The sequence below is a fragment of the Achroia grisella genome, unplaced genomic scaffold (assembly GCF_030625045.1).
Source record: "Achroia grisella isolate CSIRO2021 unplaced genomic scaffold, CSIRO_AGI_Agris_v1 utg4408, whole genome shotgun sequence".
NCBI lineage: Eukaryota > Metazoa > Arthropoda > Insecta > Lepidoptera > Pyralidae > Achroia > Achroia grisella.
The window spans coordinates 121089-265267 of NW_026712858.1; the positions used below are offsets into that span (position 1 = coordinate 121089).

Sequence of the window (144179 nt, forward strand, 5' to 3'; positions counted from 1 at the left end):
CTAATTTAACGTTCTACTTACTGTGTTTTGTGTAAATTGTGTCGTTAGTTGTTTGCATTGCATTACATGCACATATAAGGATAGTATTTGTATAAACTGCCGGCTGCTGTTACTTTCACTATCACACATATACACACAATTACAATAAAAATGGCCAACATCGCTGAGATTGCCTCTACCCAGAAATCCCTGGAGTCTACCTTAATGAAAGTGATGACTGATTTTGAAAACAGACTAAAGGTGGTAACTCCTCATACCACCGATGTTATACAGCTGTCTACAGAATTTCACGAATTTAAGGATTCTATGAGGCTCGTTCTTAACGTCCTACATCAACAAATTACTTCACTGACACAATCCATAGATGCTGTTGAGACGAGGCACAGAAATAAATTTCTACTTCTGAGTGGTGTTGCTGAGGGTGAAGGTGATCTAGCGTCAGTTGTTACTTCTACTTTAAGAGACAAACTGGGTATGTCTGATTTGAAATGCACAGACATTATTGGGTGTCATCGAATTGGAATTGTGACTGAGGGACGCTGCAGGCCCATTGTGTTTCGGCCCACTGACTCAGTACTTCGTTCTTCAATTTGGTCAAGAAAGACAAAACTAAAAGGAACACAACTTGTTGTATCTGAATTTTTGACTCGACGAAGGCAGACACTGTTTCTTGAAGCTCGCAGGCGGCTGGGCATGAGAATGGTTTGGACTCTGGATGGTCAGATCTTCGGCAAAGATTCTTCTGGTGCGCGTCGACGAATTACAACTATGGAGGATCTGGAAGCGGTGACCTCTAAACTGGACCCCTCTTCATCTTGTAGTAATCAGGATGTTGTTCCTCAACCTGGACAACCCACAGGGAGGACTCGACGTGGTGCAAGACCCAAGCAGTAACTTGACTAGCCCTTCATATAATTATACATTTTTTATTTTTAATATTATCTAGCATTTATGACCGAATTATTGGGTGCCTAGTTCTGTGTCTGTGTATGCTTGTTTATTGTTTGCATACAAACAGTATCTCAGTGCGTTCATGCATGTTTTGTTTGTTAATATACTCAATTTTAATAACAATTATTACGATTATAATTTTATATTTCATATTCCGCAGGTAGTAATTTTATTGCTTTCTTTTTGGGGTAGTCATTACAACTTAAACATCCATATCATAAATATTGTTTGTATTAATTTTTTTTTTTTTCTGTTGTTATGTTCTAAATATCCTTTCTGAAAGGCAAAGGGAACTATGTCTGTACAGCCATGTGTGTTTTGCTTGTTTGTCAGTCTAACTGTCATCGGTCATAGTGACATTAATCAATTGTGAAATCTGAATTCATAGATAACGTAAATTACAGACTGGCAAAGAAAGTAATCATATACAGCTATCTGATACACTAAGATTAGGCCATTTATGTATATGTATATATATTAGCACTATTTTATTTTGTTACTAGTGTATTTAGTTGTATCTAATATCGGTCATCGTTAATTTTTGAATAATTATATTGATGAACTAACTGTTACCCACGACTTTGGTGCGTGGAATTTAACTTGTATTTTTGTTTTTCTTCTCATTATTGTTAAATTCATTCGTTATATGTAAATTGTGTAACATTTTATTTTAAATATCAGCCGGCAGGATATTGATTAAGTTTAGTTTAAGCATATTCTAAAAAGATTAATTTATATTATTGTTATTATATATATATATTATTACTTATTATTATTATAAACATATATACATATATTATCCATGTCGGATAATGATTCTTTTTACTCTGCCCATGACTCGAGCGACAACTATGAGTCATTTGATTCCTCATTAGACGATACTCCTCTTTCTGTTTGTCTCACTAATGAATTCCAACGTTTTTCTCACTGTCTGAAAATTTGTCACGTAAATGCTCAAAGCATACCGCAGCATCACTCTGAATTTCTTAATGTATTCTCTTCTTCTACTGCAGACGCTATTTTGGTATCCGAAAGCTGGCTGAAGCCGTCTATACCCTCTCCTTATTTTTGTCTACCAGGTTACATCTTGATACGCAATGATCGTGTAGATAGAAGAGGCGGTGGTGTAGCCATCTTTTTGCGTAGTGGACTTTCCTATAAAATATTAGCTACTTCTTCTTCTTCTTTAGACAACGCTGAATACTTATTTATTAAATTGTATGTCAAGGGGTATACAGTTGCACTAGGTGTAGTATATTGTCCCCCTTCTCTCGACTGCTTCGTTGAATTGGAAACAATCTTCGAATCAATCATGTCTGAACATGCTCACCACATAATCATGGGCGATTTTAACACCGACTTAATTCGTGATACGCTCAAGTCTCGTAAATTGCGCCACATCGCCGATTCTGTTGGTCTTGAATTATTGCCACTTGAACCAACCCATACCAATAAAGACTGTCCTGACAGCTGGATCGACCACATTTATGTGTCGTCTCCTCACCTCATTCTCGCTCATGGTCAGTTTTCTGCTCCAGGATTTTCGAGACATGACCTAATCTACTTAATTTACAACATCAAAGATTTTAAATACACACCGGCTGAAATTAAACTAAGAAATTTTTCTAGAATGGATTTAAATAAACTTCTAAATGATGTTTCTTTAGTCGATTGGTCTCGCGTTACCACAGCACCAACTCTGAATGAAAAGGTTACTTCGTTTAATACTTGTGTGCTTAATTTATTTAACCAGTATGCACCTCTGCACCGTATTAAGGTTAAAAGACCACCTGCACCTTGGTTAACTAATGGTATACGCATGGCTATGAAAAAGCGTGATTGGGCATTTCGTGTTTTCAAAAAGCATCGCGATGAGGATAGCTGGACTGCATTTAAAAAGGCGAGGAATCTTTGCAATCATATGGTAAGAGCTGCTAAACGCCGCCACATTTACTCCAATATTTTAAACGCGTCACCGGCTAATACTTGGAAGTTTCTGAAATCATTGGGACTGTGTAAACAGACCAGTGATTTTGTTTCAAAATTTTCGTTAAATGAGCTTAATAGTCATTTTTCTTCCTCTACTCTATTAAATAATGTAATTAAGACAGCCACATTAACTGAAATTTCTTCCTGGCCTAATTTGTCAATTGATAAATTTTCATTTTCTTTTATCACTGACGACGAGACTCTCAAGATAATTAAATCCATTAAATCTAACTGTGTTGGTTCTGACGATGTAAGTAGAACCATGATTATGTTTATACTAGAACACGTTGTACCTTTGATTACACACATTATTAACTTCTCTCTTTTCTGGTGCTTATCCTGAAACTTGGCTAAACGCTTTTATTCTTCCTCTTCCAAAGGTATCTTCTCCAAACTTCCTAAAGGATTTTAGGCCTATATCTATCTTGCCCTTCCTTTCTAAGATTTTGGAAGTTGTTGTACACAAGCAGCTCACTAATTTTATATACAGTAACAAGTTGGTTTCCTCATACCAATCAGGTTTTCGACCTGGACATAGTACTGCCACAGCACTTCTCAAAATTACTGATGATGTGAGGGAAGGCATGGAGAATTCCAAATTAACCGTTCTTGTCTTGATTGATTTCTCCAACGCTTTCAATACTGTTGATCACGACATTCTTCTTGCTATTCTTTCTTATCTTGGGGTCTCGTCGACAGCTTTTAAATGGTTCACTTCCTATCTTCAGGGTCGCCGGCAGGCTGTTTGCGTCAATGGATTAATCTCTGATTGGTGCGAGTTGGGTGCCGGTGTCCCTCAAGGCGGTATATTATCTCCTTTACTCTTCTCCATTTTCATTAATTTCATCACCACCAACCTCAAATGCTCTTACCATTTGTATGCGGATGATCTGCAGCTCTATTACCAAGCTGGGGTTGGGAGAATTGCCGAAGCTATTGCATGTTTAAACGAGGATCTTTGTCACATACAGAACTGGGCTAGTAGATTCGGTGTGTCTGTTAACCCAAGCAAATGTCAGGCTATTATTTTAGGGAGTTCACGGTTATTGACAAAACTGAACAGTACTCTGGTCCCCCCTATTGTCTTTAACAATAATTGCATTCCTTTCTGTTCAAAAGTTAAAGATCTGGGGTTGACCATTGATAGTAGTTTTAGTTGGGCGTATCATGTTAATGACGTCAGTAAAAAGGTTACATCTACATTGAGAAATCTGTATCGGCTCAAAAACTTCCTTCCGAGTAAAACAAAGATCTTGCTTATTCAATCGCTGGTATTGCCTATCCTTGATTATGCTGATGTGTGCTGCTCAGACATGAATGAAGACCTCTTGAACAAATTGGATCGTTTGCTCAATAATGCTATACGTTTCATTTTTGGACTTCGTAAATATGACCACATCTCTTCTTACCGATCTCAGCTTAAATGGCTGCCCATCCGACAGCGACGTATCACACGTATCTTGTGTACTCTTCACTCTATACTATACGATCCAAATTCTCCTCAATATCTAAAATCTAAATTTCTGTTTCATGGGGATAACACCTCTCGTAACCTTCGTTCTTGTAGGACCTTGCTTCTTCACATTCCTGACCATCGTACTAACTTCATTTCTTGCTCCTTCGCCATTCAGGCAATTAAACACTGGAATGCGCTGCCCCTTGACATTAAATCTATTAAAAATAAATCTCATTTCAAAGCTAAATTACGGGTTCATTTTCTACGCAATGTGCAATCATAATTAAATTTCTGATTCTCCTTATTTATCTCTTTCTTTTCCGCTCTATTGAACTTATTTTCTGCCTCATACATGGGTAATTTTCCTGTATCTAAATATTTAATCCAAGTATGTATATGTGTATATATTTATTTATGTGTCGTATGTAAATATGTATGTCTAATAATATGTATTATTTTAAAGTTATTACGTAAATGTTTATAAACTATAATGCGCCGCTTACTAACTTCTCTGTTTGCCTTATGGTTGACTAGTAGAGAACGCCCTTAGGTGTTAAGTTCGCCATATGTACATTTATATATTGTATTTGTGCATTAAAGTTTAAATAAATAAATAAATAAATTTATATATACCTACTCATAAGCGGCAGTATGTAGGTACATAAGTGCGACAATGCGGAATGTTGGTATCGACCGTACATCTACAAAAAATATGCGAGCGAAACATAAACTATACATAAAGCGAAATCGAAGTGAGTGATGTCTTATAGAAAATCAGATAATATATCTATAACTATATAAAATAACTATGTTCACAACTATTATTTTACGCGGGAGTAGTCTAAAGCGTTGTTGTTAGTCACTGTGTCGATACACCACGTATAACTTAATCATAGGTACGTAGGGCACGATCTTTAACCGACATGTATTGTATAAAACAGCTATGCGAACTAAATACCCAAACAATTTACAATAACCAGCGTATTATACGGCGAGTACTGCAAGGAAATAAAATATCTATTACGAACAGAAATAAAATCGCTGCTTATCAATAATTATTCAGATTAAATAGTGTGCTTTCCCTGCTCACTTTCTTGTGTAAAGACTACGGTAATTAACACAATGACTTTCAGCAAATTTCAACGTCATACACTAAAATACTAACAATCTTAACATTCAAACACTACAATCATCATACATAATATTTGACAGGTAATATTGTTTCGTCAAATAGTATAACGACAATTATAATATTTCTAGAAGCTTCGATCGATCGAACAATATCGATATAATGCGGGTGAATGTGAAATTAAATGAACGAAACAACGCAAACGGATATAAAGCGAAATTGAAGAATTGCTGCGAGTTATGAACAATTCATAAGCGACATAAATATGAACTTATTTATTAACGAAAATACCAATGTATCGTTATATTTGTGCAACCGTGGTATGCAATTTGAATAGATCCTATTACATGCGCAATAAGGTTCAATATTACATGCGAGTCATTCACTCGACTTTCACAATAGGAAAAAATTAAAACAAATTTTAAATAAATAAATTGCGATTCCTATTGTGATCCGGCGACGGAAGGCCAATAACTTGGTGCGGCGGTGGCTATGATATAGCCTTCTTCGATGGACGATGATATATTTTTGTATAGGAAACTGGCTGGTCAAATATGAATGACTTACCCTTACTTCAATGTGCTTGTTCTTCAGTGGGCCCACACGGTTACGGGAATCTCAGGAATTCACTCAGGTTGATTACAATTATTAAGACATGCGTGCGATATGCGTGCAACGTGCGCGCGCGGCGAAAGCTATGACATCACTGATTATTGAATTAGCCGGGAGGGGTGTCAATGCACATCAACAAACCAGGTACGCATCGCGTTTGGCATAACCACAGTATCTCACTTGTTTTATTGAACTTTTGGATGAATTGCTTTCTACATATTAAATAGATTTAGTATATACGATAACTTGCGAGAGTAATGACATGACATGTAGCACGATATTGAGGTATACAATATACCTAAGAAAGAAGTATTATGAATACATTAAGTATAAAACAACATGGATATCTAATTAGTTTAAAATACAGAGTAACTATTGTTATGTTATTAATGCCTATGATAGAGTACGATAGGATATCAACAAAAAAAACAGTTACATTAACTATGTTGACATACAGGTTGAACATGAGAACACATACCATGTTATACATATAAACAGTGTAAATTGCTGAGTTTGTTGCTAATTCACAGTAAATTAGTCAAACTTACTGTTCAGTTTTGTGTGTTTGTTCTACGTGAATTGAATTGAAGAATTGTTATTATTCCCTTACCTAGGTACACATATATGTTTTATGATCCCATTTCAGATAAATGACAATCACAGGCATAGTCCAGGTATATGTCTTGATGGTGGTTATATTCCCAAATTGAGATACTGTCATATATATATATGTATATATATATTATGTTGGTTGATACTTTGATATGTGTTTATTAATGAATTAATAAAGCATATTAATATAGATAGACACAGTATATTGTCGACATAAACTGATACAAGCTACATAACATGTTATATTTCATAATATTACATATTAAAAACATTTTAGATGCTATCTCATTATTAGCTGTGAAGCTCTCAGTGAAAATAGTACTTAACTCTGATAGTACAATTATTATATTTATTTCTTCCTGTGTTTTGAATTTTATAAATGTATATATATATATAGCAATGGCTAACAATTGGTAGTAAACTTGTGATGGTTCACCTATACCCATAAGTATATTATAAATATTTAGTTCAAAAATTGTATTAGATTTTAAAAACAATTCATTTTAGGACTTTAATTCACTAACTAAACATTGATTTAATTTCTATAAACTAGATTATTTAAAAAATAAAATAATTATAAATAGAAACATCATATGGTTTAATAAATAAGATATATTAAATAATTTTACGTAAAAACAATACAAAAATAATATTAAATAAAAAATGTTTCAATCTTATTTCATAGAATTCATCAGCTCAAAACGATAGCTTTGATTTACGCACACTAATGTATATCATTATTAACACATACACATTGGTAAACAAAAATGTCTATAAATAGCCAATATGGGTGTTAGAAGGAATTAGTCGGGAGTGTCCGTGAGGTGAGCAAGTGTTTAATTAATTATTTTATTAGTGGTTCCTGTCGAGCATCTCGGTAAGTGATTTAATTCTTTTACTTTAAATGAGGCAGTCTGAAATTTATTGAGAAGATAATATTTAGGATGTGTTGATCCAGCTTAATTTATAATTGCAAATAATAGGATTATTAAACTCGGTTAGATGTATGTTAAGTCGACTTATGGCCATAATCTAAGCCTTGTTTAAATGTTAGATATTAAAGTTATAATAAGATTGAGAGCCTCTATGGTTTGGTGGCTTAATGTACGCTGATTCCTGAAGTCGCGGGTTCGAGTTACATGCGTAGCGCATGTAAATTATCATGCAGACATACATGTGTATAATTTTGTTATTTTCTATTATTGAGTTATTGTGTGCATGTTAGTATTATAAAATCATTTTCTCTAGGTATTACATATGTTTATTTACTTTTTTATAATTTGTGTGATTTTATTATTTTTGTATTATTGTTTTATTTTGTGCATGTTAGTATTATTGTTAGCTTCAATATATAAAGAACACTCGGTTGACTAATTTGTTACTTACATTTCATTCATTAAAAGCCATAGTGAGTCACGTGAAGTTGGTGGCGTCACGATTATGCCGCCACCAATAGGAATAGAGATAAAGAGGCCGGGAACAAGGAAGGAGCGGGCTGCTCTCTTTGTTCGAGGCGACCGCGACGACCAGACGTGAATGTACAGCGACGCAATTTATGTGGAGGGTGATTTGAAGAAAGGAATAAACTAAATGTACTACTGTATCGACGTATCATTTCTGAAACTTCCCAATAGTTTCAGAAGTGGGATCAACAAGATCTATATTGGATTCTTGCCACGCCTACAAATGCAAGTAACATTTTTATTTTTATTTTTTTTTTTCTTTCTCCATAAGAAAAGAAATGGTTAGAATTTATTGTACACTGAATTCAATAGTGACGCCACGGAATGTTCGAGAAGTGAAAAAACAAATATATAACAGCAAAACGAAATAATCAATGTTCCATACGTGACGTTCCAAATATAACTTATAATTTTATTTTTAAATTCATTATTTGGCTATTTGCGATTGCATGATATAGTATCAGTTTATGGACGTACAGGGATGGTTACGTTTGCATCTTACCAGGGCTATTCTATGGCATGCAAATGCGTTGTGCCGTAAATCTTAATTCTAAAAAGTTATGCACTCTAAATCATAATTTATACTTTTGGGTCAAGTGAACCAGTCTGAAAATAAAGTATATTTTTTTTAAAGAGCCTTCTTAGTAATGATATTTGTGAAAATCGCTAGAAACATACGGCAAATACTCGTAGATGGACTACCCTATAGCATTATACAATCGTCCTTTAATATTGTGAAGCTCTTAAAGATGGTACACAATGGGAAACTTTATGACGGCAGGTTGCGTTCTTTACTTTTGGAACAGTAATTTTATAGTGTTGATAAATTTATTAGTAGTAAAAACTGTACAAATGCTAACACATTGTAATATGTTATTAAATAAAAGAAAAAAATAAAATAATAATAACGTCTAAGATGCGGCGATGGCCGGTTCCGACAGGATACCAGGACTCCCTGGAAAGTAGTTCGCCCGCCATCATGCGGGTTGTGGTTATTGAATATATACATATATGAAATATATATTGCGGTATCTTGTAATGGGCACAATGGATTTTGTTAATATCAATAGAAGCAATAATTATGTTTATAAATTTGAAGGTACAAAAATAATAAGAAGTGCCTGTTGAACGCGATTAGCATGAATAACGATTGTAACGTTGGCTTTAACACACTGTTCATTCCATCAACCGAACTATCATATTGTTATTCCTCCTTAATATTTAATTCACTTTCTCATTGATGTGTTCGTAATTTTATACAGTTAACATAGGTAATATAATTTGTTAAAACATTTAAAAATATATATAAATTCGAATATGTCTATGCCCTTAAAGATAGGATTCTTGCGAGTCATTGCCTCTCAAATGATTTGGCCGTGCTTTTCGAGAACAAGCTAAACTTTCGGGACCATATGACAACATTGTCAAGTGCAGTTATCGTTTTACTGTCGTCATTACTACATCTACCACACATATTCGGCAGCATTCTTCCGATAAAGTTTATTTGCATTTACTACACACGCGACGCTACCTAGTGTACTTGAATATAATTCAGATATGGAGCTATAATATTGTATAGTACACATATAATTCAAAATGTTCAGACATTGATTAAAGACTTATATATCTGGGATTGCCAATTTGCAGATTACAATATATGTATATGTGGAATGTTTCAATTTGAGCCTTTTATGTAAAAGACAACATAAACTACCAAAAATTATTAATTGCGTTACAGTACTCCTATATTATTTATTTTCCATGTATATTTGATTATTTAACGTTATTTACCGTATTAAATGTAAGTTCTAGGTATATTGTGGTATGGGTCTACAATCCAGTGTTATACTAATAAATTGCAGGCTTTTGAAAAATTCTTGTAATGGTAGTAATTTTATTTTGTGTGCAAATAAATAAATAAATTATTGACACACTAAACGGCAATAGAAAATATTTGTGTACGAAATACCGTGACCGAGACCATGTTTGAGACCACGTATGTTGAGTGCGGAAGTCTGATCACTGCTACTGGGAGCGTTACGACCTTCTTTATTAGTGATGGAATTTAGACGGATCGACCGTTATTGGGGCATCATCATGCATTGAATAGAGTTTGAATATACATAGCTCGAAAGTCTTGTGTTAGACTATTCGGCAAGTAAACTGCGACAATAGAAGTTTTGTTATATAGTTTTATATTTCGAATAAAAAAAAAATGCATCAATCCATTGGGCGTAGTAACGAACGTCCAATATTAGTGCTGGTACACTTTGAATATGGACTTGCGAAATAATTCCTCAAACATAATTACAGATTGTATCAAAATTGATGTATTACTATGCAATATATATTTTAAACATACTTATGGTATATTCAATTGGACCGTTATATTGTGTACTGGTATATTGTATAGACTTTTGCTATTGCTACCCTTATGAGTTTTCATAAATAATGTTTAACTGCATAGTAGACCCGCTAAAACGAAGAGGAAGACTGGTTCATACTTAAGTGGTTATATATGTGTATATTGTATGCGAAACAGTGTATAATGGATTAAACTTTTAAGTTTCTGTGATGGAACGAGACGAATTGTCCATTGGAAAATCCGAGCAAATCGATGAGGTAGTTCGTGGATACCATAATGACCCAGGAGAGCCCAGGTGACAGGGACAGGGTCCAGGTGATCAGGGTTGACCCAGGAGTACCAAAGCGAAAGGGCCAGGGTACCCAGGAGTGCCCAGGCGAGAGGGCCAGGGTTGACCCAGGAGTGCCGAGGCGGGAGGCCTAGATTTTACCCAGGAGCGCCCAGGTGAGAGGGCCAGGGTCCTAGTAAAGGAGTAATCGTGTAGCCTCATGGTCCTATTTTGTATCGGCGAAGTACATCGCCGTTGGGCAGCGCTGCGAAGTGAACCGAAGGAAGGCGTAGCTAAAGAAACCACGGCATCAAATCCAGCTCGTCATTTAAAAGTTACGTATCACCAGGTACTCAGTCATTGCATATGCATTAACAAGTAATATTATAATATAAATTACAATATTTTAATAATACAAACCCTGGTTAAAGTGTGTATGTACTAATAGTATAAAGGGTGTAGTAGATAGATAACCTATTCTATGTTAATATCACAAAAACAAATCTATTTGTTATGGGTTTACGACAACTTGGGTGTTAACCAAATTGAACAAGACAAGTCCTCTGTAGAATTTGTTTAGCGCTTGCAGTAGGTATGTTACGAATACGTTACTGAATAATATCTTGTAATTAATAATTGGATTGGGAGGACAATCTTTTAGGAGCGAAACTGTCCTACAGTTAACTGTTAATAACCGGAAATTGACTATTAATGTTTTGTAATACCTAAGCTGTTACACTGAACTTGAGTGACGTGTAATGTATGTGGTTTATAATGATATGATCATTCTTAAACAAAGACGGGATTATTTAAATAATTTCTATAAACCATATACCGTATACCTATAATTGTAATAAATTGTTTTAATGTTGGTAAAGAGGTCGTCGTGATATCAATGGTTACCATTAGTTTTCAATATTTTTTTGGATCTCGTTTAAATCATTAAATGAATTATTATCACATTCTAATTACTACAGAAATAATTAAACAAAGCACATGAATAATCGATTGTAATATCGATCTGTTGAATCTGACTTAAATGTATGATTTCGTAAATATTTTTATTCAAATGTCATATCTTGAAACAAAAATTGACTAGTTACTCATAACTATCAGCTGTAATAGGAATATTATCTAAGTTACTAGGTCTCACCACTTAAATAGTTATTTAAGTAAAGCAATTTTTACGCGCTGCTTATATTCTGCTATACCTTTAAGTCCTTTTAAGTTAGAAATAATCCCTTAAATGGAAATCTATTCATTATCTTTTACCGTAGAACAAAAAAAAAATATATTTGCAATATTTTCCACTGTTCGTGCTATTAGTAGTCTGGAATTTTATTTTGCCAATTTTGAGGAAATTACCATTCATAAACATTCTTCAGTTTGAATAAATGTCTTAAATGACATAAATACTAAGTTGTATCTCGCGGATTTTCAGACGACTTTCGATATATTATAGATGATCTTTCTCTGAGACTTTTGTTCAAAAATTAATAAATATGCTTTTTCAATTAGTGTAGAAAAACTAATTCATTAAATAATTCCCTTTTCAATACAATTAAATTATTTATTCAAGAAACTAAACGTATAATACTGGTAGAGCTCCCTGTGTTATGGAAAACAAATACGAGTGAAACATGTAATAAGAACAAATAAATATTAAGAACTAATAATCGAATTAACGAAATATGACTATGCGGTTAATCTATAGTTATGGTGGAAATGAGAAGTAAACTAGAAATCTCACGACGATCTTCCAAAAGATCTTGGCCTGAATAGAACTATAGTGAGTTCTATACTGGAATGTGTAAACTTGCATTGGCAGGTTCCTACCTGATTTGGTTGGGTAAAAAAAAAAAGAGTCGCGAGGGTTGAGGGTGTTGACGTATCCGTCGGCAAAGGGGTCTCTAACTGCTCGGAGAGACCCTCACTGCCACACGATGGACCAGGTGTCCTCACGGTGGTGTATCCATGGAATGTTGGTATCTTTTAAAATTGCTCTAACCTCTTTCATTAATATATTATTTCTAAAGTTCATGAACCCCACAAATGTCTGATATATGCATTTTTGTATATAGACTCCACTTTGCGTAATATAAGTGACACTTCATATCGCACCCTTCGTGGAAAAAGGAAGTAAGTGATTTTCACCAACTTTTCAGGAGCTTAAAAAAACTGTCCTATATTTTTTGTATGAGTTCTAGAAATAAGTTTCAAAGAGAAAATCGTAGGTCACAGTTGCCTTCAACTACATGTGTCATTTAATTTAGGAACAGCTTCATGTACTTCCAGATAATCTAAAAAAACACGGTTACTTCTGTATTCCACGAAACACAAAGAACATTTGCGGGGGTAACTACAATTATTGCTTTATTGTTATGTATTTTTAAATATATGAACAAATTTAACTCTACTTACGCCTTTATACTCTCCTATATTTCATTAAAATCTAGAATTGCAAGTATAATTACGTTGTTATTTAACGAAATATCATTTTTTGTACATCGAGTTACGTATTTCTAGGGAGCCATTTATTTTAGTTTAGTTAGTGTATTTATAAAAATAGCTTTTATAATGCGGAAAGTAACTGAATATTTAATTTGTATCATGTAATACCTACTTCTTACAGTAAATAGTCTATTATGTGCGTGCATGTAAGTCAAAAGTATAAATATAGGGACAAATTAATTTAGAGTATATGAAAACAAACAGGGTTATTATTATTTTTAAAGAAATGTTTATTGCCTCCATAATCAACTTAATCAAAAAATGTTCAAAATAGTGATATTTTTATTAATGTTCATTATCCTCAACTTTGGAATCGGACTCTGTGGTTTAGTTTAGTTTAGTCTTAGATTTAGTACTTAAGTTCTTATAAAACGTCTGATAGTGTGGTGGTATGTTATTATCTTTATATAGATTCATCAAGTCTTTGTATATATTTTAGGTATCGGTAGCGGTGCATCATACTAATGCTTGATTTCAGAAGGCTCGCTGTGTGCAGCTCTTTTTTCTCATAAGTCTTCCCCTTCTATTTGTCTATTATTTGGTGTCTCATCAGCGAATGCGTATTTTATTTGGAATTTCCCCGGACATTGAGGATCTGCCGAAATCTCTTTAATTTTACTCCAACTCGTGTAGTAAATATATTAGGTCCTAACATATGAAATTTGTAAGGGAGTAACCTAATTACTCCCTTACAAAACGCCAATTTCAGTTGATTTTTCAAAATATAATACATTTATTTAATCAAAATATGGTCCATTGCCATTAATGCACTTTTGCCATTTGATAGGTAGTTTTATTGATCCCTTTACTAAAAAATTTTTTCCCTTGCAAGAAGTTATCCAAATTTTGAAAGAAAGCAAGATCCGGGAAGTACGGTGGATATATTGGACATTTGAAGCTCTTCTAATTTCGTAACGTTGTCCTGAAGCAGCAGTAGCCTACGGTGATTGACCAGTCTCGGTTGTTTAGCAGCTAGCTTTTCCATCATGGTTTGCAATTGCTGACAATACACATCTGCCGTAATATTCTGGCCAGATATAAGAAAGCTGAAGTGAACAACACAGGCACTAGTCCACTAAGTGCTCACAAGTAACTTTTTTTGAGTTTGAATTTTCGCTTGGGGCAGGATTTGGTTAGTTTGCTAGGATTCAGCCATTGCGATGAGTGTTTCCGATTATCGTACAAGATCCACTTTTCATAACAGGTAATGATCCGATTTAAAATCCCTTCATTATTATGCCGTTTGGCTAATAACGCAGCAGTGTACGCGCGTTTGTCGATTTGCTCCATTCAATTCATGATCTTTTCAAGCTTTTTTCACCTTCCCAATTTGCTTCAAGTGGATTAAAACAGTTTTGTTACTAACACTGCAGCCTGCAGTTAACTCGGACGTGGTTAGCGATGGATCCGCTTCCACATTAGCCTTTAATTCTTCATTATCAACCTTGGACTCTGGCTGCTCACGGGGCTTGTTTTGCAGATCACCATCGCCATACACATCATTAATTCTTCGAGTCGTTTCTGCACACTAGGTGCCACGACGGAATTCGTACTCTTAAAAAACGCGATATTTTATGTTTTCCATTTTGTAAACTCAGTGACGTAAAGAAAAAACCAAAGATGGAAAAAACATATGGATTACGGTTTTCGAAAAACAAATGCATGAGTAAATAACTGTACTAATTTGAACTTTGAATTCCTGGCGAAAGAGAAGATATTTGAGATCAAAGTGGCCAGTACGACAAAACACCAATTTCATATGTAAGGACCTAATATTATAGTACCATCTCTGAGAGGCTGGAGTAACATTTTCATAATCTGGGTTTTTCTTAATGCACTATAAGTATAAACGATGCATTTTAGCGCAATTATGCTTTTCATCTAGAATTTATCATTGTTAGATTGCGGAGATAACGCGATTCTTTATGTGGAAACATATTAATTTGATCAGTGACATTTTTGGTTTACTTCTTATTTTGATTGGTCTATTAGTATGTTATCGACAACCTTCTCGATTTGGACCACCTTCATCAGGCCTATATCCAACTGTGGATAGACACAAGTTGAAATTATGATGATTAGTACTTTAATAGTTTTCAGAAATCTTAATCTTAATATAATATTCTAAACGTGAAAGTTTGTAAGTATGGATCTTTGTTGCTCTTTCACGCAAAAACTACTGAATAGATTTTTACGAAACTTTACACTAATATAGCTTATGCATCTGAATAACACAGGATATATTTTTTATTGAAACTTAACGCGAGCACAGCTAGTAATTTATAACAAAGTAACGTTTGCGGGACCAGCTAGTATTGTATGTGTACCTATTATGAACAGTGGGAATTAATATTGAATATTATTGCTAGCAATATAAGGTACATTTAGTTCCACGCGGTCCATCCTGGAAACCATCGTTAGTTAATTCCTGTTAGACCTACAATAAGATTCACTGGCAATTGTATATTCGTTTATCCATATTTAAAGTAGAAGTATTCTTTTTATCTATTGTTTTTATATACACTTCTATCAATTCGCTCTTCTATGATAAATGTCTAAAAGCAGATCGATTTTTCTATCATTTATTATTACTATTCCTGGCAAATTCATCTGATCTCCTGTTCCTCCTATCATACATCATTGGTGCCCGTCAGCTTATACAATTAGCTAAAAATAGTTTATTTTTTTACTTAATTTTAATTACATGAACATATTCTTATTTTTTTTTCTTGTAAATACATGCTGTATTTAAAATTACCCAACATCAGGTATGAAATGTTACGTGTAATAAAGAAGTAACTACAACTACACTTTACGCATTGTGAAGTTTTGCTGGGGGGAAAGTATGTAACAATAATCACACATAAACTATCAGCTAAAAGTTTCGTAGAAGAAGTAAGTAATTAGAATTACACAATAGTCCTAGATTGTAAGATATAGGAACAAGTATTTAAGTATATTTGCGTTAAACATTTTGTTGTAAATCTTCTTTTAAAATTTACGTAAATACAATTATGACTTTATGAACGGGATAATTGTAAAGCGAATAAATGCAAATACGGATACCTCTATTTTATGCTGGAATTTTATGTTTTCTAAAGTCGCAAAATTTTAGTATTTTTGCATTTATTCCTTCATTTTTGTCGATAGCTTCATGAGATTTTGACAGAAGGTGTAAACCGTGAAGCTCGCTTTATCTATGTAATAAAACATTTTTGACGCAAGTGTAGTTGCGGCCTTTTTACACGGGATGTGCGATATAACTATGTATATATATAAAAAAAAAATGTTATAGGTTTATTACTTTATTAGGTTCTAGTTTGTTTTGTTATTTAATGTTCTACAAAATTTCGCAAACTCTTACAATTTATCAATCGTGTGCAGATCAATATAACCTAGTGCCGACGACTAATGATCTATTAGTATTACGTTAATTCCTTGAGAATGGATTGAATGAATCGTTGACTTTCCATGGGTACACATCTATGTATACGGAATTGCGGATGGACTGAAAAAAATAATATCTCTATTGGATGAGAAAATTATATCTTTGTATATTTTATTATTATTATATATATTTTAAACAAACCACAATTACTAAGCATATTTCAGGAATCTTGAAAACATGTGACGATTTACATGATAACTGTTAACTAATTTTCATGTCTGTATTAAAGAGACAGTTATTTGACGTTAAACAACTACAAAATAGGTATACCGAACTAATTAAAATGTTAATTATGACAATCTTGCTATTTGAAGGTTTGTATTCGCACAAGATCATAAATATGTGGTGCTGAACAATTGTTTGAAAAAGCAAAGTGCAGGTTACTTGCTCGTTCTTTTGACGAGCGAATTGTTGTGACTGTTCAGGGGTATTTGTATTAGGTCTGTATTTCTTATTTGTTACATTGATCATTTTTTAGTTTTACATTAGGTATTTTATATGATTAGATCTGTAGAAATCAATATAAATATAAAGACATTTAACGATTTACTAAGATGTTGAAAATGTGTCTAGTGTGTTGGAGGTTCCCCCTCCAACATACAGGCTTTTGTGGCACAGGTTTGCCTAATTCGAAAGTCAGGGCTAAATATAATAAATTATTATTTATATTTGTTAATAAAGATTATCATTACCATATAATAAAGGGAAATAGTTGTTCTTTTGAATGTTGTATGAACTTACCAATTAAATTGGCACACCTCATGAGATAATATAAACGAAATATATAGCAAAACTGTTGTAACACCTTATTGATCATCCATATTTGCAAATAAAATGTTGTTATTATTATTAAGGAAAATAATATCTTTGTTATTCTATTATATAATTGTTTATAAATGTTTCAGTTTATATTAATTTTCGTATAGTGACGTTTTGAGTATGCTAGCGTTATTGTTGTAAATAATAAACATTACATAATTGTTCAATTTATGCTGATCATAACCATGCCTGGTCGTAATGGCGCGAAGGGACTCGCTTCGAACAGGATGGCCGAGCTGTTAGCTTCAATATATAAAGAACACTCGGTTGACTAATTTGTTACTTACATTTCATTCATTAAAAGCCATAGTGAGTCACGTGAAGTTGGTGGCGTCACGATTATGCCGCCACCAATAGGAATAGAGATAAAGAGGCCGGGAACAAGGAGTGAGCGGGCTGCTCCCTCTTTGTTCGAGGCGACCGCGACGACCAGACGTGAATGTACAGCGACGCAATTTATGTGGAGGGTGATTTGAAGAAAGGAATAAACTAAATGTACTACTGTATCGACGTATCATTTCTGAAACTTCCCAATATTATAAAATTATTTTCTTTAGGTTCTACATGTGTTTATTTCCTTTTCTATAAATTGTGTGTTTTACTATGTGCTTAAATCATATATAATTGTACATCATACAATGGGCAAAATATATATTAGAATAATTGAATCTTTACGTACGTTATAGTCTCTAGAAACTCGTGTATCGGTTTATATTTATTTATTTATTTCTTAGGTATATACGTTATACAGCGTTTGGTACTTTCTTGTTAGATGTTAAGGAATTTCCTCATGTTGAAATCTTCAACGTTTATAGGTAATTTAATATTTACAATAAGAATTCAGATAATAGCAAATTTACTTTAAATAAATAAAAGTAATCTAATGGAGTTATAATAGAACTTTGTTGCACTTGTGTAGCTATTAATAATTCAATTATTTGTCAACGGTAAATATTTCCCTTACTAAATTCATCTATTAATTATTTATTTTAAATATTTTATTACTCACACTGAATAACTAGCTTTGTAGTGTTTCTTTGTTTGTGATAGTAATGCAAGGTTGCTATTTCAAATAGAGGGATACTGCCTGGTTGGGATTTAGTACTTACCCATACTACAATTATATACATTCTACAAAAGGTGTCGCTGGGGGAGTTCGTGGTTACTGAAGGCTTCACTAGAAGGAGGAAAATATTTGTATCGATGATTGAACTATTGAAGTGACATTTTCCAAGAGTTTTTGATGATATATTATGATCCGTAAATCTCTATGGAGGCTTTAGTAAGGAAGTATAATTTCTGAATTAGTTGTGGAAGTTTTCATCAGGAGGAGAGAGAGGCTCAGATCGATGAATCTATGATGAAGTCACATGTTCCATCATTTGAGGAGAGATGGGTCAAAGCTCGCAATGAAGGTTTTAGACCACGATCCCTGTGGAGATTTCTACAACCAATAGGGACTTCAGTTTAGTTGATAACTATGTGGTTATCTAGGTCTCACACCCTGAACTTTACTATATGTGCGTTATATGTGTGGTGTATCAATATAGAGATATGTTGCTACCTTGGACATATGGTGTTATGTAGGTAAAGATTTAGGACACATATCACATTTATTATATAATACAAATTATTACACTGCACAAATATGTATATAATAGATGAATTAATCCGTAATCAATATTATCGATATTAATCAGCTGAAGCAATAGCAATGCTGTTCAATATGACTCCCTTATAGATATAGAGACGTATTATGCTTTCCGTAAATAGTGGAATTGCCTAATTATAATATATAGTTGTGAAAATTGTAGACATTGGGGGGATTTATTAGATGAGATCTGGGAGTTTACTAGAAGTAGTGAAGGTGAGTGTTAGTGCATTCTAAAAGGTTCCTTAAAACCTACACCCGTGTCACAAGTCTCGGGCACCACTTGTGGTTCTCTCCCTGAACCATCAGTGGCCAGTATGAGGGCCTAAATCGTCATCATAATTAGTGGGTTTAATAAACGTATACATATAAAAGTATAATTACTAATTAAACCGGTATCTTTTAATTCTTATTGGTTATTATTAGAGTATTTCTTCGGTTCTTTATTAATTAAGATATTTATTATTATTTTCCTTGTTCCAGTCAATTCAATAAAATAAAAGTTTATTTTAAGGTCCTTGGCCTTAATAACAAATACTAATTACTTTAGTGTATATGCTCAACTTAATCATATTAGGACTCTTAGTCCTTTAATTTATATATACATATTATATATATATGTTTATGTATACATAAATATTATCACTTCTATGGGCTTCGGTCCTCAATCTATATATATTTATGAGTATCCATTTATATGGCTAATCATTTCATCAATTATCTTAGGCTTTGGCCTTTACATCTAAGGACTCCGGGCCTGTATCACATCGACTGTCTACCTAGTGGATGTTCATACATCACAATAATCCATGTCATAGACTTTTGACATTATTATCTATATTATTCTGATTATTTCACTACGTGATTAATCAAATCTTACTGATATATATTTGGACGTGCAGTCCTTCTATAAACTAAACATTATCTTCTGGTTGGTTCATCATGTGGATCATTCAGATATCTCTATTTAGATTTGGGACTTATAGTCCTCGCTTACAATATCTCACTAATATAATGATTACAATGTAAGTAATCTTATTTAAATATAACATATCATAACAGAGCCTAGCTCTGATTAACGAATACATAATCCTTATTTCCTCGAGTATTCTTGGTATTAAGGAAATTTATAAATTATACATGCTATGATTGTAATATAGCAATTATCAACATTATATATTGGATTGACCAATATTGTGGTGTTGATGGCATCGGGCTATCATACCACTCTACTATTTATCGTACTGCAATTACGGGTGATCTCCAATGTCACATTATATGGCTGAAAGGATACTGGGATCCATTAGTAAGTTCTGGCTTTTGAGTGACTTCCTAGTTTCTGTTACGACTCGTATCTTCAGTCTGATCTCCACTGTCACACTGGGGCGGGGTGTTCCCCATTAGGTGGGTTCTGTGACTGAGTGATGCTGGGATTTAGTTTTGAGGTCGGCAGTCTCTTTGACGGTCTCTCTATCGCCTCATGGAACTGAAGGGGTCAATATCCATAAGTAAGCTTCTGTGTCGTGAGTTATCCTGAATTCAGTTCGATTTGCCTTTGGCAACTATATCTTTATTTATTTACTTGAAGCATCACAAGCTTGGTGAAGCCACTTGTAATGTTGATTTAATAATATAAACTAAACTTGTTTTGGTGCTGAGAATACTCATCCCATCTCACCTTCAAATGGTGTATATCGCAATCCTATTTTGCATATCCCATATTCAAGGGGGAAGGAACAAGTTAGTTGGTGAGTCTTCCACTTGAGGCTTGGCGTGTGGATGGAGCCAGTCTCCTCTGCCCCTTTGGGGGCCCTCTTAATTATTAAAACCATAATGATTTCATTTTAAATTATTTACTGTATAATTATTATTCATAACATATACTTTGTATCATAATTTGTATTATCGAGATATGTATTTATCTCGTAGTTATTACTCCATCATATACCAATCAAAGAATCTATAGTTACTACACATACACAACAGGTCCTCCGATACTAGACGATCACATATTATTATTTATATGGCCAAATGATTGAGTGTTCTCGTTTCTGATCTATATATTTAAATAATTATTATATTATCCAATTAATTAGAAGAAGAGGTTAAAATATTATCCAAAAATTTTATTAGGGAAAGGGGCGATCGTTACAAACTCCAATGTTAGAAAAACTGAATAACTGTAAACTATTATTATTATTTGTTTCCTTATTCAATTATTAATTAGTATGAAATCCAATTGAGATCTATTAGGATCCTCAAGGTTTTTTTTTTCGTGGGTAGGCTACAAAACATAACACATAGTGCTCCTAATAAATAAATAAATTATAATTAATAAGACAACATAATTAAACTTTTTTTTTAATTATTTAACAGTTTAATATAAAATAATCATTGTGAACAATTAGAAATCCAGTGCACATGTGTTAAAACACTATTTTTTACTGCATTGTCCTGACAGTTAACACTGTATCACCAGAAATAAAATTATTTGAATACTGTTCGAAAACACACTAATATGGCAAACTATACTCAAATTTTGGAAACTCAACATGCACTTGAATGACTTCAAGTCCGTTAAAAACTATTAAAATATCAATACTCTGCATGTTGAGTTTCCAAAATTTGAGTATAGTTTGCAAAAAAAGTACATGCAGTCAAACACAACATCGGGAAGCTCCATATCAAGTCTTCCTGAAGAGTTCCAGGTTTGAAAACGATAATAGTTCATCATGCGTTTACATATATTGAGTGTGCCCTGTAAATTTCAAGTAATTCGGTCCAGCCGTTTCTGAGATACAATGGAGAGCGTAAGTTTAAAGTTTCAAGTCCGCTTTTCATGCCTGGTCCATAGAGTCTCGTGAAACTCAACATACGTCAATCCTGGGGCTCAGCGCGCCGCTCAGAGCGTAAGATTCGCTTTTCATCCTGTTTCTCAACACGCTTGGGCTTCACGACCAACAGGGCATCCCATAATCGACCAAAATTTTGAGTTTGAAAAAAAAAAACAGAAGTATCCACTGTCCTTAATCTTCTCCGGCAACAAATATCAGCCCTAGTTGGTGTCATGGACACAATTGAAATGCGACACCGAAGGAAGTATCTTCTTATTGGTGGTATCACAGAAGATATTAAGGCAGATGAATTGGTCACCTTCACATCAGAGCTTATACAGGATAAGTTACATTTGCCTGAAGTAACAGCTGATAAGATTGCTGTGTGCCATCGTTTGGGTAAACTGAATACAGAAAAACCACGTCCTATTTTAATTCGGTTCACTGACTTTTCAATTAAGTCTAAGGTATGGAAACAGAAGACCAATTTCAAAGGAACGTCTCATACTGTGTCCGAATTCCTCACACGTCGAAAGCAGTCTCTATTTCTACAGGCACGCAAACACTTCGGGATGAGAAAGTGCTGGACCATGGATGGAAATATATTAGTACTGATGCCCGACGGTTCCAGACGGCGACTTCACAATGAGGAGGATCTGTCCAAGGCCATTGATTCCACAAAGATAGATCATCCGACTGAGATCGAGCCTTCTATTGTTGCCTCTCCAGAGACACGGAATAAGAAGTCCAGACGTGTCGCTAAAAAGAAGTGATTCATTTTGTATATTGTGTTTGTTAAACTCATATAGTTTATTTAGTCAGCCGGTAACCAATTCTCTGTATAACACTTTTAATGTGTGTATGGTGAGTTAATATCTAAATTTTATATATTGCCTTCAAATAATTTTAATATAACCCACACGAAAACATTTATTTCCGTAATGAACTGACTGACTGACTGACTGACATTCTATTACAAATTGTTGACAGTTTTGACATTATAAATAAAAGGTTTTATCTGTGTCACGTACACTGAGTACTAGTACTTTAGCCACTGCTCTTATTGTTATTTATAGTCTTACTTTTATTTTATTTTGTCCATTTTACCATTGTAATAAGTCTTTTTTTTATTATTTCTGTTCACTCACTACTATCATGTAGTGTATTAATTTTAAATGTAACAGCTGGCAGGACATGCAGGAATACATAATTGTACTTTTTTTTTTTTTTTAGATAATTCTATAGGTATATTTTTATATACATATATATTATATTTTTATATATTATATTGTTTCTATTTTATCTATTTACTCGTAATATGTCCAATGATGAATCGTTCTATTCTGCTCTTGACACCACTACATCTTCGGATTCGAATGAGTCTTACTATGAACCTCTAACTTTGTATAACACAATTCAGGACGAAATTGTAAGAACCTCGTCTTTTTTTAATGTATGTCATATAAATGCACAAAGCATCCCATCTCATCACACTGATCTTCTCGATGCTTTTCCCACCTCTTCCCCCTTCCATGCAATTTTGATATCGGAAACTTGGCTTAAACCTACACTCTCTTCTTATGCTTATTGTTTACCAGGCTTTGTTTTGATTCGAAATGACCGTCTTGGTAAGGGTGGAGGAGGCGTTGCAATTTATCTGCGTAGTGATTTCCCGCACTCAATTATATCCACATCGAACCCTAATTATAATGCAAATGCAGAGTATATTTTCTTAGAGGTTCTCGTCAAAGGCGTTAAAGTGGTTCTCGGAGTCGTTTACTGTCCCCCTACTGTCAACTATTTCTCTCAACTTGAATCTCTTTTAGAAACTGTGGCTTCGGATTACACACATCAGATAATTATGGGTGACTTCAATACTGACTTGTTAAAAAATACACCACTCACTCAAAAACTTTTACTCATAATCGAGTCAGTAAATCTGCATATTCTACCTTCTGGAGCTACTCATCATAATCTGATTTCTTCCGACACATGGCTCGACTTAATGATATTATCTTCCGTGGAACATGTTATGAAACATGGTCAATTATCTGCCCCGGGCTTCTCAAAACATGATCTTATTTATCTTCAATACAAATTAAATCCACCAAAAAAGAAGCCCACTATAGTACATATGCGTAATTTCGCGGATATAGTTGTACAACAATTAGTAGATGATGCTTCCAAATTAAACTTTTCTCCTTTACTAGCTTCATCTTCAATTGATGATAAAGTCTCTTATCTTAATACTTCAATTTTAAAATTGTACAACCAGCATGCGCCCTTAAAAGCGGTTAAGGTAAAACGACCACCTGCACCATGGATTACACGTGGAGTACGTATGGCTATGACCAAGCGAGATCGATTGTTTCGTAAATATAAACGTGACCGGTGCGATAATAACTGGATTTTATACAAAACGGCGCGAAATAGGTGTAACCAGATTGTGCGGAGGGCGAAGGGTAAATACTTTATTAACAATCTATCTAACACTTCTTCGGCCAATATTTGGAAGTTTCTGCGTTCTCTTGGTTTTAGTAAATGTTCCAACCCTTCTAGTTTATCTTCCTTTTCTCCTAATGAATTAAATGAACATTTTTCATTAAATAACTTTTTTAACCCTTCCATAAAATTAAATACTATTTCTAAAATTGCTTCTTTGGCCCAACCTAACATAGATTCCTTCTCATTTACTCCAATTACTGAGGATGAGACCTATAAAATTATCATCAAATTTTACCTATTTTGACTCATATCATCAATTTCTCCTTTTCCTCTAGCACTTTTCCATGTACCTGGAGAAAAGCGTTTGTTCTTCCCTTACCTAAACTTCAAGTCCCAACCAAATTAACAGATTTCAGACCAATATCTATTTTACCATTCCTATCTAAAGTCATTGAGGCTGCCGCTCATAAACAAATCTCTCTTTTTATTTTAAATAACAACCTCCTCACATCCTTTCAGTCAGGTTTTCGTCCAGGACATAGTACCTCTACTGCTCTCCTTAAAGTTACTGAAGACATCCGCATGGGTATGGAGGATAAGAAGGTCACTATACTAGTGCTTATTGATTTTTCAAATGCATTCAATATGGTCGATCACGATATTCTTATTTCCATATTGCGATACCAAAAGTTGTCATCCTCAGTTTTGGATTGGTTTTCTACCTACCTTCGGGGCCGTCAACAGGCAGTCAAAGTTGATAGTGAGTTATCGGATTGGGCTGATTTGTTGACCGGTGTACCCCAAGGCGGAATTTTGTCCCCTCTATTGTTTTCCATATTTATTGACCTTTTGTCCTTCAATCTTGGCTGTTCATTCCACTTTTATGCAGACGACCTGCAAATATATGAACAAATATGCGTTGACAGGTTAAATTTTGCTATCGCGAATATTAATAAAGATTTACAAAACATAAGTAATTGGTCTCATAACTTTGGAATCTCAGTTAATCCAACAAAATGTCAAGCAATTATTGTGGGGAGTTCAAATCAGATAGCCAAAATTGACTTAAGTACTGTTGCACCTGTCATATTCGAAAATTCAGTTATTCCATTTAGTCAAAGCGTTAAAGATCTCGGTCTTTACATAGATACTACACTTAGTTGGAGCTCACAGATTCTGCATATTAGTCGCACAGTTACATCATCTTTGCGTTTTCTAAACCGTTTTAGAAATTTTCTTCCTTTAAAAACTAAGATTACTCTTGTTCAGTCTCTCATTCTTCCTATTGATTATGCCGATGTGTGTTATCCTGATCTCAATGAAGATCTTCTCAATAAGTTAGACCGGCTCATGAATAAATCTATTCGCTTCATTTTCAACCTTCGTAAATATGATCACATCTCTTTGCACCGTTCTCAACTTAAATGGCTCCCTATACGTCAGCGTAGGCAAAAGCGGTTACTTTGCACTCTTTCTCAATTCTTTTTGATCTGCTTCCCCGGAATATTTGAAATGCAAATTTCAATATCTCCGGGACTCTCATGACCGCCAACTACGTTCTAAAGACTCTCTTTTACTTCAAACTCCTCTTCATAAAACTAATTTTGTATCTTATTCTTTTGGTCTACAATCTTCACGGCTCTGGAACTCACTCCCTGAACGCATTCAAACTATCTCCAATAAGTATACTTTTAAAAAAAATGTTCATGCTCATCTTCTAAGTTTATTGTCATAGAACAATTAATGTATTCATCATATTGAATGTATGTATATATATTGTGTATTGTATGTATGTTGTGTATATATGTTATAATATTCGTGTGTATTCTATTCTTGTTTAGTTTTAGTTTAGTCTAATATTTGTATATATGTTATTTATATAATTAATGTTAAGCCACCATCAAGTATTTCTGCACTTCCTGAAGGTTGACTGGTAGAGAATGCCTATAGCATTAAGTCCGCCGTTTGTACCATAATTTACTGGTCAATAAAGTTTAAATAAATAAATAAATAATCATATGATATTGATTATTAATGTGTTGAAAAAGCACCTAGAGATTGATATCCAATTCCTCGAAGGTGTCATATTATACTGGAATTATATATTATATGTATGCTCGTATTGAATGTATTATATGTTTGAGTAATTGGTTCACTTCTTTGATGCTTCTGTTGAAATTCATTAGAATGGCCCTTAGCATACTATTATGATAAGCCATTGTTGACCAATAAAGGTAAAGGTCCTGTGCAGGTACCTGTAGCTATGTACATTTGTCATTTGAGACAATGTTTAGTAAGTGATTGTTGGAATTTATAAGCACCAAATTAATATGTGACATGTTAGAAAGTGACAGATTATAGGTAAGACTATTCTTACATGGTTCAGTTTTGTAAACTATGAAGTTGTCTTTTAACCTAAAGAAAGGCTTTTGGTAAAGCCAGAAATGGTTGTTGTTGGGTCTTGATTGTACAAAAGACCTGTTGACTTTAGTTTAGTTTTGTAATTTATGAAGTTGTCTTTTAACCTAAAGAAAAGCTTTTGGTAAAGCCAGAAATTAATGTTGTTGGCTCTTGATTGTATTATTGATTGTACAAGAAACCTGTTGAATTTTCTAAACAATACTTGAGCAACAAGCTTGTCTTTAAATTTACTATTAATGTTATGAATATGAATAAAAGTTTTTGGAAGTAAGTTAATATTTGTGTACATACAGAATGTTTGGATATATATATTGAGTCGCAACAGTGAGAGTATTTGCCTTTTGATGAGTTATAACTCTCCATACAGTAAATTGCACAAAATGTCATGATTTTATAATATGAATATGTACAACATAAGATAATTGTTATCACAATAACGAAAATATACTATTGTAATATATTGCAATGTATTGCTATATTGTCCAATCTTGTGTATTGCTAATGAACTGAAGATTTGCTGCAAGGATCTGAGCTTAAGTTATCCATTGAGTTTTATTATTTAGTGTCATTTGTAGAATGACAGTACTAAGAAATTATAAAGTGGACAGATTCATTGTTAAATCTGTATTGGAATTGAAATGTGAACCAAGGAGGAAATCATAATTGTTTAAATTCAAATTGTATTATATATTTGTGAAGTACAGATAATAAAGAAAAAAAAAACAAATAAAATATATTATTGAATTTTAATAATAAAATAAATGTATACCAGAAGATGATAATAACTGATTTAAAGTATTCATGAGTAATAATGAACTCATCTTGAAGTTAGCACATGGATTGTGTCAAACAGTGTGGTCTAGAATTGTGAAACTTTATAATTCAGATATTATGGCAGGAAAATGGAAATAAATGAGTGCATAGCACTCTTTTGTTGTATATAGGTAAGGACAGATGGGAGAGAATTAAGTGAATACATGTAAACTGTGATATGGTGAAATAGAGGCGAAAGGAAAAATTGGATAGTATTGTTAAATGGTTTATGTAACATACCTTTTATGTATTTGTATACTACAGGATTATAAAATATTTTATGATTTGACTAATGAAGTTTCTGTATAATAATTAGTTATTATTAAATAATCTCTGTGGGAGACAATGTTAAGATATTCAAAGTACATAAGCTTTAAAATTATTATAGATTAAAATTATGATACACAGACAGACAAGATTGTTAGGAAAGTAAAGAGATATAATGTGGTTATTAATAGGCTGCATACATATACAACCGTTATATATTTATAAGAATTCCTGATTGTTGGTGTTTTATGCTATGCCTTTTATAAGCATGTGGTTTGTTTTATTTACTATAACTTTGTTACCAAAGAGGATGAGACTGAAGTTAGTCGGTTTTATGAAGATAGCACTACTATACTGTGCCAAGCTTCCAATTATCACCTGTGAATCTACTGTGCTGTAGAGGACAGTGCATGGCGATTTCGGTATAGCTATGACAGGAATATATAAGTATTAAAAAAAAAAGAATAGGAAAAATCCTCAATATCTTGTGAACACAAGTTAATCACTGCAAAAGTAACTTAGATTTAAAGTGAGATGTTGGTATCCTTTGGGATGAACAGTGATTCACAAGCACAGTATCAGTATAATTTATAGAAGAAGAAAAAAATAAAATAATATAAATAGCAATGATTCAAAAGAAGATTGTATCATATGTACAGGTATAAATACATATCGTAGGACCTATTTAACATTTAAATGGTATTGTGATTGATTGGATTGTATAACGCCATATAATGAAATTAAAAATTGATAAGCCAAGAAACCAGTGATAATCAAATAATATATATTGTTAGGTGTAACTTCCTGTGGCGGCGCCACCGTCGTGCGGCGCGTCTATAAAAGGCTGCGAAGCCCGGTGTGCGGCCTCTTTTGGTCGACAGACGTGCTCTCGAACGAATCTCCGTATCATACCGTGTTTGCTTTATAAATTCTTGTACTGATTTTTGTTAAAATTAATTATACGATTTGTTATAAGTTTCTTTTATTTAATTAAATTTAGAGGTTATACCTAACATCAGAAGTGGGATTCGAGGCCATTTTGGTCGCGAATAACAATTTTGATTAAGGATTGATTACATGTCGAGTAGAAAACGCCCATCGTTACGAGAGCACGCGTCTCCGTTCTCCACCTATCAAATATAGGTGAACTAGGAGCGTTAATGGACGTAAGTCTCAACAACTGGTGTCGCTGGAACAACGTGCGGTCGCTCAGCGAAACAGGGGTTCGCATATAGCTACTGACGTAGATGCTGAAGACGTGCCTGCGCCGGCCCCGCTGCGCTGTCGTCGCCCGCGCAGACAGTCGGCGCGCCAGCCAGACCCGCCAACGAGCGCACCTGGTGCGGTGGCGCGATCGGTTGCTACCTCAACAGACATTACGAAACGTCTTATCGACGCTTAATGTCATGAATCTGGTGAGATCTTTCCATTTTTATATTTCATACTTTTAAGTATGCGCAACATTGACGAATAGTTGCGATGAAGTAGATCGTGGTCATTCAGTGAACCGACAGACGGTGTCAGTTTTGTCGTTAAAAGGTGAAGCAAGCGCGTAGTAACGTGAGTGGGCTAGTGATGATCATACTTGGTCATATATGATAGCAGACTACCTAGTAGTAGATTCTCAAATACGGTGCTATAGTTGCAATATAGTCGGGTAGTATAGAAGTAAATTTAGTTCTTTTGAAAAATAACCTACGGACAAAATCGTATATGCATTTTGTAAGAAGATAGGTCATACTGAATACGTTTACTTTACAAAGAAATAATCTGAATTAGGCTAACGCAAATTTTCGCCGTGACTTGGACTAGTGATAATGCACATCGCGACGAAATTATCGCGCCGTAATATGCGGGTACCCACAGATGTTTACATTGATAGTGGTTCAACAACTTCTTTTAAATCAAATGATCGTTTTCGTGTTGTAAGATGCACATATTATGCTGTTTAGACGAAACGGATATGCGGTCTGATTATACCCACAAATGTTTAGTACGATAGTGGTTCAACAACTTCTTTTAAATCAAATGATCGTTTTCGTGTTGTAAGATGCACATATTATGCTGTTTATACGAAACGGATGTGCGGTCTGATTATACCCACAAATGTTTAGTACGATAGTAGTTCAACTTCTTTTAAATCAAAATGATCGTTTTGTGTTGTAAGGTGCACATATTATGCTGTTTAGACGAAACGGATATGCGGTCTGATTATACCCACAAATGTTTAGTACGATAGTGGTTCAACAACTTCTTTTAAATCAAATGATCGTTTTCGTGTTGTAAGATGCACATATTATGCTGTTTAGACGAAACGGATGTGCGGTCTGATTATACCCACAAATGTTTAGTACGATAGTAGTTCAACTTCTTTTAAATCAAATGATCGTTTTCGTGTTGTAAGGTGCACATATTATGCTGTTTAGATGAAACGGATATGCGGTCTGATTATACCCACAAATGTTTAGTACGATAGTGGTTCAACTTCTTTTAAATCAAAAGATCGTTTTCGTGTTGTAAGATGCACATATTATGCTGTTTAGACGAAACGGATATGCGGTTTGATTACTTTCTTACTTTATCTGCAAAATTCATAACATCTCACAAGAAGTAACTTCTTAGTACCTTGTGATTATCTTAAAGACGCCAGTACTCCTTGGTAATGATATTTTTAATATTGAAAAGACATTGCGTATACGAAATAACGATTTTTAGCGGATTTTTAGAAACCGCTCTTTTGAAAATGATATAGCGCGTAGTGAATCGATAGCGCGACTTCAATTGATAAATACACCGTTTCGTGGTGATGAAAAAGAAAATTTGTAGTCTTAATGAATAAACATTCTGAATACTTTTTAGTGGCTCAGTCACAGCTATGGTCAATACCGTATAGAGATACACATTAGACTACTTGTTAACGAAGTAGCATTATGTAGGTACGACGGTTAATTACCAAATCGACCTTATAAATTATTTTACGGTTATAACTTAAGCATGCGTGTGAAAATCCAGATTTACAATTAATTTCCGCTAAGTGTAATTACCTCGCTCCTGAGGTTGTGTATCTTAGGAGACTGGAACTATTTGTAAGAGTCAGGTCAGGCCGAGCGTATACAAATAGAAATGATGGATTCTTCGTTCAAACAAATTTACTATTAGGTATTGGTTACTATAGGTATTGGTTGGCATAACATCTTGCGCGAGGCCAAGGACAAGATAGATCTCCGCCCCCTCGGAATAGACGGCTTGCGGCTTCGATCCGCGATTACTGGGGGCGGATTCTGGAAGTCTCCGGCACTGACAACGCCGAGAAGGCCGCCGCTCTGGCGTCCAAACTCCGGGTCCTAATCCCGGAGGATGTGGCCAAGGTCTCAAGGCCCTCAAAGACCGCAGAAATACGGCTCATGAGATGCTGGATGACTCAGTGACGCCGGACGATGTCGCCGCCGCCGTCGCGCGTGAGGGTGAGTGTGAGGCCGAGGTCGTAAGGGTGGGGCCAATAAGAAGGGGCAGGCCCAATTCCCTGGGGTCCTGCTGGGTCCGTGGCCCTATGGCGGCCATCAAAAAGGTCACCAAGGAGGGGCATATCCGGCTCGGCTGGCTTTCCGCAAAGGTGGAGCTGCTGCGGCAAAGACCGCTGCGGTGCTACCGGTGCCTGCAGGGCGGGCACCCTAGGAGCCAATGCACGCAGGAGGAGGACCGCAGCGGCCTTTGTTACCGATGCGGAGAGGCGGGCCACAAAGTCGCAGCGTGCGCCGCAGCCCCCAGATGTGTATGTGCGTCCCAGGGGCGGCCGGCGGACCATTGGGTGGGGAGCAAGAAGTGCACCCCGCCCAAAAGGAAGGGAGGAAAACGGCCCGCCTCACAGGCCCCAGGCCGTAGGAGTGGTGCAGAGGAGGGCATGGACACCTCCCCTCCCAGCAATCAAGGAGGCAGGGGCGGCCCAGGCCGCCCCTAGATCGCTACCGGGCCGGGGTGACGACCGCGGGGGCGGTCCCACCCCACCACACTAGGCCCGAAGAAGTCGCGCGCATGTCCCCGCGCGCCTTCCCCAGGGAAGACGGGGGAAGTGGTGGGTTCCACAGGGAACCCGCAGAGATGGGGCCCGCTGTAGAGTGGGCCACCGCCGTCGGAGTCGCGGTTGAATGTTATCGATCCCGCGACTCCGACTAATGGCGTTGGGTGAGGGACATCTTGGAGTTTTTAGTGAGTAGGAGTCTCACAGTACCCCCGGGCTTCCCCGGGGCCGGCGGGTCTCCATGAGGAATTTTCTCCAAGTTAAAAAAAAAAAGGTTTTGGTTGGCATAATGATAGTGATGAATTATATTACGCGACAAAAATAGACTATACATTGTTGACAAAATTGACTAAACGAGTAATGTTGTCTACCATTTCGCAAATCTATGATCCGTTAGGATTATTGTCCCCTGCCGTTATTATATCAAAAATATTATTGCAAAAATTGTGGCTTAGTAAGTTGGATTGGGATACTCCGGTGTCACCTGAAATAGTCGTAACATGGAACAATTTTCTAGCTACATTTAATCATTTAAACGATTTAAAAATTCCTCGTCATGTAATAGGAGATGATCCGCAGCATGTGGAACTGCACGTTTTTACGGATGCGTCACAGAGTGCGTATGGAGCGTGTGCCTATATCCGCACTTACAGTGACAATTCGGATGTCACTGTAAAATTATTGTGTGCAAAAGCAAGGTTGCACCATTAAAGTCGATTACCATACCAAGGTTAGAGCTCTGTGGCGCACTAGTAGGTGCAAAACTTTACAAAAAGGTGATCGAATCTTTACGGCTAACTTTCAACCGGGTCTTCTTCTGGACCGACTCTACTATTGTCATCAGTTGGGTCCAGATGTCTCCGCATTTACTGAAACCGTTCGTACAAAATCGGGTCACAGAAATAAACGAACTTACGAATGACTCTATCTGGTTCCATGTTGCTAGTGGAGACAATCCAGCTGACCTATTATCGAGAGGGCTAAATCTCGACATGTTGGCTAGTTGTGATCTGTGGTGGACCGGTCCGCCTTATCTACGAAATCATCGTTTCAACATTCAGGATCATGTAAAAAGTTTCGGTAACGATAAACCTTACATAAACGTTTTACCAGAGTTAAGGTCTCAAGACGCATCTAATTTTATTTGTGTTCGTTCAGAAGTTTTTATTCAATTTGAAAATTATTCATCTTTCAATAAGTTAAGACGTACTTGGGCATATGTATTACGTTTTCTGAACAACACACGTAACCGTATCCACCGCAGTGATAAGTCAATTGATCGGCTTGATTGTCTATCCGTAGACGAATTGAATGCGTCGGAACTCATTTTAGCTAAATTCGCCCAGATGCAATCGTTTCCAGAATTATACGAACGATTGTTAAGTAATTTACCAATTAAATCCAACGGCAAGAAGATGAATCCGGTTTGAATGTATATCCGGTTTGAATGTATTCTTAGACTTTTGTGCTCAAAACATAATACGCGTTATTATGTGCCAGAAATCTTACTAGGAAAATAGTGCGTGAGTGTATTATTTGTACGCGAATGAAAGGTAAAACTTTAACCCCAATTATGGGAAACTTGCCGTCCGAACGATTGGATTCTGGATTTCCTTTTATACGAACGGGTGTTGATTATGCTGGGCTAATTATGATGTTAAATCGAAAGGGCAGAGGTGCTCGTTTGACAAAATGTTATGTAGCTCTTTTCGTTTGTTTTGTTACTCGGGCAGTTCATCTAGAACTTGTCACCAGTCTATCTACTGAAGATTATATTTTGACTCTTAAACGCTTTATTAGTAGACGAGGTAAACCTAATTGTATTTATTCCGATAATGGTAAAAATTTCGTAGGAGCAGCAAAGGAATTTTTCTTCCTTTTTGTTAATAAAGGTAAACAGTTATTGGAATTTGCCGCAAATGAAGGTATACAGTTTCAGTTTATCCCCCCTTATTCCTCCCACTTTGGAGGTCTTCGGGAAAGCGGCGTAAGATCATGTAAACATCATCTCAGACGTATTGTGGGTAATGCTAAGTTAACATACGAGGAACTTAGCACATTTTAACACAAGTCGAATCCGTGCTCAATTCCCGTCCAATGTCACCGTTATCCTCAAATCCTACAGATTTAAACCCTCTCACGCCTGGCCATTTCCTTATTGGCCGACCATTAACTGCTCCGCCAGTCGAGAGTTTACTGGACGTCTCTACCTCAAGACTATCTCGCTACCATTACATTGAGCAGCTACGTCAACAATTCTGGCAGCGCTGGTCTCGAGAATATGTGTCCGAACTTCAACAACGGACTAAGTGGAAGACGCAACAGAAGGACATTAAACTGGACGCTTTAGTCATTTTAAAGGACGACAATTTACCGCCTCTTAAATGGAGATTGGGACGAATCAAACAAGTATATACCCGTGCTTACGGTGTCTCCCGGGTGGCATATATCTACACAGCAGCTGGGGTAACAAGAAGAGCATTTTCTAAGATATGCCCTTTACCACTGCAGCCAGAAGAGTAACATATTAAATGTACAATTGTTGGAAGTCGGAGCTTCCAAGGCCGGGGTATGTCTACGCCTGCTTCCGGAAACATAAAAAAAAAACCTATGTCTACTCTGTATTGTGTTCATATCTGTAACAAAATTTAATCTGTAACAAAACTTAATCTGTAAATTACTACGCATATCTTTTTCCAATAAAATACATGTAAAAATATAAAAAAGGGATTTTGAAGCCTCTGTTACTGAATAAACTCGTTACCTGTATTTATCAGAACTGCAAAGTCCATTCATATTTTTAAACGACAAGTAAAAGACTTCATCTTCAACATTTAAATTTTAGTTAGTATGACATTTTAATTAATATTTAGTTTATTCTATTTAACTTTAAAATTATGTATAGTAGTTTATGTAAGTGTATCTAGTTTAATATATGAATATTATTGTGTACATAAATTTTAATTCATATAATATTTATTATTATTTTTCTTTATTATCATTATATATTTGTTACCTTTTAGTTTTCTCCTGTTCATGTCATTTTACCTACCTGTTCGATGTTTCAATCCGTTTCCCTAAGGTTGCCTTGAAAAGATTGCTTTTAGCAATAAGGCCGCCTTATTGTAACGATACATGTGTCTTTTGTTATATTGTTTGTGCTTCTTCTTTACTGTACGTTGCAAATAAAGTATATTCTATCTATCTATCTATCTATCAATTAGCACTATATATATATTAAATACTCAAAAAGAAAAATATTGAATACATAACCAACTGGTTAAACAATTAATAAGAGGAAATCAGTCATAGTGATTAGAGCAGACCAGTTTTTACATTGAGCAGCACCCGTTCACGAGTATGACGGATGAGCCAGCCATCACTGCGCTCGACCATATTTTAGGAGCCCAATGACCCGGCCCACCACGCCGCCACAAGTCTGGACATTTTAGTGAGCATGACTACTCAAAACACTAGACCACGTCAAAGCTACTCACAATTGCCATCTGATAGTTATAGTATTCACATTTTACATAAGAATGCATGCGGCAATTAATACAAAAACCGCTACGCTTTCATATTTCTAAAATCAATCAATTAAATCAAGAAAGCAATGAGAAAATAAAATTATAACGTTGTATGCTAATAAACTAATTATTTACTTGATATGTTGTCATCTATGAATTCGTCTATCCTGTAATAGGCTTTCTTACATAAAAATTGTTTAATATAAGATTTGAATTGCCTCTCTGTCAGATTTAATGCAGATTCTGGCAGTTTATTATAAAATCTTATGCAATTGCCATAGAATGAATTACTGTTTTTGTGCAGACGGCCTTTAGGTAAAGTAAGCGTAGTTATATTGCGTAAGTTTCTACTTGTACAGTCTTTGAGTTTTTTAAAATATATCTAAGTTCTTCCGTGTATACATAATATTTTCATAAATGTATTGTGAAGTAACGGTCAAATATCCTGAATATTTGAGTCTTTAAAGTTTTTATTTGAGTCTTTTACCATAAATACAACGTATGGCTCTCTTTTGTAAAACAAATATAGTATTTATATCGGCTGCTTTACCCCACAGCAGTATGCCATAAGACATTATGCTATGGAAATAACTAAAATATACAAGTTTAGCCGTCGCCACGTCTGTTAATTGCCTAATTCTTCTAATTGCATATGCAGCAGAACTGAGTCTACTGGCCAATTTTGAAATATGGGGCCCCCATTGTAATTTCGAATCCACTGTTATACCTAAAAAAACTGTATCATTAACAAAATTTACTATTTCGTCATTAAGCAATAACTGTAAATTTATTAGTCTTACATTAGGAAGTGTAAATTTTATACACTTTGTTTTGCTGGAATTTAATAATAGGTTATTATATGTAAATCAATTTAATATTGCAGACATAGCACAATTTACATCGTCTAATTGATTACTTTGACGTCAATTTTAAACACTAACGAAGTATCATTCGCAAACAGCACTATATCTGCAATTTTCTCTACCATAAAGGGAAGGTCATTTATGTAGATTAAAAAAGAGAAAGGGGCCTAAGATTAACCCTTGTGGAACGCCCATCTTAATATTAGCTCCCTTAGATTTTACACCGTCAATATCTACAGTTTGGACCCTATCCTCTAAATAAGTTCTCATTAATTTTAGATCATTATCTCTTATACCATAATGTTCGAGCTTGTACAAAAGCGTTTTATGATCCACACAATCAAATGCCTTTGATAGGTCACAAAAAACTCCGAGTGCATCCTGTGACTTCTCCCAAGATTCGAAAATATGTGTCATTAGCGCAACACCTGCGTCAGTGGTAGACTTGCCGGCGGTCCGTTAACCCTGAAGTGTTGTAACATTTGATTTAACATTATCTTTTCAAACACCTTACTTAGAACTGGCGAAATAGATATAGGTCTATAGTTCCCTGGCTCAAATTTATCTCCTGATTTAAATAGTGGGATTAATTTGCTAAATTTCATTAAATGTAGAAAAACGTCTTTATCAATACATTTATTAAAAATAGTGGCTAGATATGGAGCAACAATATCTATGAAAGAACTAACTACTTTTACAGACATGCCCCAAAGGTTTTCCGTATTTTTTAAATTTAGCTCTTTGAATATTTTTATGATATGAAAGGGGCTAACATGTGAAAATTTAAATCTTAAAGAACAACAACCGATATTAGTCTCTAGTAATTTTTTTGCTCGAGATTGAGATGAGTCCAGAGATGTAATATCAATCGGAATATTAGCAAAAAAATCTTCAAAAATATTAACTACATCTTTTGTTGTTGTTATTAATTTATTATCATAATTTAATGTAAATTGAATTGAATTATTGAATTATTTAATTGAATTATTTATTCAGATGAATGTGGTAAGGGTCTGGGCCGTTCATTATCAGAAAGTCTATCTCAACATGTCATAAATAACTGTCTTCCTGGTGCTTCATTGCCTAATATTTTAAATAAGGTGGTTAATGGTATGTATGATAAGTTAACCACATTAGTCATTGCTCTAGGCAACTGTTTATATGTAAAAAAAGTCATGTCATTAAACTTGTAAACTCTTTGCTTAATATTGCTGAGCTGGGCATGAGGTAAAATAATTTTATGTGCATTTCCTTACTGTCGTTCTCTGACTATTGAATAAAATAAGTTCATATATTATATTAATAATTTAATTTCTAATATGACATGTCGTCATAATGCAGTACAGATGTTCTATGTTTAACTGAACATTGGCTCAAAGTGAGCAATATGATGTTGATGTAAGTAAAAGATGTTGATGGTGAGTAAAAGAACGTAGTGATATTGGCAATCTTTCCGTTGAGTATTGTATTGAAATTTCCTGTGTGGAACTAGAAAATTATATAGTTATGTGTGTATATAGCCCTCCAAATAGTGATTATAATTTATTTGAAGAGGTAATGGAGGATATTTTCAAAAAAAGAGTATTTAATATTAACAAAAAAATTATAGTGTGTGGTGATTTCAATGTTGACATTTTATCACATAACACCACAAAAACTAAATTAATGAGTTTATTTCAATGTCTTCCACGAACCCACTCGTATCACAGCCACGTCTGCTACTTGTTTGGATAACATATTTAGCAACAGTGAGTATTTATTTCATATTTCATATTGCTTTATTCACAAATGTAACAAATCTCGTTACACAACAGCATGTCAATAGTAATTACATTTTTAAGATAATTATGTCATAATTACAATTTTGAATATTCAAAATAATAAATTAAATAATATGTAACATACTAATAAAAGTCACTTAATGGAAAATGTCATAATTGTACATTGAAATTCAGATATTCCGTCACATTGTAAAAAGGATGTTGCTCGAAATATGATTTTATTTTGTTCTTAAATTCTGTTGATGTTAATTGCATTGTTTTATTTGATAGTTTATTGTACATTTTTATTTTTAAGTAAATACCTTGTTTTATTGTTTTTGCAAGTCGTAATCTTGGTAATTCTAATTTATGTCCATTTCGTGTCATGTAATTATGGTTATCCGCCTTTTTACGCAGTGTTTTGCTCTTTTCGTTTATGTCTAACAACGAATACTATATGAACAATGATGTAACTGTCATTATACGTTGTTCAATGAAATACGGTATCACAGAGGTGCGTCTATGGATTCCGCATATAAGTCGGATAGCTCTTTTGTGTTGCCTCAGGACTTTTGCTATGAGACTTGCATTACCCCAGACTGTAATACCATATGACAATGAAGACTGAAAATATGCGAAGTACATAGTTTTCAGTACTTTTTTTGATAACACTTGCTTCGGTTTACTCAAAGCATAATTGGCTGATGCTAATTTATTACATAATCTTTCGATATGTGATGCATGACTTACTGTACTATCTATAGTGTATCCTAAAAATGTGGTACTTTGACTATATGTGTTGTCAGAATAGACAGAATTTTGCTTCTTACGTCTGGTGGAGTATTACATTAAAATACTTTTAGCGGCATTTAATACAATACCATTTGATTGAAACCAATCATGCAGCGTTTCTACGGTGTTAGTCATCATTCTATCTAGTTCCGTTTTATTTGTATTTCTTATTCCTACATACGTATCATCTGCAAATAAAGTTACAAATGTCTCTTCTGGTAAATTAGCTGGCAGATCGTTTACATATATATGTAAACGAAAAAGAAAAAAGAATAGGTCCAAGGATGGAACCTTGAGGAATACCAATACTAATGTTCTGCATTTCTGATACTGTATTGTCATTTAACGATACTATCTGTTTTCTGTTACTTAAATATGATTTCATTATTTTAATAGCATTATGTCTAAGTCCATAGTAATCTAATTTATCAAATAATAGGTCATGTCACAAACAGTCTATGGCTTTAGTGAGGTCACAAAAAATGCTACCGCATTTCATAGATTTATCAAAAGATTCCAGTATAAATTCCATGGTGTTAGTAATTGCTATATCTGTCGACCATATTGTTTGTCTGAAGAGTGAAGAGATTATTTTCCTCAAAATACTGCACCATATGTTTCTTTAATATTGTTTCCATAATTTTAGAAAGTACAGGCAAAATACATATTGGACGATAATTTGTAGGTTCTTCAGCGTCACCTTTTTTGGAGGAGTGAGGACGCCACCGTCACGTAAACATTAGCTCTCCGTACTATTGGTTCCAAAAAATTTAAAAAGTGTGTAAATCCTGTCGAAAATTGATTAAATATATAAATATCATTGTGACTATTAGGATATATATGTTATACAGAAGAAAAAGTGTTAAATAATAATAAAAAGTGATAAAGTGAATTAACTATGATATGGGATATATAACAATTACAAGACAGAATTTCAATATAAATAATTATCAGTGTAGAAAAAACCTGTATTCGTGTTAATTGCAAGTAAAGGACAATCAATAAATTGATTAAATAACAATAAAATTTGGTATGTGCATCTTTAATGTTTGGTGAGGGTGCAAACAAAATAATTCAAAACGCATAACGAACATTAAGAATCCAGTGAAACTATACATCGCTAATTTCAAAGGTTTTTATGAATACAAAATTGGCCTAGTAGCTATACTTACAATTTTTAGTATACTGGTCAAAAATTGATTGCAAGATTAAATCCTACTAGTACAGCATTTTTTGTGTTTATCCTGTTACGGAATAATATTTAGAAACAGTGTAGACTAAAGTGTGTGAATAAAAAGACTACAATATTTAAATTCATACGTGCACAGTACACATTGGTGTTGAGACAATGGATACGAAATCCGATCCGAAAAGTTTCCAAAAGCGGCCGTAAGATGGCAGTAGCAACATGCAAATGTAAAATTGATATAAAAGAGACTATAGTATGTTCTTCTTGTAAAAATAGATACGAATATAACTGCGCAGGTGTCTCAGAAAAGCGATTCTTTATAATGGATATGAGAAGCGAAAAAATTGGAAGTGTCTATTATGTATACAAAAACAGAAAATTTGTAAAAATGCATTCTCAATCGATCAATCTAACGTAACATTAAGAAAAAAACAAATAATACAGTAAATACTAAAGACATAAAACCCGAAGAAACTGTATCTCAAATGTCTATCACATCCATACATAGTATAGATACACTCATGTCTCAAAATTTGGATTCACATATACTTACCGATACTGATAACTTAAACGACTTATTTTTATCCCCCGAAAAGTTATCAAAAAGTTTAGAATGTACTGTTGGTAGCAAATTAACAACACTAGAATTCAAGGAAGAAATTAGTCAACTTACATCTAATCTTCAGAGCACGCAAAATGAATTAGAAAACATAATAATAGAAAATAGCGAATTCAAATGACTAACTAACTAACTAGTATCAAAATTAACAAAAGAAATAGATATTTTAAAAAACCTATGTCATTCACCATTAAATAAAAGCATTACTAACTCAAATAAAAAAAATAAGTACAACATTTTACGATGCACAAACGCACCAACGAAGACCCCTCCAGATAATAATTTCAGCACACCCAAAGCCAATTTTAAAGAATGTATGAATCTCGAAAATAAGATAACAAGACTCGAACAAGAACTATCGCGATCTAATGAGTGTATTAAGGATCTAAATAAACAAATTAGAATACTTGAGTTGAAGTTGCATAAGCCTGACAATAGAATTAATAATAATAAGACAACGTTTTCACTCGAAAATACATCACTTCGAAACAAACAAAATACCAACTCTAAATATATATACACTTACAGTACACAACAATGCTCTGGATTAGCTTCAGCTTTAATACATTCTCGACAAAATACAGTATATCAAAAATATGAAGTATCAGGCTATACAAAGTAGTACTTTCGAAGTATTAAATAGTTGCCGCGATGTAAAGGTACATAAAGACAACAAGATAGTAATATGTATTGGAGAAAATGATACAAATCCTAGACATACTTTGGAGGAACTTGAAATGATACTAAACAAATTAAACTGTTCTGTCTTAGTACTAAATGTTTTAAAAAACAAGTCAATGAATATAAATATGCTAAATAATAGTATCCAAAAAATATGTGACAAGTATATTAACTGTTATTTTACAAAATGCTGTTCCAAAGATTTAACTGTCATCTGTAAATCCATTAATTATACTATTGACTGTATTGATTATGACCGAATTTATTGTAATCACAAAGAATTAAAGAAACTTATAACATTGAATAGAGTAAGTGCCAAGTCAAAAATTCAAACGTGGAAGAAAGGAACAATCCCCTATTATTTTGCCCGTAAAACTGAAGAAAACGATGATTCATGTTCTGATATTCATTCAAAAAAACTGAAACACAAAAAGGGAACAATTCCTTACTACTTCCCAGTAGTAAATCCGACAACATTTTTTCGAGACTAAACATGAAACAGAGATATATATAAATATACTTCATCGAAATATTGCTAGTTTTTTTTTCTAAAAGAGAATTATTAGAAATAACGTTACACGACCTACAAGATACGTGCAATGAACCGGATATAATATGTTTAACACAAACATTTTTAAAAAAGGGAAACGATAATTATCTAAAACTTCATAACTACAATATGGTTACTAATTTCTGTAGAGATAGGCAAAGAGGTGGGACTTGTATTCTGGTTAAAGAATTGCCATTTATAAAAAAGCATTCAGTACAAAAAATCTTCGAATGCTGCGGTATGGAAATCTTACCAAATAAAATTATTGTAATCTATCTTTACAGGACACCTTTATCTAACCCCTGTACATTTTTAAATAAACTTGATTGCTTACTACATCAAATATCAAAAAAATATAACGGGAAGCTAAAAATTGTTGTGGTAGGAGACTTTAATATAAATACATTAAAACATGGAACAGCATCAAATTACCTAAAAGATCTAGCTCAAAATTACAATCTGAAACTTCATATTAATTAGCCCACTAGCAAAGATTCCTGTATAGATCATATACTAAGTAATATAGAAAGTGCAACTGCAAAAGTGTTACCACTTATCTGACCACGAAACTGCCCAATTGTTAAGCTTTCCGGTCCGGATCAAGCCTCTGAAACCTGCATCTTATTACATTTATAAAAGAGACTATAGAGAAGAAAATATTCTAAAATTTCTTGAGTGTCTGAAAAACCTTTCCTGGTCTGATATTTACGTAGAGTCCAACTTAAATGTAGCGTTTCATAGGTTTCATGAATCGATAAGGGAATTTTATAAATTGTGTTTCCCAAAATTAAAAATTAAAATTAATACATTTAATAAGCTAAAGATCAACTGATCTGAGGATTAGTAAAGGCATAAGGCTTAGCAGTAGGGCAAAAAGATCACTGAGATATAAATATTACAAAGATAAGACATTAGAAAATAAAACTAAGTATAAAGCATACTCCAATGTATTAAAAAAAACGTATATATAATCTCAAAAGAAACGCAAACATTAAATTCATTAACAGGAGTAAAAATAAATGCAAACCATCTTGGACTATTATAACAAATGAAATCCACAACATGACATGTGATAGTAATATTTAAGGACGTGTGTGTACACGCTCCTTTGGGGTTAGAATTTGGGAGCTTCAATGATAGACTCGACGGACAGAATAGAAGTGTGTTTTTATTGTAACAATATATGGACCTTATATACAATTTGACACGTGTCGCTTTTAAGCGCAGCTGCAGGTAACGACGGCTGGAAGGTCGCGCAGCTGCGTTACACGTGCCGTGCGATAAGGATTCTAGAAAGTGGACGGTTGCACGTGTAGAAACTGTGTTACTACAAATATAAATGTTTTAAAGACTAGTAATAAAGTATTGACAAAACCTACAGACATAGCCACAGCTTTCAACAACCATTTTATTTTCTAACCTTATTTTTCTTATATAAATTCTTAAATATCTATATAAATTCTTCTTGTTCTGTTCTTGTGTTGAATCTGCATTCCAAATAAGTGGTAGAATTAAAATTTGACTATTCAAAAGTGCTTGTAATGAGTTTATTTGAATAAAGACTATTTCTATTCTATTCTATTCTGTCGGGCTACCAATTTTCTCATCAATATCTGAAACAGATAAAATTCGAACAGCAGGTTTTCCGTCATTTTTCCTGACAAAAATACCGCCATTACGAGACTAACAATAACGAAAACCATTTTCTCGCGTTCGTAGTCTTGCCTCACGAAATAACTGTCGGTTGTGTTTGGTTAGTCTTTCATTAAAGTATATTTTAGTAGGATTTCCATTTGTAATATTTTCTGACGTCAAATTTTTACGAGATTTTCCAGCTCTTATTAGTTCGTCCCTTTTAGATTTCCGTAACAGCTTCACAACGATTGGACGAGAAAATTTTGATACATCTGTTGCGTTCTTTGCTTTTTTGGTACCCACACGAATTACATCATCGATGTCAATATCTTCCAGTTTTAGCCCTATTTTCTGTGCAGTGGTCAATACTAAATGATGAATATTTTTGTTTTCCGTCTCCTCTGTGCCGACTATTTCCACTTCATTCTTTACATTGTCTTGCTTTCGTAACGCGAGATGTTGTTCTAAATTACTAACCGTTAGTTTAAGGCTGTGAATTTCTAGTTCCGCGTTCTGTAGTTTATTTTCTATTTCTGTAGTTTTATTATCTGACAGTTCAGCCAATATAGAAGATACTTGGTTTTTTATTTCGATATTTTGCCGTTTGACCTCCGTCATTTCCTGTCTGAGCTGACGCAGTTCTGTTATAAGTAATGACTCCTTATTTGTTTCAGTCTCTTCAATTGTGTTTCTGACTTTTTGTTTTGTCACTTGCGACTTGCCACCCCGCGGTGTTTACGTTATTGCAGTTTTTACTGTTAGTGGAAACTGTGGTTTGAGTTGAACGCACTGGAGTTAGCGTGTTGTCGGTTTTTGGCCGCACGCAAACACAAGAAAAACATTGCCATTCGTCCTTGTATGATTTTGACAATCCGTGATACTGTTCTACAGAAATATTTATACAGCTTAAATCATATACCTTTTTACACCTAGAACAGCACAAAACGTAGTTTTTATCTAAAATTTTGTTATTGCAGCCAGCGCAGGTATTATTAATTTTATTTATTTCTCTGTACTTCGTTGAGTTAGACAAGCGAACTTTGTACCTTTCCAACGGTATGCGGCCGGGCCGTAGCAGCGGCGGCAGTGGCGGCAGCGGCGGTTGCGGCGGGTGCGGGTAGTTGTAGTGAACCACGGGTTGCACTGGTCGGTGACAAGCGGTTAGGCGACGATGTAATTTAGTAATTTTGAATATTTACTCGTTGATATCTTCTTCTCTTCTCTATCTTGAAAAGCACAATTTAATGTGTAACTGTTATTTTAAATATATTGTAGTGTTGTATCTAATATATATTAAAGTTGATCTGTTAATTTATTTATTTTTATTTATTGATGAACTTTATTGATTTTGTACAATAGGCGGGCTTAATACTAATAGCATTCTCTACCAGCCAACCTTAGGGAGTGCAGAGATACTCGAAGGCGGTTTAGTTTAAAGAAATTAAATGTAATTATATTAAATAGATATAAGATCATACATATACATGATAATATACTACATACAAACAAATTATGAGTTTACATACATACATATTTATATATATTATAAACATACTACACATATCGAGTCTGACAGTACGCGCGTTCAGATGTGCACGTATTATTTTAATTAAATATATACGGATTAATCGGCGCGGCGCAAGCCGTGCTAGTTTGCTAAGGCCATGTGTGATAAACTTGTGGTTAACGAGCTCCTCGCGTTCCTGCAGCAAAAACTGGACGTAATGGATGAAATTAGTGCAGTACAGATATGTACGTCCAACTTCAGCCAGGACGACATCGCGAAGGCGAAGGTCCTGCTCTATGAGTCTCTCAACAAGAGCGAACAGATGGTGTCTCGCAGACGCGACGGCACTCATAAAAGTCTAGAAGATATCATAGCGCTGCTGAAGGTGACCGATCCTGATGACGTGCCGACTTTTGTGGCGAAGGATATTAACAAGCTTCCTCCCGTCACTTTCGACCACGTCGACGTTACTTGCCTGCTCAAGGACATCGTCTCCTTGAAAAAGAGCCTGGCCGATGTGACGCTACGATTAAACGTGTCCGAGGGAACCATTATTGAGTTGCGCAAGGAAGTAGATAGTTTGCGTGATTCACGAAAATTATCTAGGTCATCTGATGACGCTAGAAATGTAAACACGCGTCGTGGAGCATGCCTCGATGAGTCCGCCGCGACTATCGAGTCAGCGTTTTCACCTACGACCGATGCGGTGACGCCGAGAGCCGACGTCGTTCCTCGTCCCGCGCCCCCTGCCCGCACACCGCGAGCGCCCGCACCGCTGCAAGTGGAAGCAGCACCAGCAAAGTCCGCGGTGCTATTAAAGCGCCAGGATTTTGCCACCGTCGCCGCTAAAAAACCAACTACTCAGCGGAATGAGCCTAAAGTGACTCTGAAAATGACCCCTATGTGTACAAAGTCTGCTGACCGTGACGATGATGGTTTTGTCACGGTACAAAAGAAGAGGCGCACAATAGAGGGTCAATCGAAATCATTGTGGCACAGCACTGACATCAACTTCTTGTTACGTGCCGCAACACCGACCACAATATATGTACCTATCCCGCCTACACTACGCTACTAAGGAACAGGACATTGTTGACTACATCCGGACTAAAAGCAACCTGACATTGAGGGTGACGCAGTTGGAATCGAGCCACAACGCGAGCTTCAAAGCGTTCGTGGCCCTGGTCCCCACCAATATGCTGCCCACCTTCATGAAGGAGGACTACTGGCCGAATGGGGTGGTCTATCGGCGCTACCGTGGCAGATTGCCGTCGTCAGTGCCGTGACCATAGAGACAATTTTATTTTACATATTTGATTATTATTTCTTATGTATGTTAGTCTATAAGGTATTTATAATATGGGCCATGTAGCCTGAATTAAATAAATAAATAAAATAAAAAAAATAAAATATAAAAAAGATAATGATGATGATGATCATTTTTGCAGTTCTATGTTAGACTATTTAAAAGGTAAGCATTAACACTTTTTTTAAAACTATATTTTGTAGGAAGTGTACGAATGTCTTCAGGCAGTGAGTTCCAGAGACGCGAGGCTTGCAAAATAAAAGAGTCAGACATGAAACTACTTTTATAGAGGGACGTAGCTAGGACGAGGGAATTTTTAGAGCGCAGGTTACGGTCATGGGCGTCCCTGAGATACTGAAATTTGCATTTCAAGTGTGGGAAACACACCTATATTATATTGTATATTTTATTATAACCTCTTTGTTATATTATATTCGCCAAAAAGAAAATTTTATATGGAAAAATATTCAGTTATGTAATTGTGAACGCAAACCCGCGCGCCATAACACGTTTCGCGTGGAACGGTGTATTGACTGCAACATAACCAGTAGTCCGTGACGGCTTGCTATTGTCTCGATGCGCAAGCGTCGGACCGCCGTGTGCCTAGGTAAATCAGTCTCTAGTATGCACTCACGGCGAATGCACGCTCAAATTTTTACTCCATCGCTTACCAATCTATTGTATATTTTCTATCTACATTCTTCCTAATTGTTACGTATCTCTCTCTCTCTCTCTGTTTCTTTATATATCTATACCGTGCTGTGTTTGTAAACCCTATTAGTGAGAAAAATATAATAACCTTATATACTTAAGTGCCGGTGTTTAATTTTGTTACCACATTGGTGACCCCGACGTGATCTGAAAAAAAAAAAAGGTAACAAAATCCATTAGAACACCCGCTGGATACATAATAATAATAGAAGATGGCTACAGAGGATGCATCGAAGTAATTTGGAAGTGAACCGAGTAGCAGTACGTATACCTACATTTTGGCCACAGGAACCTGCCTTGTGGTTTGCGCAAGTTGAAGGTCAATTTGTATTGTCAGGGATTACATCGGAAACTACAAAATTTTATTACATAACTACATCGTTGGACTACCAGTACGCAATCGAGGTAAAGGACTTAATAAGTAATCCACCTAATAATAATCCATATACAACACTTAAAACGGAATTAATAAAACGTCTGTCCGCTTCACAACAAAAGAAAATGAAGCAATTACTCGATCACGAAGAGCAAGATAGAAAACCATCACAGTTTTTAAGACATCTCCGATCTCTTGCTGGTCAAACGGTTACTGACGAATTTTTAAGAACGCTATGGGCAGGGCGTCTCCCTCAGAACATACAAACAGTCATAGCGGCTGAAATAGGTTCTTTAGAGGCAATCGCAGATGGCCGATAGGGTCTACGAAATAGCACCACCATCGGCTCATGTAGCAGGCATATCCAATAACTCGGCAATTGAAGACATGTCTAAGAAAATTAGTGAACTTACTAATCAGGTAGCGTCACTTCATACTAGTTAAACGTTTGTTAAATCACGGCCATCAAACCGTAATAGAAGCGGGAGTAGACAGCGTGTCCGATCTAAATCACGTGATCCGTCTATATGTTGGTACCATTACAAATTTGGACCTAAAGCTAACAATGTACTTCCCCTTGCAGCTATAACACACAGAGACCGGGAAATGGGGAAGGCAGCCGGAAGTAGCGGCGAACGTCTGCCAAAATACACAAGGCCGCCTTTTCGTCGTTGATAAAAATACAAAAATGAATTTTCTTATTGATACAGGTTCTGATGTATGTGTATATCCACGAACTTCTCTTAGGGAAAGGCGAGCAAAATCGAATTACCAACTATTTGCAGCAAATGGTACTACTATTCCAACATACGGTTTCCTGCAATTACGGCTGAATCTGGGTTTACGACGCGACTTTCACTGGAAATTCGTCGTTGCAGAGGTGAGCAAACCAATCATAGGTATAGATTTTCTCATCCATTACAACCTACTTGTAGACTGTAGGCAACGCCGCTTGGTAGACAACCTCACCTCACTTTCTGTTGTTGCACCTGCAACAAAAGGTATGGAATCTATATCTTCAGTCAAAATTATCTCTGGAGATACCCCATATCATCAATTATTACGCGAATACCCGGACATCACTCGCCCTGCAGGTACATACAGAGAACCGAAACATGGTACAGTGCACTATATAAAAACGACACCAGGGCCACCAGTCACGTTGCCGCCCCCGCCGTCTTCCACCAGACCGCTTAAAAATAGCACAAACTGAGTTCGAAGATATGCTGCGTGTTGGCACCGCTCGCAGATCTGAAAGCCCATGGTCATCACCATTACATCTAGCTCCTAAAAAGGATGCTGGTTGGAGACCATGTGGCGACTACAGAGCCTTGAATTCCCGTACTGTACCCGACAAATACCCAATTAAACACATCCAAGATTTTACATACCAGCTTGCAGGAAGTAAAGTATTTTCAAAAATTGACTTAGTGAAAGCATTTAATCAAATACCTATTCATTCAGCAGACATACCCAAAACAGCAATAGCTACACCTTTCGGATTGTTTGAATTTCAATTTATGACGTTTGGGTTGCGTAATGCAGCTCAAACATTCCAAAGATTTGTTGATGAAATGCTCAGAGAGCTTTCATTTTGTTACGGCTTCATAGATGACATTTTAATATTTTCTGAAACAGAAACTGAGCATATTCAGCATCTTCGCCAGCTTTTTCAGAGATTATCAGAGCACGGAATACTGATAAACGTAGCGAAATGCGTATTCGGACAGGCAGAACTAACATTTCTAGGTCACGAGGTATCAGCGGAGGGTATTCGTCCATTACCTGAAAAAGTACAGGCGATACAAAATTATCCAATACCTGCAACAGTAAAAGACTTACGCCGATTCTTAGGTATGTACAATTTTTATCGTCGTTTTATTCCTGGAGCAGCTGAGATTCAATCTCCACTCAATATAGTCCTGTCAGGGCCAAAAACAAAGAAGTCACAAACAGTAAACATGACTCCTGAAATGCTGACAGCTTTCAACAACTGCAAATCAAGTCTCTCTAAAGTAGCAATGTTAGCCCACCCAGAAGCAAATGCAGAACTGGCGATCCATACAGATGCATCCGATACATCAATAGGAGCCGTACTTCAACAGCGGGTAAACAGCAACTGAAAACCGCTAGCATTTTTTTCACGACGACTTACATCTGCTCAAACTAAATACAGCCCATACGATCGTGAATTATTGGCAATATACGACTCAATACGTTATTTCAGGCATATGGTAGAAGCTAGACCGTTCACAGTATTCACCGATCATAAACCGCTGACATATGTTTTTGTTAACAACCGGGAAAATGTTCACCAAGACAATTCCGCTACCTGGATTACATATCCCAGTTTACCACAGATATTAAGTACGTCTCTGGAAAGGAAAATGTGGTAGCGGATTCGCGCATCGAAGCTGTAACCTCATCAATTGATTATAAGGTTTTGGCTTCTGATCAAGAACATGATAATGAACTCCAAGAATTACTCCAGAAAGATACAGCATTAGTCATAAAGAAAATTACAATACCAGACTCAAACATTGAAATCTTCTGTGATGTATCTACTGATCGACTTCGCCCATATGTACCAGTAGCTTACAGAAGAAATATTTTTAATGCATTGCATGGATTGAGTCATCCGGGTACCAAAGCCACTGTCAAGTTAATTTCACAGAGATATGTATGGCCTGGTATGAGAAGGGAATGCCTCAAGTGGGCTAGAGAATGCGCTGATTGCCAACGATCAAAAATTGGTCGTCATACCCGTTCTCCCACCTCATCCTTTCCTTCTCCCTCCCAACGCTTTTCTCACGTCCACATGGACATCGTAGGGCCTTTACCCATTTCTTCTGGTTACAGATACTGCCTTACGGTCATCGATCGTTTCACTCGTTGGCCTGAGGCAATGCCGCTTCCAGACATCACTGCGGAGACCTGCGGTCAAGCCTTCATCGCTGGTTGGGTATCCGTTTCGGTTGCCCGCATAAAATTACCACAGACAGAGGCAGACAGTTCGAGTGTGAGCTCTTCCGCACGCTCACATCCATCCTTGGCAAAACACCACCCTACGACTGCGTATCATCCTGCGTCCAACGGTATGGTTGAACGTTTACACCGTCAGTTGAAGGCAGCCATTATGTGCCATTCAAACATCAGCTGGACAGAGGTACTTCCACTAGTTCTACTAGGCATTCGCAGTGCGTGGAAGGATGACGTCAATGCTTCAGCAGCAGAGTTAGTCTACGGTGAGCCATTACGCCTCCCGGGAGAGTTTCTGGTACCATCCCCTAAGGCCGATGTCGACCTCAGCAGCTTCACGTCCCGTCTTCGACTACATATGGCGAAGTTAGCTCCTACACCTGCAAGTAGACATACAAAAGGAACGTTCTACTTACCCAAAGAGTTATCCACGGCTGAGTATGTCTTCCTTCGCCATGACGCGGTGCGCCGTCCACTCGAAGCTCCATACACTGGTCCCTACAAAGTGCTGGAAAGAGAGTAAAACTTTTAAAGTACAGCTGCAAAACCGCCAGACAACTGTCTCCATTGATCGCCTGAAACCAGCATACATGGCTTATGATAATGACCAGAACTGGTTAACAGATAATCCACCTATAATTACTGATACACCTACTATGCAGAATACAGAGCCAACCAGGAAGACACGCTCAGGGCGTACAGTACGTTTTTGACTACTTTCGACCGTGATAAGCATCGGTCTCGCCGAGGGAGTGGTGTGGGAAACACACCTATATTATATTGTATATTTTATTATAACCTCTTTGTTATATTATATTCGCCAAAAAGAAAATTTTATATGGAAAAATATTCAGTTATGTAATTGTGAACGCAAACCCGCGCGCCATAACACGTTTCGCGTGGAACGGTGTATTGACTGCAACATAACCAGTAGTCCGTGACGGCTTGCTATTGTCTCGATGCGCAAGCGTCGGACCGCCGTGTGCCTAGGTAAATCAGTCTCTAGTATGCACTCACGGCGAATGTGCTCAAATTTTTACGCCATCGCTTACCAATCTATTGTATATTTTCTATCTACATTCTTCCTAATTGTTACGTATCTCTCTCTCTCTCTCTGTTTCTTTATATATCTATACCGTGCTGTGTTTGTAAACCCTATTAGTGAGAAAAATATAATAACCTTATATACTTAAGTGCCGGTGTTTAATTTTGTTACCACACAAGTATTCAGGGGAAGAGGGATCAAAGAGAATAGAAAAGAGAGAACAGAGTAACCGTTGCTGTCTGCGCTGACGAATTGGAAGCCATTTGAGTTTGGAGCGGTATGAGGAAATGTGGTCATACTTACGTAGGCTGAAGATGAACCGAATTGCATTATTTACAAGACGTTCTAATTTATTGAGAAGATCTTCATTAAGATCGGGATAACACACATCAGCATAATCAATGATGGGAAGTATAAGAGTTTGGACTAGACTGACCTTTGTTTTAATAGGAAGAAAATTTCTGAATCGATTTAAGAAGCGCAGAGATGACACAACCTTACGACTAACATGCGCAATTTGCGGAATCCAACTCAGAGTTGAATCTATATGAAGACCAAGATTTTTAACAGTCTGACTAAAAGCAATTAGAGAATTATCAAACGTGATAGGCGTAACGGTATGGAAATCAATTTTAGCCAACTGTTTTGGGCTACCAACGATTATAGCTTGACATTTTTTAGGGTTAACTTGTATACCGAAGTTACAAGACCATGTGTAAATGCTACATAGATCTTTGTTGATTTTTGATATAGCCTGATTTATATTATCGTAAGAGACATGCTCATAGATTTGCAAATCGTCTGCGTAAAAATGATAAGAACAGCCAAGAATAGGAGAAAGACAGTTTATAAAAGTGGAAAACAATAATGGGGATAGAATCCCACCTTGGGGTACGCCGGTTGATAGATCACACCAGTTAGATAATTTACCATCAATTCTGATGGCTTGTTGTCGTCCCCGAAGGTAGGATGAGAACCAATCCAAAGCTGAGGATGAGAACCTTTGGTGTAGCAAGATGTATAGGAGGATGTCATGGTCTACCATGTTAAACGCATTGGAAAAATCTATTAGAACGAGAATGGTGACCATATTATCCTCCATACCCGACCGAATATCATCAGTTATTTTTAGAAGAGCAGTAGAAGTGCTATGTCCAGGGCGAAACCCAGACTGGAAAGTGCTAAGTAGATTATTATTATTAAGGATGAAGGAGGAAACTTGCCTATATGCAGCTGCTTCCAGGACCTTGGAAAGGAAAGGCAGGATTGATATCGGTCTAAAATCGTTCAATTTATTAGGTATAGGTATTTTAGGAAGAGGAAGAATGAATGATTTTCGCCAGTGATGGGGAAATGTACCAGTAAGGAAGGAGTGATTAATGATATGAGTTATAATAGGGAGAATGGAACTAAGGATAGAGATGATCATTTTCCGGTTCACATCGTCACAGCCTACCGCATTAGACTTCAAAGATTGAATAATTTTGTAGGTTTCATCCTCAGCTATTGGAGAAATGAGAAAGAATTGGACGTCAAACTAATCAATTAGACGATGTAAATTGTGCTATGTCTGCTATATTAAATTGGTTTACATGTAATAACCTATTATTAAATTCCAGCAAAACAAAGTGTATAAAATTTACACTTCCTAATGTAAGACCAATAAATACACAGTTATTGCTTAATGATGAAATAGTAAATTTTGTTAATGATACAGTTTTTTTAGGTATAACAGTGGACTCGAAATTACAATGGGGGCCCCATATTTCAAAATTGGCCAATAGACTCAGTTCAGCTGCATATGCAATTAGAAGAATTAGGCAATTAACAGACGTGGCGACGGCTAAACTTGTATACTTTAGTTATTTCCATAGCATTATGTCATATGGTATAGTACTGTGGGGTAAAGCAGCCGATATAAATACTATATTTATTTTACAAAAGAGAGCCATACGTTCTATGTATTTATGGTATGGGTTCGAGAGAGTCATTACGTCAGTGTTTTAAAGATTAAAATATCCTCACCGTTACTTCACAATACATTTATGAGAATATCATGTATACACGGAAGAATTTGGACAGTTTTAGAAAACTTAAAGACTGTACAAATAGAAACTTACGCAATAAAAATAAGCTAATTTTACCTAAATGCCGCCTGCACAAAGTCAGTAATTCATTCTATGGTAATTGCGTAAGATTTTATAATAAACTGCCAGAATCTGCACTAAATCTGACAGAGAGGCAATTCAAATCTTATATTAAACAATTTTTGTGTAAGAAAGCCTATTACAGGATAGACGAATTCATAGACGACAACATATCAAGTAAATAATTAGTTTATTAGCATACAACGTTATAATTTGTTTATCTCATCGCTTTCTTGATTCAATTATTTTAGAAATATGAAAGCGTAGCGGGTTTTGTATTAATTGCCGCATGCATTCTTATGTGAAATGTGAATACTATAAACATCAGATGGCAATTGTGAGTAGCTATGACGTGGTCTGGTGTTTTGAGTAGTCATGCTCACTAAAATGTCCAGACTTGTGGCGGCGTGGTGGGCCGGGTCATTGGGCTCCCTAAAATATGGTCGAGCGCAGTGGTGGCTGGCTCATCCGTCATACTCGTGAACGGGTGCTGCTTGTAGGGACTGGTCTGCTCTAATCACTATGACTGATTTCCTCTTATTCATTGTTTAACCAGTTGGTTATATATTCAATATTTTTTCTATTTGAGTATTTAATAGAATTAGTGCTAATTGGTGGTTTGTATTCACACACTTGAACTTAAAAATGTAAAGTAATAATAAAATTATTTAAAAGAGCAACACGCAAGTTTCTTGCTCGTTCTTCTTGTGATGAGACAGCTTTCCGAACGAGCGGTAGATTAAAAAATGTAATGACTATTCAAAAGTGCTTCAATGTAAGTTTATTTGAATAAATGATTTCTATTCTTCTTCTATTCTTCTAAATCAATATCTGGCTGGGCCATGGAAGATATTTTAGAAACAGTGAATAATTTTGTGGAAGAGTCAAGTGAAATAGTAGATGTGAAATGTTGAATTAAATCATTAGAAGATAATGGAAAGGTATTACAAGACGTGGGGCATTTACCGAGTCCAAGGGAGTGTAGAAACTTCCATATATTGGCTGAGGAAGTATTTAATAGATTGTCGTGAAAATATTGACGTTTGGCTGCTCTCACCATTTGATTGCAGCGGTTTCGAGCTGATTTATAAATATTCCATTTAGTGTCACACCTATCACGCTTATAATTTCGAAAGGATCTGTCTCGTCTAGTCATAGCCATACGTACTCCCCTGGTAATCCATGGAGCAGGAGGTCTCTTTATCTTCACAGCTTTTAATGGTGCGTGCTTATCATACAATTTTAAAATCGCGTTATTAAAAAGAGATATTTTGTCATCAATTGATGATGCAGCTAGCAGAGGTGTGAAGTCAGCATTCTCCAAATCGATCCTTACACGTTCTGGATTCATCCTAGCAAAATTGCGCGTGTAAATTATCGTAGGCTTAGTCTTAGGTGGTTTCAATTTATAAAGTAGATAAATAAGGTCATGTTTCGAGAAGCCAGGGGCGGATAACTGACCGTATTTTGTAATATGATCCTGATAGGATGTTATTATTAAGTCAAGCCATGTGTCAGAAGAAAGGTGATTACGATGAGTAGGTCCAGAAGGAAGAATAGCAAAATTGACTGACTTAGTTATATCAAGAAGTTTTTGAGAGCGTGGTGTGCTTTTTAGCAGGTCAGTATTGAAATCACCCATGATTATGTGATGTGTGTAATCCGTTGAGATAGCTTCCAGAACTGATTCGAGTTGACAAAAGTAATCAACTGACGGAGGACAGTATACAACTCCAAGAACCACTTTAATGCCCTTGATCGTTATTTCTAACATAATATACTCAGCAGAAGCAGTATAAACAGGTTCTGATTTGTATAAGATGGAGAAAGGAATGTCACTCCGCAAGTATATAGCGACGCCTCCACTACCTCTACCAACACGATCATTGCGTATCAGAACATAACCTGGGAGACAGTAAGAGTAAGAGGAGAGAGATGGTTTTAACCAAGACTCAGAAACGAGTATGGCGTGCATAGGAGAAGAAGAAGGGAAAGTATCAATAAGGTCATAGTAGTGAGAGGGTGTGCTTTGAGCATTTATATGACAAACGTTAAATGAAGAACATGTATTTGTAGTAACATCTGTTATTAAATAATTAAGTGTATAAGGTACATGAAAAGAGTCAGAGCTAGAGTTCGAAGATAAACTAGTTTCATAGGCTGAAAAAAAATTCATCATCAGACATATTATAAATAAATAAAAATATAAATTATCCTATATAATTAAATAAATAAGTTTAATAAAAAGAACAACCAGAATTTATTGCTGCATGTCCCGCCGGTCAACAATAGTAGGAAATGTTGTTTATAATAAAACAAATCAAAGCGCAGTAAAAAGATAAGAAAAAAAAAACAAAAAACAAATAAAGAAAAAAAAACAAATAATTGCACATTATGGCAAAATCACAGGAAACCAAATCGAATACATTTTGACTGACAATGTGATGACATAAATATGTCACATTATAGTAACTGTCAGGTGTCAGTCAGTCCGTGTTTTAAAGTGATAACCTGTGCAATTGTGTCCAACTCTGAATTCTTTAAAATTGAAGATTCAAATTATAAACAAATTTGAGGGTAATACTTAGTGCGCAATAAATAGGGAATACATATGAGAAATTAAAATTGGAACTAGAACAATAATGTCATACAATGAAGACTCATTTCTTCCTGACTGCTCGCTTTGTCTTCTTGCCACGAGCCTCTGGAGAAGCATTCGATGACTGCCTACAATCGGTTTCAGCTGCGACTGCGACACCATAGCCATCCTTCAGATCTTCCATGCTCTCTGCAAGCCTGGCTAGATCCTCTTCACCACGAAGTCGATGTCTCGAGCCATCAGGCGTTAAAACATTTATATTGCCATCAAATGTCCAACACTTTCTCATACCGAACCGTTCTCTCGCTTGAAGAAAGAGAGATTGCCGCCTGCGAGTGAGGAATTCCTCTAAAACCCGTCTTCTTCTTCCATATTACAGACTTAAGCAACTGGTTCGGTGGCCTCCGCAAACCGAACCAGTGTGGGCCGTGGCTTCCCCTGACTTTGCTCGCCCAGTCTATGACACACAGTCAGCTTGTCAGCAGTTACTTGTGGCAAATCTAGCTGATTCCTTATGAGTTGAGATGCAAAGCCTTCCAAATTATCATCTTTAACATCTTCAGAGATGCCGCCAATTAGTAGGTACTTCCTACGGTGTCTCATCTCCATGACATATACAATAGCATCAACAAGACCAGATATTTGTTGGCGAATGAGGCTAAAGATACTCAAGGTTTCCCGTTTGAACAATTGAAACCCATCTGAGATACCAGCCACTGTTTTGTTGTAATCGGGCGTCGTCTGGTTGAGCCTTTGCTCAAATTCAAGCATCCTCTTTGATAAGTTGGCTTCAAAACTTTGTTGGTTTTCTAGGATTTGTGTGTAGTTATCCATAATAAAAGTGATATTGGATTTCTAGTGTTTTAGAACTTGTTGTTTAACCGACAGGACAAAGCAGTGAAAGATTTAAAAGTTAACACATGCACATATTAATGTTTATTTGTTTAATGGCACTATGGTATGTAAAACTATAATTTACAATTAAATATTTTGAAATATAATGTATAATTTTATTTTATTTCAATATTAATAGAGAGCACAATGTGTCACTGACTCTAACTACCCGCCGAAAAAAAAAAGATTATCAAAAGTATTTTTATAAAATACAAGTTAACAAAATAGACACGTCTGTTTAGAATCGCTGCCCACAGCGCACTCATATGATTAAACACACTAGTCAATCTTTCAAAAATTGTTCTTTTTTATACTTATCAGATAACTATACAAACATGACAAGGATATGTTATAAAATAAACTTCACTATAGACTGTAATGACTACGATAAACAATTCTTAACTCATAAAAAAAAACCATCGTCCGGTAATTGTACAAAGGAAATTACTTAAAAAAGGCAAACAGATTAAAAATAGAAAAACCTCTCAAAAACCAGTAACCACATCACAGAAATTAACTGCAGGTTTACCAATAAAGGGAACCATTTCTTATATTTTTCTATTTCACCAAAACAATCATCAGCATCATCTACCCATGGCGCGATTGAAGAACGTAATGAAAAAAAACCTTTCACTTGAACTACCAGTTTTTTTTCGATAACAAGAATAATTATAATACCTCTATGATAAACCTGTTACATCACAATATATGTGGCTTGATTAATAAATGTAGTTATTTGGAATTGAGCTTGAATGAATTAAGACAGAATAAGATGCATATAGACATAATTTGTCTTTCAGAAACATTTCAAAACAAAAAAGGAAAGCAGTAAAATGCATTCCTTTTTTACCTTCAAGTAATTAGGTATTATAAATTAGGTACATTTGTGTTCAATATTCAGATTTACATTGAAATTTATAAATTATTTATAGGTTATTTTATTTAGTTAACGTAGATAGGTTTTTCCTAAAATATTATAAATATTATTAAGTTTTTTCGTTTTTTAAATGCACACTATACATCTAAATAAAATCGAGGTGTCTGTTTGTAATCCTTACTAATATTAAAAATGCGAAAGTAACTCTGTCTGTCTGTCTCGCTTTCACGGAAAAACTACTGAACAGATTAAATGAAATTTGGTACACAGATAGTTTAGACCCCTAGAAAGGACATGGCTACTTTTTAATGCGAAAAAAGGGATTGAAAGGGGGAATGAAATATTGTATGGAAGAATCGTCATTTTTGAATCTAAACACTTGAAATTTATTTTGGGGCTGTTAATTAACTATCAATAAATATGACATTTAAAGTTTGTATAAAAAATACCCTTAAGGGGGTAAAATAAAATAGGGGATGAAAGTTTTTATGTAAATTCGTAGTTTTTGAAGCTAGCAGTTTGAAACTTATTTTTGAGGCTGTAATTAACAGCCTCAAAAATAAGTTTTGAGGCGATGGACACACAGTGCCCGTCTGTCCGTCCGGCGTAGGTCTTCACTCCCTTCACCCTCTCTCTTGCCTTGCGTCCGCTTTCGGACGGTCGGCGGTGCGGGGGGGGTCGGGCCCGCGTGGCCGGCGCCCCCGTTATTCGGGTGTCCCGGGCTCGCGCGGTCGGCCTGGAGGGGAAGGTTTTTGTGTGAATGGGTGTGTGAATGCATGCGTATGTGTGGCCCCCTTTATCGGGGCAGCGGGCGCAGTAACATTTAACGCTGCTGTGCCCGCCCAGAGGATACAATCCAGGGGAATCCTCGCGACCCGGGATATGTATGTTTGTGTGGGGCCGCCGATGATAACACAATTAACATCGGCGGCCAGACCGCCGACGGCTGAATGTGGTCGCTGTTGGCGTGTCAGTGTAGTGTGGCCCTGACCCGTGTCGGGGCACCGGGCGAGACGGTGCCGTCGCTCCGTCGGCGCCGCCTGCGCCCGGCGCGGAGGCGATACGCGGCCGCGACTGCGGTGCGCAGCGCAACGCAGCGGCGATCGCGGTCCTCGAGGAGAGGGCGGAGGGTGTACTTTCCACCCGAAGCCCCAAGTTGGACACTCGGAGTGGAGGATGTAGGGGCATCCGAAGCTCCAAGGAGGCGAGTGATCCGTGGAGTGTGGGCGTGGAGTGGTCCCCGCGCCCAACTTCGGCAGCTCCTTCACTGGAGACCCGCGGCCGGAGCCTTTTTGGAGGAACACCGAGGGGTTTTGGGGGGTCGGATTCGTCCAGTCCCACAGTATTCGTGCGCTCCCCTTCATAAAGGCGGACGTTTCGGTACTGAAACCTTTCCCCTCGTAAAAAAAAAAGGTTGTATGGATGTATCGTCATCTATACATATAAATAGAATTGAAATACTGAAATAATCGTTTTTTACTACATGCATATGAATATAAATACGATACATACACACCAAAATAACATTTTTTAAAATGGTTGTCTGTCTGTCTGTTTGTTCCGGCTAATCTCTGAAATGGCTGGACCGATTTCGACGGGATATTTTTATTTTTATTTATTTATATAACTTTAATGCACACAGTACAAAAGTAACAGTACATTTGGCGGACTTAACACCATGCGGTATTTTCTGCCAGTCAACCATTGGTGGTGCAGAGAAAAATTGTTGGCGGTGCAAAAATAATCATAACAAAAAAAAATAAAAATCAAGGCATAAAAAATGATATAATAATATTTATACTATTACATTTACAATAATACATAAATATAAACATATATATACATTTACACACATACATATACAAATAAGGAATATATAATATGATATACAAATACATACTCATACACAATACCTAAACACTATATGAATACATACCAAACAATCTGTCAGGTAAACCACAGTGAATAAAAAGAAAAATATAAGGTAAAGAGAAACGAGAGAAAAAAAAAAAAATAATAAAAAAAAAAACAAACTTACGAATTTAGATAGTAGTCCCACAGTTTACGTTTAAAAGAAAATCTACTCGTGGCGGTCTTGATATTAAGGGGTAAGTCATTCCAAAGTTTAATAGCCTGAACGGCAAAGGAATAGTGGACGAAACCAGATAGATGAGCTGGGATATGAAGAATTTTCGAGTTGAGCGAATATTGGTGTTGTCCCCATGGAAATGAAATTTACTATTAATATAATAAGGAGAATTTGGATCGTATAGTACAGAATAGAGTCATCACGAATCGTCTCGCGCGCAGGTTTGACGACTTCCAGCCTCCCGAACAAGCCGGGTTCCGAAAAAGTACCATAGACCACATTCATACGCTGCGGCAGGTAATACAGAAGACCGAAGAATACAACCTGCCACTTTGCTTGGCGTTTGTGGACTATGAAAAAGCCTTTGATTCGATCGAGACGTGGGCTGTGCTACAGTCTCTCCAGCGGTGCCAAATTGACTATCGATATATCGAAGCGTTGAAATGTTTGTATGAAAACGCCACTATGTCAGTTCGCCTCCACGACCAGAATTCGAAGCCTATCCAACTGCAGCGAGGTGTCAGACAAGGCGATGTCATATCGCCAAAGCTGTTTACCGCTGCGTTGGAAGATGTCTTCAAGCTTCTGGACTGGAGCGGGCTGGGCATCAACATTAACGGCGAGTACATCAATCACCTTCGATTTGCCGACGATATCGTGGTCATGGCTGAGACCCTGGAAGACCTTAGCAAAATGCTCGAAGACCTCAGTAGAGTCTCACAAGGAGTAGGTCTTAAAATGAACATGGACAAGACGAAAATTATGTCAAACGTCCATGTCGTACCTGCTCCCGTAACAATCGGAGATTCTACACTCGAAATTGTCGATCACTACGTATACTTAGGGCAAACTATCCAGCTAGGTAGATCCAATTTCGAGAAAGAGGTCAATCGTCGAATCCAACTCGGATGGGCAGCGTTCGGGAAGCTCCGATATATCTTTTCGTCCAAATTTCCGCAGTGTCTCAAGACGAAGGTTTACGACCAATGTGTGTTGCCAGTGATGACTTACGGAACAGAGACGTGGTCGCTAACTATGGGCCCCATCAACAAGCTCAGAGTCACTCAGAGGGCAATGGAGAGGGCTATGCTCGGAGTTTCTCTGCGTGATCGAATCAGAAATGAGGAGATCCGCAGAAGAACCAGAGTGACCGACATAGCCCGAAGAATTGCGACTTTGAAGTGGCAATGGGCAGGGCACATAGCTCGTAGGACAGATGGCCGTTGGGGCAGTAAAGTCCTCGAGTGGCGACCACGGACCGGAAGACGCAGCGTGGGAAGGCCTCCAGCAAGGTGGACCGACGATCTGGTCAAGATCGCGGGAAGGCATTGGATGCGAGCAGCGCAGGACCGATCGTCGTGGAGATCTTTGGGGAGGCCTATGTCCAGCAGTGGACGTCTTCCGGGCTGCGATGATGATGATGATGAGTACAGAATAGAGAGTACATAACATACGTACATTTCTACGGTAACGGATAGGTAGCCATTTAAGCTGTGAACGAAAAGAAGAAATATGATCAAACTTGCGGAGATTAAAAATGAAGCGGATAGAGTTATTGATGCGTGTGGTGTCGCTGTAAGAATAGCACCACCCCCTCTCTTCCCGTGGGTGTCGTAAAAGGCGACTAAGGGATTCATCGACCAGTGGACGGGCAGCAGCGTCCTACTGAGTACCTACCATCATACTGCGATCGCCAACCCGCATGCCAAGCGTGGCGATTATGGCAATATCCCCCCAAATGAATTTACACCCAAGGCCCCGGCCCCCAGTCCCCGGCGGCCCCGCTAGTCTTGATCATGGTAGCGGTCATGGAAACGGCGGGGCAGGGGTGCGAAGAATCTCCGGGTAAGACCAGGCTACCACACACGACGACCACTGGCCCTGGCAACATACAACGTTCAAACACTGCGGACCGACGAAAAGTTAATTGAACTGGAGGAAGAGTTGAGCAGATTGCACTGGCATGTCGTGGGATTATCTGAAGTCCGAAGAAAGGGGGAGGACTCGATAGTCCTGAAATCGGGCAATCTGCTTTACTTCCGGGAGGGCGATCAACTGTCCCAAGGCGGTGTCGGGTTCCTCGTCCACAAGTCCCTTGTGAATAATGTTATCAAGGTCGAGAGCGTGTCGACTAGGGTAGCGTACCTGATACTCAGAATTACCAAACGGTATTCATTGAAGGTCATCCAAGTGTACGCTCCAACTTCGACGCACTCCGACGATGAGGTTGAGGCTATGTATGAGGATATCTCCAGAGCCATACATAGTACAAAGACTCATTATAGCGTTATCATGGGGGACTTTAACGCAAAATTGGGTAAACGAAGCGGTGATGAGCTGAGAGTGGGGCAATTTGGTATCGGTGATCGGAACTTCCGAGGTCAAATGCTGGCCGACTTCATGGAGAAGGAGAACCTCTTTATGATGAACTCCTTCTTCAGGAAGCCGGAACACCGGAAATGGACGTGGATTAGTCCCGATGGTGCCACAAAAAACGAGATAGATTTCATCTTGTCAACGAGAAGACAGATTTTCAATGATGTCTCTGTGATCAATGCCGTCAAAATTGGAAGTGATCACCGGATTGTAAGAGGCACATTGAATCTGAATCTGAAACTCGAACGATCCCGACTGATGAAATCTATGCTCCGCCCTACACCTATACAGATCCAAAACCCCGAAAGCTTTCAGCTAGAATTGCAAAACCGTTTCGAAAGCCTTGGTGACTGCGTTGACGTGGACGATTACAACAACAGGTTCGTGGAAACTGTCCGTGCGGCTGGGTCTAAGCACTTCAAAACCCGCCGCGCAGAAAGAACCGGAAAAATATCTATCTCTACCCTCAAATTGATGGATAAAAGGCGAAGTATGGTCCTGCAGTCTCCGACTGACGCTTCTCAGTATCGGCAACTTAGCAGGCAGATCTCTAAGTCCTTGACTCGTGACTTACGCCACTTTAACACAAATTGTGTAAAGGAGGCTATTGAGAGAAACAAGGGCTCAAAAGTCTTTAACAGGGATCTGGCTGCCGGACAGAGCCAGCTGACGCGACTTAAGACGGATGACGGCAGGATCGTTTCGTCTAAACCCGAACTTTTGAGGGAAATTGAGAAGTTCTATGGACAGTTATACACGACAACACGGGCACCTGTTAACAACATGGCGAAAGACCCTAGAGCCAAATTAACCCGACACTATACCGAAGATATCCCGGACGTCAGCCGGTACGAGATTGGTATGGCTCTTAAACAACTTAAAAACAACAAGGCGCCGGGCGATGATGGAGTTACTGCTGAGCTTCTGAGGGCTGGAGGTAGACCTGTTCTACGAATCCTCCAGAAGCTATTCAACTCCGTCATCCTCGAGGGCAAAACGCCTCAAGCATGGCAAAGGGGTGTGGTGGTTCTGTTCTTCAAGAAGGGAGACAAATCGCTTCTGAAGAATTTCAGACCCGTAACACTGCTGAGCCATGTTTATAAGTTGTTTTCGAGAGTCATCACGAATCGTCTCGCGCGCAGGTTTGACGACTTCCAGCCTCCCGAACAAGCCGGGTTCCGAAAAGGCTTCAGTACCATAGACCACATTCATACGCTGCGGCAGGTAATTCAGAAGACCGAAGAATACAACCTGCCACTTTGCTTGGCGTTTGTGGACTATGAAAAAGCCTTTGATTCGATCGAGACGTGGGCTGTGCTACAGTCTCTCCAGCGGTGCCAAATTGACTATCGATATATCGAAGCGTTGAAATGTTTGTATGAAAACGCCACTATGTCAGTTCGCCTCCACGACCAGAATTCGAAGCCTATCCAACTGCAGCGAGGTGTCAGACAAGGCGATGTCATATCGCCAAAGCTGTTTACCGCTGCGTTGGAAGATGTCTTCAAGCTTCTGGACTGGAGCGGGCTGGGCATCAACATTAACGGCGAGTACATCAATCACCTTCGATTTGCCGACGATATCGTGGTCATGGCTGAGACCCTGGAAGACCTTAGCAAAATGCTCGAAGACCTCAGTAGAGTCTCACAAGGAGTAGGTCTTAAAATGAACATGGACAAGACGAAAATTATGTCAAACGTCCATGTCGTACCTGCTCCCGTAACAATCGGAGATTCTACACTCGAAATTGTCGATCACTACGTATACTTAGGGCAAACTATCCAGCTAGGTAGATCCAATTTCGAGAAAGAGGTCAATCGTCGAATCCAACTCGGATGGGCAGCGTTCGGGAAGCTCCGATATATCTTTTCGTCCAAATTTCCGCAGTGTCTCAAGACGAAGGTTTACGACCAATGTGTGTTGCCAGTGATGACTTACGGAACAGAGACGTGGTCGCTAACTATGGGCCCCATCAACAAGCTCAGAGTCACTCAGAGGGCAATGGAGAGGGCTATGCTCGGAGTTTCTCTGCGTGATCGAATCAGAAATGAGGAGATCCGCAGAAGAACCAGAGTGACCGACATAGCCCGAAGAATTGCGACTTTGAAGTGGCAATGGGCAGGGCACATAGCTCGTAGGACAGATGGCCGTTGGGGCAGTAAAGTCCTCGAGTGGCGACCACGGACCGGAAGACGCAGCGTGGGAAGGCCTCCAGCAAGGTGGACCGACGATCTGGTCAAGATCGCGGGAAGGCATTGGATGCGAGCAGCGCAGGACCGATCGTCGTGGAGATCTTTGGGGAGGCCTATGTCCAGCAGTGGACGTCTTCCGGGCTGCGATGATGATGATGATGAGTACAGAATAGAGAGTACATAACATACGTACATTTCTACGGTAACGGATAGGTAGCCATTTAAGCTGTGAACGAAAAGAAGAAATATGATCAAACTTGCGGAGATTAAAAATGAAGCGGATAGAGTTATTGATGCGTGTGGTGTCGCTGTAAGAATAGCACCACCCCCTCTCTTCCCGTGGGTGTCGTAAAAGGCGACTAAGGGATTCATCGACCAGTGGACGGGCAGCAGCGTCCTACTGAGTACCTACCATCATACTGCGATCGCCAACCCGCATGCCAAGCGTGGCGATTATGGCAATATCCCCCCAAATGAATTTACACCCAAGGCCCCGGCCCCCAGTCCCCGGCGGCCCCGCTAGTCTTGATCATGGTAGCGGTCATGGAAACGGCGGGGCAGGGGGTGCGAAGAATCTCCGGGTAAGACCAGGCGACACGACAAACGACGACCACTGGCCCTGGCAACATACAACGTTCAAACACTGCGGACCGACGAAAAGTTAATTGAACTGGAGGAAGAGTTGAGCAGATTGCACTGGCATGTCGTGGGATTATCTGAAGTCCGAAGAAAGGGGGAGGACTCGATAGTCCTGAAATCGGGCAATCTGCTTTACTTCCGGGAGGGCGATCAACTGTCCCAAGGCGGTGTCGGGTTCCTCGTCCACAAGTCCCTTGTGAATAATGTTATCAAGGTCGAGAGCGTGTCGACTAGGGTAGCGTACCTGATACTCAGAATTACCAAACGGTATTCATTGAAGGTCATCCAAGTGTACGCTCCAACTTCGACGCACTCCGACGATGAGGTTGAGGCTATGTATGAGGATATCTCCAGAGCCATACATAGTACAAAGACTCATTATAGCGTTATCATGGGGGACTTTAACGCAAAATTGGGTAAACGAAGCGGTGATGAGCTGAGAGTGGGGCAATTTGGTATCGGTGATCGGAACTTCCGAGGTCAAATGCTGGCCGACTTCATGGAGAAGGAGAACCTCTTTATGATGAACTCCTTCTTCAGGAAGCCGGAACACCGGAAATGGACGTGGATTAGTCCCGATGGTGCCACAAAAAACGAGATAGATTTCATCTTGTCAACGAGAAGACAGATTTTCAATGATGTCTCTGTGATCAATGCCGTCAAAATTGGAAGTGATCACCGGATTGTAAGAGGCACATTGAATCTGAATCTGAAACTCGAACGATCCCGACTGATGAAATCTATGCTCCGCCCTACACCTATACAGATCCAAAACCCCGAAAGCTTTCAGCTAGAATTGCAAAACCGTTTCGAAAGCCTTGGTGACTGCGTTGACGTGGACGATTACAACAACAGGTTCGTGGAAACTGTCCGTGCGGCTGGGTCTAAGCACTTCAAAACCCGCCGCGCAGAAAGAACCGGAAAAATATCTATCTCTACCCTCAAACTGATGGATCAAAGGCGAAGTATGGTCCTGCAGTCTCCGACTGACGCTTCCCAGTATCGGCAACTTAGCAGGCAGATCTCTAAGTCCTTGACTCGTGACTTACGCCACTTTAACACAAATTGTGTAAAGGAGGCTATTGAGAGAAACAAGGGCTCAAAAGTCTTTAACAGGGATCTGGCTGCCGGACAGAGCCAGCTGACGCGACTTAAGACGGATGACGGCAGGATCGTTTCGTCTAAACCCGAACTTTTGAGGGAAATTGAGAAGTTCTATGGACAGTTATACACGACAACACGGGCACCTGTTAACAACATGGCGAAAGACCCTAGAGCCAAATTAACCCGACACTATACCGAAGATATCCCGGACGTCAACCTGTACGAGATTGGTATGGCTCTTAAACAACTTAAAAACAACAAGGCGCCGGGCGATGATGGAGTTACTGCTGAGCTTCTGAGGGCTGGAGGTAGACCTGTTCTACGAATCCTCCAGAAGCTATTCAACTCCGTCATCCTCGAGGGCAAAACGCCTCAAGCATGGCAAAGGGGTGTGGTGGTTCTGTTCTTCAAGAAGGGAGACAAATCGCTTCTGAAGAATTTCAGACCCGTAACACTGCTGAGCCATGTTTATAAGTTGTTTTCGAGAGTCATCACGAATCGTCTCGCGCGCAGGTTTGACGACTTCCAGCCTCCCGAACAAGCCGGGTTCCGAAAAGGCTTCAGTACCATAGACCACATTCATACGCTGCGGCAGGTAATTCAGAAGACCGAAGAATACAACCTGCCACTTTGCTTGGCGTTTGTGGACTATGAAAAAGCCTTTGATTCGATCGAGACGTGGGCTGTGCTACAGTCTCTCCAGCGGTGCCAAATTGACTATCGATATATCGAAGCGTTGAAATGTTTGTATGAAAACGCCACTATGTCAGTTCGCCTCCACGACCAGAATTCGAAGCCTATCCAACTGCAGCGAGGTGTCAGACAAGGCGATGTCATATCGCCAAAGCTGTTTACCGCTGCGTTGGAAGATGTCTTCAAGCTTCTGGACTGGAGCGGGCTGGGCATCAACATTAACGGCGAGTACATCAATCACCTTCGATTTGCCGACGATATCGTGGTCATGGCTGAGACCCTGGAAGACCTTAGCAAAATGCTCGAAGACCTCAGTAGAGTCTCACAAGGAGTAGGTCTTAAAATGAACATGGACAAGACGAAAATTATGTCAAACGTCCATGTCGTACCTGCTCCCGTAACAATCGGAGATTCTACACTCGAAATTGTCGATCACTACGTATACTTAGGGCAAACTATCCAGCTAGGTAGATCCAATTTCGAGAAAGAGGTCAATCGTCGAATCCAACTCGGATGGGCAGCGTTCGGGAAGCTCCGATATATCTTTTCGTCCAAATTTCCGCAGTGTCTCAAGACGAAGGTTTACGACCAATGTGTGTTGCCAGTGATGACTTACGGAACAGAGACGTGGTCGCTAACTATGGGCCCCATCAACAAGCTCAGAGTCACTCAGAGGGCAATGGAGAGGGCTATGCTCGGAGTTTCTCTGCGTGATCGAATCAGAAATGAGGAGATCCGCAGAAGAACCAGAGTGACCGACATAGCCCGAAGAATTGCGACTTTGAAGTGGCAATGGGCAGGGCACATAGCTCGTAGGACAGATGGCCGTTGGGGCAGTAAAGTCCTCGAGTGGCGACCACGGACCGGAAGACGCAGCGTGGGAAGGCCTCCAGCAAGGTGGACCGACGATCTGGTCAAGATCGCGGGAAGGCATTGGATGCGAGCAGCGCAGGACCGATCGTCGTGGAGATCTTTGGGGGAGGCCTATGTCCAGCAGTGGACGTCTTCCGGGCTGCGATGATGATGATGATGAGAGTTATTGAGAAGACGATCCAATTTGTTTAAAAGGTCAACATTCATGTCAGAACAGCACACATCAGCATAATCAATAGTGGGAAGGACTAAGGATTGGACAAGGAGAATTTTTGTGCTAATGGGCAGGAAGTTTTTAAACCTATATAAGTTACGCAGCGTCAGCGCAACTTTACGACTAACCTCACTAACACAGTCGTTCCAACCGAGAGAACTGTCCATCAGCAAACCAAGATTTTTTACCGATGAACTGTAAGGAATAGGTTGGTTGTTGAAGAGAACTGGAGGTAAAGTGCCATAATGAATTTTGCCAAGTTGTTGTTTGCTACCAAAGATTATCGCCTGGCACTTGGTAGGCTTAACCGATACTCCAAACTTGTTGGACCATTTGAGTATATGATCGAGATCACTGTTCAGTTGGTCGATGGCCTCATAAAGCTCAGAAGCCAAAGCTTGACAGTAAACCTGAAGATCGTCTGCATACAAATGATAAGAGCATTTAAGATTAGTAGTGATAAAATCAATAAAGATGGAGAAAAGTAAGGGAGACAAAATACCGCCTTGAGGGACGCCAGCGACAAGCTCACACCAATCCGACAAAGACTGATTAACACGAACTGCCTGCTGACGGCCGCGAAGATAAGATGTAAGCCATCTAATAACTGAAGATGAAATCCCAAGATGTAAAAGGATGGCGAGTAAGATATCGTGATCTACGGTGTTGAATGCGTTGGAAAAATCAACTAAAACGAGAACCGTTAGTTTGGATTTTTCCATTCCCTTCCTCACATCCTCAGTAATTTTAAGCAGGGCAGTAGTAGTGCTGTGTCCAGGGTGAAAACCAGATTGAAAAGGGCTTAACAGTTTGTTTTTATAAACAAACTCAGATAACTGTCTGTGGACTACAGCTTCTAGTATTTTAGATAGGAAGGGTAGGATAGAAATGGGTCTAAAGTCCTTAGGAAGTTCTGGGGATGATGCTTTAGGAAGAGGAAGTACAAATGCATTTAACCATGATTCAGGAATCTCAGAGGAAAACATGGAAAAGTTGATGATGTGAGTAATGATAGGTAGTAGATGTTCGAGTAAGAGAATAACCATAATTCTACTCACATCATCAATACCGATACAGTTGGATTTAATAGAGGAAATTATCTTGTAGACTTCATCATCAGTTACCGGAGAAAATATAAATTTATCAAGAGTTCGTTTAGGCCATGAAGTTATCTCGGATAAGGTGATTGATTTCTGAAAATCACTGATCGTAGAAACTGTGGAAAAATGCCTGTTCAAATCATTTAATAATAATAATAATAATATATTTATTTTTCTCCACAAAATCGTACATAATATAGAGTGCAAAAATACAGATTTGTGGAGAACTGGTGCCTGTACTAGGTATCCGAAGAACCTGTATCACGGGTCACCAGGTCCCCCCACTAGATCTTACATGATCTTACATTAGATGAAGGATATGGCTACTACATTTAATGATACAGAGAATATTATGTAAAGAAAGAACAATTAAATCTAGTGGTAGGTTAATAATGTAAAAGTATCCAACAGGGAAAGAACACTTATATGCTTGGGTATGGCCCTACGCTATAAGTCTTTAGTGTTGATAAATTACCTCTAGACACAGTATCCAATTTACAATTTGTTTGGCTTTCGGTAGTTTATGTTATGGGGTGAATTAATTTTTCTGTTTCTTCGTATGTGAGGTTTTGTAACCATTTAGAGATCAATTTTTTGCAAGTATACTTGTTGAGAGCAAATATAGACAATTGAGTATTTACTTGTTTATAAAGGAAAGGACCAAGATAACAAAAGAACCTCTCAATGAATCGGGTATTGAAGGAAGTTATTGGAAGTATAAGTCTGTTATTACGTGTAGATGTTTGAATGTCATAAGTTAATAGTGTATGTTGTTTAATTATTGAAAGAAGGATAAAAAGTTGTCTAACTGTGAGAACCTGGCAGCATTTATACAGCTCGGTTGTAGGATATCTATAGGGTTTAAAAGTACATACTTTCAGTATAGCTCTTTGAGCTCTTTCTACGACAATCATATGAGATTTAGCCGCGGCGCCCCATGACGTAATGCCGTAGGTTAGTATAGATTGACATAATGCCATGTATGTCATTTTAAGTATTCTATCATTAGCAATATACCTTAGGTGTTTAAAAACATATAATAATTTTCTAATTCGGTTACTTAACAAAATTATATGGGGCTGGAATGATAGGTGGGTGTCAATTGTAATTCCTAAATATTTGGTTGTATTGATCATTTGCAAGTTTGGACAATTACAAGTAGATTTTGCACAATTTTGAGACAAATAAGTATGCATATATAGTTTAAAGTTGTTTGGGTCTGGGCGTTTGTAATTTTTAATAGTGAAAATCATATAGTTAGTTTTTTTAATATTTAGAGTTAATGTGTTTGATGTTAACCAGGCACTCACTGTATCTAAGCCCTTCTGAGCTGAATCATATGTTTCAGTCCAGGTGATACCAGTAAAAATAAGTGCGGTATCATCAGCAAATGAAACTACTTTACAGTTTTTGAGTGATAGCTTACACAGCTCATTTATATAGACCAAAAAGAGACTAGGTCCTATAATACTGCCCTGGGGTATTCCGAAAATAACCTTTTCATCAGAGCTTGTATATTCACCTATATTCACCCGTTGAAAGCGATCAGTCATATAATCACGTAATAAATTTAACTGAGCACCTCTAACACCGATATTTTCTAATTTGGTAGTCAAAAGAGGAATAGAGACTGTGTCGAATGCTTTAGCGAGATCGAGATAAATGACTATGCATTTTAAGTTAGAGTCAAGAGATTTTGCAACATGATTTACTAGTGTATCGACAGCCTGCGATGTTGATTTACCCGGACGGAATCCAAACTGGCATTCGGACAGGAGGTCGTTGTACTCGATATATTTCACAAGCCGTTTAGTGATAATACGCTCAAGAATTTTAGAAAGTGCAGTTAATATAGAAATAGGCCGAAAGTTATCAACAAGATTATTAACTCCTGTTTTATATATGGGTTTAACCAAAGCTATTTTGTAGGCTTTTGGAAATATGCCCTTTTGTATACAAAGGTTGCTAATATGAACAATTGAAGGTATTAGTTGTTTTTTAAATGTTTTCAAAAATTTGGAGGAAATGCCATCCCAGCCAGCAGCCGTATCGCTTTTTAAGGAATCAATAATACAGTTGATTTCACTTTCGTGTGTTTCAGTGAGAACGAAAGAATTGACGGTAGTAGAACAAGTTGAAACATCAGATGGTGTATGATTAGTAGTAATTTTCTCTGCCAAAGTTTTACCTATGTTTGCGAAGAAAGTATTTACTGCATTTACTGACTCTGTTGGTGTTTCTTTAATTGCTAATAGAGATTCAGAGTGGCTTTTTGGTTTATTCATATTTGTTGCATTTCGAATGGCACTCCAAAGCTTTTTGGAGTTGGAGCCCGCTTTATTTAGTTCCTCTTGATCATATGTACGTTTAACTTTTTTAATTAAATTACACAAGTAATTTCTGTATCTTTTATAGGTTACTTGGAGAGTTTCATTGTTTGGATTTGTTTTGAGTTTGTAATGCATATTATCACGAATACGCATACAACGCAACAATCCGGGGGTAATCCAAGGCTTGAGAGCTCTTTCGTTTAGATACATGTATTAATTTTGAGTTTGAAAGAATACATCTGTTTAATTGATTAACAAAGAAATTGGTAGCTACATTAGGATCAGATGAACCAAGAATGAGCGAGAAGTCCATCTTGTCCATATCAGAGGCAAGGTTTTTATGATCCAAAAGGAGAACCTTCTTTTTGGTATTGCATATGTAAGATTTTTGTGTGTATAAGGCGAGTATTACTGACTGATGATCGGTAATTACTGTATTCATCACTATCGTTTTAGCTTTAAAAGTTGACTTCATAATAAAGTGATCTAAGCATGCGTCATTACGAGTGCCAAGCGTATGAGTAGGAAGAAGTCCATGATACGCAAGCAGATCTAGGTATTTATTTGTATGGCTGTTGTTATCCGTACACGCAATATTTATGTTTATATCGCCTACAATTATTATATTTTTACAAGGAGAATATTTGGAAATAATCATATCCAATGAGCTAAGAAAACTTGTTATGTTCTTGAACGACGGTGAACGATATACTGCTATTATAACAAAGTTTTCGTTAATTTTTATTATTACGCTATTTGAGTCGATTAGGATATTATGTGTGTCTACTAGAATATTTGAGAGAGTCTGATTGACGTAAATAACTACTCCATCATTTTGATGACAGTTATTATCGCTAGAAAAGTAAGAGTAGCCTTCTAATTGAGGGATGTGAGGGGTGCGTGGTAGCCAGCACTCTGTAAGGACAATTATATCAAGTTTAATTTTGACTCTAGTTAGTAGCATGAGAAGTTGAGGAAAGTTAGCAGTAATACTGCGTATATTTTGATTCAAAATAGTCAAGTTGTTTAGTGAGTTAGATAATTCATCAGCGGTGGCTTCGGGAGTGCAAATCTTAGCCGTAGATGTAGCAACGTTATCAAGGTCAGTTAGAATATCTAGATTATTGAATTTTGTAACTATTAATTAAAGGATGAAATTTCAAGGGACAATAGGTATTGATGTGAGTTTTTGAGAATATATGCACTGTAAGTATAAACAAGTAATAGTGGTAATAATGATGTTTAGTTTGAAGTAAATTATTAGTTTTGTGTTGACATGTTTGGTTATGTAAATTCTTATTGATAAATTTAGAATTGGTCACAGAAAATGTTGACAGGAATAATTGCATTTCAAGTAAAATGATGGATACAATCAGGAGTAATACAGAAAATTTAAAATTAAATATATAAATGAAACAGTAGAATCTTAGTCATTGAGTTAATGCCTTAATATCGTTTTCAGAATTAATAATTAATTGTGAGGCCCCTTCAGACTTGCGAACATAAATCCTTCCATAGCGGGTCCAGCAGAATTTGTAGTTGTTTGTCTGAGCTGCTGTTCTTGCTAGGTAGAATAGTCTCTTTGTTTTTGATGAGAGACTTTCTGATATATATATTGGTTGTGATGGACCACTTATATGTAGATTTGTAGAAGAAAATTTATTGGACTTGTTCTCCTTATTGTAGTTTTTAATTGAATGAATGAGATTGTTTCTTAGTATGCTACTATTTAGTTCGGCAATTATAGGTTTGCTGCCGCTAGCCGTAGCATTTACTCTATAAACATCCCTTATATCTGAAGTCTGTAAGCTAATGTTAAGCGCTGACCCAGTGACCTTCACCAAATTTAAGAGGTCTTCCTTAGTTTCGTTCCTTTGCTGAGGTACATTTCTCATCTCTATGCTAGATGATTTTAGATTACGTTCCATGTTTTCAAGTTTGTTTTCCAGTAAGGAGATGAGGTTGATATTTCGTTTGCGTTCCTCTTCCAATAACGTCACTCGATCTAGCAATCCGTCATATTTAGATGACATAAAGTCTAAGGACTGCCGTATGTCGGCGTTTTGTTCCTTAATTTCGGTCATTGCATTTATTAAGGTATTAAATTTAATATCCTGATCCGTTTTCCAGGTTGTAAACATTTCCATAAAATAGTCTTTAATTTCAGTAGACTCACTGACGCGGTGTCGTTTAAGACCCCTTGATATAATGTGTGAAACAGAGCTGCCTTGTGGCGTGTCAGGATCAATTTCCTGGGATAGTGATGGGATATTCGGTGCTGACACTGATGTTGGTGTCTGTGGTGGAGTACGTTTTAACATCTTGTAGATAGCCGTAACAACGAATTTGTAAGTTTGCACAGTCGACCAGTGCAATTTATTTACTCAAAAATTTGTTTATTAAAAAGAGTTTCTGTTAAACAAAGCAATCCAGTGTTGCGCCGCCCTTTAAACTTACTTTAGTTGTTAATGCAATATAGCACTATAGCAAGCGCATGCGTGGTCCAGTTAAGGCGACGCCGTGATAAACTATTACTTCAAAATTGGGCCCCGCGCTCTGCGCGCCTCATGCACCCCGATAGTTTTACGTATCGCCGATCGACCGCCAGCGCTCGCTCGCTCTCCCCGTACCACGATATCACGAACACGCGTCCGTGTCGCAATGTAACGCGTGAATCAAGTAGACGAAGCTTCGGTCCCCAATTGAACAAAACTATTACGGAGTCTTCCTGTTTGTTTATATAATTTATATTTATGAAGGCACATTGATATTTTAGAATTTACAATACAGTGGAACTAACTACGATACGAATTAATTATAAAGATTCTTAAAGTAAAGAATTAAATAGAAATATTGAGGTAGAGTTACATATTCCCGCGATTATAATTAACGTAAACTAGTGCTTTTATTACTATCTTTGAAAGAAACACCAAAAAATAATCTTTGTGTTTTCCGTATATATTGTAATTGGTAATTACGATGTTTATTTATTTGCCGACATTTTTTTGAAACAGCTAGATATTTTAATGTATACTACATTAACTTACTTACGTTAAATGAAATGTGAAAATATACGAAGGTGAGTTACTTTATAAAAGAGACAGTAAGTCTACGTTTCTGTGAATGATAGGTATATCAATTAAAAAATCTATATATATTATATATTTGATACAATAAACCTAAATTTAGCAATAATGTATGTGACTTTAATTTTATTTATTTGATACGCGTAGTGGACATTATTTCTTTATGTTTTAGAAAGTATATTTTTAAAAATGCGTAAGTAATTTAACATTATATGTAAGTAAAGTACGTAAAGATATACACTTTATGACAAAATAGTAAAACTTTTACAGTAATTTATAAATTATTATAATAAATATTAAGTTTTAATTACATGTAAAAAGGACGTGAACAATTACAACCTAATCATAAAAGATCTATTATCTTCATACAAATGAAATTATTGAATAATTATAGGTTTGAACATGATTATTTATATTTATATGCATAATTTAAATAAAAAAATATGACTATTCTGCAAACCTTCTCTATATAAACTATAAGTACGCGAAATCTCATATTCATCCGTCCGCGCTGTTTTTCGTAAAAAGGATAAAAACTTATTACGATAAAAAGAAAAGGATAAAAAGTTGTCACTACATACGTTTTAATAAATTTATATAATACTTTTCATTATTTCACTTTTTTATTTATTTATTTCCTTGGACCTACCAAGGAATCTTAATTTTACGGCAAAATAATAAGGGAGATGGATAGTGGACATGTTTGCCATGAGTGAGCGAGACAGATATGACGCCACTTTTACCAAAGGCAACAAAAGTAAGTAAAATAATTAAAATAAAGAAATATCTTAACCTAGTTTAGGTTTATTTAAATAAGGATAATATTGAGGAATGATAGTTTGAACTCGTTGTACGTGAAACGGATGCATTTCGGGTCTTTGTAAAATACGATGTGCTGTGCTATTACAATAAGAAAGAACGGGAAAAAGAAAAAAAAAAAGAAGAAAAGTATTTTCGTTTGTGTACAAACGAATGAGTGCGGCCGGTACATATAAGCAGTGATCTGGATAGCGCTCTAAATTTGGATATCTTTCACGATAAAGCCTAGCGGCAGCAATTGCATTGCATCTGCATTCCTCATAAATGAGGTGCTTGTTCGCAATTTTTTGTGAAGTAAATAACAAGGATACCAACACAAAAGTCCAATTCCAAAAGAGACAACCCAAAGTTGTCGGTATGGAATCAACAAGTTCAATTCACAAAAATCCAAGTCCAAAAAGAGAAGCCAACAACAGCGAATACGGAAAGACGCGCAGTAGGCTGAGCTGAAGCTGAAACAGAATGAGCAAAATGTACTAACTGGTGTCAGACTGGTAGCGTAGCCATTTGCTTGGTATGGCGACTGTATCTGTTTCATTCGCGCGCGTTTAAACGACGCATCTCCGTCTCACTGCGTGGCACATCTGTCTCCCTCGCTCACGACAACATGTCCACTACCCATTTCTCTCATCATTTTTCCGTAAGATTAAGAACCTACTACTATAAGCTTGTGTGAATAAGAAACATTTGAACGGAATAAAATGGGTTAGCAAAAATCGGGTTACTTGAGGTTTTTTTCTCGTTTTTTTTTAGTATGAAACTAACAAATATTGTACATTTACAATCCTGATTAAATGTCCGAACTTTTAATGGCACTTGCCAACGCACTTTAGTACATTTTTTTAAAAGAGGGCTTTTGAAACTCGTAGTCTTAATTCTAGAAAACTTGGGGCAATTGTGTCATTATTTTTTACTGTGATTCTAGAAATGTTATTTGGCTTTATGGTTACAAAGTTTAAATGAACAAAAATAATAAAAATTAACCACAATGACCGAATAATGGTTATAGTTTGACCAAATTTCTAAGTTTTCTTTAATGCCCCTAATTTTCAAACTGCATGGAATAGATTTTTTTCTGATTTTTCTCATGATGGTTACAATCAATTCTCTCACAGCTTGAAATTGAGTTCTGGGACAGCCTGTATAGTATAATCGAAGCCAAATATTTCACCATTACTTTGATTTGCTTTCCATAGCTACAAAGAAAAGTGCTTATCTAGACTTACTACAGATAAAAAGTACTTATCGGGGAAAATAAAGTTGAAAATATGTCACAAATATTTATGTGATACTCCAACATATAGTCGGACAGACAACAATGATTAATTAAATAATATTTTTGTGTAGTTTTTTGATTACACTTAATATGTAGTAACATTGAGAAAAAAATACTTTACTTTGGATTCAATATTATATATTATGAGTATTAGTACGTATAACATTTATTCGTATAAGTAAATAAAATAGTGTAAAAAATGTAAAAAGGGTAACTAAATGATTACATTACTTGAAATAGTAAAAGAATTAAGTTACAGCAATATTTAATTTTTGTATAAATTCATAGACGACTCCACGATTTTACTTTGTTATAATGAGTCAGTCGATTTTTTCTTTGGGTGTAGGGTTGTCACTTCGCCAATCCTAATAGCCGGACAGACCATCCAGTTTGGCGGGACATATTGGTAAAAAGGCCGGATACCCTACATTATTGAGGGTTTTGTGTCTCAATATCATGTAAATATTTATTACAAATAAAATTTTGTAAATTATTATTAATATGTGTTACTTTAGGTGCGACCCGTCAAAATATTTAAAATTTAAATTGGCCCGTTGATAAAAAAGGTTGCTCACCCCTGTTCTAGATAAACAGTTATCAACATTTTAAAATTCTTCTTAACGTCTAATGAAAGGTAATTGCATAAATAAGTATTATTTACCTGTACCTGTTACTTCAGCAACTAACGAAATAAAAAAACATCTAAGCAAAACAAAACTTCTTGAGTTAAGAAATAAAAAATAAAATTAGTTTTACAATAAAATAATGTAAAATCCTACCAAACGGCGTACAAGACTATTTATTTTAGCCAGATGCCAAAAAAAGTCCCGTCAAAATCAGTGCAACCATTTCAGAGATCAGCCGGAACAAACAGACAGACAGACAGACAAAATTGGTAAAAAATGTAATTTTGGTGTATGTAACGTATTTATATTTATATGCATGTAGTAAAAAACGGTTATTTCAATATTACCAACAAACACTCCAATTTTATTTATATGTATAGATAATGGGAGTGCCCCATTTTTATTTATAAATAACTACGAAATCAAAATAATGTAAAATTTGTTTATATTTTCTTAACCATTTCTTTACATTAATACTAAAAGTTTTTTATCATTTTTAACAATTAATTGTCACTACTTTACAAATTATGACTTAGTATTACATTCGTAATATGTACAATAAATCATTACTAACTGTATTAACTTAAATACAGTAATTGTTAAATGTAAAATTAGTAACCACCATAAGGCACCGTACTATAGCGTACGCAGTATAGTATGACGAAATAATTTACGATTTGATAGCGAGGCGAGCTCTCCGTGCTAAGCACAGGTCCGACGTTGGCAGGGGCCGGGGACTGACTGACTTGCTCTAACTCTCATACAAAACAACTTGTGAGCAAGAGATTTTTTAGCGGAAAAACAGTTTATTTTGTTTAAAATAAAAACTATTGGTTATTATATACATCTATAATTGTACTATTTATGTGCCTATTTAGTATAATGTATATTGGAAAATTCGAGTCTTAAATCTGTCCCGTTTTCTTATACGAAACAAAAATATATTTTATAAGACCAATCTTTGAGATTTTTTTCTCTACTACAAAAGTTAATCAATCATGTAACGGGAACTGTCAATATGATGTCAAAGATCTGAAAAATGAAATACCTAAATATCAGCCCCGAATGATTTGTAATTGCTGAGAAAAGTTAAGGTATCTGAGGTCAATATTTGCGATGCGTCGCCTTAAATACCGCCGCTACGCTGCCACCGCTTGTTGCGTATTACAATATTGACCTAGGTCAGGAATTTGCAGTTTGTGGTTGCAGGTAGAAGAATTAATTTCGATAACTTTTGCTTGATTATACACTGTTTGCACTATTTTTTATCCAAAATAACAATCTCTATTTATACACTGTAACACTCATAATGAATATTATTACAGTTTATACTATTTAAAACGCAATGATTGAATAATCTTTTAATTAATTTGAGGAGCTATGCAACACACGTCCGTTCGTAACCGTAGCCGACGGGGGGGGGGGGGGGGATTAATGAAAGAGATGACGTAAAACCATTAGACTGTTTGCACAGCCCAAGTGATTTGAGAAACTTCCAGGTATTGGCCGAGGAAGAATTTTGTATATTCGAGTGGATGTAACGGCGTTTGGCAGCTCTTACCATATAGTTGCAGCGATTGCGCGCAATTTTGAAAGCACCCCAGTTCTCTTCACAACGGTCCCTTCTGTATCTTCCGAATGCACGGTCTCGCTTTCTCATTGCCATGCGTACTCCTCTAGTTATCCAGGGAGCTGGTTGCCTTTTAAGAATAGAATAGAATAGAATAGAATAGAAAATCATTTATTCAAATAAACTTAATTTAAGCACTTTTGAATAGTCATAACAATTTGTTTTTTATCTACCACTCGTTCGGAAAGCTGTCTCATCACAAGAAGAACGAGCAAGAAACTTGTGTGTTGCTCTTTTAAATAATCCTTGTAAGTTTACATTTACAAGTCGAAACGTGTGAATACAAACTACCAACAAGCACTAATTTTTTGGGTCAAATATAATCATGCAATAAGATTAAATCAGTCGTAGTGATAAGAGCAGACCAGTCCCTACAAGCAGCACTCGTTCACGAGTATGACGGATGAGCCAGCCATCACTGCGCTCGACCATATTTTAGGGAGCCCATTGACCCGGCCCACCACGCCGCCACATGTCTGGACATTTTAGTGAGCATGACTACTCATTCCACACGACCACGTCACAGCTACAAAAATTACTATATGGTAGTTACAGTATTCGCACTTTACATAAGGATTCATGCGGCAATCAATACAAAAGCCGCTACGCTATCATATATCAAGAAAGCAGTATGAAAATTAAAATTATAATGTTGTCCGCAAATAAACTTATTCTTGCTATATATTGCTATCATCTATAAATTCATCTATCTTATAATAGGCTTTTTTACATAACATTTGTTTAATATAAGATTTGAATTGCCTCTCTGTAAGATTTAGCGTAGACTCTGGCAGTTTATTATAGAATCTTACGCAATTACCATAAAATGAATTACTAACTTTGTGTAGACGGCATTTAGGTAAAATTAGCTTATTTTTATTGCGTAAGTTTCTACTTGTACAGTCTTTAAGTTTCTTGAAACTATCTAAGTTTTTCCTTGTATACATAATATTTTCATAAATGTACTGTGAGGCAACGGTGAGGATATTTGATTGTTTAAAGCATTGACGTAATGACTCTCTAGAACCCATACCATAAATAGAACGTATGGCTCTCTTTTGTAAAATAAATATAGTATTTATATCGGCAGCTTTACCCCATAGCAGTATGCCATATGACATAATGCTATGGAAATAACTAAAATATACAAGTTTTGCCGTCGCCACGTCTGTTAATTGCCTTATCCTTCTAATTGCATAAGCAGCAGAACTAAGTCTACTGGCTAATTTTGAAATATGGGGCCCCCATTGTAACTTCGAGTCCACTGTTATTCCTAAAAAAACTGTATCATTAACAAAATTTACTATTTCATCATTAAGCAATAGCTGCGTATTTACTTGTTTTACATTAGGCAGCGTGAATTTAATGCACTTAGTTTTGTTGGAGTTCAATAATAGATTATTACATGTGAACCAATTTAGTATAGCAGAGATAGCATAATTTACATCGTCTAATTGATTACATTGGCGACCAATTTTAAACACTAACGAAGTATCATCCGCAAATAACACTATGTCTGCAACTTTCTCTACCATGTAGGGAAGGTCATTTATATAAATTAAAAAGAGAAATGGGCCTAATATTGAACCTTGAGGAACGCCCATTTTTATATTAGTTCCCTTAGACTTTACACCATCAATATCTACAGTTTGCACCCTATCCTCTAGATAAGTTTTCATTAGACTTAGGTCATTATCTCTAATACCATAGTGTTTGAGCTTGTACAAAAGTGTTTCATGATCTACGCAATCAAACGCCTTCGACAAGTCACAAAAAACGCCGAGAGCATCCTGTGATTTTTCCCATGATTCGAATATATATGTGTAATAAGCGCTACTCCTGCATCAGTAGTAGACTTGCCGGCAGTGAAACCATATTGCTGACTGTGAAGCAGTCCGTTATCCCTGAAGTATTTTAACATTTGGTTAAACATAATCTTTTCAAATACTTTACTTAGAACTGGCAAAATAGAAATTGGTCTATAGTTGCCTAGCTCAAATCTATCTCCAGATTTAAAGAGTGGAATTAATTTGCTAAATTTCATTAATTGAGGAAACACGCCATTATCAACACATTTATTGAAAATAGTAGCTAGATAAGGAGCAACAATATCTATGAATGAACTAACTACTTTAACTGACATGTCCCAGAGATCTTCCGTATTTTTTAAATTTAACTGTTTGAATATTTTTATGACATGAAAACGGCTGACATGTGAAAATTTAAATGTTAAAGAGCAAGGGCTGACATTAGCCTCCAGTAATGTTTTTGCCCGAATTGGAGATGAGTCTAAAGAAGATGTAATATCAATTGGAATATTAGCAAAAAAATCTTGAAAAATATGAACTATATCTTTTGTTGCTGTTATTAACTTATTGCCACAATTTAATGAGAATTGATTGCAGGCTTTCTCAGACCGTCCAGTTTCTTTGTCTATAATTCCCCAGATGGTCTTAATTTTGTCAGAGGACTGATTAATTTGTTTATTTATAAAATTAGATTTAGCTGCAATACAAACTTGTTTGAAAATTTTAGAGTAATTTCTCACATAAGTTGTAAATTTGTCATCAAATCTATATTTTTTTTGATCATATAAATCAAATAAAATGTTTCTACTTTTAAGTATTCCTACTGTTGCCCATTCTGTAAATTTAGATTTAACACAATATTCTCTTTTCTTGAAAATATTCTGGTATTCTTTTGACAAAAGACTAATTAACTTGGTGTAAAGAATATCAGGATTATTAAGACTGACAGATTGTAACTCTAAGTCTAATTTATATTTAACCGTGCTTTTGTATTTATTAATATTGTAAGCATTTATTTGTCTTTTTGATCTTTTATTATTGGTATTTTTTTTAGTCTGATTACTAAACTTAACAACTTGACCACAGTGATCCGAAGGAAGTTTATTTATTATTAATTTTTCAATATACTCACAGTTACAAAAAACATTGTCAAGACAAGTAGCAGTCGTAGCGGTTACACGAGTGGGTTCCTGAAAGACATTACTCATTAAAAGACTGAAATAAACTAATAATTTTTGTACATGTGGGTGTATCACAAAGAATATCAACGTTAAAATCACCACACACAATGATTTTTTTACTGCTATTAAATACTTTTTTTAATATATCCTCCATCACCTCTTCAAATACATTATAATCACTATTAGGAGGCCTATAAACACATATAAGTATATAATTATCTAGTTCTATACATGAGATTTCTGTACAACACTCAATAGAAAGTCTAACAATGTCAGCACGTTCCTTTACTTTAATATTATTTCTTGCAATTATCATAGACCCACCTCTGTTAACTGACTTTCTATTGAAGCAGCTGACAACATTATAATTATTTAAACTGAACATCATATTGCTTTCTTTAAGCCAATGTTCAGTGAAACAGATAATGTCAATATTGTATTTTTCCAAAAATAATTGTATAATTAATTCACTGCCGGGAAAACTTTGTATGTTCTCTCGTCTTTGTTAGCAGTTTAAATCTGCAGTCAAATTACTTATATCACTATTTAAACAAAAATTAATAGAATCATTTGTTATGTCACAATTTTTATATTGAAGTTTACCATGTAAACTGTTCATGAAGTCAATATTATAAGCCACTAAAGTGGCTATTTTATTCTTAGAAGATTTAGAAAGATACATTGTATCTTTTGTCAAATAAAAATCACTAATAAAACTATTAGTGTCAAAAAATGTAAAAACGTCACTATGACGACATGTCAATGTATGCAATAAATTATTAAGGTAATGTACCTTATTGTTAATTTTTTTATGATAATGGCTACTTGTATAAGGAAGAGCGCACAATACAATCTTATATACATTCAATTGTAACAAATATTGAATACCTTTAATTATATCCTGTCTATTTAATTTAATACTATTACCGAAAAATAACACAACTGTGGTCATTTTATTTATTTTAGTAGATTTAATTTTGTTAATAATTTGTGCAAATGATGCCCCTGGCATACAGTAATTTAATACATCACCCTTAAGATGATACTTCAATATAGACCCAAAATTACAGCCTATTCTGTCAGAAAACACCATTGTGCTACTTTTAGGATTATAGTCACTGACACAAATCCCCTGAACTTCATTTATCTGCACAGTTGAAACTGAATTATTATTTGGCAAAGTTGAATGATCACATGTACAATGTTTAGTTAACGACTCAAAACGGTCAGCATTGTATTTACTGACATCAATCAAATCATCCATTGCTAAAATATGCTCCTGGATTTGTTTTTGTGAGATAGTATACGTAATTATTTAAATCATGAAGCGATGATTCTAAACTCTTTATTTTTGAAGTTAGGTAACTTGTATCCATGTCATATAACTTTTGGCTTTCCACTAGTTTATTATTATACTTATTAATATAATCATGCAATTTTAAATTGTTTAAACTAGTTTTTTTCAGCAACTGACCATTTTTGGAACGTTTATATAATATACTCCGAGTCTTAGTTATAAACTTTTTTAATTTTAAATATTTTTTTAATTTATTATGACTCAACATACATATGTTATTATTATAGTTGCCCTGTGATGTGTCACTAGTAAGGTCAATCACAACTGGATGGCTGCATGGAACTGAAGTAGAAGGAGGCATACAGTCGACACTAATAAGCTCATCATATAAATTACTAATCTCATTACTTTGTTGAGATTCTTATTTGATTAACTTTAACAAGGTGGGCCGGAGCATGTTTGTCAAAGATTTTGAGTACGGCTTTGTTGAAAACGGATACCTTGTCATTAACAGCAGTGGCAGAAAATACGCATGACCAATCGAAGTCAGTTACGTCCTTACCTAAAATGGATGTATCGATTCTCGCAAAGTTACGCAGACGAACAATAGCAGGTTTAGGCTTAAAGGTTTTAATGTTATAGGAAGTGTAGATAAGGTCGTGTTTGGAAAAACCCGGTGCAGGAAACTGACCATGTTTTAAAACACAATCAGGTGAGACATAAATATGAGACATAAATATGATCAAGCCAATCCTATTTTTATTTTAGAAATATTATCTACGACACAGATGATCCTTATATAACTAAGTTTCTATAAGTAAGATTATGATTAAATACTAGATTTTCCGTTTTAAATTCCGTTTATAATAAATTTAAAAAAAGTGTGGTTTTGTTTAGAAACCTTGAATACATGATACGGTTAATAATTAAATGTATGCGGAGCGAATATATTGCTACCGCGTGAAGTTCAAGCGTCTGCAGTTTACCAGAGCTTGTTGTGGTAGAATTTGACGTCGAAAAAGCCGCGGTCGGTGAGCTGCGGGTCGCGGCGACCGGACGAGCCGTCCGGAGACACAGGCTTGGCCGCCAGTTCTACGGGCGACGACTCTTCGATGGTGAACTCGGCCTGCTCCACCGGGATGCCGTTCTCGGAGCTAGAAATTTCATATTTATTTACTTTTAAATATTACCAACGTAAGATACAACAATACATATGTCGTGATTCTATATAATTCTATCGGTCTTTAAACTGTTCCATATTGAAAGGTAACCACAACATACTATGAGTTACATTACATTGCTACTAATAATATTAACTAAAGTTTAATTCTACTAATATTAATGCAATAAAACATACATATAACACTGATGACACCTCTCTGATTTTAGAACAAGTGGCTTTCAGCGTCATTTGCATTGGTTTAAGTTTACGACTAATAATAATGTTAAATGCTTAAAAACTAAATGTATTAATTGTCGTCATCTAAAAACATCCGGATACATATCGTAAAATTGAATAATGATACCCTTGATGATTTTATTGTTTCCACCGTGTTCCTTGGAATTACTTGCATTTTGCTGGTTGCAGCAAAAGCTATGGAACTTATGTTGATAAGTTCCATAGCTTTTGCTGCTCGTAGTATTATACAGATTTAAATTGGATACTGTGAGATTAATGTATTTTAGTTATTTTCATAGTCAATATCGTATGGAATATGATGAATATATGGAATTGATTATAGGGTAAAAAGCTAATGTGCAGAGTGTATAATATTAATAAAGGGAAGTCGAGATTCTTAAAGGCAAAAATTTTAAGTATTTAGTCTCATAGTAGCGTCACACTTCTTATATACATATATACGCAACAAACTTCATACATTTTTTGCAGAGTTAGTTTTGAACCCTTTATCAAGTTAGTTGTGTTTCTAGAGAGGTAGGTACGCGACAAGTAACAGCGAGGTTGGTTACACACTGATTTAATATTCCAATAAAGAGTGGACGCAGCCATCCGACCGCCTATCCTCGGTTGTAATTTCTGACACATCTAGGTCTGTGTATTGTGATGTTACGTGGTGCTCATTCCGGGCGATTTGGTTTTCTGCTATGGGCCGGATAGGAGCCACCGATGTCCTTTCCTGGCTTCGTATTAACGGAGTGGAAGATAAATCCGAAATAGAGTCGGGGATTCCAGGAATAACTGCCGGTAATGCTCTCATCAGTTTTATTCCTTTCCTTCTTCTGAGTATATTCCTTCCTTATCCAGCCTGGGAGCATAGACAATATAAGTAACTTTACCTAAAAACTTTTTTATTGTTCCCTCGATCCAACAATATATGTTATTTGAGATGAATTGTTTTATACACACTTTATACTCCGGTCTAGACTTCCCCTGTACTGCTTAGCCTGTAAGCACTGATTTTGTGCGACGATTTTAGAAAGGTCTGTCGATGAAGGAGTGACGTTAATAAGATTTAGTAAATCTAATCTAGAACGCATACAATTCCCATAAATAATTTCCGCCGGTGATTTTGCTGTTGTACCATTTCTGGAGTTTCTATAGTCAAATAAAAATTTATAAATTTCCTGACTAAGTGAATTTTTATTTACGTTACTTAATATGATAGTCTTCAATCCTTTTTTCATTATTTTCACAAAACTTTCAGCCTGACCATTGCTCGAGGGGTGATAAGGCGGTGTTAAAACATGATCGATTCCATTAATAGAACAAAATTATGAAAATTCATTAGAGGTGAATGATGTTCCGTTATCAGTGACCAAAGTATGTGGTACTCCTACACGAGACATCCAATCGTACAACTTATCGATTACCGCTTTAGAACCGAAAGACGACCCCATAATAAAACAGTCGACCCACTTATCGATTATGCATCCATTATAGAGTATGCATCCACCACTATCAAAAACATTTTGTTATTAAATGGTCCCAAGAAATCTAGATGGACCCTACGAAAAGGTCGCGGCGGGTGCGGCCAGGGAGCGAGCGGAGCGCGCGGCGGCGCGGGCCGCAGCTGCGTGCACACGCCGCAAGCACCCGCCAGCCGCTCCAGCGCCGCGTCTACACCCGGTACCCAAAACCGTCTCCTAGCCTCCGCTTTCATTTTGACTATTCCAAAATTAGAACTATGTAGTTCATTGCATAATTTGTCACGTAATGCCGTCGGAATAACAACCCTATGGCCACGCTTTACACACCCATTTTCCACGGATAACTGTAAACAACAATTAAAATATGGTTGTAACATAATATTATTATTTTTTCTTGACCAGCCGCTCATTATGTAATCTTTGGCCGCGTTAAGCAGCGGATCGTTACTTGTGACCGTACGCATGGTCTCGATTGTGACTGGCAGACTGCCCTGTACGACAAAATTTACGTAGGCTGCGCGTTCCTCGCAGTACCGCCCCTCCGCACTTGCCTCCTCCCGCGCAATGCAATCTTGCGTCGGACCGCTTTCTAATGCACGTGATAAATAGTCAGCTATGTTATCGCTACTTCGGACGTATTCGATTTTATAATTATGTGCCGATAAGAACATTACATACCGCTGCAATCTGTTAGCTGATACTTCCAGTATGCCGCGGTGAGGTCCAAAAATACTTAACAATGGTTTGTGATCAGTACGTAAAATAAAAGGGATAGAACGGCCATACAAATATTGGTGAAATCGCCTAACTCCGAATATTATAGAAGTCGCTTCTTTTTGAATTTGTGAATATTTTTTTTCAGCTGAAGTTAATGTCCGCGAGGCGTAGTATATGGGTTTTTCTTGTCCATTTTCGTTTATTTGTGACAAAATAGCTCCAAGACCAGAGGGTGATGCATCGGTAGTTAATATTATTGTAGCTTTTGGATCAAAATGAGTCAACACTACGTATGAGGCTAATATTTTTTTTATTTTTACGAACGCCTCCTCATGAATAGACGTCCATTCCCACTTAATATTTTTATGCAATAAATTATACAACGGACTTAATATCGCTGACGCTTCAGGTACAAAATTACGATAGTAATTAGCGAGATCCAAAAAGGATTGTAATTGCGCAACATTAGTAGGGTTCTTTGCTTTCAGGATCGCCTGAACTTTTTCAGGTGTTTTTTTTTTTTTATTCCATGTTTATTTATGATGTGGCCTAGATAATTTAATTCGTCTCTGAAAAACTAGCACTTATTTTTTTGAAGTACTAAACCTGCCTCTTCCAGACGACTTAGTACAACTTTTAGTCTATCCATATGTTGTTTCTAATCAACCCCTGTAACTAAAAGGTCATCTAAGTTATGACCCCCTCCAGCCCCGCTAAGATAGATTCTATAGCGCGCTGAAATATAGATGGCGCGCTAGTGAGACCTAACACTAATCTAGTATATTTAAACAAGCCGCGTTGCGTATTTGTGCAGGTAAGGTTCTGGGAGTCCTCACACAGGACCAGCTGATTATATGCCATGGAAAAATCAAGTTTAGAGAACTTTTCCCCTCCATGTAGTTTAGAAAACAGTTCTTCAGTACTAGGTAAGGGGTAATGCTCAACAATTAACTGTTTATTTATTGTAACTGAGTAATCGGCACACAGCCTAACGCCGCCGTCTTTTTTTAGAACCGGTGCTATGGGTGCCGCGTACTCAGAGTGCTCTACTGGCTTTAAAATCCCTAAATGAACAAGACGATCCAACTCTTTATCTACCTTAGGCTTTAATGCAAAAGCAACCGACCTGGGTTTAAAAAATATAGGTTTACATTCGGGTTTAACATGTAATTTAATTTTATATTTATTAAAATTTTATATATTCAATTTCGGGAATATTATATAAAAAAGTAAAGGAGACAATATACCGCCTTGCGGAACGCCAGCTACAAGCTCGCACCACTCAGACAAATATTGGTTCATACGAACTGCCTGCTGACGACCACGAAGATAAGAGGCAAACCATTTAACTGATGATGAAATCCCAAGATGTGCAAGGATGGCGAGTAAGATGTCGTGATCAACGGTGTTAAATGCATTGGAAAAATCGATTAAGACGAGGACAGTTAATTTAGATTGTTCCATGCCCTCCCTCACGTCCTCAGTGATTTTCAGTAAGGTAATAGTAGTGCTGTGTCCAGGACGAAAACCTGACTGGTAAGTTGTGGGGGACTTAATAAATTGCAGGGTGTTTTCAAAACAAAGGCAGATCTTCAAGTAAGAGTAGACTTCATCATCAGCAACTGGTACAAATAAAAATTCATCAATAGGACGTTTAGGCCATGAAGTTATTTCAGCTAGAGAAGTAGATTTCAGAGAATCGCTCAATATGAGAACGGTGGAAAAATGCCTGTTTAAGTCATTTAACGAAATAGACGAGAAAAAATCCTCAGATTGTTTGCACAATCCAAGTGATTTGAGAAACTTCCAGGTATTGGCCGAAGAGGTATTTAGTATGTTCGAGTGGATGTGACGGCGTTTAGCAGCTCTTACCATATAGTTGCAGTGGTTGCGCGCAATTTTGAATGCCCTTCAGTTCTCTTCACAACGTTCCCTTTTATAGATTCTAAACGCACGGTTATGCTTTCTTAAAGCCATGCGCACTCCCGCAGTTATCCAGGGAGTTGGCTGTCTTTTAATTCTGACAAAGTGAGCCGGAGCATGCCTGTCAAAGATTTGGAGAACAGACTGGTTAAAAACGGACATCTTATCGTTTATTGACGAGGCGGACAGTACACATGACCAATCAAAATCAGTTACATCTTTCCCTAAAGTTGACGTATCAATTTTGGCAAAACTACGCAGACGAACGACGGAAGGCTTAGGCTTGAACGTTTTTATATTAAATGAGACGTAAAGGAGATCGTGTCTGGAGAATCCAGGTGCTGGAAATTGACCATGGTTTAATATGTAATCAGGTATCATGAGAGTCATTGTTAACGTGGGTAGCATTAAGGGGCTTTCGGAAGGAGGCGGCGGAAAGGGAGCGGAAGCGGACTCGTCCCGCTTCCCTCTGCCGCAGAAGAGCCGTCGGAGCTGGGGTAGAAATGCACATGCGAATCCCCTGGCTCCGACATAGGCGCTCGTAGGTACACCGTGTGGTTTATGGTGAGTACAAGTCTCACACACCACCCCGCGCTCCCTCCGGTGGGGTGACGGTCTTTTGAAGATTTTCCACACGTAAAAAAAAAAAAAAAAGGTTAGCATTAAGGGGTAACACCGAAAGGCCCACCGACTCCACAATATCGCGCAGCTTACGAGATCTGTAAGTCTCTTTGAGCAAGTCAGTGTTGAAGTCACCCATGATAACATGATGTGCATGCACCGCCATAATATTCGCGGAAATAGACTCAACGTCATGGAAGTAGTCAGTAGAAGGAGGACAATATATAACACCGAGAACAATCTTACTTCCCTTAATATCAACCGCCACGAACAAATATTCAGCACCACCTGCCGCAGTTGACGTAGCTAACGTTTTATAGCTTTAGCTTTAGTATTTAGCTACTCCACCACCCCGCCTGTCCACACGATCGTTTCATATTAAGAAGTACCCTGGTAAACTAACGGTAGTAGACAGCAGAGAGGGTTTTAACCAGGTCTCTGAAACCAAGATTGCGTCTACAGTATTCACACTAAAAGTATTCATTAATTCACTATGATGTTGAGGTAAACTTTGAGCATTAATGTGACAAATGTTTAGGTTGCGGTGTGTTTTTAATAATTCGTTACTAAGATTAGAAGAAAGAGATACATCTAATAAGGACATATCAAGAGACATAAATGAATCATTAGAGCTATGGGCCGAAAAAAAGGATTCATTGTCAGACATTGTAGTATCAAATATGTAAATAAATAAGTAATATATTTGTTCCGGACCACCGCTTAAAGATTATATATAGTCATAGTTTGTAGAAATAAGTTCGATTAGATATAGCAAATTTATAAATAGTACAATTGTTACATAGTAACACCTTAAGATTAATAGATTTGATAGGGATAAGTTTATAGAAATTTAAGTTCTTTATGTTATTATTTACAAAAATGCTTGACAAATAAATGATTATAATGGTTGTGGTTTCAATCCCCTAAAAATAAATAGGTCGGCAAATAGAAACAGAATAGAATATAGTATAAAAAATAGATCCCAAAATACATAGGGATCTTTTTATAGTATCATTTCATTTGTAGATATGTAATAATAATTGTAATGTGCGTTGCGCGGCAGCATTCGTTCGACTGACGCGCGACCTCGCTCTCCCGCGCTATATATATATGAGGGGGAAGGGGAGCGAGGTCATATAAAAGGCGCGATCCGCGAAATCGCGAATTATTCCTAAACCGCACGTCGCGCAGCGCACACATCATAATAGAAATGTAAATTAAAGATGGTATTGACGTTTGATGCACAAATTGTAAACACAAAATGTAAGATTGATAAAATATAATAAAAATTATATAAAGGGGTGAGGAGAATAGGGCGGCCAAGGGTCCGCTGGCTAGTAGCCAAAAATCGTATATAAGTAGCGTCCAAAAGCGCTACAAATCATAGCGAATTCAACCTCTGAATAGCGACATTGATCTTCGGATAGCGAAATCGACCTGAAAAGGAATCAACCACTGAAGAAATTCTCCTCGCCTCTGCATTCTGAACCACAAGAACCGTTTTCTCATTCACTGCCCGTCCATCATCGCCGTCGTTAAGTATAGTCATCACAATCCTCTTCACGCATCGTGTCATCGCATCGTGTCACCGTCGCATCAGCATCGTTTAAACGTCCTTCTCAGGACGAATCATCGTGGTGCCTATAAAAAGGCACCTGGTCCTTCACCCGCAACGCGCCCGCGGCGTTGATTGAGGCCCTTCAGGTAGGGAGTGCTTTGAAAAGGGCACTCTCTCACCTCGAGGAGGATAGATTGACGTCCGGGCGTACCAGCGACTCGGTGCCTGCCGACGCGCCTTCCGACTCCCGGGGGCAGCGGCCAGCACATCTGCTGGTCCTTCGAGCCGGATCAAGAAGAATAGAAGACAAAATAGAAGATGCCCGTCACACGAAGCAGAACTGGCAAGATGCAAGAGGAGAAGACAGAAGAGCATCAAACACATGCAGAACAGGTCCCAGACCCACCGCGGAGGGAAAACCCGTTCCCTATTCGACATAGCATACCGCCGAGGTCGCCACAAGGGACACAAGACGTCGAAGAAACCGTCGTTCAACAAACAACGGCGCGATCACAGCTCTCCGATAGAGAAAAGGAGAGACAGAAACAAATCGCTATCGCCCGAGAAGAGGTCATTCGCTATCGATTACAGTTGGCGGAGGCCAAGCTAGCCCGACTGGAAGCCTTCGGAGAAGAAGACGAAGAACCGTCGGAACCAGCATCGCAAGACGGCCACAATAGGGTCGTCGAATGGCTCGAGCAGCAGTCCGAGCCACCACCACCTCCACCAGAAGCACCACCGAATCCACCGAAGAGGCCCACACCGGCGAGAATAGAGGAGCCGCTTCGGGGTACCATAGAAACTCACCAACGATTGGCACCCACAGACACCATTCAAGTTGGTGATCTCGCAACTGCAGTAACCGAAATCGTCAGGGCGACTACAGCGTCGCTAGCGGCCGTCGCGCCGCACCCACAAGCGTCAACGTCGGGTCCCCTAGCAGCACAGTATAGAGGGGAACTCACACCGTTCTACGGGGCGCATACAGATTGGCTGGCCTTCAAGGCAGCCTACGAAGAATCTGCGGGGTATCTAACGCCGTCGCAGAACATAGAAAGGCTCCGGAGAGCCTTACGAGGGGAGGCTAGGTCAGCAATGAAGAGCCTCCTAATAGCAAACACGCCGGCCGAAGAGATCATGCACGAGTTGGAGCTCACCTTCGGTCGACCGAACAACATAGCAGAAGTCGAAATAGCAAAGCTGCGGAGTCTTCCACCACCGAAGGACACACCGGGGGAGTTCTGCAGATTCGCCACAGCCGTCAAGAATAGCATCGTGTCATTGAAGACGTTGAAGAAGATCAACTTCCTATACAACCCGGAAGTGGCGAAGTTATTAATAGAAAAACTACCGCCGAACATTCGACATAGGTGGTATGTTTACTGCCAGCAGCAAGCCCACGAAGACGTACCGGATTTAGTACAGTACTACAACTTCGTGAAGATAGAAGCTGAAATTTATAGCGTAAGCGCCGAACCCATGAAGATAGCAAGCATGGACGACAAACCGAAGCCGTCGGAAAGTCGTCGTGTTCAAATCCGTCCGCAGCGAACACATACAGCGAGCAAGACGGACAGCCCACCCCGCCACAAGCCAACGTGTCCCGTGTGCAAATCAAATTCGCACACGGCGGCGCAACAGTGTGAAAAATTCAAGAAAGAAAATAGCTACGGGCGTTGGGAAATAGCGAAGGCGCAACGTCTGTGTTTCCGATGCCTACAATATCGAACACAGACACATAACTGCAAGACGAAGACTTGCGGAATAGATGACTGTCCACGTATGCATCACAAATTGTTGCACTACAGGGCAACGAGCGAGACACAGAAGACAGAGACAGCAACAGTATCGACAGGCGTCTCGCTCACACGTTCACCGCGCAGTTATCTCAAAATACTGCCGGTGAAAATAGTCGGACCGCGGGCCAGCATCGACACTTTCGCCCTCCTCGACGATGGATCTACCGTCACCCTCATAGATGAGGAAATAGCCACAAGAGTCGGCGCGGAGGGGCCGACAGAACCACTGAAAATAGAAGCACTGGCCGGCGCAACGGTTCGAACAAATAGCTCGAGACGCGTAACTCTAACGTTATGCGGTTCAGAAGAGGAGTATGAGATCTCCGCCAGGACAATGAAGGGACTCAAACTCGCCAAACAACAAATAGAAGAAAGGGATATCCGACGATGTCAACACCTGGCTGGCATCAAGAAGATACTGTGTTACCACGACGCCACACCAACGATCCTCATCGGCCAAGACAATTGGGAACTGTTACTGGCCATAGAAGTTCGCCGAGGATCTTCGTCACAACCAGTCGCATCGAAAACTCCGCTCGGATGGGTGCTGCATGGAGCGTCCACTCGCAGCCTCGGCCATCAAGTCCACCATGTATATCATATACGTGAGGGGGCCGAGGATAGAATAGAAGAGGAATTAAGAAGATATTTCTCTATAGAATCACTAGGCGTGCTGCCAAGAAAGACACGCGCCGACCCTCAAGAGCGAGCACTACAGATACTACAGAAGAAGACTCGCGCTCTGCCAGATGGGGGATATAGTACATCGCTACTGTGGAAAACAGATAAAGTCGAGTTGCCGAACAACTACGATGCGGCGCTCAACAGGCTGTACAGCACAGAGAAGAAAATAGATAGGAATCCACAGCTGAAAGAAGAATACGAGCGACAAATAGCGCTCCTAATAGAAAAAGGCTACGCAGAAGAAGCCGCCACCACCCCATCGGACGCCCGCACCTGGTATCTTCCGCACTTTCCCGTGCTTCATCCAGCTAAGCCGGGGAAAGTTCGTCCAGTCTTCGATGCAGCCGCTCGCGCCAGGGGGACGTCACTCAACGATCATCTGCTGACCGGTCCGGACTTACTTCAATCGTTACCAGGGGTGTTAATGCGATTCAGACAACATCCAATAGCCGTCGCCGCAGATATAGAAGAAATGTTTCTACGAATAGAAATCAACGAAGAAGATAGAGATGTCCTGCGGTTCCTGTGGCGACAACACCGGCGGGAGGGACCACCCCGCGAATATAGAATGAAGGCAGTGATCTTCGGCGCCGCCTGCTCACCGTGCATCGCTTTGTACATCAAGAACCACAACGCAGAACAACACAAGGAACAATATCCAAGAGCAGCCGACGCAATTATCCATAACCACTATATGGATGATTACCTTCAAAGTTTCCAAACGGAGGAAGAAGCTATGAAAATCACCCATGAAGTTGACACCGTACATAGGAAAGCAAAATTCCATTTAAGGAAGTGGACATCGAACAGCCCACAACTACAAGAAAAATACAACAGCACAAGAATAGAAGATAGGACCGTCTCCATAGATAGAGCCGACAAAGAAGAGAAAATATTAGGCCTCACATGGAGGCCCGCCACGGACACATTGGGCTTCAACTTAAATATGGCCCGAATTCCGCAAGAGATAGTCAACGGAAGTCGCACACCGACGAAGAGAGAAGCCCTCCGGACGGTCATGTCTCTCTTCGACCCACTAGGATTAGCATCACCCGTCACCGTGCAAGCGAAAGGCATTTTACAAGAAACATGGCGAATCGGCATCGGTTGGGACGAGAAATTGCCTGAGAAGTTAGCCGAAGACTGGACGAAGTGGACACAGCACTTAGTCAATTTACGCCATATCAACGTGCCACGATGTCATCCGGAGCTGAGCAGCGCGTCATCCAGGGAACTGCACACATTCGTAGACGCAAGCGAGAACGCCTACGCCGCCGCCGTGTATTGGAGAGTGCAAGACAAGGACGGCAACATTCACGTGACACTCGCCATAGCCAAGGCGCGAGTTTCACCTCTGAAGATAGTATCTATACCAAGACTCGAGTTGCAAGCCGCTGTCCTGGGTTGCCGGTTAGCACGTACGGCTACAGAAGAATACCAGATTAAACCGGACCGTCGATACTTCTGGAGCGATTCAAGAACAGTATTAGCGTGGTTAAGGGCTGGTCCACGCACATTCAAACCATTCGTGGCGCATAGAGTCGCGGAAATAGAAGAAGAAACGAAAGCGAACGAATGGAAATGGGTACCTACGCGTCACAACGTGGCCGATGACGCAACTCGAGGAGTGCCCACGGATTTCGACACGGAACACCGATGGTTCACCGGACCCCAGTTCCTATACAAGCCGCAGGAAGAATGGCCCGGGCAAGATGAGTCTGGTGGCATAACAACAGACACCGGAGAAGAACGCACGCACATGGTATACACAGGCGATAGCAACACAACAGACAGCGGCGTACTCCCGGACATCACACGCTTCACGTCATGGCTGCGACTACTACGAGCCACAGCACGCGTGTTGCAGTTCATCGACCGGTTACGCGAAGCGGTCGAAAATAGAAAAAACACCGCCTCACAAAACGCTGTACATTATAGGCGCACAGCGCGCAATATAGAGAAGGACCCGGCGTGGAATAAGAAGACAGCTCGCAAAATAGTACGGACAGCGCCGAGATTCGACAATAGTGAAGAAAGAAATTTCATCAAATTAACTGCGGAATATATACAGCGCGCGGAACAATTGTGGATACGGGCCGCGCAACAAGAATCGTTCAAGAACGAAATAGAAACACTCCGCTGTAAAGGGACAGTCGATAACAATAGCCGACTGAAACCACTAGCGGTGATCGAAGAAGACGGTTATATCAAGTTGAAATCAAGAATAGCAGCAGTCGTCGATGTTACAGACAGCATGAAGAAACCGATAGTCCTGGATGGGAATCATCGATATACCCAGTTGTACCTGGACTGGGTGCATAGAACGCATCACCACGCCGGAGTCGAGTTGGTGATGAACGAAGCTCGACAGCATTATTGGATACTTCGAGCGAGACCGACAATTCGCAGCATCGTCAAGCGATGTCAACTGTGCCGACTACGACGCGCAACAGCATCGATCCCGCCCACCGGAGACCATCCGGTCAGCCGACTCGCCCATCACCAGAGGCCGTTCACATACACAGGCGTGGACTTCTTCGGGCCTCTTAGTGTCACCGTGGGGCGACAACACCACAAACGCTACGTCGCGTTGTTCACATGCTTGACAACGCGAGCAGTACATTTAGAGTTAACCACCTCATTGTCTACAGACTCCGCAATATCCGCACTCAGGCGGATGATGGCCCGACGAGGGAAGCCAACCGAGATCTGGTCCGACAATGGGACCAACTTCCACGGCGCAGACGCAGAGCTACGTCGCGCCGCCATAGAAGCAAGTCGCGAAGACGCGGCTAATCATCGTATACGCTGGCGGTTCATCAGCCCCAGCGCACCATTCATGGGCGGAGCGTGGGAACGTCTCGTCCGCTCCGTGAAAACAGCATTAGCCGCCACACTGCATGAGCGGCACCCTTCGGAAGAAACATTAGTCACACTGCTGTGTGAGGCGGAATATACCGTGAATAGCCGTCCGCTCACACATGTGTCAACTGAACCGGACGACGAGGAAGCCCTCACGCCTAACCACTTTCTACTGGGAGGATCGGGCAAAGTGCAAACTCCGGGAAGCTTTGAAGACACCGATATCGATAGCCGGAGTCACTGGAAGAGAGCGCAGCGGCTAGCAGACCACTTCTGGAGCCGATGGCTCCGGGAGTACCTACCGGAACTTCAACACCGGCGGGAGCCCCGCGGCACGGGGCAACCTCTGCGCATCGGAGACTTAGTCCTGATCGTCGACTCCAATCTCCCGCGCAACACATGGCCGCGCGGGAGAGTAATAGCAGTGTTTCCCGGCCCAGACGGCGTCATCCGAGTGGCCGACATCCAGACCAAGAATGGCGTGCTGAGGAGGCCAACCAAACGACTCGTGGTCCTGCCAACGGGAGTTGCTGATAGTGAAGAGCGGGCTCCGGAACCAGACAAGGCTCCTGCAGCGCCCTCGACGACCGCTGCAGCGGCGGGAGAATAATGTTCCGGACCACCGCTTAAAGATTATATATAGTCATAGTTTGTAGAAATAAGTTCGATTAGATATAGCAAATTTATAAATAGTACAATTGTTACATAGTAACACCTTAAGATTAATAGATTTGATAGGGATAAGTTTATAGAAATTTAAGTTCTTTATGTTATTATTTACAAAAATGCTTGACAAATAAATGATTATAATGGTTGTGGTTTCAATCCCCTAAAAATAAATAGGTCGGCAAATAGAAACAGAATAGAATATAGTATAAAAAATAGATCCCAAAATACATAGGGATCTTTTTATAGTATCATTTCATTTGTAGATATGTAATAATAATTGTAATGTGCGTTGCGCGGCAGCATTCGTTCGACTGACGCGCGACCTCGCTCTCCCGATATATATATGAGGGGGAAGGGGAGCGAGGTCATATAAAAAGCGCGATCCGCGAAATCGCGAATTATTTCTAAACCGCACGCCGCGCAGCGCACACATCATAATAAAAATGTAAATTGAAGATAATATTATCGTTTGATGCACAAATTGTAAACACAAAATGTAAGATTGATAAAATATAATAAAAATTATATAAAGGGGTGAGGAGAATAGGGCGGCCAAGGGTCCGCTGGCTAGTAGCCAAAAATCGTATATAAGTAGCGTCCAAAAGCGCTACAAATCATAGCGAATTCAACCTCTGAATAGCGACATTGATCTTCGGATAGCGAAATCGACCTGAAAAGGAATCAACCACTGAAGAAATTCTCCTCGCCTCTGCATTCTGAACCACAAGAACCGTTTTCTCATTCACTGCCCGTCCATCATCGCCGTCGTTAAGTATAGTCATCACAATCCTCTTCACGCATCGTGTCATCGCATCGTGTCACCGTCGCATCAGCATCGTTTAAACGTCCTTCTCAGGACGAATCATCGTGGTGCCTATAAAAAGGCACCTGGTCCTTCACCCGCAACGCGCCCGCGGCGTTGATTGAGGCCCTTCAGGTAGGGAGTGCTTTGAAAAGGGCACTCTCTCACCTCGAGGAGGATAGATTGACGTCCGGGCGTACCAGCGACTCGGTGCCTGCCGACGCGCCTTCCGACTCCCGGGGGCAGCGGCCAGCACAATATTTATTTATTTTATTTTATTTATTTATTAAAGGAAAATCAAGGCTATTCAAGTACATCTTAAATAAAATCAATATATATGTCATAGTAAGCCACTGACAGGCTTTCACTAATAACAATAGACTAATTCTTAAAAAATTTACATCACTACGTATAAAGGCATTATAAAGTTAACAGAGAATATGAAATTAATTAACAAGAGTACAGTAACAAATAGTAAATTTATAGAAATATATACATATACATGATTTTCAATAATAATTAATTGTTATTTAAAGAAGGGCTCACTTAGTTGGTGTCTCGTTGATTTAATATTATTACAAAATATATCTATATTAACTGTTTTAGATAGTTTATTAAAATTGTTGCTAGCTCGCCAGAGAAATGAATTCTGCTTATAGTTCGATGACACTAGGGGAACAGATAGGAGAGGATTGTGCCTTGTTGATACTCGTGGTACATTAATGGATAATTTACCCAGGAGATTCGGGCAGTCGACAGCACCAGAGGCTATTCTCATGAGATATGTAATATCCGCGATTTCCCTACGCTTCTCAAGAGGCAGAAGGTGGTGTTTTTTACAAAACTCAAGATACCTAGATGAATCATACGGATCTCGTAATATGTAGGCTAAAAAACGAATAAATTTCTTTTGGATATTTTCGAGACGTAGTATGTAGGTTTTGTATCTAGAATTCCAAATCTGCGAAGCGTATTCCAATTTACTTCTAACCAACGTGCAGTATAATATTTTTAAGGTTTTGGCTTGCTGAAAAAGACTTGAGTTACGCATAAGAAAACCGAGTGCTTGTGTAGCTTTCGTAACAATGTTATCAATGTGGTTGTCGAAGAGTAATTTTGAATCATGTGTAACACCCAAGTCCTTCATTGATATTTTTTTCTGAAGCTCCTTACCCCGTAGTGTGCGCACCGTAGTGTGCGTACCGCGTTTCAATAAATTTAAATTTCCGAGTGTATGTGACCATAAAACATTCATTTGGGTTAAGATCTAAATTGTTCAAATTGCAATAATTGTTGAGGCGCTCGAGATCTGACTGAAGGCGATACATATCACTTGGTGACGATATTGTCATAAATACTTTCATATCATCTGCAAAGCACAGTAATTGGGAGCAATGAAAACAGTTGCCGATATCATGAACAAAAATAGCAAATACTAACGGCCCGAGCAGGGAACCTTGAGGGACCCTGCTAGGTGTGAGTATCCAACTGGATATGTACTCGTAATTATCTACTACAACGGCTTGAGAGCGATAATATACGTAATATACGAAGTCATCCATCGAAAGAGATCACCTCGGATACCGATAAGTTGGAGCTTATGCAGCAGAATATTATGGTCTATACGATCAAAGCATTTGCTATAGTCGGTATATATAACATCAACCTGGTGCCCACCATCCATAGCATCTGTGAGATATTCGTTTAGAAGCACTAAATTGGAAACTGTGGATCGCCCCTTTAAGAAACCATGTTGAAAGATGTTTAATGACATTTCTATTGCAGAATATAGTTGGACATACACTATTTTTTCGAACACTTTCGAGATGTGGCACAGCTTAGAAATGGGTCTGTAGTTCGCGATATCAGTTTTGGAGCCCTTTTTGTGTACAGGTGTGATAAATGCTGATTTCCATATTGATGGCACTTTGCTTTCAACTAGTGAACGTTTGAACAAAAGAGCGATAGGGATGGATATACTTTTGCAGCAAGAGACAAGAAAGTGGGCTGATATGTCATCTGGTCCTGGGGATTTGTTGATATCTAGTTTAGATAGAAGTTTTTCGACTTCGTCATTATCAATATAGATGGACATAATATCAGATGTGGTCGTTGAGTCAGATAGCAATAATTCATTAGAGGAAGTGAGAAGTTGCGGACTAAGAAAGTTAGATTGGAAGTAAGAAGAGAAAGCATTACATATATTTTCACCTGTTTGTACTGTGACATCACCGTATTTCATGCTACTGGGAATGGACTGGGAAGAGGTGCATGATTTTATATATGACCAGAAGTATTTAGAATTATATCGAATAGAATTTTCAACAGAGTTTAAATATTTTTTGTGATATTCTGCTTCTATGGTCTTAACACGCTTCTTAAGTAAATTGTCCGTATGTAAATCAGATAGGTTATGATATATCTTAAACTTACGAAAATATTTATTTTTTTCTTTGATTGATTTTATAAGAGACTGTGTAAACCAAGGTGGTCTAAAACCTTTTGTATCTATTTTAGACGGAATATACTTATTACGAAGGTCCTTCACCATTGAATAGAAAAAATCCACAGCTTCCTCGAAGGTTCGTGACGATATCTCGGTAGCCCAGTCAAGTTCCAATAAGTAATTATTAATTTTGTCATATTTATTTATTTATTTATAAACTCTTTATTGCACCAATCGAATTAATACATAAGAGAATTAGACAGAAAAGAGATATGGAAGTACAAAAGGCGGTCTTATCGCTAGAAGCAATCTCTTCCAGACAACCTTTAGGTAGAGAAAATATAACAAAAGTGGTAGGTGGCGCATGAATAGAATGGAAGAATATATATATAAAGGTAATAATAGGGATAGGATAATAATACCAATAAATATTAGAAAATAACACACATTATTTATAAAATATATACATACATAGATATAAAAATATAAATTTACAAAAATTACAAGCAATATATACATACACATATAAATATATAAATACAAGTACAAAACAACAATGTCATATGCAAAGAAACAAAACACATAGCAAGAAGGAATACAGGGAGATTTAAGTGGAGAGGTAATGGGATTTAACCGAGCTCTTAAAATGGGTAGTGACTGTGCGCTACGAATGGAGTAAGGTATAGAATTCCAAAGGCGAACAGCATGGACTGAGAAGGATTTACTGTAGAATGAGGAACTATGTGAAGGAGTTTTAAGGAGGAGATTTGATGCACTACGCAAGCCATGGTTTTGTGCCTCTCCGAGAAATGAAAATCTTTCTTTAAGATAGTTAGGAGTAACAGGATTAAAAAGAATGGAGTAAAGAAGAGAGAGTATATGCCAGTCACGGCGAAGGCGAACAGGGAGCCACTTGAGCTGTGAACGATAATGTGAAACGTGGTCATATTTGCGTAGTCCAAATATAAACCTGATGCAGAAATTTTGAAGACGCTCAAGTTTGTTTAATTGGTCTTCGGTGAGGTCCAGATAGCAGATGTCAGCGTAATCAAGGATAGGAAGGAGTAGGGTATGCGCAAGCGTAATTTTGGTGCTGACCGGCAAAAGGTTGCCTAACCTCCTGAGTGATCCCGCGGCAGCAAAAATTTTGCGACTAACTTCAGCAATCTGAACAGACCAAGACAATGTCCTATCAAAGTAAATGCCTAGGTATTTAACACTATCACTATATTCAATGTAGGTACCATCTAACACTATTCGAGGTAGGGTGCACCAATTGATTCTACCAATATACCGTGGACTACCAATAATAATGGCCTGTGTTTTTGAGGCGTTCAGTGTTAAACCGAAGTTTTTGCACCAGTTGGATATGAGTTCCAGATCTGCAGTAATCGTATCTATGGCAATGTCAATATCATCTAATGAAGATTGCGAATAGATCTGGAGGTCATCTGCGTAAAGGTGGTAGGAGGAATGAAGTTGCATAGTAATGGAGTTAATAAATAACGCAAAAAGAAGCGGAGATAAGACGCCACCCTGAGGTACGCCGGCAGAAGTTTGACACCACGAGGAATGGGTATTCTCAACGCGTATACGCTGCCGACGCCCATACAGGTAATTATGAAACCAGTCAGTTACCGTTGGAGATATGTTGATTGAACGCATGCGAGCCAATAGGACATCGATATCAACGGTGTTAAATGCATTACTCAAATCTAGGAATGCCAAAACTGTCACTTGCGAATTTTCCATACCATATCTAATATCGTCGGTGATTTTAAGTAGAGCGGTAGTCGTACTATGGCCAGCCCGAAAACCTGACTGGAAAGGGTTTAGGAGGTCATTTATGGAAAGGAATTTGTTCAGTTGATTATGAACAATTCTTTCAAGGGCTTTTGAAAGGAAAGGAAGTATGGAGATAGGTCGGTAATCAGAAAAGGAAGAAGGTTTACATTTTTTGGAAGAGGAATAATATCAGCATCTTTCCATATAGAAGGGAAACACTTGAAGACAATGAGTTATTGAAAATGAAGGTCATTGTTGGAAGGATCACATCAAGGATAGGAAGGACCATAGCACGACCAATGCCGTCAGTACCTAAAGCATCAGAATGTATTGATAGTAAGCTCTTCTCAACATCACAATCGGTAACTGGACTAAAATTGAAACATGGAATATTAAGGGTTGGTATGGTAGAAAGGAGATTTAAAGTATTTGTTTTAGTGTTGTTGTCAAAAACAGCGGAAGAACAGAAATGCCTATTAAGGTGGTCTATATCAATATTGGAAAAATTTGAATTGGAACTGTGACTTTTACCAACCCCTAGAGATTTAAGAAATTTCCAGACTTTAGCCGGATCACTATTTTCAACAGATGTATGAATGTGGCGACGTTGTGCCTCTCTACACACCTTATTACAGTAGTTTCTAGCCTTTATATATTGGTCACGGTATTTGTCAGGATCGGATTTATACTTTGCCCTAGCCTTGTTTTTCTTGGCTTGTATATCCTTTATTTCTTTCGTTAACCAAGGCGCAGGCAAGTGTTTTACACGAACAGGTCGAACAGGAGCATGGAGGTCATATAGCTCTGTGATTTTTTTATTAAATAAATTAATCTGCTCGTCTACAGAAGTCGCATTGTAAACGGAATCCCAATCAGCAGCCAGGGTATCTCTACGCAAGGAATCCAGGTCGATAGCGCCAAAATTACGCTGCATAATAATTTTATGTCTGTATTTGGGAGGGCGGATTTTAAATGAAAGGAAAATTAGGTCGTGAAAAGAAAACGCATCTGCAGTGTGCTGCCCATGACTCGCGACGTGATAGGAGATGATATATATATATATATATATCAAGTATATTTGCAACTGGGAAAGTAGTGCGTATATATATATAAAATGGTGAGGTTACAAGCCTTAGTCACTGACCGGAGACAATTGGCACGATAGTCATTTTTTAGGAGACAGGTGTTGAAGTCACCCATGACTATAGTATGCACGTAGGATGGTGTAATCTTTTCCAGAAGAGTTTCCAATGAGGGGAAGTAGTCTATAGTAGGAGAAGGACTGTAGAAAACGCCTAGAAGAATTTTACAGTGGGAAAGGATTAACTCAATGAAGAGATATTCTGCTTCATTAGAGGGATTGGTACTAATGGAAGAGGAAATTATTTTGTAGGGAATCTGTGTACGGAGATACATAGCAACACCACCACCACCCTTACCAATACGATCATTTCGTATAAGTGTAAATCCAGGGAGCGTATAACAAGAGGAAGGGAGACAAGGCTTTAGCCAGGATTCAGAAACAAGTATTGCTTGGATATCATTAACATCAAAGGATGCTAACATGTCTGGGAAGTGAGCTGGAATACTCTGTGCATTAATATGCACAACATTAAAATTTTTGGCTACATTTGAGAATTCAGAACGTAAAATATCATCTAGGGGAGTAGGAAGTCATAATTGCCTGTTTTGTACAGATACTTGATCCTTGTAGCGGGCTTGAGAATTTATTATTCGACAATATCTATAGAGACAAGAAGAGCGTTATGATGGGGGTCTAATGGTACTAATGGTTCGTCACACTCCGATACCATTACATCTGTATTCGAAAGAACTAGATCTATAAAGTCCGGCCAAATTTATTTGTTATACCATTAAATTGCGATAAGTTGTGAGTATATAGTTCATCTATGAGTAACAGTTCATCGGGACTACTGTAATTAGTAGGTCGGAATGCATTACCATTTTCATGGTCACATACCCAGCTAATGCCACTAAGATTAAAGTCGCCGACGATCAAGTACTTATCGTGTGGTTTTAATAATATATTATCATTTAATTTGAATAAATAGTTTGCTAATTGCTGTGAAAAAGAAAGACCCAAGTTTTGTTTGCACAAATATAATACACAAATATGCAATTGTAATGGAATTTTATTTGATTGCTGCTTAAATGATAAAGATGAGCCATAGATCCCCCGCAGTAGAATTGAATGAGAGTTGAGGCGTAGCGAATAGGTCTCTGCGTGTAGCGATATATCATCGGCAAATTAGCACACCACCCCCGCGCGACTGTTCCGTCAGTGTATAATTCCTATCCCGACGCCATACAACATAGCGGTCATCAAATAATTCACTATCCATTATGCCATCTAATAACCATGTCTCCGTTAGGACAACGATGTCGTACAATTGAGTATAAATGTTTCTAAAGAATGTAGTAGTTTTGGATCTAAGGCCGCGTACGTTCTGGTAATAAATAGTCATTTTGTTATGCGCATTTGTATTATACGTATCGAATTTTTACAGTAAAATAAATAAACATCATAGAAATCAGATTAATTGAAATGAAGTAGTGTAGACATAATAATATATTGAATATATACGGATAATATAAACTCATAACTACATCACCTAGTTTGAAAAACAATAATGTTCCTAAAATGCGGGTAGCTTGGATGGTTGCGCCATATAACATTAAATTTTTGTTTATTATTATATAATAATTATTAGTAATAGTTTGTTGAAATAAATAATTTAACGTGGTACGAAACGTTGATTTTCTAAGGATTGGCACTACACTAATTCCTTTATCCTCTCCTATTCCCGCACATACCTTTGTTTTAAGTGCGAGCGAGAAGATTCGCTTGTATCGAAAGTGACATATCGCGCTCGCGCGTCACTGTTAAATTGAACGCTGAAGTTGACATTGAATTCCCGCCTTGATCGCGCTTAAGATCAAGTTTTTTGTAATTCGTGATAATTACTAAACATTTTAATCCACCGCATCGCTCTAGTGTGTTTAAGACCATTGTGTTTGTGCCATTGTTGTGAAGCAAGTCGCTGGGACCAGGAGACACCGATAGCCGCCGCACTGCAACCTACAATTCAAAGGTACTGTTTTTCCTTCCTTACCAGAACTGTCTTTCTTTGTGTTCCATCCTCACAAGCAGTTCTCAATCACCAACCTAACAGTGTATCGTGTCAATCCACGTACCCGTCATTATTTAGATACAGTCCACTTAAATCTCAAACAATATTTATTTCACCCGTGCCGCCATTGGATATAAACGAGCAAGCTAAATAAAAGTTGTGGCAGCCGTGGACAGTCATACCAAAGCAAAGCAGTCTTAAGCGTGAGCACAACAGGCACAATTCCATTAGTGTTGAGATCCATAGTGTAATCGCTAAATGTTGTAAGTGATTGACTAAGCAAGCAACATGCAACTAAGTGTAAGATTGTATTAGAAGCTATAATTGCATAAATGTTTACAATAAATAAGTGTAGACCGGTTATGCAGTGAAATACATGAGAACAAAAGCGAGACTCGCAACTGATAAGCAAAGCAGAAGTTATAAACATTTTAATTTTATACATTAAATTAATTATATTTAGAATTATGCATTTAAGCAAGTAAGCACTAGATAAATGAATTACTACAGAGCAAGTATTAACTATGAATTTAGAAAAATATTCCAAATATGTTATGTTACAAACTTTTTGTTTTTCGTTTAGGTAAGCTTGTTTAAATCATTTTCATTGTTGACAATAAATATTCGAGAAGTGTCATTCTGGCGAACGTGTATTTTACAGAACTTCACCCATATGTAACTATAACCTTTCTCTTTTAGCACTGATTTAGCTTTCGTTAGTAATGTTTTAGATTGCGGAGTTAAATGATCGTTAATAAAAACACGCTGGGGTGAGCCGGTAAATCCCAGATCACTCGCTGAAATACTCTTAATTGCTCTCGCAGCCGCTATAAAGTCTTCTTTTACATATCTGTTAGTAAATCCTAGAATTATAGATTTATCTTTGGAATTATAAGACGGTACTCTGGATATGTAATTGATCTGAGTTCGTGGAAGGTCGTATTTAATTTTGTTACTTATTAAATCGACTATACGGAAAAGGTTTTCGCCTGTTTTAATTGGTATCCCTTTGATCTCCACATTGTTCAATCGGCTCCATTGGTCCTTAGCCGCCATTTCATTTTTAAGTAGGTTGATTAAGTTTAGGTTAGCACTATTACAATCCTGTAATCGCTCCAAGTCTGATATTGTTTTCTCGGCCACTGACAAACGTGCGTCCAAGTCTTCCAGTTTTGTACTGTTAAATTCACAGCAGGCCCTTAAGTCTGTTATCTCATTTTTGATTATTTTAACGTCTTCAACGAGTGTAGGTAATGATGCAAGTTGAGTTTTCATAATTCGCAGTTCTTTCATTATGGAGTCCAACGTTACCGGTTCCGCAGTACTAGTCTTCTGAACAGCAGGAGAAGAGGATTTACAGAACTGGCATTTCCATGCTGCTCTCCTGTCGGAGCCGAGCTTTCTGTAGCCTGACTCAGTTATGTTGGCACACGAAAAATCGTAGTGTTTACGACATGCTCCACACTGAACACCATCATTGAACTCGGCATTACACGCTGTACACTTCATCATTATATATAAATATATAAAAAGAGAGAACAATAAGATCTTCCACAACGAATAAAATCAAGGCAGATAAATAATTATTACGAAATGTTCAAAAGGTTGACTTTCACTGAATTTATATTTAAACGAATAAGACGTGTTCCTTTATAGAGTGCGCAAACCGTACTGATATATATATATATATATTGTTGGGAAGAAGATTAAGAGTGGAGGGGAGACCCTATAAAAGGCGATGCCTTCTCGGCACCGACACACTCTCAGTTTGTGATTTAGACTGTTAGGTCGTTACTCTGCTAGTTTAGCTATCGGTTATAATATTTCTAAGTTCATAGTGTTGTTTTGTTTGATTTGAATTGGAGGTTAATTATTTCTGTTTGTAATTACTTTTCGTGGTTAATTATTTTTGCAGTATAAAATAAGCGATGTAAGCAGTTATCATTTTGATTCGTATTAGTTAAATTTAGATGTTTAATTTCCTTATGTAGCCGTAATTATTTCTTTTTAAAAACATCACTTCTGGTCTTATTTCCAAGATCAGAAGTGGGATAGAATCATTTGCCCACGTATTTTATTTTACATGTAAAAAATTTTCTCTTTTTGTGTTTTTGTTAACCGTTTATTTACATCTACCCTAGTTTTCTTTAATTTTATTTCTTCCTTTTCTTTTAACGCGTGCACGTGCACTGATTAGAGCCGTTATCGTTGTTAAGGGTGAGTCATTTTTTTTCCCGGTTTATATTCTTGGTAGTACTGTAGTATTTTAGAGATTTGTGCGTAATGTTCTTTTGTATATTAATTTTGAAGTGTTTCAATTTTTAAAAGTTATTGCTCGAATCTTCAGTCGAGGTCGTCCGCTGGTCCTTACGGACCGCCGGGTGCGGGCCTCGAGCATATGCTCTTTGCCCGGGCGTACTGCTGGGGTGTGCCACCCCAGCGTCGTTCGTTTACCGGCCGGCCTGCCGGCCGGCCGGAAGCCGGCTGCTTCCCAGCAGCCGGCTGAGGGAGTCGTGTGGGAGGACTGTTTAAGTCGCTCGCCGAGCCGGCTTAACGCCGCCACGTCACGTAAATGACGTGATCACTCGGTGGAGAGTAGGTCGCGCGGGAGCGCGCGAGTGGCGTCCGGTGGGCGCGCGTGGAGAGGGGCGAGGTCGCGTAAGTGCGCTTCGCGCCCGCTGTCCGCGCGCAAGGACATCGCGCGCGTCAACCGGACGACGAACTGCTCCACCGATGGGACCTTGAGGTCTCGGGCGATCACGTCATTACGGACGTACCGTCCGGCATTTGTGCACAGACGGAGGGCGGCGTTCTGTTGGACCTGCAGTCTCCGCCGCTGTGAGGCCGAGCACAGTGCGTACCATGCGGGGGCGGCATATGTGAGCCGCGAACGAATGTAGGTCTTATAAATGCCTACCTTCGTCCGCAGCTGCAGCCTGGATTGCAAGACCGGTCGCAGCATAGCGCGCGCGGCCTTGGCTTGGGTAACGGCCCGGTCCACCTGCGGCGTCATACGCAGCGACCGGTCGATTTCCACCCCTAGGTAACGCACTGTGCGTTCCCACTGGATGGGCTGGCCTCTCAATAGGAGGGGCGGCGGATATTTGCCCCCGGGGCGGGTAAGCAGCGCCACCGTTTTACCCACGTTAACGGTGGTACGCCACTTATCCAGCCACTCGGGGAGCAGGTCCAACAGCCGCTGCATTTTGCGGGCGGCTGCGTAGGCTCGGCGAGACGACGTGAGGAAGGCACTGTCGTCGGCAAATAGAGCGAGGACGACATCCCTCTCTCCCTCTCGGAGCTCATCCCTCAAGGTGGGGATGTCGTCTGTGTACGTCGCGTAGAGCGCTGGCGAGATGCAGCTGCCCTGCGGGACTCCGGCGGCGATTGGGCGTGTGGTAGAGTCACAGTTCTCGACCGAAACGTAAAAGCTCCGGCCCGAGAGGAAAGCGTCCACTACTCGCACGTATGCTGACGGCGTGTTGGTGTCGAGCAATTTCGACACCAAACCGTCGTGCCACACACGGTCGAACGCCTTCTCTATATCGAGAAATACGCCGACCGTGTAGTGGCCGCGGTTGTGCTCGACAGCCATGTGGTGGAGCACGCGCGTCAGCTGCAAAGTCGTCGAGTGTCCGCCTCTGAAACCGAACTGTTCGTCGCGAGGCGACAGGGTCGGTTTCAAGCGGCGGAGCAGAAGGCGCTCGAACGACTTTGCTACGTGCGAGAGCAGAGTGATGGGCCGGTAGCTTGCCGGCAGACGTTTGTCCTTGCCGGCTTTCGGGAGGACTATGACTCTACCCAACTTCCAGCTGTTGGGGAAGTGGCCGGTCCGGAGTATGCCGTTGTAGAGCCTCACTAGACATACTAGGGCTCTACGGGGCAGCTGTGCGAGCGCTGCGGTGCTGATCCCGTCCGCTCCGGGCGCTTTGCGCTTCGGCAGGCGGCTGACGAGCCGCCTTACCTCGCCGGGCGAAACGAAGCTCACCTCGTTTACGTCCGGCGACGGAGCGGTACGGAACTCGCATACGCGACGTACGACTCGCTCGTGGTGCTCGACGACAGTGCGTGGTGCGTCGGCGGCGACGGGATTGGCCATAAATTGCCCCTCCAGATGCTGTGCCAGGATTTCTGCCCGGTCCTGAGCTGCGTAACAACGTCGGCCCGTCTCGTCTAGCACCGGGCAGACGGGGGGTCGTGCGTTGGTGAGCTGTCGGTTGAGTGCGTGCAGGGTGGTGGCGTGTTCGTCCGCCCGGGAGATGACGGCCTCCCAGGAGGAGCCACGCCAGTCCCGCATCCCTTCCGACAGCTCCGCAGCCAGGCAGTTGAGCTCACGCTTGACCCGCGGGCAGCGGGTGCGAGCCCATAGGCGGCGGAGATCTCTCTTTCGCGCCAGTTTTTCGCGCAGATGGTATGGCAGCTCCTCACGACGGCGAGAAGTCTCGTTTATGGTGGTGGTGGACGCCGCCATGGCGGTGCGGATGCGCTCCGTCATGCAGACGGAGGCGGCCTCTATACCCTCGGGCATTGATAAGTCGCCGTCGAGGTACAGATGATCTAGGTCTGCGCGCATCCGCCGCCTAGACGGTCTCGTCGTGGGTGGTGGTGGTGGAAAGGTCAAGCGTGGCTAGGACAGGGAGGTGCTGCGTATCGAGGTCGTACAGCACCTCCAATGTCACCGGGCAGGGCACAGCCTGTACCAGGGCTATATCCAGAACGTCTGGGTTGTGTCTCGGGTTCGTGGGTACGTGGGTGGGGTGTGCAGGGCCCAACACCTCGTACCCGTGGATTTGGGAATCCTGGAGGAGCCTTCGACCTACCCGCGAAACAAGACGGGAACCCCAAGCCGTGTGTTTCGCGTTGAGGTCGCCCATTAGCAGGGTAGGGCTCCTCCCATCCAGTACGTTCCGGATATCGGAGGGGCAAAATTCAGGCACCGGGGGGCGATACGCTGCCAGGACCTTCAGTTCCGCGCCGTCGACATTGATGCGCACGCCTATGGTGCGCATGACGCGGAACTCGGGGCGCTCTAATTCCACGTGTACTACGTCGCGGCGGACTAGTACCGCTGTGCCGCGGTACCCCTTGCCCGCCGGTGACCTTTCGTCGCGTCTGTACACGTGATAATTAGGCACCCTCAACGTCTCCTTTTCTGTCAGCTTCGTTTCACCCAGGAGTATAATGTGTACGTCCTGGGTGTGAGCTAGGAGACGGAGGTCCTGGATCTTGTCTCTCACTCCCCCGGGGTTCCAATACACGATGCGTAGCTCGCTACTGGCCATTCGTGTATTGGTTTATTTTGGCCAATCCTTTTGTCGCCGCCGACTTTATGTCCACGCCGGCTGCGAGCGCGAGCAGCAGCTCCGTCAACAGGCTAATAAACATATCTAATGCACTGTTGACGGGCGCTTGTGTGTTGGGCGCGGGCGCAGGCACTCTACGTGCCGGTCGCGTCACGGAGGGTGCAGGGGGCGCATTTCGCGCGTCCACCGCTTGCGAAACGGCGGCTGCTGTCGGCACTGTTTGTGCCGGTAGCGCCGCCTGGCGGCGGCGCGGCGCAGCACGCGGGCCCCTTGTTTGTACCGTGGATGCGGGTGGGGCGGAAGGCGCTTTGTCCGCCTCCGGGATGCGGTGGGAAGGGACCGGCGTCGATGCCAATACTGGCGCATCCCCGGTCCTCTTCTTACCACGCCTACGGCGGCGACGCTTCTTGGTGCCGGCTCCGACGCCGCGTTGTGTCGGTTCATTTGCCGGCGCCATTAGGTTGGCGTCTGTGGCTTCCTCGACCGTAATAACGGGAGGGGGGCCTGGGCGACAAATGTGCGCGGTTTCGCGGAGGGCTTGCCGCGCCGCTGTTGCGCCCTAGGCACAATTGTATTCGTCTGGGGGAGAGGGGGCGGGGTTTGATACCCCTCTGCCTGCCTGGCTCTGTTGACGGGTGCTTGTGTGTTGGGCGCGGGTGCAGGCACTCTACGTGCCGGTCGCGTCACGGAGGGTGCGGGGGGCGCATTTCGCGCGTCCACCGCTTGCGAAACGGCGGCTGCTGTCGGCACTGTTTGTGCCGGTAGCGCCGCCTGGCGGCGGCGCGGCGCAGCTCGCGGGCCCCTTGTTTGTACCGTGGATGCGGGTGGGGCGGAAGGCGCGTTGTCCGCCTCCGGGATGCGGTGGGAAGGGACCGGCGTCGATGCCAATACTGGCGCATCCCCGGTCCTCTTCTTACCACGCCTACGGCGGCGACGCTTCTTGGTGCCGGCTCCGACGCCGCGTTGCGTCGGTTCATTTGCCGGCGCCATTAGGTTGGCGTCTGTGGCTTCCTCGACCGTAATAACGGGAGGGGGGGCCTGGGCGACAAATGTGCGCGGTTTCGCGGAGGGCTTGCCGCGCCGCTGTTGCGCCCTAGGCACAATTGTATTCGTCTGGGGGAGAGGGGGGCGGGGTTTGATACCCAAAAGAGAGGCCAGGCAGAGCCTGGCCTCTCTTTGTAGACCGCACACTCTTGAATCGCTCGAATCTTGGTAGACAAATTAGAATGTCAGATCACGGACATGACCGTAACGTGAGCCACCGCGATAATCGTAGCGTGTATTGTGACCGTGATAGCCGCGATAATAACGATCGTCGTAGTAGGCACCGTGATCGATCGTCTGAAATGGAAGCTTTGATGGCTCGTCTTAGGGCATTGGAAGAACAGATCAGGCCTCCATCCGTGCCGGTACGAAATAAGAGCCGAGATAGGTCACCACCGCGACGACATAGTTCACTGTCTGGGCCAGCATGTTCGCGCGCACGTCGCCCCTCGCCAACGCAGTCTACGCGTACGTTATATCCACCAAATAGACGCATGTCGCGATCACGGGATAGGTATATGTCTCCTCCTCGTGATCGTATACACTCACGGGATTGGCTCGTGACGCCGTCTTGTGATCGTAATCCACATCCGCATTCTAGAATTAGATCGCCATCCCGCGATTCGGAACGCAATTCGAGACACCCGCGATCGACGCCGGAATATCCGTCTGTAACCGATCGCATTGTGAACGCGATACGTTCCATTAACTATGCGGGTAGGTCGGGTCAACATTTTTATATTTCAAATTTCGATCCAAATCAATAATTTTGATGATTGGTGTGCGGAAGTCGATCGTGCTAAATCCTGTAACCATTGGAATGATTACGAGTGTCTCTCGCAGTGATGAGTTGATTTCGGCAATAATTATACGCGGTATCAGTGATTCCAATATACGAGCGTCGGCAACTAATGCGAAACTAATGCCGAATGATTTAATAGATTTTTTTTCGATTTATGTTAAGCCGGTAGGTACTTCAAAAAGTTCTGCCTCGCGTTCGGTTACGTTCAATAGTACCCAGAATAACCAGACCACGGATTCGACACGAAAAAGAAGTAGCGGCGATTTTAAATGTTTTTCGTGTGGCCTACCCGGGCATAGGCAGGCTAATTGTTCTAAGCGTCTTAGGATCAATCGAGGGTCGAGTAAATCATTAACTACCTCGAGTTTCGTGTCTTCAAAGCCTCCTTTTGTGGCGACTAAATCTGAACCTTGTTCGTTCTGTAAGAAATTGGGTCACAGCGTCGATACTTGTTTTGTCAAACAGAGATCCGAAGCGATAAATAAGGAGACTGTTAATTTTTGTAATGTTTTGGTTACTTCCACCAATAGTGACGTAGTAGTGGCTGTTATTCAAGACGTTCCAGTAGATATTTTGATGGACAGCGGTTCAACTATTTCACTTATGTCGTCATCCTTGTTGAAATATTTTAACTGTTCGGTTAAGCCTGCTTTTCGGATTTTAAAGGGATTGGGTAGTCAAGAGGTAGAAAGTACGTGTTATGTAAAATTGCCGATTGAATTTGATGGTTTGACTCTCGAGGTAGACTTGTTCATTGTACCATCTCAGTACATGAACACTCCTGTTATACTAGGTACAGGCGTTTTGAATAGGGAAGGAGTTAGGTATGTTCGTACCAAAGTTTGCCAGCGGCTCACGAGGGTTGAACGTGACCCAAACAGGGTGATGACAATTCGGTCTGAGGGACCAATTCAAATTAACACGCCTCTTGTTGATGTTGAGTTACAAAAAGTTTTAGAGATCATAAATGAGTTTTAAAAATGTTTCATATCTGGTACTGCGACCTCAACAGTAAAAACGGGGCATGTCAATAAGGCTAAATTCCGACTCTCCTGTTAATTATCGCCCATATAGATTATCTCATGCTGAAACAATTCGCGTTCGTGAAATAATTAAAGATCTTTTAAACAAATGCATTATTGAGGAATCAGATTCTGAATACTCGAGTCCTATTCTTCTCGTCAAAAAGAAAGATGGATCGGACAGGATGTGTGTCGACTTCCGTAAATTGAATGAGGTCACGGGTAAAGATAGATTTCCTTTGCCGCGAATAGACGACCATATAGACCGACTAGGGGGCAACAAATTTTTTAGCAGTTTGGACTTGGCTACCGGGTTCCACCAGATCCCCTTGGATCGGGAGTCGGTACCTCTTACAGGATTTGTACCACCTGAGGGGCATTATCAGTATTTGAAAATGCCTTATGGTTTGGCAAATGCTCCCGTTGTCTATCAGCGAATTATCGCAAAAACACTTCGCGAACTCATCAAATCGGATGATATACTGGTATACATCGATGATGTCCTAATTTTAAGTAAAACAGTAGACCAAGGCCTTATTTTGCTGCGTAAGGTCCTTGATACGTTAACCAGCGCCGGTTTTTCGATTAAATTAAAGAAGTGTACGTTTTTGGCGACAGAAATAGAATATCTGGGACGAACTATTAGTGAAAGTCAGGTTAGGCCGAGTCATGAGAAGGTCAGAGTTTTGATTGACTCAGCTGAACCGCAAAACGTTAAGCAGGTCCGTCAGTTCATGGGTTTAGCCAGTTATTTCAGACGCTATATAGCGGACTTTGCTCAGAAGACCGCATGTATAGCATCACTAACTAAAAAGACCGTTCGCTTTTCTTGGGGATTAGAACAAAAGGCTGAGCCATTTATGATCCTTCGTTACCAATAGAGATCCATACAGACGCGAGCTCTATTGGTTTCGGAGCTGTTTTGATGCAAGTACATTAGGGGAATCGTAAACGGGTGGTATCTTATTTTAGTAGACTCACTCAGGGTGCTAAGGGCAAATACCACTCGTATGAGCTGCAGACGCTCGCTGTCGTCAAGGCCCTCCAACACTTTAGACATTATCTTGTGGGTATACACTTCACTGTGGTTACTGACTGTAACGCGTTAAAACTCACACAAAAAAAAAGGACTTATTGCCTAGAGTAGCACGGTGGTGGCTATACCTACAAGATTTTGATTTTTCTTTAGATTACCGTAAGGGTTCCGTTTTGTCCCATGCCGATTATCTTAGTCGCAATCCAATTAACACGGTTACAGTTCAGAAGCCTCATAACTGGGCTTGTATTGCTCAGGCTTCTGATGAAGAGACTCGGTCTCTTATGCAGAAATTATCGGACGGGCAACTGGATCCTACTCAGTACATAGTTAAGAATGACATTTTGTATTTTAAATTTACACCTACAGGTGATAACCCGAAATTGCTCTGCTATATTCCGAAAGGTCATAGGTTGAGCCTTTTAAGAATTTTTCATGATGAACATGACCATCCAGGGGTAGATAAGACAGTCGACCTGAGCATGAAGCACTTCTGGTTTCCAGGGTTAAGAGCTTTCGCGTTGAAATACATAACGCACTGTTTAGTGTGTCTTTCTCATAAGAAAGTAGCTCGTGCTCCTTTTCAACCGATTCACTCGTGGGAAAAGCCAGACGTGCCTTTTGAGACGGTCCATATTGATGTATTAGGGCCTTTGCCAGAAGCAGATGGGTATCGTTATGTTCTTGTTGTAATCGATGCATTTTCTAAGTACTGCTTATTGTATCCCATGTGTCGGCAAGAGTCAGACGAGTTGAAACGTCATGTTACCAATTTAATTTCACTTTTTGGTACGCCTAAGCTAATCGTAGCTAACAGGGGGCGGATGTTCCAAAGCGCTGACTTCCTCAATTGGATTAGCAGTATGGGCTGCGATACGCATCTGATAACTCCTGAGATGCATCAATCCAATGGACAAGTAGAGCGCTACTGCCGTACTGTACTCAATATGGTAAGAATAGAGTGTAATTATCGCGAACTAAGGTGGTCAACGGTCATATGGAAGCTACAGCTGGTCCTCAATATCACCAAGCATAGGACAACCAAATATTCGGCACTGAACCTATTGATTGGTATTGATGCAGCTACGCCACTCATTCGTAGCTTGATTCGTGATGTGGCACTTGAGGGATCCAGCCCAAATAGGGAAGCTATCCGGGAGATGAGTCCTCAGAGAGTATCTGAACGCCTTCGTTTAAACCAAGCAACTCAAGATACCTACGTCAATAAAGGTCGTAAGGCACCTCGTAGCTTTCAACTTAATTCTTTAGTTTTCGTTAGAAAACAGGCTCAAGCAACAGGGAAGCTGGACTCCTGCATGCGAGGACCTTATCAGGTGCTGAAGATCCTATCTCAAGGTCGCTACGAACTTCAGCTTCTAGCTGGCTCGTATGGGAAGTCAACTCAAGCGGCTGCGGAATATATGATGCCATGGCTCGGAGAATGGACTCCTGATGTCTGTTTTGCTTTCATTAGCGGTGAGTAAGTTTGATTACTTTGACTTAAAAATCTTGCATCATATAGTTCTTGTTGTGAGACACGCCTGTGCTGAGGCCTCTGTCTGTGTTATATTATATTATACTTTTTGTGTATCTCATTATTTTGTGAGTGCAATGTTTGCTTATGGGGTGGACATTGTCGATGGAAGTTTTATCTTGCGGTCTGGCTAGCCTCTATCTTGAAGTCCGTGTACTTGGGTAAGCTATCTTGGCCGACGGATATACTTTCAATGTGAGTTATGTTTCATGTTGCGGAATGCTGTCTTGGAGTGCGCTCAGACATGCGATTCTGGTATATGGAACATACTTGATACAGTAAGCCCACATGAAATAAATGTTAATACGTAAACTTAAAACTACACTATCTTCAAATTTGAATAAATCAGAAATTAATATGTAATCATATCGGACTCAAAAGTGTGGGTACGCAGTCACGGAAAAGAATTATGACAATATTACTGACAAATGACAGCGTGCCACTTGTGACGGTTCGCCTGGTATTCATTTTAGTTAACACCATATATTTTATAGAATTATGATCAAAGAAAATAATATTAATAAGTATTTAAAGATTAAGACTTATAAGTTATATAAGGAAAATAAAGCAAACAAAACAAAAGAAAGAAATAGTTATTAGTAGATAATTCTAATGTAATTATCATTCTGATAAACTCCATGATAATTAGGGGGTCGACTGTGACGGATCGCCTGGTATTCATTTTAGTTTAATATATTATATAAAATGGTGATAAAAGCAAATTATATTAATAATAAAGTTACTAGGACTAAAATAAAGTAATTTAAGGAAGTTATAGTAAATCCCTATTGTACTTATATTGATGGCTAATAATAGTTCAGTTACTTATCAACAATAGATATTTCATTCACTTATTTCAACTATTTATTACTTATTTCAAATATTCCATTACTCACATTAAATGTCTTGCTGTGTGGTGTTCTTTGTTTGGGATAGTAAATTACGTTTACTATTTCGAATATATAGATATTGCATGGTTAATATTTAGTACATGTCTATATTACATTACACGGAGGATGTAGTGAGAGGAAGATCCTTGAGTCTTTTATATATTTAGCTGAAGGCTTTATTAGGAGGCAAATGTTTGTATCGATGAATAAACTATTGAAGTAACATTTTCCAATAATTTATGATGATCAAATGTGAACCGTAAATCTCTATGGAGACTTTAGCAAGTAAGTGAAGTTTATAATAATTAGGTTGTGGAAGTCTTTATCAGGAGGAGAGAGAGGCTCAGATCGATGAATCTATGATGAAGTCACATGTTCCATCATTTGAGGAGAGATGAGTCAAAGCTCGCAATGAAGGTTTTAGACCACGATCCCTGTGGAGATTTCTACAACCAGTAGGGACTTAACTTAGTTGATAACACTGTGGTTATCTAGAACACACACCCTAAGCTTTACCGTATGCATGTTGTATGGCTCGTGTATCCATATAGCGACATGTTGCTACTCTGGATATGCAGCATTGTGTGGGTAAAGTTTAGGAAGCATTACATTTATTATATTACAACTTATTATACACTGCACAAATTAAATTGATAATTAATAGACGAATTAACCCATACGAAGATTATATACATTCCACTGGTTACTGAAGGCTTCACTAGAAGGAGGAAAATACTTGTATCGATGATTGAACTATTGAAGTGACATTTTCCAATAGTTTTTGATGATATATTATGATCCGTAAATCTCTATGGAGGCTTTAGTAAGGAAATATAATTTCTGTAATAGTTGTGGAAGTTTTCATCAGGAGGAGAGAGAGGCTCAGATCGATGAATTTATGATGAAGTCACATGTTCCACCATTTGAGGAGAGATGGGTCAAAGCTCGCAATGAAGGTTTTAGACCACGATCCCTGTGGAGATTTCTACAACCAATAGGGACTTTTGTTTAGTTGATAACTGAGTGGTTATCTAGGTCTAACACCCTAAGTTTTACCGTATGCATGTTGTATGGCTAGTGTATCAATGTAGAGATATGTTGCTACTCTGGATATGCAGCATTGTGTGGGTAAACTTTAGGACGCATTACATTTATTATATTACAACTTATTATACACTGTACAAAGTAAATAGGTAATTAATAGACGAATTAATCCTTATTGAATATTGGTTATATGAACCAGCTGAAGCAGTAGCAATTCGGTTCAGTATAACTTCCTTATAAATATAGAGATGTATCTTGCATTCCATAGACAGTGGAACTGTCAAAATAATATAGAATTATCATATTGAAGTTATACGAATATAATTATTAAAATACCTCACATTGAAATTAGTAATGTTAAATGCAATTAACCTTTCTATTGAATATATTCTACGTGAGTAGTTTAAATTAATAATTAGCGTTGTAATAAATTATGTTAACTAAGAGGTGAAGAAAGGGTTATTAAGCAGTTAAGTGAAAAGATATGTAATTGTTAATATTGTAAGCATTGGGGGGTTTATTAGTTGGGAATGGGAGGTTACCAGAAGTATTGAAGGTGAGTGTTAATGCATTCTAAAAGGTACCTTTAAACCTACACCCGTGTCACAAGTCTCGGGCGCTATTTGGGGTGCCCTCCCTGAACCATCTGTGACCGGCATCAGGACCTTTGTCGTCATCATAATCAGGAGTTAAAATATAACTTTTTGAAATTGCGATGAACCTAGCTTAACCTAACCTTCATAAATAGCTGGACTGTCAGATTATATTATAGATTTATGACATTAAAATTATATCTTCGTTATATACTTGAAGCATCGCAAGCTTGGTGAACCCACTTGTAATGTTGATTTAATAATTATTTTAATCTTGGTTTGGTGCTCAGAATACTCATTCCTTACCACCTTCACTATCTAGCTTATATTATAATTATATTATTATATATTATACCTTATACTCTGTATAATAATTTGTATTATTTAGTTTGTACTTATTTATGCAAATATTACTCCATCATATACCAATAAAAGAATCTATAGTTACTACACATACACAACGGGTCCCACAATACTAGACGATCACAAATTATTATTTATATGGCCAAATGATTGAGTGTTCCATTGCGTGTTTGATTTATTATATTATAAAAAGCTCTATTCCTCTTTGATTTAGAGAGTGTATCGTAGAAGTATTCATAGGTAAGGGGGGGAACGTTACACACTGACACAAAATGACAAACTATATCTAGGCGTCATGGTCACTGATCTGTGGTAATTGATTGTCTTGTCTTCATGACATAAAAATATTTTAAAGAAATTATTAACTAAGTACATATATGTGGATACAAAATAAAAGTAATGTGGGTGAAACAAAAACAAAAGATTAAGGTATCACCGTAATAACAAAACAACGAACTACTGTTTTGACCTCACGGTGCGCTTAAAGCGCGCAGCTGCAGCATTAGCTGCGTGCGCTGGCTTGATAACAATATCAGCTGATTCCGATGCAGACAGACTCGACACTGTGGAAATGACTTCGAGGTTCTCCAAACTTGAGATACGCTGACGTACCCCAGAAGCATTCTTGGCATAAATGTTGCCGTTGTAATTATATATTGTTGTTGTTTATAATCTATATTTTCTGGACGGATATAACCAATAATATAAGGGGGAAGGGGATTGTTAGTAATGTGGATTGATAACCCCATTGCTAGCAATGTACCATGTCAGGTCGACCTCCACGCGGTTCCCCCTGGAAACCATCGTGTTAAATTCCTGGTGAATTTGCACGATGGGCTAACTGACCTGACCTCATGCTCATCCTATCATCCTCCACTGGTGCCCCGCCAGCGTAAACCGTTAGCGCAGGCGGGTGCACCATTCCATTATCAACCCTAAAAAAACCAATAATATAATAAATTCACATGAGATTAAACAAGTCCATTTGACATTTACACACATGACTAAATTTAAGTCAGCTTTTTATATTTGCAAATCTATTACGGTTTAACAAATAGTTACTAGTTTAATATAGTTACAACGTTAAAATACAATCAGGGTTACAATTAACAGGCTCAATATAAATTTTATATATTATATATGAATATATAAGATTCTTTATTTTTACTATTTTTTTTGCATCGAAATAACATTAAAAATTTTACACTTTAACTAAATGCAACGCAATGCAATAGATAAAATTACATGATTTTAGGATTTAGCAAGCAGTTATATAGGATCACAACATTATGCCATAGGGGAGCGCCAGCCACAGGCAATATTGTCTTTACTGTACTTAATAAGTCTTGTTATTCGAGTGAAATGAGCTAATTATTTTCTTATGTGTGCCTAAAAACCAGTTTATAATTTATACTTATATTAGTAAATGCAAAAAAAAAAAAAATCCCGCCAATAATCTCCTTGAAAAGTATTCAATACTTCACAATAATGAAATAAAAATAATACTGTTTAGCTCAGTAATAATATTCCCGAGTGTATTTATTATTATAAAATATATTTACGAATACTAACTTACAATAAATATATAACAACTAGTTTCCAAATAAAAAATAATAATTTAGTGTCATCTCAACAAACAATATACAATTAATAGTTAGAAATCATAGTTATAAAAAATTGTTAGTAACTTTTTAATAATAATTTCATCCAACATTACAATAGCACCGTAACCATTATGTCTATCCTTTGATTATCTTTTCACCATGTTCCTACAACAAGTTTCTATTGTTAACTATCGTGTGACGCACCATTAAATAAAAATGGTAAAGTCAATAATCATGTAACCTGAAACGGAACGTCAGAGGCCAGAGCCAAAGTAATCTATGTGACATTGACAAGTGGATGACGGATGATTGAACGTAGGCAGCGGGAGTTTTGGAGCGAAAGTGTTGATATTATTATAAAAACAAATAAGCCTTTAAGAGATAGGTAATTGTGAATATTGTAGGCATTGAGGTGTTTCTCTCCCTGACTAACCGGCATTACGCCTAAGTCGTCAGGATACTAGTGATTTTAAAAGTTCAGAAGCGGTACCAATCCCGCCTACAAATTCGACCGTAAGGTAATTCTGACTAGAAGTTGTGGTAAGTGAATTTACGTTAATAACACGCATACCATTAAACGCAGTATCTCACTTGTTTTATTGAACTTTTGGATGAATTGCTTTCTACATATTAAATAGATTTAGTATGTACGATAACTTGCGAGAGTAATGACATGACATGTAGCACGATATTGAGGTATACAATATACCTAAGAAAGAAGTATTATGAATACATTAAGTATAGAACAACATGGCTATCTAATTAGTTTAAAATACAGAGTAACTATTGTTATGTTATTAATGCCTATGATAGAGTATGATAGGATATCAACAGATTAGAAACAGTTACATTAACTATGTTGACATACAGGTTGAACATGAGAACACATACCATGTTATACATATAAACAGTGTAATGGTATTGCTGAGTTTGTTGCTAATTCACAGTAAATTAGTCAAACTTACTGTTCAGTTTTGTGTGTTTGTTCTATGTGAATTGAATTGAAGAATTGTTATTATTTCTTTACATAGGTACACATATATGTTTGATGATCCCATTTCAGATAAATGACAATCACAGGCATAGTCCAGGTATATGTCTTGATGGTGGTTATATTCCCAAATTGAGACACTGTCATATATATATATTATATTGGTTGATACTTTGATATGTGTTTATTAATGAATTAATAAAGCATATTAATATAGATAGACACAGTATATTGTTGACATAAACTGATACCAGCAACATAACATGTTATATTTCATAATATTAGATATTAAAGACATTTTAGATGCTATCTCATGATTAGCTGTGAAGCTCTCAGTGAAAATAGTACTTAACTCTGATAGTACAATTATTATATTTATTTCTTGCTGTGTTTTGAATTTTATATATATAGCAATGGCTAACAATTGGTAGTAAACTCCAATGTTAAAAAACCGAATAACTGTAAACTATTATTATTAATAGTTCCTTATTTAATTATTAATTAGTATAAAATCCAATTGAGATCTATTAGGATCCTCAAGGTTATCATAATCATATGATATTGATTATTAATGTGTTGAAAAAGCACCTAGAAATGATATCCAATTCCTCAAAGGTGTCATATTATGCTAGAATTATATATTATAGGTATGCTCATATTGAATGTATTATATGTTTGAGCAATTGGTTCACTTCTTTGATGCTTCTCTTGAAATTCATTAGAATGGCCCTTAGCAGCCATTGTTGATCAATAAAGGTACTTAAAGGTCCTGTGCAGGTACCTGTAGCTATGTACATTTGTCATTTGAGACAATGTTTAGTAAGTGAGTGTTGGAATTTATAAGCACCACATTAATATGTGACATGTTAGAAAGTGACAGATTACAGGTAAGACTATTCTTACATGGTTCAATTTTGTAAACTATGAAGTTGTCTTTTAAACTAAAGAAAGGCTTTTGGTAAAGCCAGAAATGGATGTTGTTGGGTCTTGATTGTACAAAAGACCTGTTGACTTTAGTTTAGTTTTATAATTTATGAAGTTGTCTTTTAACCTAAAGAAAAGCTTTTGGTAACTCCAGAAATGAATGTTGTTGGTTCTTGATTGTATTATTGATTGTACAAGAAACCTGTTGATTTTATAAACAATACTTGAGCAACAAGCTTGTCTTTAAATTTACTATTAGTGTTATGAATATGAATAAAAGTTTTTGGAAATAAGTTAATATTTGTGTACATACTGAATGTTTGGATATATATATTGAGTCGCAACAGTGAGAGTATTTGCCTTTTGATAAGTTATAACTCTCCATACAGTAAATTGCACAAAATTTCATGATTTTATAATATGAATATGTACAACATACGACAATTGTTATCACAATAATGAAAATAGACTATTGTAATATATTGCAATGTATTGCTATATTGTCCAATCTTGTGTACTGCATAAGCTAATGAACTGAAGATTTGCTGCAAGGATCTGAGCTTAAGTTATCCATTGAGTTTTATTATTTAGTGTCATTTGTAGAATGACAGTACTAAGAAACTATAAAGTGGACAGATTCATTGTTAAATCTGTATTGGAATTGAAATGTGAACCAAGGAGGAAATCATAATTGTTTAAATTCAAATTGTATTATATATTTGTGAAGTACAGATAATAAAAAAAAAAAACAAGTAGAATATATTATTGAATATTAATATAAATAAATGTATATCAGAAGATAATAACTGATTTAAAGCATTCATGAGTTAATAATGAACTCATCTTGGAGTTAGCACATGGATTGTGTCAAACAGTGTGGTCTAGAATTGTGAAATTTGGATAATAAACTATATAATTCAGATATTATGGCAGGAAAATGGAAATAAATGAGTGCATAGCACTCTTTTGTTGTATATAGGTATGGACAGATGGGAGAGAATTAAGTGAATACATGTAAACTGTGATATGGTGAAATAGAGGAGAAAGGAAAAATTGGATACTATTTTTAAATGGTTTATGTAACTTACCTTTTATGTATTTGTATACTACAGGACTATAAAATATTTGATGATTTGACTAATGAAGTTTCTGTATATTAATTAGTTATTATTAAATAGTCTCTGTGGGAGGCAATGTTAAGATATTCAAAGTACATAAGCTTTAAAATTATTATAGAGGAAAATTATGAGACACAGACAGACAAGATTGTTAGGAAAGTAAAGAGATATGGATATTCTAGAAAACTTTGCTGATGACCTTGGTAATGTGGTTATTAATAGGCTGCATAACTTTCCATGCATGGAAATTCATTCCCATTCTATACAACCGTTATATATTTATGAGAATTCCTGATTGTTGGAGTTTTATGCAATGCCTTTATAATCATGTGGTTTGTTTTATTTAATATAACTTTGTTACCAAAGACGATGAGACTGAAGTTAGTCGGTTTTATGAAGATAGCACTTCTATACTGTGCCAAGCTTCCAATTATCTTCTGTGACTCTACTGTACTGTAGAGGACAGTGCTTGGCGATTTCGGTATAGCTATGACAGGAATATATAAGTAAAAAAAAAAAAAGAAGAATAGGAAAAATCCTCAATATCTTGTGAACACAAGTTAATCACTGCAAATGTAACTTAGATTGAAAGTGAGATGTTGGTATCCGTTGGGATGAACAGTGATTCACAAGCACAGTATCAGTATAATTTATAGAAGAAAAAAATATATAAATAGCAATGATTCAAAAGAAAATTGTATCATATGTACAGGTATAAATACATATAGTAATGCCTATTTAACATTTAAATAGTATTGTGATTGATTGGATTGTAGGACGCCATATAATGAAATGAAAAATTTATAAGCCAAGAGACTAGTGATAGCCAAAGAATATATATATAAGAAAATGGCAGAGACGACAGACAAAAGAAAAGTAGGACAGCAGAAAAAAAGATAAGCAGATGACATAAGAAAAAAAAAGGAAACAGCAGGAAAAGACTGGATGCAAACTTCCATAGAGAGAGACGTGGATAGTCAGTATGGACGAGCTGGTTTATGAATATGGATACTGGCGTAATTTATGAGATTTTTATATGGTTTACTGATGAATAATAAACTACTTTATGAATAGCATATATGTAGAATGAAAAATAAATACTGCATGGTCTAAGTTGTAAGTTTTACATGTTATAGAGAATTATTTGTTGAGAAAATGTTTGCGAGCTGAGCCATTGTTCTTTAATTATAATGGTATTATAGTGAATACAAATTTAAGAAGCACAGGTTACCTGTGCTTTAAAATTCAAAAAAAAACAAAAGGACAATTGATTGTTGTTAAATGTATGAGCATTAAAGTTTTGAAAAGTGTACATGGGTATACTAGATTTAAGTTGAAAGGATCCTATTGAACCTATAACTGTTTTAAGAGACCTTTATATCCAATGCAAATAAAATGAGAGAGAATATAAGTTGTGGAAGTAAGGCTATATCTGTCAATTTAATCCCAGGAATATATAAGAAAAGTTACTAGAGGATATAAATGAAAGTTAAGATATAAGAAAGTTAAATATTGTTAAGGATTACAGTTTACAGTTATAAATTACTGTTGTAGATGGTTTTGCCAATTTTATTAATTTCTAGTTAACCTTTGTTAAATCTTAAGATATTGTATCTATTAAGATTTTAATTGGTTGAAAAAAAAAAAAAAAAGAGTATAATCGAAGCGTATAATGCTAAATTAACGAGCATGTAAGAATTGTTGGTATACATGTTGACTCAATTGACTTGAATATGAGATTGGATGTGTTGTATTTAGACCATTGTAACTTTTGACATAATTGTTGAGTTGAAGTAAAATAAAAGTGTTAACTAAGGCTTTTAATAGTGAACTCATCAACATATAAGAATTGATGTTGTCACTTGCATAGCATACGAGAACGGATGTATTAAATAAGTGAGGGTGTTTTAATGTTGAATTGTACAAAATTACAGGTGTAGAGATATTGGAAGTTTATAATAATAACGGTGATGTTGTTTTCAAATATTTGGTTGATATTCATCAGATAAATAAGATTGAATTAAATTTAAAGCGTTGTCTTTGACGACGACGGAAGTTAAAATTTTTATAAGTAATGATCAACGCAATCAAATGCTGGGCATTTGATTCCATAGATTAGTCTGAGCACCTATATGCACTTGTATGTGTGGCTGAACGCCCTTTGGAGAAATCGGATTGACTATTGTACTAACTAAATAGTTTAAATTGAAATTAATCCTTTCAGAATTGATTTTATGTGTCTGTTGTAATTAATGGGAAATTAGAAGAGGTGCTAATTTATAGAACCCAGACACCGTATACAGACACTTTAGAAATATTATGAATAAAGCGCTCGAGGTGTACAAGATAGTTACACTGCAAGATTGTAGTAAGGACGATCACAAGGTAAAATTTGATACACCTCTATGGAAAATAGTCGGTAAATATACGCGGTGAAGAGTTGTACATGAACGAATAGATCTGAAAGATTAAGGAATGCTAGTGATACAATGATGAGTTACAATCGATGACAAGCTGAATTATGAGCAAAATGGCTAATAGAACGGGCGGTTGATATGACAATGAAAAATGATTTGCAATACTTTGATGAAATTATGAGATTAATATAATAATCATATGACTATGAATACGATTTATGGATTTTAAGGTAAATGATGGTGATTTAGATTTGATGATATACTGATAAGATGATTGCGCTGAGATCGCGGCTGATGGTTCCGTATACGTTAGTTCACGGAGAAAATGGGGATCCGCGTGTGCTCAATGCGACGTACAACGAACGACTCGCTTTTTGTTGATGCTACTCAAGATTTGGTAGATAATAATAGGAGTAGGGTATGTGGTAGTAATATATTGCATGTTCGTTCAGAAATTGGTAGATATATATAACTAGATATATAATTCGAATTTGTTACATAAGTAAATTGAATTAACTTATGATTAAATGTTATAAAGTCCTTTAAAGCGTTGGAGAAATAGTAAAATGGAACCAGGAAATCCAGTTCTTAAAGATATGTAATAGAATAAAAAGTAAGAGTAAATTTTGATGGGAGTGCATATAACCCATAGTTGAGTTGCAATGTAGAGCACTTGAGGCTGAAGTAAAAATAGCATAGTACCATAAAGAATATGACTAGTTGGAGGCCGTAACTCCTTGCGTGCGCAAGCGGTGAATGCCTCATTGAGAAAATGACCAGTTGTTAAATATTTGATGTGTTTCAGTTGGAGGCCGTAGTTCCTTGTGGCGGCAAGCGGTGGCTGAGTCTAATGAGAATCTGACCAGTTTGAGGCCGTAGCTCCTTGTGTGGGCAAGCTGTGGCTGAGTCTAATGAGAATTTGACCAGTTTGAGGCCGTAGCTCCTTGTGCGGGCAAGCGGTGGCTGAGTCTAATAAAATCCAGATCTGTTGAGACCGTAGCCATAGTGGGCAAGCGGTGGCATTTTTTTAATGTTTTGTTTTAACAGGTATTTCACTAATTAGCTAGGCAGCCGTGTTTGCAGAGATGCTGACTAGTACCTGGTGTGAAAAATTAAGTGATACAACTTAAGGCGGAAAAATATAACAAAGACTGAATTCATGATGTTGAAATGTAATGTGTAGTTGTCAGTGGCAACTTTCATATTTTAAGTATGTAAATTATCTCAAACTAAATTTTATATGATTTTAATTTTATTATATTACCCGATGTTAACTGTTATGATAATATCGAATGAGGCCCTTCGATAACGTTGGATGGCCGAAGTGGCTACGAATACCATCGATAAAATATAAAGTGAATAGTAGGCTTACTAAACTCACGTTCGTTTGACGAAAGTTAGTAATTCGTTTTATGGAAATTGCGCAAGGTTTTACAACAAACTCCCAGAGTCTGTACTCAATTTGCCAGAAAAAGAAATCAAATGTGTCATAAAATATTTTCTTTGTAAAAAAAAAAGCTTATTATAAAATTGAAAAATTTATAAATGTCATCATTTATAAATCAGTGTTTTTTAGAAAATATCTAACTTGAAATTCATAGCGCTGTCAATGTTGTCTGATTGAACGGAGATTAAGTGCGTAGCGGTTTTTATGTTGATTGCCGCATGCCTAATCCTTGTTGTTAATTAAATATAAGTAAATCAATATTTATTTAAAAGAGCAACACACAGGTTTCTTGTTTATTCTTCTTGTGATGAATCTGCGTTCCGAATAAGCGATAGATTCAAAAATCTTGACTACTCAAAGGTGATTATATTGAGTTTATTTGAATAAAGATTATTTCTATTTCACATTGATCTAGAACAGTGGGTTTTGGTTTATGTTAAACTGGTGTTGTAAAGAAAATTGAGATCAGTATCTACAATCATTTATAGTCCCCTAAATGTACAGGGTTCAAAGGGTGCAATAGATTACTTGACCAGTGAGCTGATGGTATTATTAAGTAAATCATAACTGAAATTCAATGAATTATGTTATATTAAAATAATTCTCTGGTAAATCAAGAGTATCGTCGAAGTAAAATAGTAGTAGTAGTATTGAGGGTATTAGAACCACTTGAATAATATTGACCTGTTATTTTCTATTGGTTAGGTGAAGGCAGGCAGCGATTTTGTTCTAATTTTATGTCACGAGAATATTACTTTCTCTTTATATTTTTTTCTCTATATATGTAGGTAATTAAGTTTTACCTTTTGTAATGTGATATGTTAAATTTATCCGTTAAAATATTCATGATGAGAAATGTCAAGTTCTATTTTGGAGGTATAAAAAAAAATGCAATGTTCATAAGATCGGAAACTTACATTGTGATGGTGATATGTTACAGTCTGACTCATAGAAGTCAATCACCGCCAAATAATTGTTTGTTACTCTAAAAGGTTGTTCATGTTTTTGGGTGATTTGGATTATGTAAATTAATATATGTTATGTTATATTTTGTGCATTCTGAATGCATGCCGAAACTTAGCTCTGTTAGTATTGATTTTAGATTGTAAACCTTTGACAGTATACTAAGATAGTCAATGTTATGAAAGTAATGTGTATCTTTAGTTTATTTAGTTAAGTATTTGTTATATGATCCTGTATACACTATATCTTTTGATAAGCATGACTACGCTCATCAGTTACCTATGTGTGTGGGCCAGACACTATTGCAGGATGGCCGACTGTTAACTATCGTGTGACGCACCATTAATTAAAAATGGTAAAGTCAATAATCATGTAACCTGAAACGGAACGTCAGAGGCCAGAGCCAAAGTAATCTATGTGACATTGACAAGTGGATGACGGATGATTGAACGTAGGCAGCGGGAGTTTTGGAGCGAAAGTGTTGATATTATTATAAAAACAAATAAGAGATAGGTAATTGTGAATATTGTAGGCATTGAGGTGTTTCTCTCCCTGACTAACCGGCATTACGCCTAAGTCGTCAGGATACTAATGATTTTAAAACTATATTGTTTATAAAAACGGGTCCGATGTCCGGGTCACATCATCTATGATCTTTATTTCGATCTTCGAAACATGTACTCTCTTTTTTCATGAACTACTCGAATGCTGTTGGCCGCAGCTGGCCTTTACAGCTTCACCGGACGATAGGGGGCGAGTGCAGATGGTACTCTAAATCTGCGGAAGGATTTTTGGAGCGGCTGAAAGCCAACTCCTACCTGACGGATACGACTTTAGTCTGAGGGCACCGGGAGGGGTTTAAACCTTGTCTCAGGCCGTCGTAATTTCTATACCTGTTTGAATTGGACGGGGGATCGATCGGAAGGAACATGTAATGTTTAGTCAGCTAATGTTATAACGTCTTATGTCCATTACTATATGTTGCTGTCGACTCGCATGCTCTGTTCGACAGAACTTGTAGTGAGATATTAGGTGTAGGCGTAACGACTTCACCGTGACTGTATATAAAACATTCTGATAATCTTATTTATTAATATTATAAACGCGAAAGTTTGTGAGTATGGATGGATGTTTGTTACTTTTCACACAAAACTACTGAACGTATTTTATTGGTACTTTACAGTATTATAGCTTATACATCAGAATAACATATAGGCTATAAATATAACGCGTAATAAGTCTTGATTGCGAATACATTCGATGTAACGGCATATAGGATTTGAATGAATATTGCAGACTTTGAAACTGTGGCATATGGCCTACGTGTTAAGCAATAAATATTAACCCTTTCAAAAGTGGCGTACACAATTGTAGACATGATATAATTTAAAAAAGAAATATTATACTCTCAAGCTTTCCGATGGAAAATAATGAATACAATCGGTATTCATTTGTTTCTTATAACCAGATTTAGCCTTTATACTTTAGACACATGGAATTCACCAAATCCATTGGATGAAAAAAAAAAATTCAGGTGTTAAAGATTTAATGTATAGTGGTCGTGATGTGCGTGTATCTCTCGCCGCGCGTAGCTGCGAGAAACCAAAAAAAAAAACAAATCAAAATCAATGCTTAACATAAACGAAACCAGGAAATTATAATACGGAAAATAAAACGGAAGACTTGTAAAAATAATAACTAATTAACTAACTACTCGTTATAACAGTTTATGTACTTTTTATATATTTTTTACTTGTACAAATGTCTTGGTTGTGATTTGCAAAAATTTTTATCAATTAAGCATCTAGAATATTTCATCAATTAAATTACTTTACTAAGTCGAGGTTTTTAAATAAAATAAACTGAATTATTGAACTTTATGATATTAATATATTTGTATTTACTGAAGATCATCATTGCCTTGTCTCTATCCCATTATTTAGGGTCGGCACATGTTTTCAGTTTAAGATAAATAACAATATTTATCCTCGACTGCTACTTTATTAATACTTGTTGATAGTTTTGTATACTTCTTATTGGCGTTTAGTAAATTTAATATTTTCATTGCAATATAATATTGAGTTATATTGCAATGAAAATATTTTACAATTAATAACACCTAATTCGATTAAATATAATATTGAGTTTTACAAAACTAAATTAAAAAGAATAGAACGCTACAAAACTAATGAAAGTAAATTGGTAAATGTGCAAAACAGAAGCGAAGTAAAAAAAATAGTAATAATAAAAAAAATATCAAAATTATAAGCCAAACAAAAGCATACTCCAGGTCGTCTGAGCGAGTCTTACTTGTAGCGAAAAGGTCGTCTTTATCTGTGTAAGAATAAATATTGTTTGGTGCAAGTGTTATTTACATGTAGAACCAATGAGTGCGCAATGGTTGCCATTGTTTAACACAATTTACTATAGAGGGCACTACAATAAAACACACAACTATTTACACTGCGTATATTCGTCACCGCCGTGACCAAAAAAGCGACCAAAAAAAATTAATACAATTCCAGTACATGGGTTGGGACAAAAGTCAAACCTTAGCGCGTTTCAATTTTTCCTCTAGCGCCATCTAGTATCATAGATGAGAAACAAACTTAGTAATTTAAACATCCCGCCCACCAAGGACTTGTCCTTACAAATAATAATTTGACAATAGAAAACTTAACATATTATTACATACAACAAATAGGCCAAAATAATAAAAAAAAAAAAACAATATTCAATTTAATTTACAAGCAATGATGCCGCCTTACCTTAATTATATGTAACTGAACATATAATAATCAATATGACAAATGCAGCCGCCCACCATGACAATATAAAATTAAACTTAAAGTAACAAAATTAACAGATCTCTTACTGCTATTAACACACACCAAAAAATACAAAAACAATGTTGCACTAATGTAGATACTACTTTTTAGGCAAAAAACAAAATTTATTAACAGGACGTTTTAACAATTTGTCCTTGCATTTAAGAGTAACAACACGAGTTATATTGTCTTTACCGGCATGCTTTTCTACAATTCTACCAAGTATCCACTTCGTGGGTGGTAAATTTTCTTCTCGGACTATTACAATATCATCAATATCTGGCTCAGATCTTTTTATACTCCACTTATATCTCTTATCTAAATGCAATAAATAGTCTTTAGACCACCGATTCCAGAAATCGTTTATCATTTTTTGAACTAATCTCCACCGTTCTAAACCAGTTACATTACTAATTTGATTATAATGAAAATTATCAACTACACTTATGATGGGTTCTCCTACCAGAAAATGACCGGGTGTCAGTGGAAGAGGGTCAGAAGGGTCGTCACTTAATTGACTCAATGGACGCGAATTCAGACACGCTTCAATTTGGATCAAGACCGTAGACAATTCTTCATATGTGAGCGTACTTTCACCGATCACCTTTCTCAAAATTAGTTTGGTTGAGCGCACCGCGGCTTCCCAAAGTCCTCCAAAATTAGGACTGTAGGGAGGGATGTAATGCCATGTAGTTTTTTGTAGAGCAAGTAATTCTGCAATTTCCTGAGGAACTCTTGATTTTGCTCCATCGAACATCTGTCTCAGTTCTTTATCGGCACCAACAAAGTTGGTGCCATTATCACTATAGAGATCCATACAAAATCCACGTCGACCAACAAACCTTCGGAACGCAGCAATGAAGCCTTTTGCAGTTAAGTCTGAAACAGCTTCTAAATGTATAGCACGAGTCACCATGCAAATAAAGAGGCAAACATAACCTTTGTATGACTTAGCTCCTCTTCCTGGAGAAAATTTGATGTTGATGGGTCCTGCGTAGTCAACCCCAGCTGATTTGAATGGTTTACATGGTTGCAAACGAACTTCAGGCAGCTGACCCATTAACGGAGTATTTTTTCTTTGGGCATATCTCAAACAAGTGATGCATTCTCTAAAGTGTTTTTTCACTAATTTCCTAGCTCGTATTATAAAAAATCGACTTCTTATGTAGTTAAGCATTGTTTGAGGTCCACTGTGCATTGTTGAATTATGTGCGTCCATTACAATGACCTGGGTAAGATGACTTATCTCAGGCATTATGATGGGATGTCTCTCATTATAATTCAACTTCGCTAAATGTATGCGACCACCTACTCTCAAAATTCCTTTCTCATCCAAAAAAGGATTAAGAGAATAAACTTCGCTTCTTTTGAATACACTACCTTTCTGTAGTTGTTTCATTTCATCACTGAAATACAAATGTTGCACTTGCTTAATACATATCATTAATGCCTCTTCAGATTCTTGAACTGTTATAAATTTAGGATATTTATGTTTATTTACTTTTATATTTAAAAATCTTCTAATATATGAAATTATTCTCAACATTTTCTTTAATGATGAATATTTACTCCAAATGAAATTATTTTCTTCCTCTATTAATTGTCTGTTGATTTCTTTTCTGTTTATTGTGACTAAAGACTTTACTTCTATTACCTTGCTAACCTTTTCCTCTTCTTTAGTGGTGAACTCAAATATCTGTAAATCAACAATTGGCTCATGCAGCCATATCGGTCCATTCCACCAAAGTGTATGAGTTTTCAACTCAGATGGTTGCAAGCCTCTAGAAGCGCAGTCAGCAGGATTCAATTTTGTATCGACATGCCTATACTGATCGCTGTGTATAATATTTAAAATCTCAGATACACGATTACTGACGAAAGTGGTCCATCGTGACGGCAAACCTCGTAACCACGCCAAAACGACAGTCGAATCTGACCATGCATACAAATTCTCTTTAGGAACCTCCATTATTTGCGACACTTCAAATAATAGCTTTGCAGCTAATGCTGCACCACAAAGTTCCAACCTCGGAATTGACAGTTGTTTTTCTATTGGGGCAACTTTTGTTTTTGCCGTTACTAAATGGACATAAACCCGACCGTCATTATCTATTACACGTAGATATACTACGGCTGCATAGGCAGACTGCGACGCATCAGCGAAAGCATGCAGCTCTGTTTTACAGTTATGCGTATACTGTAACCATCTCGGTATCAGTATCTCCTCTAAATTAATTAGCTCTTCCCTGTATTTCAACCACTCAGTTAACAAGTCTTCCGTTAATTCATTATCCCATGGCAATCCAGACTTCCACAACTTTTGAATGAATATTTTAGCAACAATCACTACAGGCGCAATCCATCCCATGGGATCGTATAAACTTGCGATAGTAGAAAGCACCTTCCTCTTTGTAACTGGTAAACTCAACTCTGGTAACTTCACAATGTACTGAAATTTATCCGAATCTCTATGCCATCGGATCCCTAAAACCTTGATTATAGAATTTGATTTTACCGTTAATGATTGAGCGTCATCTTGATTGTTTTGGCCAATAAATTGCAGAAAACTGTTACTATTACTGTTCCACTTTTGAAGCTGGAAACCACCTGAATTTAGTAATTGATTCAATTGTTTATAAATTTCTTCAGCTTTGTCTTCAGTTTCACAGCCCGTCATAAGGTCATCAACATAAAAGTCTCGCTTTGTTATTTCTGCTGCAATAGGAAAATTATGTTGTTCTTCATCTGCTAATCGTTGCAGTGATTTTACAGCCAAGTACGGAGCACAGGCTGTACCGAATGTTAAGGTAAGTAATTCGTAATGACCGATAGGTTCATCTGGATTTGATCGCCAAACTATTCTTTGGTATCGCGTATCTTCAGCACGTACACGAACCTGCCTGTACATTTTGATAATGTCCGCTACAATACATATCCTATGCTTTCGCCATCTCATTAAAATGTGCCTTAAATCCTGTTGAAGTTTGGGTCCAACAAGAAGATTGTCATTAAGAGATACGCCATTGACACCTTTACATGACGCATCAAAAACAACGCGTAGCTTTGTTGTTTCCTTGTCCTCCCTCACCACTGCATGATGGGGGAAATAAACAGCCTTACAGTTATCGGAATCATCACTAACGCGTACCATATGATTTAAATCTAAATATTCCAGAATGACTTTATTGTATTCTTCTTTAAATGCAGGATTCTTCTGAAATTTTCTTTCAAGGAAATGAAATCTTTTCTGTGCAATATCCTTTAATTTTCCATTTTCACATTCTGGTTTCTCTCTGTTTAATGGTAATTTCACTACGAACCTCCCTTCATCGTTTCTACGTGTAGTTAACTCATAAATTTCTTCGCATTTTTCTTCTGTCTTGGTTAACTTCTTTTTAATTGTATTTGGCTCATTTTCCAATTCCCAAAATTGTTTCAATAAAGTATCTTCCCTTATCTGTATATGTAAACTTATTAATTTCTCATTTATCGAAGTTGATTGTGACACTCTTCCTGAAATAACCCACCCAAAAATAGTGTTTTGTGCTAACATATGTCCTTGTGGATGTTTCAACATGTCACTCAATAAAATTTCACTATAAACTTCAGCTCCAAGAAGAACGTCTATTCTACCTGGTGATGTATACCCTGCATCAGCTAGTGATAATTTCTCGATGTCTAGCCAATCAGGAATGTTTACATTAGTACATGGAATACGTGAAGTAAGTGATTTTAATACATAAGCGGTAATCTGAATTGAATTGTTTGAATTTCTCTGTGATTCTATACGAAAAGAGACCATATGTTTAATTCTTAATTGACCATCTCCCAGACCTGACACACAACCATTTACTGGAGTACGTTTAAGCCCTAGCAATTGAACCATCTCTTCGGTCACAAACGACGCTTGTGATCCTTGATCAATTAACACCCTAAGTAAATTCGATTGACCGTTTCGCGAATAAGCTCTAACAACTGCCGTTGCCAATAACACTCTGTACGTTCTTATCTCATTCTCTTTAGCAAAATTGGCAACAACTCTCACTTCACTATCAGGAGTTGCATTTGTGTTCTCTAATGTGGGTCGCCCTGAATCAGTGTTTGTATTCTCTAAATTATTTATAGGCCCTTGATTATTTTCTTTTTCGAGGTGCAGCAGTGAGTGATGTCTCCTTCCACATCTACGGCAGCATGTTGACTGACGACATTTTCTTACAGTATGAGTGGGCGCGAGACAATTAAAACATAATCCCTTTGATTGAGCAAGATCTTGTCTTTCTCGTAGTAGTAAATGTCCAAACGACTTGCATTGAAAAATTAGGTGATCACCTGCACACATAACGCATGATTGCTTCGTAGTTAATCTTTTATCTTGAACAGCTGCAAATGACTTAAATTTCTCCATTTGTTTAATATTCTGCTGTGGCGCTCTCGTGGCGTGTTTATTGGTATCTATAATTTCTAAAGTTCTGAACCTCGACTCAAGAAATCCATCCATTAACTCCTTCCAGGTTGGTAATGTGTCAGATGATATTACACTGACCCTTGTCTCCCATTGACGAAGTGATTCGTGATCCAGTCTAGAAGTTACCAAATAAACCACCATGGCGTCCCAAGAACTAGTAGCAATGCCCAAATTATTTAATGAAATTAGACATGCCGATGTTGTGTCAAGTAAACTTTTAATAGCAGGTGCAGACTCCACGTTGATGTGTTTTTGTGAAAATAAGGCCTTTAATATTGCATTACAATTGTATCTTTTATTATTATAACGTTTAGTAAGTGTAGTCCATGCGATTTCGTAGTTGAGTTCTGTAGTAGGTAAATTTCGAAGTAAGCCTTCTGCTTCGCCCGACAGACTCCCTTTTAAATAATGTAACTTTTGGACTGATGATAAACTCTTGTTATTGTGTACGACTGATGAGAACATATCAAAGAAGCTTTGCCAATCGTTATATTTTCCGCTGAACGTGGGTAATTGTATGCACGGTAATTTTACGTCACTGGTAGTAGGCGCTACTGGCATAGAATGTGCAACAACAGGGTTTTTTGTTTGAAGAACCTCTTGTAAGGAACCTTTATAATTAATGTAATTTTCTTCAAATTTGTCATAGATATCATTCTTAAAGTACCCAATGACGTTGCGCTTCTCAGTTGTAATTACAGTGACAATTTCTTGATGAGTATCTTGAAAATCTTTCCAAAGCTTTTCCAATGTATCTAGTCTCGTATTCAAGTAACTGTTGGTTATTCTATCCTTTGGACTTTTCTTATAATTTAATTCTGATTTGCATAACCTTTGATATCTATCCTCTTGTATATTCAGTAAACCCTCCATTGTTAATAATGTATTCAAATTTTATCTTTAAATTAATCCAAACAATTAATGTTGTACACTAATAGAATATCTGTGCATTAATTTATCTCATTAAATTGTCCAACGTGTATCACAATTATATTTGCCTAAGTTAATATAAAGGCAAAAATATTTCAAAGTCAATGTTCCGTGTATAAGTAGTCCACAAGATACTATCAATGATATAAGAAAAATATTCTAAGTTGTTGTAACCACCAGAAACTAAGTCCTTAAAATGTTTTAACACTTTGAAATTTTTCTATGTTGATGTAAGCCGCCAGAAACTAAGTCTTTAAACTATTTAAACACTTCGAAAATTTTCGACATGGAGTCCTCGTCTGTTCACTTTTTCACTAAATTTTTCTAAGTCTATGAATTTACTTTAAAATTTTACAAGTCCAAATTCACTACTAAATAATTCAAAGTTAATATTTCACTTTATTTTTAATAAGTTATTTTACTCACAGTTTTAAGGTCCAATTTCACAATCCATAGCACTCACCACCGCCACTTACGACTTTTCAACTTTTCCCGGGTTTCGGCACCAGTTTTGTTTAACACATTTTTTTATAGAGGGCACTACAATAAAACACACAACTATTTACACTGCGTATATTCGTCACCGCCGTGACCAAAAAAGCGACCAAAAAAAATTAATACAATTCCAGTACATGGGTTGGGACAAAAGTCAAACCTTAGCGCGTTTCAATTTTTCCACTAGCGCCATCTAGTATCATAGATGAGAAACAAACTTAGTAATTTAAACAGCCATCGACAACACAACAACAGTTAGTATTTTATTAATATCTTAATGCATATTAGTCTGATACCAGAGAAAATTTTATTTTATAGATAATGAGCATGATGTCGAAGGGTAAAGCAACTGAGAGTAGAGCGCCCTCAAGGAAGGTGAGGTTTTAGGCTGGTAGTATTTAGTATGTTAGAATACATACCCGTTGTAGACGTTATCGTTGGATCCGCCGTGGATCACCTGCAAATAGAGTATTATAATTCAGTATTCGTCTGTGTTCTAGTTTAATTTTACCAATCGCCTAAAAGTATTTCGTATTTCGTCCATAATTAATTTAAATTATGAGTTTGAACATCATTAAGGTTTTTGTCAAAGACTGTACTTATATGCGCGTATGTGTAATGTTTATATATTGTAATAATGCACTTATTATGAATAATTTAAAAAAAATGCTGTCTCTCTCCATAGTAGTTTAGTTTATATAGAATATAGAATTATAAGCATGCGAAATTTCACACTCTTCCGTCTGATCTAATATATTGATGTATCTGTATATATAAATAGCAATACAAGAAAAATACTCAAAAAGAATATTTATTTCATGAACTATCAAGACGGCGAAGTAAAAATAAAAAGGAACGAAATTACGAATATAGTATAAAAAATCGAATACAAACATTAGATCAGAAAGCAAAAATCATTCATCACACGGCTTCGGTGGTCTAACACATCGCTTTATTTCCGATGTTCGCGTGTTCGATTCCTCTCACCTCCAAAGGGAAAGGCTATATAGATTGTGAAATAAATTGTAATGGTAAGTTGCTTACACTGGCAATGACAGACGGGGGCCTGTGGGCCGTGTACCTGCCGACAGCGGGGGTCGACGCCGGAGTGCTCTCACTGGAGTTAGGCCTGTACGGAATAGTCAGTTTAAAGTATTGTATTATATAGTAAATGTACATAGTCCCTGGCCTTAGACGTAGTGCAAATATTTACTTTTATTACATTTTAATTACAATTGTAACATATTTTCAAGTACCACGTTTTCTTTGTGATATCACCATGTAATGACGTAGGATACATAATAATTTATGTACTAACGAAAAATATTTTTTTTCATTAGTAGCTAATTTACGTTAGTACATAAATTCGCATAAAAACGTCTACGTGCGTCCTTCCTCGTCCTTCGTGTACCTTCCTCTTGAATAACTCTATCTATTTAAAAAAACCGCCTCAAAATCCGTTGCGTAGTTTTAAAGATTTAAGCATACATAGGGACGTACAGTAATGTAATGATTTACAGAATAAAAATATCAAATAATAATCAAATATGTATAACAAGTTTCCAAATCAGTAATTAGTAAGCGAATAAATTTGACATTTTGAGAATATACTTTTAAGTAAATATATTTATTTGTGTTAAATGGCTGTTGTGAATGGAAGGAGGTTGGTAGCTACAAGTGCTTAAATTAAGTTTGTTTGAATAATTTTTTTCTTTTCTATTAAAAACTTGAATTGATACAGAAAAACCAAACTCTTTCATTGTACTGGATGGCAGTTCCAATTGTTCTATTCAATTCAATTACAAACTATTAGTTGGATTAATTAATTTTATGCATAGATCATTCATTAGGCATGTACAGCCATAACTATATTTATTTATTTAAACAATTGAAAATAATAAAATTCCATCTTTTGGTTTTTTATATATAAATTATATCGTCAACTCTACGTGTATATAATTTCGGGTAGAGGTTTACATATGTTCTTTCAATTAGTATTTACATACCTTCAACATATTATCGAAAAGTAGGCGACCGCAGCCGTGGCGCTGGTGACTTGGCAGAACAAAAAAGTCCAGCTGCTCCTCGTACAAGATCAGGTGCTTGCGACTCACCTTTAGGATGCCAACAACTTCTCCCTTGCCACTGTAAAGTTAATAAACAATTAATACATTGAGATCGAGACCGCCATGCAGTTGCATCAGAAATTCACTAATAATACTCGCTCTATTGAGTAGAATATAGTTCGCTAATTCACAGTGGAACTATCTCGCATTTACCCCAACTATTCGCCAATAATACAACTATTTGCCGTGTGATTTTTCTTATGGATGATAATGGAAGGTGCACCCCCGTCTGCACTAACGTATTGTACAATGGGACTGTCTCGTATTTGCAGGACCAAATCGCCGATAATAATTCGCTTTGTGTAACAGACTACTACGACAACTATTACATACAGTTAGTTCACAATGGGCAGTCTCGCACTCGCTGATCACCACGACAATATTTATTTATTTATTTATTTAAGATAAGGTACTCACCACACTTACAGATATACCAAAGCCTGTAGTGAGCCAGTAATATAACGAATATCGTAATTACATAAAAAAAAAAACAAACAACACTCAATAAACTTATTAATATTGTCATGAAAAATATCGACCTCTGGTCGATCCAAAACCAACCTATTGAGCAGCGAGATATCTTGATAAGTGGGAGCAAACTGGACTGTGCATGTGCGAACATATCGGCACCACATGTTCGCACATGCACTGCCCAGTTTGCTAAGGGTAAGCCCATAGTAATCGAAACGTGCGTAGTCGCAGGTACCGCTCTGGGGCATATAAAGAATAACGACTTAGGGTTGTCGGATTATCTATTCTCCCATTCAGCAGCATATAATAGTGCACCATCAGATTACACTTTCGCCTTACCTCTAACGTATTCATACCTACCATAATAAAAATAAAATAAAAAGCCTTTATTGCTATACGAATATTTTTACATTTGGTTAATATTATTATCGATAAACGGTAGAATAGAATAGAATAGAAAATCATTTATTCAAATAAACTTACATTGAAGCACTTTTGAATAGTCATAACATTTTTTTTTTTTTTTTAATCTACCACTCATTCGGAATGCTGTCTCATCACAAGAAGAACAAGCAAGAAACTTGTGTGTTGCTCTTTTAAATAATTTATTCTTACTTACAATTTAAGTTTAAGTGTGTGAATACAAACCACCGATTAGCACTAATTCAATTAAATACTCAAAAAGAAAAAAATATTGAATACATAACCAACTGGTTAAACAATTAATAAGAGGAAATCAGTCATAGTGATTAGAGCAGACCAGTCCCTACAAGCAGCACCCGTTCACGAGTATGACGATGATGAGCCAGCCATCACTGCGCTCGACCATATTTTAGGGAGCCCAATGACCCGGCCCACCACGCCGCCACAAGTCTGGACATTTTAGTGAGCATGACTACTCAAAACACCAGACCACGTCATAGCTACTCACAATTACCATCTGATGTTTATAGTATTCACATTTCACATAAGAATGCATGCGGCAATTAATACAAAACCCGCTACGCTATCACATTTCTAAAATAATTAAATGAAGAAAGCAATGAGATAAACAAATTATAACGTTGTATGCTAATAAACTAATTATTTACTTGATATGTTGTCTTCTATGAATTCGTCTATCCTGTAATAGGCTTTCTTACATAAAAATTGTTTAATATAAGATTTGAATTGCCTCTCTGTCAGATTTAGTGCAGATTCTGGCAGTTTATTATAAAATCTTACGCAATTACCATAGAATGAATTACTGACTTTGTGCAGGCGGCATTTAGGTAAAATTAGCTTATTTTTATTGCGTAAGTTTACGGTACAGCTTGTCTTCCGACATAGGCCTCCTCTAAAGATTTCCATTCCGTCCTGTCCTTTGCTTTACGAGTCCATATTGAACCGGCTATTTTCCTGATATCATCTTCCCATCTTACTTTCTGTCTACCTCTATTTCTTTTACCGTCTCGTGGATACCATTCTGTTGTTATTCTTGTCCATTTCTCTTCCTTTTCTCTTATCATGTGACCTATCCATCTTCACTTTAGCTGTTTATAAGTTTTATATGCATTTTTGAAATTTGTTTTATGTTTAATTGTTTTTAGTTTTACGCGGTCTTTTCTTTTTACCCCTATTATACTTCTCTCCATATTATTTTGACAAATTTTTATCTTATTTGATAATTTTTCTGTCAACGCCCAGGTTTGACATCCGTATAGTAAACATGGTAGAATACACATGTTATAGACTTTTCTCTTGAGAATTGCCTTCATAGGCATTTCTTTGTTCTTCATGATTTCACTCAGTGACCAATAACGTTTCCAACTATTTGCTATTCTTCTTTCAATTTCTTTTTGCATACATTCTTCAGTAGATATTAGCTGTCCTAAGTACACATATTCAATCCTATCATTATTTATTTTTATGATGTTTCTTTGTGGGGAATTTGACATTATTTTCGTTTTTGTTAAATTCATTGATCACTTATCACTTTCCTCCGCTAGCTGTTGTAGTATTGTTTGTAAGCTTTCCGGATTGTCTGAAAATAGAATTAAGTCATCTGCACAACGCAGGTGGCTGAGATATTTCCCATTTATTTTTAGTCCCTTGTTTGTCCATTCCAAGTTTCTGAATATCATTTCTATTACGGCCGAAAATAATTTAGGTGAGATAGGATCGCCTTGTCGTACACCCCTTTTAATAGTAAATTCTTCACCTGTTAATTCTAATTTCACTTGGGCAGTGCTCTTTGTGTATATATTTTGCTTGTACACCTTGTGTTCTCAATGCTTCCCAGATAAAATCATGTTCTAGTGTATCGAATGCCTTGTTAAAATCAACAAACCCTAGGTAGTAAGTCTTATTATATTCTTTATATTTCTGTAGTATTTGTCTGAGGGTATGAATGTGGTCTATAGTTGAAAAATTTCTACGAAATCCGGCTTGCTCAATAGGCTGATTTTCATCCAATGTATTAGTTATTCGAGATAATGAAAATATCTTGTAAATATTAGACATTAAGCTAATAGGTCTATAATTTGCTATATCTCCTTTGTCACCTTTTTTATGTAGTAATATAATTGTAGATTTCGTCCAATCCGCAGGTATCTTTTCTGTCTTAATAATTTCGTTAAATATATTTGTAAGCATTGGAGCAATTGGTAATGTAATTTTTAGTAATTCATTTGTAACAAGATCAGATCCCGGTGCTTTATCAAACTTTTGTGTTCTAATAGATTTTACTGTCTCTTCTTTTACTATGTCAGGGATTGCGTCGTAATCTGGTAATGTATTGTACTCATTTGTACATTGCGTGAGACCCTTTTGACTTTGATATAAATTTCGGTAGTACTCAGTAGCTATTTTTATGATCTCCTCTCTTTTACCTGTATTTTTACCGTCTTTATTTTTCATATTTGGTATCCATTTTTTTCTATTATTTAGTCCTTTCAATGCCTTTTTTATTCCTCCTGTTTTTTCTATACAAATTTTCAACGTATTTAAACGTTTCTTTTTTCTGTCTTTCCTAAGCTGTTCGTTAATCTTTTTACTTATTTCTGATATTCTTTGGCGATTATCTTTACTTTTCGTTTTTGATAAGAGCTCCTTACGTTGCTGTAATAATTGCTTAATTATTAATGAGACTTTTTCGTTATGATTTGTGTTTGTTTTTCTGGTTACAGATTTTATTTGATTTATTAAGTTGTTATATTTTTCTTGTGTTGATATATCTTCTTTTTCTATAAGTTCACTGTCGTCTATTGAAGTTTGGAGGTTTTGAAGCAGTATTTCTGGGTCATCTCTGTATTGAATAGCTGAATATTTATTATGAAATTTTCTTGATTGCTTGAGGCGTGTTGTTGTCAGTGTCACCCGAATCATTCTATGGTCCGTATTAAAATTCAAGTTGTTTATGATAGATATGTCTTTAAATACTTTTCTATTATTTGACATAATATAGTCTATCTCATTCTTATACAGTCCATTGGGTGAGATCCATGTCCATTTTTTCGATGTTTTCTTTTTATAGAAGCTATTAAGGATACTTAATCTGTTTTCTAATGCGAAGTTTACTAATCTTGTGCCATTTTGGCTTCTCGTGCCAAACCCATACTTTCCTACAGTATATTCCTCTCCGTTATTTTGTGTTCCAATTTGTCCATTAAAATCGCCCATCACAATGATGTTTTTATGTGCGTCCTCAATAGTATTTTGGAGGTCTTCATAGAATTTCTCGATTTTTATTATGTCTTCTGATTCCGTTGGTGCATACGCCTGTATAATGGACCACTCTTCTTCCTTTACTCCATTTACAGATAGTATGTTTGTTTGTAATTCTTTATTGTACAAAATATTAATAGATACATATGTCTTAAAAAATAAATAGATGGTACAATGGCGGACTTATGTCCCAAAAGAGGGATTTCTTCCAGTCAACCTTTGAGTGACTGAAAGGAATTGTGGAGTGGTGGATACAAGTACAATAAGAAAATACGCGTTGAAAAGCAATATATATAAATATATCGTACAAGAAATAATAGTGAATCTAATAATAATTTTAATAGAAGCATAAATAATAACAACAAAATATAAATACATAAATACACATAAACATATATACATATACACATACATAACAAAAAAAAAAAGAGAAAATATTATAAATAATTGGAGTATTAAAAGAGCGCAGACTCGGAATGACCCCAGAGCTTGCAAAGGCGTCTTTTAAGGGTGCTAGTCGAAGGCGATAATTTAATCTCTGTAGGTAGTGTATTCCACAGTCGGGCAGCTTGAACAGTAAAAGATTTAGTGTACCGGTGACTAGTATGAGAAGGAATTGTGAGTAGTAACTCTTGACAAGAGCGTATATGCTCACCGGTTCGGAACCGGAATCTCTCTTGCAGGTAAGAGGGCGAACA

The 144179-nt window shown here is 37.7% G+C and overlaps 5 protein-coding genes and 1 pseudogene across 5 annotated transcripts; 1 reads left to right on the forward strand and 5 right to left on the reverse strand.

Moving 5' to 3' along the window:
• Window positions 1-43736: 43736 nt before the first annotated feature.
• Window positions 43737-44306, reverse strand: LOC131844942 (uncharacterized). Its single transcript, XM_059193937.1, has one exon. The coding sequence runs from the start codon at window positions 44304-44306 to the stop codon at window positions 43737-43739; it is 570 nt and encodes a 189-aa protein (XP_059049920.1).
• Window positions 44307-73169: 28863 nt separating this feature from the next.
• LOC131844943 (uncharacterized) lies at window positions 73170-74060 on the reverse strand. Its single transcript, XM_059193939.1, has one exon. The coding sequence runs from the start codon at window positions 74058-74060 to the stop codon at window positions 73170-73172; it is 891 nt and encodes a 296-aa protein (XP_059049922.1).
• A 215-nt stretch (window positions 74061-74275) lies between these two features.
• On the reverse strand, window positions 74276-89775 carry LOC131844944 (uncharacterized protein K02A2.6-like; annotated as a pseudogene).
• A 1710-nt stretch (window positions 89776-91485) lies between these two features.
• Window positions 91486-97122, forward strand: LOC131844945 (uncharacterized). Its single transcript, XM_059193940.1, has one exon. It carries the CDS (start codon window positions 91486-91488, stop codon window positions 97120-97122), a length of 5637 nt encoding a protein of 1878 aa, XP_059049923.1.
• Window positions 97123-105945: 8823 nt separating this feature from the next.
• LOC131844946 (uncharacterized) lies at window positions 105946-106875 on the reverse strand. The gene has a single exon (XM_059193941.1). It carries the CDS (start codon window positions 106873-106875, stop codon window positions 105946-105948), a length of 930 nt encoding a protein of 309 aa, XP_059049924.1.
• A 24514-nt stretch (window positions 106876-131389) lies between these two features.
• On the reverse strand, window positions 131390-136627 carry LOC131844947 (uncharacterized). Its single transcript, XM_059193942.1, has 2 exons — window positions 132859-136627; window positions 131390-132756 (listed from the first exon to the last, which is right to left on the reverse strand). Exons 1-2 carry the CDS (start codon window positions 136625-136627, stop codon window positions 131390-131392), a joined length of 5136 nt encoding a protein of 1711 aa, XP_059049925.1.
• Window positions 136628-144179: the final 7552 nt, after the last annotated feature.

What these genes read in the sequence shown, in the direction of transcription:
- LOC131844947 (XM_059193942.1), bottom strand. Translation starts at nt 136,627, where the DNA reads ATGGAGGGTTTACTGAATATACAAGAGGATAGATATCAAAGGTTATGC. An exon ending in AGAAAATAATTTCATTTGGA is followed by an intron (nt 132,757 to 132,858) that starts GTAAATATTCAT and finishes AATTTATAACAG; the next exon opens with TTCAAGAATCTGAAGAGGCA.
- LOC131844945 (XM_059193940.1), top strand. Translation starts at nt 91,486, where the DNA reads ATGCCCGTCACACGAAGCAGAACTGGCAAGATGCAAGAGGAGAAGACA.
- LOC131844942 (XM_059193937.1), bottom strand. Translation starts at nt 44,306, where the DNA reads ATGACGGAGGTCAAACGGCAAAATATCGAAATAAAAAACCAAGTATCT.
- LOC131844943 (XM_059193939.1), bottom strand. Translation starts at nt 74,060, where the DNA reads ATGTTAAAACGTACTCCACCACAGACACCAACATCAGTGTCAGCACCG.
- LOC131844946 (XM_059193941.1), bottom strand. Translation starts at nt 106,875, where the DNA reads ATGAAGTGTACAGCGTGTAATGCCGAGTTCAATGATGGTGTTCAGTGT.